This window comes from Ammodytes marinus, assembly GCF_949987685.1.
Source record: "Ammodytes marinus genome assembly, chromosome: 9".
Classification (NCBI taxonomy): domain Eukaryota; kingdom Metazoa; phylum Chordata; class Actinopteri; order Uranoscopiformes; family Ammodytidae; genus Ammodytes; species Ammodytes marinus.
In genome coordinates, this window is record NC_137213.1 from 10515314 (window position 1) to 10659492 (window position 144179).

Consider the following 144179-nt stretch of genomic DNA (forward strand, 5'->3'; position numbering starts at 1 on the left):
TTGTGATTTTTCTCACTGGACTTTCTCTCTAAATATCAAACATGGAAAAGAGAGAGCTTGTGTCTGCAGTTTTAGGTGTCACTGGGTAGATTAATACAAGGGACTTTGAAAACATCCAAGCTGTAGAATGGAAGAAAATTGCTGATTCCGTCTGATTGTGTTCTAGATGAAGAGGGTGAGTGTGCACGACAGACAAAAGAGCAGACAAAGAGGTAAAGGACGAGGACCCAACTGTTATCGGAGGCCAGGTGGTTGTTCGGTAATAGGTCTCGCCGGAGGAAATGTACTTGATTTATTTTTTTATAGTAAAAATAAATGCATCCTGTAGAATGTGCACCTTAAAAAACAATCGGTTGATCAAAGTAGTGATATGGAAATCAATAATAAATTGTGTTTGTTCTGCCACAGATGGAAGGAAACATGAATAGCAAAGGTAAAGAAAACATATTTAGTGGCTCAAGTCTGTAATACCAAGTGTGTAGGGAGTGGATGAATGGGTGTGTGAGCCCAGGTGTGATGGCGCTGCCTTCAGGTACAACACCTGCAAACAGAAAACACAGCGTCACCGTTATACTACTTGTGATTTTGGAACCGAATCTATTTCTCTCTCACTGGTTACAGATCCCATGAACAACAATCTCTACAGTGTTGGACAGACTGGAAAGTAAATATGCTTCATATTGTTATAATAACAATATAATAATAATATAACAATACAACAATAGCATATATTGAGATGTGTTATATTATCTTAGAATGCTGTCATGAATTATTGTGTAAGTTTAATTAATCAACCATGTGAACAGAAACATGTTTTGGAGATCCTGTCGTTGCTCTATTTCAAGATGTTTATTTCCTGCTCTCCTCGGTCTCAGTGACTTTTCTCTTTTTTTTCTCACAGTGATCAAAAGAAAACGGATCAAGCAAGAGGCTTACACTGAAGACACTCATTACATTGTTTGTGTTATAATATTTTATCATAAATATTAGCCTACTTACAGCCATGAAATAAAACACATTTTATTTTTCACATATAGAAAGTTAAAAAGTGTCTTTTGCTTCTTTATTCCCAGTGTGTGGTGAATGAAGTTATTTTTATGAATGAATTCCCTACAGCAAGTTTAAGTTATCTATTGTTTTTTTATGTGGTATTGTTTTACAATAATGCTTTAACATTTACCAAAGTAAAGAGAGTTTAAATGACTTAAATCCAAATTCAATGCACATCTTAAGCATGTAAAAGTAAAGGCAAAATATTGTTTTCTTTACAGATGATAAAGTGTCTACAATTCACTTATCTTATGTTGAGGTTATCCTTCACTCCAGGTTTCTTTAGAATAATTGTTTGTACTTGGTTGGAACAGGCAAAATAAAGTGTTTTTAAAAAGAAAGCACAAGATTTGCATCCTTTATTGATGGCACACTAGATGATGTTAGTAATACCTTTTCTTGACAAAGCATCTTTTTTCCTTTTATCAATCAATAAAATGCAGGAACACATTTTTAAACTATGAGCTTACTGGTAGACTCCATTAGTCTCCATGTCATTGGTGTGCAGGTGTCAGCTGTTTTTTTGAATTTTCCTTTTTCTTTGAGTTTTTTTTGTTATTGTATTTTGTGTCTCTTTGTGATGGTTTTGTGTCTTCTTGGATTGTTTTTTTTTATTTTATTTCTCTGTTGTCTTTTTCAGTTTGTTTGTGTTGTTTTCTGTTTTGTTTTTATCTTTGAAGTACTTTGTCTTGTTACGAATAAGACATCTCTTTGTAATCATTTTAGAGTTTCTTTTGAATTCATCATCATTGATGTCCTTTCAGTTTGTTAGGTGTTGTTTTTCATCTCTTCGTAGTTGCCGTTTATTGAATATTTTAAACTTTGTGTCAGTTAAGGACAGAGTTGTCAAACCACATGGAAAATCACAGATATTTCTGTTGCATCACATCGAATTTCATAACTGATGTCAAAACATAGTCAGGGTGCGTGTGTATGTGTATACATTTCAGCTGTAGGCTACTTCCTCAACATTTTACCATATCTATTGGCACAATATCCTCAATTTCATGCCACTAAAATCAGTACACTGAATATTTATATGAAAACCTAAAGCTCGTTTTACCTTCAATACCAGTCACATTCATAATCTTAAACCAGATTACTATAGTCTATACGATAAATTCTCTCCTTACCTCTTGTTTTATGTACCTATGGTTATTATGTCTGATAATATCCTGGAAGTTTGACTCTTGATGCAATTTCTCCGTGACGTCTTTTAGGTGATGTAAAGTGGCATTGCCCCATTGTTTATTCTTCTTTTTTCACACGCATGCACTGGCAGTGAGTATATAAACACCTCAGTGTGTCTCAAGCTCCTCAGTTCTTCAGCCATGGACAGATCTATGCTGCTGGTCCTGTTGAGTGTACAGGCTCTTCTGCTCATCACAACCTCCACTGCTACTGATGCAGCCGCTCTGGTCAGAGATGATCTTCAGAAACTGCCTCCTGATGTGGTAAGAAGGTCTTGTTGTAAGGATGACCTTGATTTTCTCATTGGACAGTAAATGTCAAACATGTCATGTGACTGAGAGAGAGAGAGAGAGAGAGAGAGAGAGAGAGAGAGAGAGAGAGAGAGAGAGAGAGAGAGAGACAGACAGACAAAGCTGAAAAACAAGGGTTTGGTTACTTATTTATTTTTTTGCACTTGTTCATTATACAAAGGTGGAGTCAGCGATTCTGGAGAATGCTTGTTTTCAAAATCACTTTTTGTCAAAATCAGTGATTATTTACGTGCTGTGTGTGCGCTTGAGAATAATCTGGTGTTAATACACAGCCTAGACTTTGGAAACTGGTACATGCAAACAAGGGGTATCTTAACAAAACGTGGCAATGGTAGCTACTAGCGACATGACAGTTTTTAGAGCCTAGTCCTCGATTTTTTTTCAGTGGGCACACAGTACAGACAGGTAGCGATCATGTGGACTAAAAAGTGATTTTGACAACAAGCACAGCATTGCTGACTCCACCTTTATTTAAGGGATTACAAAATCAAAAAGTTAAGGTTGTTGTGTGTGTATATATATATAATGTAGTGGTGGGCCGTTATCGGCGTTAACGTGCTGCGTTAACGCAAAACTCTTATCGGCGATAAAAAAAATATCGCCGTTAATCTCTTATTCCACCTCCTGTTCGGCTCAGGGGAGATGGTTCCCTCCAGGGCCGATGGCTGTTCGCCGTCAGGGTGAACCCCCTTCCGTGTGTTCTCTGGTCGGGTAATAATAGCCGGGGGCCGTTGTTGACACTTGAGGAGCCTTTATTGCAGGAGCGAAGCTTCTCTCACACACCCGCCGCTCTCTCTCTCCATCACTTGCCCACGACACACACCACCTGGCTGCAGGATCGCTAATGTAACACTCAGCGCCAAACCCCCTTCACAAATCTGTCTATTCAATGTTTACTTATGAATGTATCCATGTACGTAACTCTGACATGTACATAACTTAATTTATTGTTAATAATATGGTCTGTTTATAAATTCGGCATATGATTAAAGCATCTAAACTCCCGTAATCATGTTAAACGTTTACTGTTTTTAAGTTATTAATGCCACTCGCTCCCGCAGATACACAGCAGAGGGAAGTCTTATATTCAGCCATTGCTAAAGGGAGTGCTGTATTATGGAACGGCCTCTGTGGTACGAAATTCCAGTCTCAACAATGTTTCCTACACGAAATTATAACTCTAGCGTCTACAGCCCGTTGTTTTCATGTAGTGTAACTTGTGTAATGTGTTACATTATTCAGCTGTTGCCGTGATGTCGGCTAACGCTGATGCTAATGATAACTAGCTCTCCGTCGCACAATAGACTGTAGGTTGGTGTTGCAGCCAGCTGTTAGGTGAAGCGCTGTCCCACAGGTAAAAGCCATGGACCTATAAAGCCTGTCCAATATTCACTCTAGTCCAGCTTCTTGAAAAGTTTATAAGGACTTTATTATTTATGTAAAAATTATATTTAATGTTTCACTTGAAGCACAAAAGTAATGGCTTTATTTTCTGTTATAGCCTACAGCCTACCCAACAAATTAGTTTTTTCGTTTTTTTTAAGCACAAAAAACAGTGCAATGTTGTGATTTTTAGCCTTATATCTGATTAAATTGTTAGAATATTATTTGTTCGCAATAATTAGACACTCGTTCTGATGACGAAATGAAAGCCACCTGGCTTGAGAAACACGTTCTCAAAGACTTACTTTGAGTCATTATTTAGGGAGCACACACATATTATGAATGAATTCAAATGAGCCATTTTAATCTAGATTAATCTAGATTAATTCCAAAATTAATCTAGATTAATCTAGATTAAAACAATTAATCTATGCCCACCTCTAATATAATGCTATGTGTTTGTTTTCATTTTATTGTAGATGCAACCTGCAGCCAAAAGAGGTTGGTACGGCTGTTGGGGACGACCGGGAGCGTGCAGCGGTTTAAAACCGGTAAGCTTCTTTACATTGAGTCTGTCTTTCATGCACTATGTTAGGAAACTACACTTTGAAAAAAAAAGTCACTATGCTCATCAGGTTAGATGAGAATTGATGGTTTAGTTTTCACGTTATTTAAATGACAGTACTTCTCTCACTGTCTCAATTCAAAGGGGCTTTAATGGCATGGAAGTTTAAATAACAATGTTGCCAATGCATCAAAATACAATTTGTCCAAATATCCGACAGTACACAATAAACAGTAATATGAACATTAACTCTCTCTCTCTCTCTCTCCTGCTGTTTAGCCGCCTCCCAAAGATCAACCCAACCTCAGCTTACTTCTGAAGAAAATAAAGAAACCGTCAGCAGTTTGAACCTTTTCCAGGCCTTTTTTGAGGCGCAGAAATGAATATGTCGTATCGTGCAGTGCTTTTGAAATTTGGATCACAATGCAAATCGCTTGATTACAAAATAAAACATTTAAATCAGATATTGTGTGGTGTTCTGCTTGGCACACAGTTCCTGATGGATCTTGAACAGCAAAGCTCTCAACCCTCAGTTTGTTTCCTCTGAGACTAATGTCATCACAGTTTTTGCACCGGATCACACAAAGTTGTCTATATTTCACGACTCTAAAAGTTGAGATCAATGAATCATTGAATTATTAAAGGGCTTCCACATAAACTGGTCTTTCAACATTTACTAGTATATTCTACAGTGTTCCCTATAAATTGTAATTGTACCCCCATATTTTAAAAGACGTTGTTTGGTTTCACACATTTCTTTAAAGTTATGCTACAGTTTAGAAGCTACATCAACTTCCTATGTACTAATTGACAACACTTCATATGTTTTCGACATGCTGCAGTCTCAAGGTGGATAAATCTAATCGTTATTTTGTCCCACGTGCATTATGTGACCACAAGATGGAGTCAGTCAGCCTTCATTACTTATGTACAAAACCATGTGTTTGTTTCTTAAGCCTCCATCTTTGATAGCATTCTTCATGTTTAGAGATATTATAACATTAAAAAGGTTTTGTTGGTTTGACATCAACTCAGGATGTAATATGGAACAGATTCTCCATGAGGATTATTACATTTTTAACTGATTGCAAAATAGTCAAAACTCCCTCTTTATTTCCCTCCTCTTTCTTCACATGGCAGAGTTTTTTTGGGCAGTTAGTTTATAAATATGAGTGTGTTTCTCAGCTGTATCAGCCTTTTTACTTCATCAGCCATGGACAGACCTCTGCTGCTGCTGCTGCTGCTGCTGTTGAGTCTACAGGTTTCATTGCTCCTCACAGCCGTCTCTTCTACCGACGCAGACGCTCTGATGACATGATCAACAACAACAGTCTCTGGATCTGGTAAGAGGAACCATAGGTCCAATGGAGGTGTCAGCAATTCTGGAGAACGCTTGTTGTCAAAATCACTTGGTCAATCCATTGGTAATCCACAGCCATAGGTTCTGTAAACTGGTATGTAAACAAAGGGTAAGTAAACAAAGGGGACCCACTGTAGCTATAGCAATTTACAGAGCCTAGGCTGTGCATTAACATTGGATTTTTTTTCTTCCAGCGAACACACAGTATGGACAGCAGATCGTTAGGAAAAATTCAAGGATTTTGACAAAAAGTGATTTTGACAACATGCATTCTCCAGAATTGCTGACTCCCCCTTTAATGCAAGTGACTTTAAACACATAACATATGTGCACAATAATGGCGGATTCCTCCTGATTGTGTTGCAGCTCAAGAGGGTGAGTGTCCAGATCAGAGAAAAGAGCCGACAAAGAGGTGAACGACGAGCACCCAACTGTTATCGAAGGCCAGGTGGTTGTTCGATAATGGGCAAAATGTACTTGATTTTTCAGTTTTTCCAAATTTTAAGTAAAATGGAACTTATCTGGAGGAATGTGATTATTGAAAACCAGTCAATAAGTTTGTTATGTGCTGATCAAAGTTGTGATATAAAATCAATAATAAATTGTGTTCCACATCAGATCGAAGGAAACAGGAATAGCAAAGGTAAAGAAAACTTATTTACAACAAATGAGTGGCTCAAGTCTGTGATACCAAGTGTGTGGATGGATGAATGAATGTGTGAGCCCTGGGGCCTGTTGCATAAAACCAATATAAGGGATTAACCTAGGATATTTCGGTTATCCTGGCTTGCGTTTGCCATGATCCGGTTGCATAAAAGCGAAGGGACATAAGTTACCATGGAGATTTAACCTTTAAACGTAAAGGATAAACTTATTCTGTTGCCTGATTGGCTCAGTCAGCTGTCACTCCGATCTGAAATCAAGGTGTTTAACAGTTATTCCATGATCTTCTGTGTACTGCTTTATTTTCATTAGCCTGTTTTAAGGTACCACATAAAAGACTGCTTTGTCATTTAGTTAAATAGTTCTTCTTTTTTATTTATTTAACCTAAACCATTTATAAATTAACTTAATTATAATTAGATTAAGATGCAATGATATAAATTATAATAATTTATGTGATAGTCTGTTCATATTGCAGGCTATATTTATACAATTGATTATAGATGGCAGATGACGTTGCATATGTGGGTCAAATAAATTAACGCTTAAAGGCCTACTTCACCGGTTTGAATATGAAGGTGTATTGAATTCTGAGATCCTATGTAGTATAAATGTGCAAAAAAAAATGAAATTGGTTCATCCTAGCCTGAGAAAAGGCAGAAAGAGTGTTTTTTTAACCCTATATTAATCTTACTGTGACATCACAGTAAGATAAATATAGGGTTAAAAAAAAAACCTTACTTTGTAAATATTACTGTGATTTCTCCTGCTGTGACATCACAGTAATATTTACAAAGTAATTTTTTTTTTAACCCTATATTTATCTTACTGTGATGTCACAGTAAGATTAATATAGGGTTAAAAAAAACACTCTTTCTGCCTTTTCTCAGGCTAGGATGAACCGATTTTTTTTTTTTTTTGCACATTTATACTACATAGGATCTCAGAATTCAATACACCTTCATATTCCCACCGGTGAAGTAGGCCTTTAATAACTATATTGCGGTGCATCTATAACAAAATTCAATATCAATGGAAAATTCCTTTTTTCTGTAATTGAATTCAAAAAGTGACACTTCAATATATTCTATAAATTCATTACACATGAAGTGAAATTAATCTAGAATAAACATACTTTTCAGAAGGTCGACATTTCTGTATTATACATCCTTTTTCTGATTGGTTGTATGTAATATTCTAATATTTTTAAATACTGGATTTTTTATTCCATGATCAATCAATCATCCAAAAAAAAGGCCTTACATATTTCACTTTGTGTAATGAATCTATGAAAGTTTCACTTTTTGAATGGACTTTCCATGATATTAAATTTTTTAGATGCACCTGCAGACTGCTCACTGTCAACTATGTTATCATAAAACAATGCAGGGACATCAAGATCATTCAGCAGACAATACATCTTCTGTATGAAATGAACTGCCCCCTGACTTACGGTTTAAACTACGAGGCATTGTGGGAAAATGGGCCGTCTTTTCCATTTTTACATCAGTAAATCTGTTTTCGATCTCTGAGAGAGAGGGGGGGGGGGATGACATGCAGTAAAGGTCCACGGGTCGGACTTGTACCCGCGACCACTGCAACGAAGGCCAGAGCCAATATGGTACGTGCTCTATCCACTATGCCACCGGAGCACCCCGCATATTTAGCAATTATAAGCAGAATATGAAAATATATATTATATTTTATAACACATTGCGATGCAGTTTTGCAGAGATACACGTGTTTATCATTATTCACAATTTATCACCTCTGAAGACATATTTAACAATATAACTGCTTTACATTATAACATTGGTGAAATTGACATTTTGTTTCCTTTTTAATCTATATTAAATATTATAGGTTTTATGTAAACAGATGATGACTATTGTAATGTTTTAACCTGGTTCAGAACTCGCCTTCTTTTATTCTTTGATTTAAAGCACTTCATGAACTTGTTTTGAAAGGTGCTACTACTGCTATATAAGTAAAGTTATAATTTCTTATATCAGTCATGATCTGATTATACAGCCAGCTCCAGCAATGGGTGTCCACAGGAGGAGTGTGTTATAAACCATGTTTATGTGCTGCTTATGAATACTAAAGGGTGCACTTAAAGTAAAGTGCATCATGTTTCCTTTATCTTCTTAAAGGCAGAAGAAGAGGCTGTGCAACTCAGAACAATGATCAAACAAAAAGACAAACAAGGATCCAACTGTATTTGGAGACCTGGACGATGTGGATTGACCCACTCGGTGAGTTTAGTTCATTGGATGACTATTATAAAAAACATAGTTTACATCTAAATAAATGATTAGTCTGTGGAAAACAGTGGTACATATATTTTCTTCTTCTCCTGGGATTACATTTGAATAGCATGACGTTTTTGTTCCTAACAGACTTCGCCCAGGAGTTCACTCGGCCATTATGTCAAGATGAGGCCAAGTTAAAGAGAGATCATGCCAACTACTGTATATGTGGACATAAAGGAAGAACCTTTCGTACAGCTATTTTTTTCATTTTCAGTAATTAAAACATAAAAGTTTGTAGTTAGCAAGTGTAACATGTTCTTAGTAAGGGCAGAATTTCATAAATAAAGGTCTATTTTTTTAGCAAGATATTTGGTCAAAAAACTGTCCCTGGCCTCCCTACAAGCCAATTAATGTAATTTAGTGTTTTTTTGTTTGTAGGTATTTTGAGTTTTTTTTTGTTATAGTCCTGCACACATCATATTAAAGTTTGTGTTCTACAGCACAAAAATACACATCAAATAAAAAAGTCTTAGTAACCAATTTCACAGAGTCATTGTTTCTTAGAAACATAAGCATGTTCCCGGCTGCCTTCTTAGAATAAACATTTAAGAGCTTTCTGTGAAGGTTTAGTCAATATAAAACCCACAACATATTTAAGTCCTTTTCACTGATGGTAAACAACTTTAAACCTGATATTTTGCCAACATTCAATAGGAGGAGAATAATACACATAATTATATACACTTCCATGTAAAAATTTCAAGTCACGATCATCCTGGCCAAAATAATTGTTTATTATTGTTAATAATTATTTTATTATCCTAATAATCATCGAACTATTCTTAAAATGGCATTTAAAGACATAGTTCAACATTTTAATTGTTATCTTTTTGCCTCACTCTCCGGCTCAACAAAAGGTGACAGAAACAATTCCTGTTATGTGGATGCATTTTTGATTTAGAAAATGACATATCTTCTAAAAATATAGAGCGCTACATAACGTGGTAAATAAAAAAGTCCCAATTAGCACACACACAGGAGCGTTTAGTGATGTTGTAAAGTTTATCTTTTGACTTGCTACCCTTGACTACCCTTTGTTACTACTTTTTTAGTAAAAAACAATCAAACAATCTATTAGAATTAACTTTTCTTATGGGGATAAAATGGGCAAGCTGAGACTTCAGGCATGGTGACAGGTTTAGAATTAAGATACGACTGTAAAGATGCCGCATCCGCTCCTTGAGGCGTTTCAAGATAAATCAGGAAATCACTAAAAGACTAGTTAGTCGGCAAGATGGACAGCGTTTAAGTAAACCTACTTGAAAGTTATATATGTGTATATTTTCAATATTTTCTTCAACAACAGAAAAAAGAAAGAAAAGATAAATGTTTTTCATCATCATCATCATCAACTTCAACCGCTTATCCGAAATCGGGCTGCCCCCGCGATGTTTTTATGTTACCAAAATAATTTCACAGTGAAAAACTAGAATCCTGTGTGTGTGTGTGTGTGTGTGTGTGTGTGTGTGTGTGTGTGTGTGTGTTTTTCTGTGCTCAGAAACCATTGGCCAAGGTCATACAGAGCATAGGAAAAAAGTGTTTAAAAAAAAACAGAATCAATGTGCCAAATCTTGAAGGATTAAAACTGAAAGGTAACATTCCACATTCCTCAGGGTTTTATCTGCAGTTTGGTTATAAATACTGTGGGTTCTGGATGACACCACAGGTCCATGCTCCATGACTATAATATAATAAATACATATAATTTTTTTGTGCAGGTTAAACTTTGGGTAACTTACTACACTCAACTTTCTGTTTACTGTATTGGTAATTGTTTGTGATGTTCCTCTGCTGCTATTCATTTCTGCCTTTGTCTCAGTTTGAACATGTCCATGCAGGTTTAAAATACAGAAATGGTTTCTTCAATAAACGCCTCAAACCAACGGTTTGGTTGTGAATTTCCTTTTTTTTCTCTCTCTCTTCTTCTCTATGACTCATCCTGTGTTTATAGAGAGTGTGTGTGTGTGTCTGTGTGTGTTAATGCGAGCTGGATTTCAAACTGGACTGATTCCCAGCTCTCCAGCCAGAGACGCAGAGCAGAGACTGGAGACTGGAGACGGTAAGACCTGTTTCTGAACTGATTATTGAATGTCATTTTTGAGACACTTGACAATCTAGTTTAAATGAAAACAAATAAACATCTAGTGAGTATTTTTCCAGCATGTTCTCTGTGTCATAATAGGTTTGGAGTATGGTGCATGTTTTGTATTTTTTATGTATCTAATCAGTAGGGACGAAAGAAGTATTCACACCTTTTTTATGTAGGCCTACTACACTGTAGAACTACTACTTTAGAAGTTCAAGTCCCGAATTCAACATATTACTTAAACTATTAGCAAAAAGTACTTAAGAGTACAAAGAACATTGGAGTACGCTCAATGCTAAAAAAAATACACATGAGTGTTTTACATTTATATTGGATTATTGTTCCTGATGCATTCATGTGTCCTTAATATCTTACTGTTGCAATTGGTCGTGGACTCGTGGCGCAGCTGATTTGAATTATAAAATGTACTTTTGACCTGTTTAATAATATTTTAAATACAAAACGGGATGAACTTATAAAAGATTATGCAATCTTAGATTGTTGTATACGTTTATTATATTTGTGTACATATATTTAGTCTGTAAAGTCAATGAATGTGGTTGAGTAGAAAAGTAGTAAATGCATTAATTTGAAATTCTCAAGTGCAATAATTTAGAAAATGTACATCTCATTAAGGGGAGCTCCAGGAGAATTCAATAGTTTACACAATCTGCACTCTCTCACAAACTGTATCCTCCTCTGCCCTTTGCACCCATCAGACAGCTGCAGAGAGGCTGAGTGAACTTGCGGTATTTCTCAGCAGTGAAGGTTAAAAACAGGGAGGAACGGTTCAGGTCAGGACACATTATCCACTGTCAACACGGGATGTTGACATTGATGTTATCGCGGTGGGCAATTATTCGCCTGCAATCTCGAAACCATCCACGGACTTTGATGTATTTGAATGTTTTTTTCTTTCCTACACTAGAGGTTTGTTTCGTTTCCACATGCAGTATTTTCCTGGTTTTGGGGTCAGTTCTAAAATAGATATATTTCTTTGGTTTTTGTGAACTCATTACACTAAACTACAACATTTGATAATTTGTATTTGATTTAAGATATTTCCTTTGCCAATTAACTATTAGTACTATGTACACAACTATGGCCAAGGATGATTTTGTTTAAAGACAAGATGTGTTAGTGGTAAGCATCGGATGATATAAAATATTTCATGTCACGATTATAGCCAAAATAATTGCGATTCACAATCTTATCCTGTTAATGATACATAAATAAATAACATAACTTTTGTTCGGTATTTGGTCTCTGAAAAGTTTGGTAACTAAATCCTTTCGATATATCAGATGCCAAAGCTAAAGAAGCCATTTCACTGTGACTTGGCTTTAAATGTTACTTTCCACTCTAGGTTTTTAAATTGCTGCACAAGCAGTCTTGACAAACGATTTAAAATGTCCTCCCTCACAGCTTTAACCTGACCAGCATGGAAGTCTCGGAGGAGTACGACTACTACTACCATGAAAACATCAGCTACAACTTCAGCTACCATGACTACCCCTCCCTCTGCGAGAAGGCCGACATCCGTTCCTTTGCCGCCATCTTCCTTCCCATCATGTACGCCGTGTGTCTGGTGGTGGGACTGGCAGGGAACGGTCTGGTCGTAGCTGTCTACGCTTACCACAAACGCCTTAAGTCCATGACGGACGCCTTCCTGACGCACCTGGCCGTTGCAGATCTACTGCTGCTCTTCACGCTGCCTTTCTGGGCCATCGACGCCGCGCGGGGCTGGGAACTCGGGGACGCGCTGTGTAAGATGGTGTCGGCCTGTTATGCGGTGAACTTCACATGCTGCATGCTGCTGCTGGCCTGCATCAGCCTGGATCGCTACTTAGCAACGGAGAGGGCGCAAGGCAGAGGCCAAAGAGGATGGCTACAGAGGATATTCGCCAGGAGACACTGTTGGAAGGTGTGTTTAGTCGTTTGGGCGACAGCTTTCATCCTCGGTCTTCCTGATTTGATTCTCTCAGAAGTGCGATGGGCGTCCAATAGGAGCGTCTGTCTGGCTATCTACCCTGCATCAATGGCTGGAGCTGGGAAAGCCTTCCTGGAGATGGCAGAGGTGTTGCTAGGATTCCTGCTTCCTCTCGTAGTCATGGTGATCTGTTACTGGAGTGTTGGCCGGACAGTAAGCGGCCTCCCCATTGAGAGCAGAGGCAAGAAGTGGAAAGCTCTGCGTGTTCTGCTTACAGTAGTAGTGGTGTTTGTGGTAACCCAGTTGCCCTATAACGTGCTGAAGGTCTATCGAGCGATGGACACGGTCTACGCCTTGGTAACCCACTGTGGGACCAGTAAAGTGCTGGATCAAGCTGCACAGGTGACAGAGAGCTTGGCCCTCACTCACTGCTGCCTTAACCCGATCCTCTACGCCTTCATGGGCTCGTCCTTCAGGCAGCACATGATGGAAGTGGCCAAGGCGTTTGGCCAGAAGAGGAGGAGGAAAAAGAGGGAGAATTCTACAGAGGACCAAGGGATGGACATGTCATTTAACTCCCACAGCGCGTCCCAAGAGACAAACACATTTTCCGTATGAGTCACACCACTTGTGTGTCATGCCGAAAATCTTATGACTGAACATCACTTTTTCGGTTTAGTGGGGAGACACATATACATTTCTGGTTTTGAGAAAACAGAAGCAGCATGTGTGGAAAACATTAAGTGTTTCAGCATTTTCAACTGAAATTGAGTTGTTATTGGGTTTTCCTCCCTTGGTTTATAAGTGTAATATTGTTTATATCTGTTTTTACTTTCAAAAAAGAAAAAGTATATTTCTTTCTGTCGAGTGAGTGATTAATGTGTTGTTGCTTTGTTTGATGTTTAGTCATAAGTTTTATACTCTGGTCCAAAAGCAATATTTCTTTTTAACAGATTTTTTTATTGTTGACATTTCAATAAACTCTTTAAACTTTCCATTTAAACTAGAAAAAAAACAAGACCAAGAGTTTTCAGCTGTGCTAGTCTGATAGAGTACAGCTGCGGTACTTTGAGCTTATTTCTAACAGAATTATGTTTAGTAAGTAAGCTACACAGTATGTTTACCATCTTAGTTATGCAAGTTAGCATGCTAACATTTGCTAATTAGCACTAAAAACAAATCACGTCGTTTGCAGGTGTTTGTCCGTGCTACACTGGGTAGCACGGACACCGAACGTTCTCATGAACCGTTGGTAGTAGTTTCGCCCGTGTCGCAGATTGCACACTGCACTTTTGATGTAAATCGGCGAAATCCGTTGCTAAACAAACGAAAACTGGAAGATTTTGAGTTTGATGATAATGAGGAAGAGCTTGTGTGCTGTTAAAATCCCTCCTTGTTGCTTTGATGCCCAATCAAACCTCTGCGGCATCTGGCGCATAGTCACAATTTTCAGTTGGTACGCGGCGGGGGTCTGAGGCCACCGCACAGGCTCTCTGCGGTTCCGCGGAGCCTCTGCGCACGCGGTACCGCACAAGTATAATACAGCCTTTACGCGGGTAACGCGTGTAGTGCTAGGCCTTGTTTAAGAAAATTGTCCTTCAATCTTTGTAAAATATTTACTTCATTTACTTTAAAGGTGCAGTGTGTAATATGACATCATCAAGAAAGTTCTAGAATGCAACGCTCCCTGGGTAACCCCACCCCTTTTGAATAATAACAGAAGCTACAGTGGCCTTCAAGGACAAGAACAATTCTAAATTCTAAACAATGCACCTGATGACATTCCAAAAACATGGATGCCTCCATAAGACTTGCCCGCTCAATGGACAAAATGTAACATTAATATTTGTAATTCTCCGCTTAGGAGGATCATTCAGATTATTGGCAGAGGTGATTTTACACCAATGAGGACATATTTATGAATGAGGATATTGATTTTAGCTAATAAATGACTTAAAATGTTACACAGTGCCCCTTTAAATAAACCTTAAATAAGTGCTTGTCTAATGGATTTGTCTTGTATGGAAGTAAATGTGTGTCATAGGACTTTGAAAATAAAGCCACTGAATTTTAAGCTCCGAATATTTATGCATTGAAATAACGTATCTGTATTTTTTGCAGCATTGAAATAACGTATCGGAATTTTTTGCCTCTGAATTTAACTCATTACATTTTAAACAACTAATTTTCATCTTTATTTTACAATGTTCTCAAATTCAAAATCAAATATTCAACGTTCAAAAAATTCAACGTGCCTAATTCAACTGCAAAATCCCATGTATGAAATTCAAAGTAAAACTTTGGGGACCCAAGGAAGAGCAATCGATCATAGATGCTAGATCGCGTTCAACAAAGAAAGCGAGAGGGAATATTAGCTTGTTGCCTTGGATACCCCTGACTGATGCAGGAACCCAAATCAGGTTTTAGCCATGTCAAACGGCAACACAAGTCCAGACCTCAATACAATTGAGAATATCTGGAAAGACTTGAAAATTGCTGTTGACAGATGCTCTCCATCCAATCTGATGCTAAATCTGAATCTCAAGCTATTTTTTAAAGAAGAATGGGCAAAAATGTCAGTTTGTAGATGGGCAAAGCTGGTGGAGACATACCCCAAATAGATTTGCAGCTGTAATTGCAGCGATAGGTGGTTCTACAAAGCATTGACTCAGGGGGCTGAATACTTTTGCACACCACACTTTTCAGTTTTTTATTTATAAAAATAATTTAAAACCATGTTTCATTTTCATTCCACTTCACAATTATGCGCCACTTTGTGTTGGTCTATCACATAAAATCCCAATAAAATAAATGTACGCGTGTGGTTATAACGTGACTAAATGTCGAAAATATCAAGGGGTATGAATACTTTTACAAGGCACTGTATGCGATTCCCCCTCCATTTCTGCCTTTAAAATCAAGGCTCAAAACCCATCTGTACACCCTGGTTTTTCCTCCCCATTAACTATATTACCTCTGCACTACTATCTTTGTTTATATGTGAATGTCTGGGCTTTATGTCTTTTATTTTGGTTATTGTTATTTTACCTTAATTTTTTACCTACTGAATGCACTATGTTCAGCACGTTGGACAGCGCAAACTGTTATAAATGTGCTTTTATAAATACATTTCACTAAATTACTTACTTATAACTCACCCCAGGCCCTCTGGCACAAATCACCCCAACCCCAGAATTTGGATAATAAGCATGATGCAGCAGTTTAGGGCTGACATTGTGCTAACTATATAGACACAAAGTGAAGCATACTAAAGCACTAAAACATGTGTCAAATGTTTTCAAACGTGTCTATAATTGTTCAGACACAATAATCAAAACACCTTGATCATGGAAATTGTACTTTAAAAGGCAAAAAACTGTTTTTTGAGCTTAAATGTGCTTATATCTTATTCCATGTTTCTCCCTTCTTTACAAGATGAGTTAAATGGATGGCTCTTCTTAAAGATGAAGTAAGCGATTTATTTATGTTAATACAAATGTTAAATCACTCTTTATTCGTACAGTGATCACTTATATAGTGTGCTCGTTTCATAAAGCCAATCTCTCAGTCACTCAGTCACGCTGCATGTAATCGGCAAATAACATCTGTACAAAACCTGCTTTTTCCATATCAAGAACATTTCTAAACTCCGCCCATTCCTCACTTTCTCTGATGCAGAAAAACTCGTCCACGCCCTAATCTCCTCCAGGCTTGATTACTGTAACAGCCTGCTCATCGGCATACCCAACAAACACCTTCAGAAACTTCAATTCATTCAGAACTGTGCTGCCCGAACTCTGACGAAAACCCGCAAATACGACCACATCACCCCCATTCTTCAAGACCTCCATTGGCTCCCCATAACCTCAAGAATCCAATACAAAATCGCCCTCATCACCCACCTTTGCATCTACAGCAACGCCCCGCAATACCTCAAAGACCTCCTTACCCCTCACTCATCCACCCGTAACCTTCGGTCTCAAAGTACCAACCTCCTCCATCAGCCCCGCACACGACTCCGCACCATGGGAGACCGAGCTTTCTGCTTCGCTGCCCCCCACATCTGGAACTCCCTCCCTGAACACCTACGACAACCCCAGTCTGTGGTCACCTTTAAAAAAGGGCTTAGAACTTTTTTGTTTAGACAGGCTTTCCTAGGTCGTCCCTAGTTGTTTTTATTCTCTCTCTGCAATTTAATCTCTTAGCTGTTTTTCTACTACTGATTTTAACGTGTCTGATTTTATTTTCTCTTAGTCTTTTGTTTATTTTGTTTCTGGTTTCTGTAGCACTTTGAGATTACTTTATGAAAAGTGCTTTACAAATAAAATTTATTATTATTATTATTAAATAAACTTTTCAGGGATCCCGAAACTGGTATAACCGGCACCCGTCTGACAGATGGGAGAATATTTATGCGCCTACAATGGCGGAGCAGGTAAAAATCCTTCACAATGTCTGTTCTGATGGTTTTTATCATGTTTTATCACACTTATGGAGCTGAGATGATGCTAGATAACTCGCTGCTTGAAGACCGCAGTGCATTAATGTGGTGACGTAGGGACGAGGGAGGGCACCGCTAACTGCAGTAACTGACAGGAAGTTAGCTAAACTGACCATTCCGCTTACTGAACCTTTAAATATGTGGTCACATTTCCAATTTCTTCTATGGTTCTAGAAACAAAGGGTGGCACAACTTCCCCACCGGCACAACTCAGGCCACTCTCTCCCCTATATGTTTTTTTTTTTTAACAATACGTGTGTTAAACTTTATCTTGTTCCACAGACAAAAATCCACAGAAAAATTCAATCAAACCCTTTGCTGGATTGCTCAAACTTAAAAATGTGTTTTTTTGGGGTTGATCCAGATTGATGAGGTAACCGAAACTCCTCTAGTTTTTTTTTTTAAACACATGAGAAGAACAAATTAGATTAATATTTGAACCCAACATTCCTCATTACACAATATACAGGGTAATGAGAGAAGAAAAGAAGAAAAAAAATTGTGAAACTACGAATGAGCTGGAACTTTGATCTTTGTTACAACAGCTTGTTTGAAAGAATGTTTGTCTAAATACTCTCATTGACTTGATGTAACACACATGCAAAAACTATAAATTATGTTTGAAGTTGAACACAGTGTACTTTGTGATTGTTTATTTCTTAGCTCAAGATGATTTTGATTTCCTAACCCTAACCCAAACATATCAGAGACTTTTTTTTAAACTGGTGGTGTTGTGAGAGGGAGCATCCAGTCGTTATTTAACTCCCTTTCATAAGTGAAAGCCAAAGAGTTGTTGTTTCCTGAATTCCTCAGAACATCTGAGACACAGTTACTGCAGTGCACACATATTTTAAGTGTAGCAGATGGACACGTCTGCACAACAGACTGGAAGACAACCCATTCACAGAGTGATGATGAAACGTCATCAGTCATCAGTCTCTTTATAGTTACACATTGTTGTTTTTTTCCAATCACAAATGTTTTCCACTAAGACTAATTTAAAACATTTACTGCTCAGAGAGAGAGAGAGAGGGTTTGCATTCAAACACTTCAGTCCAGTATTAGCACACCCTAGTATCTGTTTAGATAAACTCAAGTACTATTTTGGCTTGAACTTTACAAAGTGGCTAGATTTTGAAATGCTTGATATAAAAGCTCAAAAAAGAACATTCAGTGCTTTATAAAGCATCAGTAGAATTTTAAAATGTGTTATTTGACTAAAAGGAAGGTACTGTCAAGATCTTTGAGAACTTTACTGATGTGGGCTATCCTGTTTTCAGTCAGGACTCATTCTGAAATGGCTTCAGCCCTCTGAACAACTGTAAAGACAGTGACAGAAGTCGAATAGAAGATAAACACATGGACAAATTTTTCTAAAAAATAAAAAAAAATCAGTCCATTATGTCTTAACACATTCTACAATCTCACAGTAGGCTGATTTTGTAATTGTCTTAATGTGGATGTTAACATTTAGGTCAATATCAATGACTGTACAAATATTTCAGCTTTGGTTTGTGACCTTAAGCTTATCAAAAGGTCTTGTGATCCAAGACAATTATGTGTTTTAAAATGCTACGATTTTTTGTTATTTCCATGGTTTCAGCTCGTGGGAGCATGTATAATGTTAAACCAAATAGGCCTGAGAATGAAGCCTTGGGGAACTCCTCATACCATCTGTAATCATTGATAGATAAAGTAATCTCTGTCCTTCAAATACAATAAATCAGTTTAGCAATGTGCCAGAAAGTCTCACCCAGTGTTAAAATCTGACTAGTAATGTGTTTTAGTCAACTATACTGAATGCATCGTTGTAGATATGATTAACACAAGCACTAAATCTCCTCCATAAATCTCAGTGCTGTGGTAAATATCTTGAGCGGAACCTGAACATGTTTTTCTTAAATGGGCCTTTTATGGGCTCAGTCTGCCAACAATAGCACAAAAAAGGCTCCCAATTGTAAATTATACATAGCACTATAGGTTAAATATTTAACACTTTTGTTATTTTTTTCAAATCATTCAGACAAAACATACAGTGTTCTGCCTTTAAGAATTGCAGAGGTTCCTCATAGATAATATCAGAGAAACATTTTAATTTGATTGTTTCCAGTCGCCTTCCTGTATTTCAGCTGGTACAAATCTAGTTGTTTGTCCAGAAATGCAGCAGGTCTCTTGCTCCGTCACATGTGGAAACCATTTGAGGTTTTCCATCTGTTAACTGAGCAAAACACTTTGCTGAGCCAAACGAAAGGAAAACGTTGGGTATTTAACAAATCCTTCCGTCTGGTTTAAGATGCCCTTGACAACTCACAAAAGCATCCTACAAATTGTAAGTCGAGATAATATTCATTTATTGAAAAAAATAAATTGTAAAAGAATGTGCAAAGTTTAACAAAAAACATAATCAAAGAAAACTATAAATATACAAAAATGCTAATCCAGACTTTTAACATCTGATATTTCAGATCAGTAATATGGAAAATTCACTTTTTAAATTACCAGCTTCAGTTTCAACAAACTTGAACCAAGAATTATTTTTCTTAACATAAGTAAAAAATATTAGTTATACAAATATATAACTGTAATAAGACTTATTTTTATAACAAAAACTCAAAAAAGCCTAAAATGGCAGTGTTTCAATAATTTAGAAAACAAAACTTTCTGGCATTTTAAGGTTACAAAACATAACCAAAACATTCACTCATCAAATTCAATATGCCATTTTATGAAATATAACTTTGTAGATGTATTATAACTATGTGACTTTCCATGTAAAGAAAGTTACTTACATACCCTGAAGTAGATCGTCAATCCTGCATCATGTTAGAGAAGAGCCAATACTGACATGTTAAGCTACTGTGAATATCGACTAAAACAGACAAAGTAAAGCCGTTGTCTTAAAGTCTCAGACTTTCCACTGAATGTGGAAAAATAAAAAGATGCATCAATTGAAAGGTGAAGTAAGAGGCATAATGCTTTACCCTGGATTACTTCTAATAAGGCACCTCATTTTTTACTGGAAAGCTTAGATATTTACCCGGTAAACAATTAAAAACCAAGTAGACACAACGAATCATTGCTGCATAAATATCTCTATATTAATTAAGGCACTTTGTTTTGTGTTGGCCGATATAGTAAACTTTTGTAAACTAACTGTAAAGTTTTCTTCTTAAATATGTAATGTGTGTATATGATTCAGCTGTGCACTTATACCTAAAATGGAGAACGGTATCTGTAAAGCGTCTTTAGAAATAGGCAAGAAGTGCTTCCCGAGATTGTATGAACGAACAGCAGAGGCACCATCAGCCATCAGTAATTGAGGATCTGCACATCAAACAAGTCACACACTCCCTCGTTGTCATCCAAGTTGAAACTGTAGTCTATACCTGCATTAAGAGAACGAAGCGTTAACCACAAAAAATACTGCGAAACATGAAGACAAAGTCAGAGGACAGGTTGGCATCATAGCTCTAGGATTTATAGTTAAATTAAACATTTTGGTCCTAATCTCAAGATGTATTGAAATGGATTACCTAAACACTATCTAACAGAAACTAGCTTTGCTGTCGACTCTTGGTTGTCGTTTATTTTATTTGACACATTTTTAATTTATAAAAGATAGTTTAACCAGGTTTTGAGATTCTTACCCTCAGTAGACATCAGCTCATCAATCAGGTCAACACTTTCTACAAAAGAATTAAAAAAACATTAATTAATTAGGGATGACCATGGTTAACTGGTTAACCGTTAACCGTTAAGAAGATCTTTAACCGGTTAATACTAAAGGTTAAACGGTTAAAAAAAAATAATTAAATAATATTAATTTCTCTGAAATCCGGACTCTTATTTTGATATCGCTAAACCGGATGTAAGAATGCCAACTGTCAGTAAAGAATGAAACGAGTAGTGTAGGCTACGCTCAACTTTATAATAAGTCCATGGTACGATCCCAGTCACAACTTATGGTCACAACACTCCCGTGTCATATGTTTGTATAATTGAATTAACAGCGTGGGCTCCAGCTAGCTTAACATAGCGCTAGCATTAGCCTTCTTGAGGTGGATGCTGTCCTGCATCTATCACCGTCTCAGTGAGTGTGTGAGGGAGTGACAGACAGGCAGTGAGTGCCCGCCCCCTGCACAGACAGAGAGGTCTGCCATGATTGTGTGCCAGGATCAATAGCGAAAATCCATCATAAACAAAAGCGTTAACTAAGTATCGTTATGCACTACTGATAACATCGGAGCTTATCAATATTACGGTCTGTCAAAATGTTGCCCCGTGCTCAGCACTACTTAGCATCGGGTTTCGGTAGGCTACCCATCCCCTAAGCCTGTGTGTGTGTGTGTGTAAATGTCCCTCTTCAGTCACTTATTTCACTTTCTGCTCCTACATTCGCATACTAGACCTCTTCTCACAACAGACAAAGGTGCCGTGTGAATGTCAAAATGTAGGCATTTAAATTGGCTACTGGTCCCTGAATTGTTTTTAAATTAATATGCCGGTCCTTGGAACAAAAAAAGGTCGGGAGCCCGGCTATAATGCTTCATGTATTTCACTATAAATAGGCTACATTAAATCTTAACGGTTAACCGGTTAATAACCGTTAATTCTGGTGGTTAACCGGTTAAAGAAAAAATTCTAAATGGCCATCCCTATAATTAATAGAACATTAATTCATAACCAAGTATCATATTAAAAATATTGATACATTTCCTTTCAGTCCCAGTACTGAGTTTGGGATCAACATACTGACTAAAAATTTAGCTCAGAGTTTAAAGCCATTACAGAACCATAACTGAAACCAATGTGAAGCTAATTTAAAACTGAACCAAGTTTTACTGTTGTATTTAATGCTCTCACCCTCTCTGTCGTCCTTCATATGGTCTCCAGCAGCGTTGAGCTTCAGCAAGCTACTCACGTCCAGGACAGCCTGGAACTCTGGGCCGGCCAGGTCTATATGCTGCTGATCCAACACCACTACTGACGGACCGTGACAATCTGCACGGAGCAACAAGCGCACTTAGCTACACAGTATAGCCCCTTATGAAACCACCAACATTACAGGGTGTAGTGATCTGGACCTGGGATTACTAGAAGAGGATCTGAAGCACTGGGAGCTGTGTAGAAATTAACACAATAAAGCTCCTAAAAAGAGGGGCTGAATCCAAATGTGCACCCGCAGGGCCTAAATTCCTGAACAGCCCTCAGCAGGATTGTCTGCAAGTTGCCTGAAGTCCAGACATCTGAATCCAGCCTAGAGTTTAAAATTGCTTATTTATTATGTTGTCAATCGTTTGATTGCTTTCACCACTCATAGTTTAACTTAGCTTAGCTTAGAATAAAGACTCTGGAAAGTACTCCACGTGGCCAAGAAATGTTTCACCAATAAAACTTCTAAATCAAAAATTGTTATTTTCACCTGGTTCTTTCTCAAAAAAGGTAACAATTCACATACAAGCATATCAAAATATAAAAAAATAAGGAAGTTCTGACCGGTTTTCACTCACGCGATGTGAGGGACCATGATTAATCTATGCTTACACACTAGTAAAACAGTGAATCAGCCTTTTCTTAAAAAGCTAGATCCCGATAAGGAAGTGGTTTGTCTTTCATTCAAACTGGAAGTCTCCCTCATGTTACCATGACATGATGAGGGAACAGATACAAACAGTGTCAATGTCTGGTTTCCAAATTGCCACTTATTTCTGCACCTTTTTCAAGCATAGTTCGGCAATGTATTACTATGGCAACTTGCACCGGTGCAGTCCGCAAATCAGCAATGAAAAAATCCTACATTTGGTATACAATTGAACGGATATTTATCTTTTAGGCAAGCATTAATATATGGGTAAGCATTAATATATGGAGAAAAACATTCATCATCTGGCCCCCTCTGCAACAGTATAAGGATTAAGTTCAAGTAACATTATGATCACATGGCATTATAGAGCCGTGACATTTGGAAAACGTTTCCTGTTCCTGCATGCCGAGACACGATATTTCTGAGTCAGGTGGTGGACAACCAAGTTCACATGATTTGTTTCATGGCTAAGGTGTTTTTGTTATTCTTTGTCTTCAGGATTGGACTTCTGGCAACAGTTTACTTTCAGTTCTTGGTCATGGGAACGTCTTTGAATGCAACAGTGTTTTTGAAAAAGTGTCCCGGCTTCCACTTGTATAAGCACAAAAATGAATATATATATTTTCAAACCCTGTATACAAATCAGTACAAATGTATTGCAGTGCTGTTGAATAAAACTACTGCATTAAGGTTAGTTAGGTGGAATCAATTAAGAGACTACTATAAATCTGTGCATGTCCAGTAGGCTTGTTTCAGTTGGTGATTTCACCACTGGCTACACCCGTTTAAATATCATCACTTAGCTGAAACAACAAGTGCATCCAGGCAGAAACCCTGTGGACATCCAACAACAGTTAGATAAGACGCAAAACAAAAGTGATTATTTACCGCTAGTGAGAGAAACATCTCTGACTCATGGGGTGGAGGATGTCATTTCAGCCAGATCATAAAAGAGGATTTGAGTAAGAAACTGCTCCAGTGTGACAGGACTTTAGGGTTAGTACATCTATTTTCTCTGTGCAGGGTGAACTTTGTTTTCTTTTAATTTACCAATATTTGATTATGTTTTATAAGCTATTGAAGCGATGGCTGGATTCATTGATATATTCTATCCTATCTGTTATGTATTAAACTTTTCCTGTTCGTACACAGCGATTCTCTGCAGAAAATATTTAAATCTGAGCGTAAAGCCCAGCTTTTGTCTTTTAAATTGTGTTCACTTCATCCTATGAGAAGCCATTTATAGTCAGTCACAATGGCACGTAGCAGTTTTCTAGAGGATCTGTCCTTACCCATGTGCACATCAGGAGGGGTGGACGATGGCGTCAGCACGTCATCATGGTCTGGCAGCACCATCTGGTGGTCTGAGCACAGAGAGTCCTGGCTGCAGTATGAAGACGTGCTGGTGGAGGTGGAGAGAGGGAAGCGCTGCAGGCTAGCGGGCGTGCTGGGTGGAGTGGGCATTGTACAGATGTCCTCAGTGGGTGGCACAGAGAAGACCACAGGTATTGTAGAGTCTATGTCTCTGTTGATGAGCATGACCTGAATGGGAGCCGAGTAGCTGCGTAGGTTTACCTGGTACTTCTTCTGACCGCTGTGGCCCTGAGGAGCAGCAGAGTGGAGGTAAGTTAATCAGCAGTTAAAAGACGTATTTTTAAATACACGGTGGATCACATGACTACTTACTGTATATGTAAAAAGGGGTAACTTGTAGAGACGAAAGCACAGAAAAATTATCACACAATGTGTCAGTTTCCCTAAACTCAACAGAGCATTTTTCAGCTCATGTTTTGGCTTTACGTCCAGTTTACACATAGTTTTGTTTTACTTTCACTGCTCTCATAGCACCATTACTAACTCCAACAGGGAGCTGTGTTCGCACTAGGAGAGCTCTAAAAACACACGTTACACTCCCTGTTTAGCAGCACAGACAGTTAGAAAATAGCTGGTGAACAGAGTCAGAGTTTTTCCTCAGGTGTTAGTGAAGTAAATATTGGATTTACAGTAATATTGTGGCCAGTACCGCAACTCTGAATGATGGGTTTGTTACTGCCTATCTGTTTAATTTCTTCACATATAATTAGAGCTGCAACGATTAATCGACGAATCGATTATTAAAATAATCGCCAACTATCTTGATAATCGATTAATCGTTTTGAGTATTTTTTTAATAAAAATTTTCCAAATTCTCTGATTTCAGCTTCTCAAATGTGAATATTTTCTGTTTTCTTTAATCCTATTATGACAGTAAACTGAAATATCTGTGTGTTTTGGACATAACAATACATTTGAGGACGTCAACATGGGCTTTGTAAAATTCAACATTTTTCACCATTTTCTGACATTTTACGGACCAAAACACTAATCGATTAATCAAGAAAATAATCAACAGATTAATCGATTATCAAAATAATCGTTAGTTGCAGCCCTACAGATAATAGGAGTACTCGTTTAGCAGTGTTTATGAATCTAAGCTTTTTATCAGTAAGTGACACTACATTGATTTGAATAAGCAACCCAAATGAACCATGTGCCTCAGTTACTAGCAAATTGTGTTCCATTTCCAATTAGACTGTGCATGCCACAATGAACTTATCATCAAATGAATCTGCTTTCATAACAGGGGAGTTATTGTCTTTCTCCTGACCGTTAACAGGAACATATAGCAGATGAAAAGTCTGTGCATAAATAACCATCAATAGAGAAAGCTTGTAGGAGGGAGGGGACCAACCATTTCAGGTAGTGGGACCTCCAGCTGAGTCCCAGCAGGAGCCATTACAGCAAGAAGAGTGTCTCCGCTGAACGCATTGCAAATGTCTTCATGTGTCACAAATCTATAAGTGGTGAGGTGTTAAGGAAAAGGGAGCAGGATTACAAATGGGAGGAAAATGGACAAAATAAACCTGAAATACAAGACGTCAGGATCCGACTGGCTGTAATTTCACAATACCAATTATATTTTTAATCCTCCTTTTACAGCATTTCCTCTGTTAAATACACAAAGAAAAAAAGGATGAAGTAGAGATTTCTTCCCCTCTTAAATGAATAAATGGGGCCATAAGAGAACTAGAATTACAAACTGTAGGGAGACGGAAAGAATCAAGAACACACATAGTGAAAATTCATTTGAATTACATTAAACAGTAGTATATAATTTAAACACACACTATATTTCCCCTTTTTACGTGCCTCAATGACAGGCAAATGGGTAAGTTAGGAAAAACACAAAAACATGGACTTAATAAAAACTTATATAGCAAAACATATTAGTTTAATGCCAAATGGTATGAAAGGATATTTGCTGGTAATAGGATCTTGCTTGGTGTGTTTAATGTTCTCCTCTAGCCATGCCTTCTGGTTGTCCAGCTCTTTCTCATGGGCCTCTAGCTCAGAGATTTGGGCCTTCAAAACCTTCACCTGCTCCAGCACCTCCTGTGTTTGGCTGCCTGAGTTTTCTCCCCTGCATACGAGAAGGGATAACATATAAGAGAGAGAAAGTCATATACTTGTACAGTATGCTATAATATTTCAACCATTTTGGCTGAAAGCGAATATTTCTACAAGCTAAATATTTCTAAAATGTGAAAATAGTTTTTTCAGACCTCCACTGTATTATGTTCTTGTTTTTCTTCTCGATTAAACCAACTCCTTCTAGTACGTTGGTGATGTCGTATATCCTCCTCTTCTGCCGAACTGCCAAGCTGTCTGCGGCCTGTTAAATGAGAAATATTTCAATAAAAAGTCTTACTCAGTGGCAGCTTAATATGTAGCCTTGTTGACTGGATACATCACTTTTAACAAAGCATCAACAAGATACCCAGAGTGTTTGTGGTAAACAATTGTCGAGGTGTGAAACAATGGAGACTACAGCAAAGCCAACAATGAAGGATTTGGCAAATTAAGCTGCACAAACAAAATAAAACCTCTTGGCAGAAGAAGCCAGTTATACAATAGCAGAGGAGGAAGGAGGAGGGAGAGGGTCTAAGGAGCCCGCTGCTGTGTAAACATTAAACAGCTTTGGCGCGCAAGGAGAGAGGGAAACCCGATGATCACTGTGACGAAAAGCAGATAGACTTGGGATGGCTCTTCAGGTGGGTTTGGCAGATGCATTTGAACATTAAAAGCAGCCAAGTAGATAATACAACAGAGTCTATTCCTACCTTAAAGTTGGAGTCAGTGATTGATTCTGCAAAATCCCTTTTTGTTAAACTCAGTGAATATCTCTCCTCATGATCCATAATGTGTGTGCTGAAAAAAACCTGGTGTTAATTCACAGCCTAGGCTCTGTAAAGGGCCATGTAAAAAAAAAAGGGGGGGGGGGGTGGAGGTGCATAGCTAGCAATATGCCGGTTTATAGGGCCTAGGCTGTTTTAACTCTGGATTTTTTTTTCAGTGAACACACAGAATGGACAGGTATGCCAGCGTAACGTAAGGAGACATTCACTGATTTTGATAAAAAGCAATTTTGACAACAAGAATGTTTGCAAATTATTGTTTGAAGGTTTTAAAATGTCACAATCTACAATTCTCACAGCTACAGGAAAATAGAATCATTTGAGTGATGGTAGGAGGCAAACTTACAAATGAATATGTACTCTGCAACTACTGACAATTTTCATGATCAAATATTCTGTACATAATCTTTAAATTACTTTTTTGACCATGAAACATTTTCTTAAGAAAACTGTGAAAGGAGTCTAAGGAAACATCTTCAAATGTTGTTTTTTGTCAGAACAGTCACCAACACGATTCACAAAATGTCAATCAGCCAACTCATTTTTAGGTTTCTAAGAATGCTGATTTTAAAAAGATGTTGATGCCAGACCTGTTGGTTCTAAACGTGGGGATCAGCCAGGACGTCCCAGAGGGTCAACAGATAAATATGATGGGCCGAAAAACATTATTATTAAAGGAAAGCAGAAATCAAATAAATCAATGTTGAGCCCCCTAAGGCATTAGGATCAAAAATCCGCAGGAACCACTGAACTAGATGGACAGCCGGTCTGTCTTACTTTATACCAATAGAGGGTGGCGAGATCAATAGCTCCTCTTTTCTTTTACATTATAAAGTATAATTATAAACAGGATTATTGCCATCAACTTGGTAGCCACACACCCTCTTCAGTTCAAACCAGCACAGTTCAAACCAGTTACTGCTTGTGAGTGTGTGATATCATGAGGAGGCCCTGGTAATGGCGGCTAGCTGGACCACCTGTTAAACTAATCAATGCACCTGACTGGCCCCCGTTTCGGCTGTCTGACAGCCCTTTGTTCACTGCTGTGGATTGGCAGGCAATGAATAATACAGATTAAGTTATAATAAAAGTAAAATAACAACTTCGCCCGTCATTTTCCGTTTCACTGACCACTTTGAGATCAAGGACGCCATCCTTCGCTTCTTCGAGCAGACTGACAAACTTCATGGTGAGCAGCCCCAAACTCTTCTCGTGGCGACTCGGCGTCGAGCGAACAGTCTCCGTCGTCTCTAACTCCATCTTCTTTACATAAAAGAGAGTCCTTCTTATTTGTTATCAGCCTCCCCGTGTTTAAAAAGTTAACGACGAATTACGAACATGTTCTTGTCATATAAAGTCTGTGTTACCTCAAAAGGGACGACAGCAGTACCTGTATGGGGGGGTTTTAAATCAACGGACGTTACGTTAGGTTACAGTTGCCATGGCAACCTCTTACCCTGCTCGTGCACTCCTGGTGCCCCCCTGGTGCCCCCCTCATACTCCAAGCCCAACCCGAAACAGACCCCGCCCTCCGCGTTTGTACCGGGCAGACAGGTGTTGAAAAATAAATCAACCCTAAATGTATTGAAGACACTCGAGGCCGAAAACAAACTAGCCTACCGGTATATGAAAGTGTAGGCTACAATGCAATACTAATGGTAAGTCGTACTTATATAAGTTAGTATCTCACAATTTTGACTTATTAGAACAAAAGTTTGACCTAATATAATAAGTTCGACTATATTACCCCCTCAATGTATAGATTTTTCATCTTTGAATTTAATTTCTCATCCTATTTCTTCAATCTGTGTTGTGATGTGCATTTTTATTTTCATATTTGTCTGAAAGGGGCTATACTCAAATATTACTTTAGCCTACTTATTTACAGAAGAACATTTTCATCTACAATTAAAAAAAAATAGAAAGGATATGCTCAAGAGAGAATTTATTAGATACATCATGATAAACTAAACAACAATATTAACATTAAAAATAGAAAACAATACAATAAAACTATAATCTAGTGTTTACATTCACATATTGCCATAGCTGCAAAGAGGTCATATTGTGTGAGTTAAAAGTCTTTCAGTACACTTGTGAGACGTTTCATTTTATCTTCCATCATTCTCTTGTTAGTTTCTGTCTCCTCCAGGAGCTGACGCATCTCCTCCTCTACTTCAAATACCTGAAGACAGAAACACACATTCAAGTACTTTAGACTGGTGGGTGAAAAAAAAATGAATATTGATATTTCAGATGTATGACAAGAAACTGAAACCACAGGAGACAGTTTTACTAGGTATACTGTCCAACTGCATGTCTATATCACTTGGTCCGTCCAATATCCTTTTCACAAGTGTCTTTGCTCAGGACAATGATCTGCTGTGTCAATAACCTTTCTATTACCATATCATTAATTGTATCCAATTGAATCCACCAGTGTAGTAAGCCACATAGGCCTGTAAGCATTGGTAACCAATTTAACATTGCTTTTCCTTTGAGCATGGTGAAGCAGATTAAATAAATAAGGCTCCTGTTTGATATCAAGTCTATTTTAAATAAATCCTTCTACTGTTTTTGCCACACATGGAATAATCCATGTTAGTGTTGGAGTGAGGCTGGACTCACAGGCACAGCTCATCTATTCCGTGTGTCTATATTTTACCTTCTGATTGGCCTGTTCAATCTGTTTCTGCTTTTCATTTGCCAATCGAAACAGCTCTGCCTGATGGGAAGCCTGGCCAGACTCCAGCTGTCGCCGAAATGCATCATCCACAGAGTGCAACTTCTCTACAGCAGCTCTGCCAGACAGACAACAAATAAAACATAACGTTACATAAGGTATGGCACTTAGAAGATGTTATCCCTGTGTGCAATAAGCATAGCAATGTGCTATGGTGTAACAGCCCCAGAGATGAAGCAACGATGTAAACTTTAGCAAATATTTTATGTAAAGTGAAATCACTAAACTGCTCCTATCTCAAGGGCTACACCACTTATACAGTCATAATTCGACCAGACTTCATAATTACTACTTTTATATTTTATGAGCCTTCAGAGTTTGGGAAAGAGATTACTCCTTGCTGACCAAACCATTTCAGGGTGATTCATACTGTACTTCATTTAAGGTTTTTTTGGATGGAAACATTTTTTTTAACAGCTTTCTTGGCCAAGGAGATAAGTTCCCTCTCCTCTAGGATTTAGGAAAGCAGCAGAGCTAACCTAGCCTGTTCCCAGCAGTGGACAATGATGGGACCAACATGTCCCATACACTCTGGTAGATATGAAATACATTTACATTTATTGGATTAACTAAATTTTGAGTTGAGTTAATCCAGGATTAAACTCTGCTAACTGTGTCAAAACAAGTTATTTTAAACATGCACTCAATCAAAACAAGTAAATACAGCTACAATATTCATCATGTGGGATATAAGTGGGCCTTAATGGTTAACTTCCCTAATACTATATAATCACATGTTTGTATATTGGTTGTAGTAATGACAGCATGATGAATGTCCCCCCTTTTCCCTTGATATCATACGTGTGTGCTTCCGTTGCTTTATCTCTTTCTTCCAGCAGCAAGCGCTCCTTGGAGTCAAAATTCTCCTTCATACGCTTCACCTGGCTTTCCAGCCGAGTGAGCAGCTCGGCCTTCTCCTGCCACTTCTTACTGGAATCACTAAAAGAAAGTACAATATACATATATGATGAAGAAACTGTTTTGATTAAGTAAATGTTTAAAGGAAGCCCCTTTATGACAACTTTAATTTTTTCAAATTAAGAAAAACTCACAAATGACATTGATTTACAATACAGATTGTGTCTAATATGTGTTTGTGATGTTGCTCTTGCCTGTAAACTCTTTGGACCTCGTGGAGCTCTGCCTCCTTGTCTCCTAGCTGTTGTTTCAGCTCCTCCTTGCGTAGACTCAGATGCTCCAGGCGCTCGTTGATCTCAGCCTGACGAGCCGTTTCCTCTTCCTGCTGATGCTGAAACCTTTTCTTGGCCTGGACCGCCTCCTCACGCAGCCTGCGCACCTGATCATCACGCTCCTGCATGGCCTGAACGGACAGAGATGCATATACACTAATGCAGAGTTCATATACATTGCTTGGTGTAAAATGCAATGAGAATGTCTTAATTCTGGTGTAGTCAGCTATTCTGTAGAATACTGTATAGTATGTTTCTAGCTACGGTGGGCCCCTTTGTTCAGATAGCCTAGGCTGTGTATTAACACGCCACTTGTTTTTTCAGCGCACACACAGTACAAATAGGTGGCGGAGATATTCACAGATTTTGACAAAGTGATTTTGACAACAAGGGTTCTCCAGAATGTTGAATCCACCTTTAAGTACAACACATTGTATACATGAGTTCTACAGTATCCTCCTACCTCTTTGAGTTTGCGTATGGTTTCTGTCTGGTCATCGATAACTTTGGCTTTGATTCTCAGGGCATCGTTGTCTTTCTCGTTGTGTTTCCTCTGAGTCTCCAGCTCAGCACCCAGCACTTCTACCCTGGCCTCCAGGCGACCACGATCCTGGGCCAAGGACGCTCCTAGTGAGGGGAAAAAAACATTACATCTAATGTGTACAATTAAGTTGCCTATTCTTCCCATTAGTGTGTAAGAATGTGTTTCTCCCAAATAACCACTAGATAGCAGGCTTTAACTGATACAGTTGAATCATAACTTGAATGTACAGTGTTAAGCCAAACAGCTTATGCCAGCTTCATACGGACTAAAGTAAAATCTCTATATGAGAATTCGCCATGACTATGCATTATAGGGGACGACGTGGACTCATGTTTGCTGATTAACAGCTCAAACTGGTTGTGGGTCGTGCACTATAAAGCTCATTCAGAGTGGACAATAAGCACCCTCCTGGATGTCACCCACCTTGCTGAGCGAGCTCCTGGCCCCAGATCCTCCTCTCTGCCCTCAGACCGTCTATCACTGACTCCTGAGCTGTGAGCTGAGACAGCAGACGACCTTTGTCTTTCTTGAGCAGCTCCAGCTGCAGGTCGAGGCGCCGGTCCTGCTCCACCTCTGCATCCAAGGAACGCAGACGGCTCTAACGGAGGGGGGAGGGCAATCGTAAGGGGCACTCGCTTTGAGCACTCGTAAGAAATGTCCATGTAATGTCAAATGTTTTACATTGTTTGAATTAATAAATTAATTAATATAATAAGCTGGCATGCGTATTAGTTTTTCCGTCTGTTCTAAAAACTTAATAAAATATTATTTAAAAAAATAATAATAATAAAATAAAAAAGGGATTAACTCTAAAACTCAGAAATTGTTTTACTCCAGAGCTGTACCTTTAGATCAGTGACAGCGTCCCTCTTGGCTTTGACGAGTTCAGATATGCGGTTTTTCTGTTCTTTGACCATGACTGTGAGCTCCTGCACCAGAGAGCCCGATTTCTTCTCCCTCTGCTGGGACTGTGCCAGTGTCGCCTTGACCCCAAACAGCTCGGCACTCATCTGATCGCAAGCCTCCTTTACCTAGAGCAGCAGGCAGAGGATGTGGAATTTAGTGTGACTGAGTGGAATTTTGGTCCATGCGTTACCTGACTTGACAATGTAATCAATCAATGTCACATTCAAGGTCTGACGGAGACCCTGAATCAGTCAAAGTTGAGGATTCAAAAGGAGTTGGGATCTTTTACAGGTTTCCATGTGACAAGAAGTTGGAGACTTTGTACTTGGAAAATTGTGCGAGACAAAGCAATCAAGACTACATTTCATTGTGCTAAGGCTGATAAAAAATCTGTAACCAGAATGAGAAAGTACAGATTGATTTCAATCCAATCCTTTTCTATAGGATTTTTCTAGTGGCAATCTCAGACTATTGCTCCAGAGTGATGATCATACCCTATCTAGATCGGGTTCAATTCTGGTTCAATCATCAAGCACTTTTTTTACTAGATGCAGTAGTCCTTTATCAGTAGCACTGTACAGAGAAAGTAGAATAAGCCATTTCAGGCCATCTGTATGACAGGTGTCCTTGTGTTAGCAGACCTCAGAGAAGCGGGCAGCCTCGATGGTTAGCGCCATGCGGAACTCATCCTCCAGGGCAGCGTACTGCTTCCTGCCCTCTGTTAGTTTCTCCTGCAGCTCCACCTCTCTGTGGGCGTGTCTCTTTTCCACTGATGCAACTTCTTTTGCCACTGCCTCATGGAAATCTGCCCCGCCAGGCTGCAGCCGCAACTCCAGCTGTTTTCTGTAAAAGACCGCAAACGAGGATGATACAATGACCTGTTTAAAGGGCTACTGGAGCCATAACATAAACGGATTCGATCATCCTGCGCTATGTGATTTGTGGGTGATAACATGAAAACCAACGGTATATAAGAAATAGAGGGAATTTTGTACTAAAAGGGCTGTGACTTGACTGAAATCTTAACTAATATTAACGTCAGATAAACTTGGGAATACATTTAGCATTTATCCATTACTCTCATTTAAAGCACATTAGGTAAGTATCTTTAAAATAAAAAAATATGTTTTCACTGTTCCCCATCAGCTTCAAAACTATATTTCATCTACAGTATGTAGGAGCCCAATCACTCACAGAATAGGTTCTGGTGTACCTGTGTTCTTGTTCCCTGCATGCCAGCAGTTCATGCAGCTGCTGCAGTTTGTCTTTGTGCTGTCGTACCGAGGCTCTCTGGATGTCCAACTCTCTCCGTAGTGCGGCTGTCTTGTTCTCCAACTCCTGGTGCTGCTTCCTCTGAGGACAGAATGTCAGCACATGTGTTATGTGTAGCCTGCCACTCACTGTCCTAGCTGAATGACTGGCAACGTGGAATGCATTTATTCACTGTGTAGGAGCTTATGTGGAATATACTAATATGATAGGGACACAGGGAGTTACCATGTCGTAGGCAACAGAAACCGTATGTATGTCTCTATTAGGGCCCGACCGATATGGATTTTTTTGGGTCAGTTTCCAATTTTAGGGAGTTTGTTTTCTTTTCTTTTTTTTTTTGTGAAAACATAATTTTTGTTTATTGTATTTCCATGCTTTTCATTTTGTTTTGTTTGTTTGATATGTCTGAAATAAATTGAATCAAATCAAATCAAATCAAAAATTTTAGGGAGTAGAAATTCTGATAACCGATTAATTAATTCATATATTTAAAAAAGATTTACTTTTTTGATCCCTTAAATATAGTTCAAATTCTTTGAAAAAAAAAATACATATATATATATATATATATATATATATATATATATATATATATATATATATATATATATATATATATATATATATATATACATATACATATATATATATATATATATATATATATATATATATTCTCAGGTATATCACGCCGACTGCTGTACCTCCTCGGCCTGCTGGCGGGCCCTCAGTGCCTCTCCATGGGAGATGCTTTCCTCCAGTGTGCTCAGTGCTGTCTTGAGTTGTTCCTCACTGCTGCGGGCCAGATCCAGCTGATGTGTGAGGGACTGACATCTCCCCTCAAGCTCCTCCACACGAGTCTGCAGCTTGGAGCGCCCTGACCGCTCCTTCAGCAACAACTCTTTCAGTCTGGATGAGGGAGAAAAAGCATGATTACTGTGTTCAAGCAGATGCCTTTTTTCACTGTGTCCGTGGAAACTGGTGTAGGCGAGCGACCACTCAGCAATTATGTGATGAGTGATAACCTTGATTGTCCTCCGCGTTTTATCTTCCACTTTGAGAAATGTCTAGCTAATTGAAGAAATCAGACATTATAGAACAGTCAAAATCTTATCTCGAGGGCAGAAGAGAAAATTGAAAACTAAAATAATATCCGGAGAACCGTATGACCACCTGCGTTATGATGAGTCATTTCTCTGTAATCTGTCTCCTGATGAGCGAAGGAGTCAACAGTAGCAACTGTGTTCAGGGTCGTTAGGAAGTGACAGCTGAGATTGATTCATGTAATACTGCGGACATATGCTAGTCAATAGGCTTGTTATTAAAATCATAATGCAGACTTATCTAAGCAGGGTGTGATGCAAGCATGAACGGTAAACAAAATAGTTACACCTGGCTCTATGATGCTCACAGCCAAGTGGACTTACGTGTGTGTATAGGGACAGAGATAAGCCTCTGGTATTTAAATATAAGGTTTAAAAGCTGAATGAGTGTGCAGGGTAGTGGTCTTTACATGAATAGCTTCATTATCACAACCGCAGGCATACTTTAGAGTTTTGGGCTGGTGGAGCCAAAGTGTGCGCTTGATTTCAAGAAAGGCAATGGGATTTGTAACGGTGGGATGGGTATTCATTGTTGAAGGATTTGACAGGAAGCAGTGCCTGGTCTTTCACAAAAGATGAAGAGCATAGAAATGGATGAGACTCCGTTATTGAGTTGACAACTGAAATCCACAGAGACCAGTTAAATGATCCCTTTTCAACACAACATCTGCTTTAGAGCTGTGAGTGTGTGTGTGTGTGTGAGTGTGAGTGTGAGTGTGAGTGTGAGTGTGAGTGTGAGTGTGAGTGTGAGTGTGAGTGTGAGTGTGAGTGTGAGTGTGTGTGTGTGTGTGTGTGTGTGTGTGTGTGTGTGTGTGTGTGTGTGTGTGTGTGTGTGTGTCTTCCTCCTCTTACCTGTCAGTGGTGTGCAGGGCCATGCTCTGCAGGTCTTTTTCCTCTCCAACCTTTGTCGTCAGGCACTTTAGATCCTCTGTTAGTTTCCTCACGGCCTGCTCAGCCTTCCAACGCCTCTCCCTCTCCTGGTCACGCTCTTCCACTATAGTCTGAGTGAACATAGAGAAATAAAAAGGGGAACAACACTGAATGTTTTCCAAATGGCTTTTGACGTATTAGTAAGTTTCTATAAAGAATACTGAGAACAATAATAATAACAACAATCAGTGAGTACCAAAGAGTAATTTTTTTTGGGAAAACGGGCTGGTACATCTCTGTGCATGTACTGAAAACTGTTAACAATATTCATGTTTTTATACAGTATGTACATTGATCCTCTTAGTTTAACGCAATAATTGACTTACAATACACTATTATTTTAGGTGTGTGTCTGTGTATATTTTTGTATTTATTAATGTATGTATGTATGTACGTATACTTTTGGGCGTTCCTAAACCATTTTTCAATTTAAATTTATATTAATTATTTCTATAATTCTATTCCTCTATGTGTATATTTTTTATGTTTAATAAAAAATAAATACTTTCACAGAGATGTGGGTACGAACACCCCCCCCGCCCCCTGTTCAGGGACATAACCTTTTTCATATTACATTCAGTCAATAAAAATAGAAGCTGCCATTCAGTGTGCAAGTGCCCTATTCATGCTGTACCCTGTAGGTTTCCTCCTCCTCTGTGGATTTGGCTTTCATGTCGCCTGAGGCTTTAGCAGCCCTTAAAGGGGCCCTCTTTGTCGGCCCCGCTGCAGCCATGCCCCCTGCACCGCCAGCCATCCTCCTGGGCCCCACAGCAGACTTAGAACTCCTCTGTTTGTGGTTCTCTTGATCGCTGCACATAAAACATATCACAGGTATTGAACCAACTGTAAAATTGATTGTAAAAGAGTCCTCAAGCTAATGTCTGGCTCAATAAAAGGTCGGAGAAGATTACTTGCACACTTTTTTAGGTAGTCAAAGTTATACAAGTTAGTTTTATAGGTAGCAACTTTACATTTTATTCAGGGGCTAAAATACTGAAATCACCTTGCTTTTGATGAGGACAGTTAGGAGCTTCCGGGAAATTACTGAATCCCGAGCACATTTTCATCAGTGGCTGATGAAGTAAGATGAGGGGGTAGGACCATAGAAGCACGCTCGTTAATCATAAGAGCGAGATCACAGTTGTAAATTCAAACAGAGAGGAGGAAGGTGTACCACATCGCTCAGAGTAGAGAATGTACCGACCCCCTTTCAACTGATTTTTTCTATCATCAAGAGAGCTGATGCTATAAGAGTGACGCACGTTGTACAAAATGAAAAAATCCATATTGTATTATATTAATAACATAATAATAATATTGAATGCAGTCTTTGCCTAATTACTCAACCCTTTTGAGTCAGCAAACATTGACACGTGCTTAAATGAGATTACTCAAAAAGGTACACTTGCAGTATATCCATCATTTCTCTGATTTTGTCATAGTGTCCAATAGTGCCTAAAATATATATTCACTAAAGTTGAGGAATTTTGGACTTTGTGACAGCTATATCAAAAGCATGGAGTTCACGTGTAAACACGACTAGAAAACAAGTTATTTTCACTATAAAGAGTTGGTTAAACTGACAACTGAAAAACGTTTTGATGTAAATTCAAAATAACCTGTCTGACCTTGTCTCCTTGGGGATGGACTTGGTTGCTGTGCTGTTGCGATGTTTTGGTATCCTGGTGCGCCTCCTGTTTTCCTTCCCGCTGTCACACTCGCTCTCTGACGTGCGGTCTGTGTCCCTCTTGGCTTTCCGTACCGTCACCACAGGATGAGTGGAGATGGTGGACTTGTCGCCTGCAGGGACCTGAGTAAATATTGAAGAACAGACTTTAATACAAACCAAATAATAGCTGAAACAAACAAAGGTAACATTTGAAAGAAAAGGCAGCTATATCACTTGAAAATTAAACCTCCTGTATACTACACACTTCTTAGCGTTATGAGTTTATGGCTGTGAGCAGTGTTAAATAGGCACCTGCTGGATGAGCTGGGACATCTGGTGCTCCAGTTTCCTGATGCGTTGTTCATTAACGGGGTTTCCTGGATCAGCCGCAGAGGAACAAACTGTCTGGAAGCTGTGGCGATCGGGTTTTCTAATCGGATCTGTGATCGCTTCAGAGGAACTGCGCTGACGAAACTGGGTCAGCACCTCATCAATGCGGGGTGTGGTGAGATGGGCATCCCCTCTAACCTGCTGCAATAGAAACTAAAATAAGCTTTTTTTTATAAATCAATATCAGGTTGCCACTCCACTGTGTCTGGTTTTACTGAAACAAGAAACTGATGGATTTTTCATCTGGTGCAAGTTACGTTTTTGGTAAATAAGTCAGAACCCCTAACTTAACAAGGAGAATCTGTTACTTAAACAACTACTATAACAACTATACAGATGTGTATATAAGAAAATTGACCCTTCACTTGGAATATTTTACAAGATACATTTTTTAAAATGTTGTCTTAATATTATTTAAGCTATTTTATTATTATTATTATTAAAAATTCAGCTGTTTTAAGTAAATGTCTTTTATCTTTTTGTTGTTTGATCTACGTATAATTCTTGTTGTCATTATAATAAAATACAATGGTATAAATGAAATTACTGCTTCGTTGTGACTAGTATCTGATGACAGCAGGAGGTCCACATAGTCTTCCAGACCAGGGATGTCACAGGGACTCCCTAGACCTAGATCTGATGGGTTTCCCAGCCGGTCCAGGCCGTCTAGAGCAGAGATCTGTGGCAACGACTGCATAACAATCTCCCTGTATCCTGCAGCAAGACAGACACACATATACACGTATAGTTTAGAATAAACTGACTAGACTGTGACTGTCCACAAACACCATTATTTAGTATTGTCACATCGGTGGTTTATGGCCTGGATAGAACATCAGGTTATACAGGGGTTATGTAGCATTAAATCAAATAGTCAATATCGAAATAAATCACCTCTCATCTGTCTGTGCTATATCCTCATTCAAACACATGCTTTCAACAACTACGACTATGAATTAATCATGAACAGGAAGATATGTATAATGGGTGCACAGAATAACTTCTTTTAGACTCATAAGTGCCGTCAGTCCAATCATAAATAGTCCACATTTATTACTCCTACTATTATTAAGTGGCTGTCTATTTTAATTACTTTAACCAGCTCTCACTGGACCCTGTTGATATTGTTTCTATTGCATATCAGCGAACATGGACAATATTTACAGGTAAAACATCAGGCAGACAAATGGTTAAAAGTCAAAAGGAAATTACATTTAAAAGACAATAAATATTAAAGTAAGAACAAAACAGTAAGAACAAAACAAGTTACACATGGAAATTTTGTATGTAATTTATTGGAAAGCATTAGCTAACTCAAATGTTTGAAGCCCTGATTTAAATTAGCTAACCTCTAGTTTTCAGGAGGCTTGAAAGGGGAAAAAATAAAGCCTTTTCATGACCTACCTGGAGACGCACACACAGGGTTGTCTCTGCCATCCCGGCTCAAAGTGACTTCCCTTAACTCTCTCAAACCCAGCAGGCACTGCCGGATGTGGTCCATGCTGTCCAGGTGGTTGCCATGGAGACTGAGTTGTTTCAGCTTGTACTCCAGGCCATGAAGATACAACAAACCTATAATCAAAAATAATTGACATGTTGTGAATTCACTTGTTAAGTTATTGTTTTTCTTTTGAGTGTAGAAAAAGAAAACTGAACCACATTCAGTATGCAACTCACCAGTGAGGCTGTTTATCTGATTGTAGGACAAGTTTAATCTTGTTAGGTTCACAAGGCCATTCAGTCCTGAGGTAAAGATTAAAGAAAGAGTTATTACTTGGAGAACTCCCACTATGCTGAGATATTTATTGTCCGAATAAAATGGAGACTAAAAGACTCACCTTCAACCTGGGTGATTAAGTTACAGGATAAATTCAAAGTCCTCAGGGAAGTAAGGGAACTCAGACCCTCAATCTTAGCAACGCTATTGGAGGAAAGGTCTAAGTGCCGCAGGTGCCAAGCTGAGGTCAGGCCCTCGATCCTTGGGATGTGATTGCAGTGCAGATTTAGTGATGTTACGGTTGGTCTCAGTGAGACGTCTAGCAAACTAGACAGAGAGAAAGAGCAAGTGAATAGTTTACTAAGCACAACAACAATGACTGATTTCATGAATAACTTCTCATGATGAATTGTCTAGTCTTTAAAAAGTCACATGTTTTTAGGTGACATTGATCAACAGTCCAAAAACAAATCAGCCGGTGAGCAAGTGAACAAGAAAAAAGTAAATACGTGGCATTATTGTTAGATTTAATTATTCACAATATATTGCTGTACTTATCTGCTTCATCATGTTTCATTTTAATACCACCATTTTATGTGGGGCAAAAACAGAAAATGTGTCTAATTTGAAATACCAATTGACTAAGAATTTTTTAGACTTTTGAAGATTTCAATTAAGATATCTCAATTAAGATACACATTCAACTTTTTAGATGAATTCAATATCTTTAATTACGTTTTAGAGATCTGTAGGAGCTTTGAAATAAGCCAACCATAATATAATAATTGATTAGCAACAGCACAAAAGTTACATTTACCTTGTTATATTCTTGTCAATGAGGCTCAGCTCCTTGTCTCCCATAACGACCACATTCAGCTGCCGTTAACGGTTATTTAACATCAAATACGTGAGCTTTTAAAGCAAATAAATCCACCGCTGCAGTCACATTAACACCAAAACAAGTGTGCACTAAGAACTAGCTACCTAGCACCCTAGAAAAAAAGTTCACTAGCGGTTGCAAACGTGCTCCTCGCCTTTTACAAAGCTATAGTTACAAACGCTGGAACAACCAACAACTGTACAGTTATATTTTCTGACAGTCAAAGCAGCATTTAGGAGTTGGTTAGAGCAATTGTTGATGTTTTTCCGCTTCTCCTCTGTCGAGTTGAACTAGCCGCCTCTAGCATAGGACTTCCTGTTTACATGACGCTGTTAACGGTAACATCCGGGAAACGTCAATGACTAGTCAACCTCTGAGGCTCTGAGTTGTAACCATTTATATACTATCTATAACATTTTATGTACTATCTATGGTTATAATAACAATACTTATAGAAGTTTATTAAACAACATATTATAAAGTATAAATGCTATATATATATGTTTTTTTAAAACAGGGCGGGGGATGTTTTAGAAGCTTCCTAGGTGATATAAAAGTCTAATAACGGCCAAGCTTGATTAGCCATTATTTTTTATTATTAACTTGGGATATTGTGATCTTGAGAAAACTAAGCTTGTTTTCTTTATATATTAATTAGGCGTAGGCCTATCTATCTGTTATCTTGGTAAAATGTACATCATTATCCTGAGAAAACAAAGCTTGTTTTCTCCAGATCACAAGATAATGAAAATGAGGAAAGAATAGGTTGATTATCACATGATCTCGAGATAATGTTTGTTTTATGGAAATCTTATAATTCCTCCAGCAGCTACAAGCCAGTGATTGATTGATTCTATCACACTGAACATTGTGTCTTACAGGAGCGGCATGACTAATCATTGTACTCACTGGCTGCCATCCAGCGATGATAGAACCAATTATACCTGCGTCCCAGCCTTAACCTGTGGAAATGATGATCTGGTGCTAATGAAGTGAGGGAATTAGAAATCTGCTTCTCCACCACTTATCTCTTTTAGGCTGTAGTTTTCAAGGGCACTTTGTTAAAATAATTAAATAATGGATAATTATTCTCATAACCAATAATGGGAGCAGGACTAATGTATACGAATGCTATAATTAACCTAGAGTGGAGGATTTGTACATTTAGCATCATTCCGTGCCTTTATTTCACCTGGCTGCTCCCATTGGTTTTTTTAAATATTTTGAAGGTGAAGGGAAAGTTACACTGAAGTATACCTTTAGTTTGAGACAGGTAGTCAGTGATGGAATAAGTCTGAGATTACAAATTCAAGGACGTTGAGGTACAATTGTATGCCAATTTAAACATATGCTCCACCACATTACAAAGGCAAATACTGCACTTTTTACTGCACTACATTCATCTAGCAGCCGTATTTACTAATAATTACAATTGTTCACAATCTTCCCTTAAGTGAAAATCCTCTACCTCCAAATTTGATGATTTTGAATTTGAACATTTGAATGATGAGGGATACCTAAGGTCGATTGTTCTATTTATTAAATTACATAAACTATTCATTCGATGATCCGTAAAATGCATTGTCACAGAGCTGAAAACACAGTGGACAGCGGCACTACATTATATATACCTATGATCTTAAAGAAAATAATGCTGTAGATTAAAGCAACCAACAGTATATAAAAGAGTTCAAATGAGCTCAACATTAAATATTAATTGATTAACTTATTAATTGATTTCCACAGAAAATAGTGAAAAAAATCAACACAGTTAGCTAGAGCGACATCTTCACAGTTGTTCTTTTTTTATTGATTCAAATTACAATGGAAAAGCATAACATCACATAAACACAAAATAAATAAAATAAATAGTTTTTCTGAAGAATAAAGTACACTATGTCTCTCAGAAACTCTTGAATGAGGGTTCAGAATGTGTATGTAAAAGGTGGCATTAAAAGAAAATTCTCAAGTACAAGTGACTCATATTTGTAATTAGTTAAAGTACTTAAGTTTAGTCAGGTAGAACATTTTTCAATGCTGTTTCTCATGTCATAAAAGGTAAAGTTGTTTTCCAAGGCTTCATTGGAGATACATTTTGTACCGAGCAGAAGTTCCCCACAGGAACACAATGTGCATATTTCCCCTAGCCCGCCCCATTTGCTTTTTTAAATGTAAACTTCAACAATCAAGACTCTCTCTCTCTCTTTTGGGGGGAGGAGGAACGGGTTTATTTCCAAAACTGATATCATCCATAGCTGCACAACAGATGCAATGAATACAAATGATCCATAATAGCCACATTTTTAAACATGCCGATAGTAGAAAATAGTTATTTTGTTTAACAGAATGTAAACAGAATTCAAAATGCATCTCATTGTGTGCAACAAATGACAAACATGATATGCATACAATACTGTGTTGAAAGCAATGTGACCACAACAAACATGTGCACAATGTAAGCTAAACACATAATAAGCAAGTGAGAAAGAACCACGTTTGTCTTACATTCATATTTAGCTCTCTGCCAATGTCACGGCTCGTCACAGTTTTCAACGCACAGAAACAGAACTGACTTTTGAAACAAGGAGAGCATTTCATGGTTCATCTGACGGATCACTTCTCTGTATTTTATGCACAATACAGACCATAATATATTAAGCTCACAATATATTGTCCTTTTTTTCAGGGAGGCAATCGGTTGAAGGGAATTGATCGATTTATTTGCAGTTGATCTTGCAAGTCGTCTGGAGATTATTGACAACCAGCTTTTTGACGACGTATACATCCGGAGTGTCGTGTTCTAATGAAGCAAACAAGCAACAAATACGTTTGAATACCTCTTTTCCTCTGCTCAGTCAGTCACTGCTCATCATTTTTCTCTTTTCCTTCTGAAATACACCTTCCTCATTGAGAAGGTTTTGCTGGTATCTGTTCATGCTGGTATCTGTTCACCCAACTTCTTGTACTGCAGGCTTCTTTTTCCCCCCAAACTTGAGGAAAAGATGGAAAAACAAACACTGCAGTGAACAATCATTATTAATGCCAGACGGTCGTTCACAGTAAACTTATGTAGAAAAATAGGTGGATACATTTTTATATGCTTTATCGCCTACCATAATCATCCCTTTATGTGTGTGACAAAACAGAGGCAGTAGCAGGAGGTGTATGACATTAAACTAAACTATACTCCTGATATAACACCGTAGCCTTGGAGGAGATATCCCACTGGGAACAATATGCCATAATCTTAACTATCGAACCCGTTCAGAGCGACTGAAAAAGATTTTCCGTTATTGGGCACTTGTGGACAGCAGGGAGGAAATGTCAGCCAAGAGGGAAATTCAATCTTTATAGCTATTTGTTCATACAAAAGAAAATCAGGGGATTTCAAATGACGTTTGAATAAGAGTGCGGATGAGAATCATTGCAGCAGCTAAGACGGTCATCATGTTCTCATGGAGAGAATTGACAGGCCATTTTAGAAGAGCAGTGTGTCTCACCCGCTCACTCTGCTGCGAGGCGAAAAGCTCCACTGTGTATATATGTTTTCTATACACTGTTCAATTTCTATTCACTAAATGAAATGCCTTTTTCAAGTTCATAATAAATACTTACTTACCTTACTCAGTTGTCAATGTCCGATATGTGGTTCTCTATCTGCAATTAAAAAGAAAAAAATGCATTATTCATGTTGGTGACATCGAAGGACATCAGTGAGATACACAGTCATCCGTTCTCGTAAAAAAAAACACAATGTTGTTGTATTTTAGTTTTTGTATTGATTAACTTGTGATGGGTGGCATGTACCAATGTGAAAAAAAGAAAAGAAAAAAAGGCTACTAAAAATGAAAGAGTTTCAGTTTATTCTGATGAAATATATTTATTTATCTATAGATTAAAACAGAGAAAAACATTAAGGAAAAGAAGAAAAATTAAAAGCTAGCACTGTAAACAGTTTTAGTTTTTCATTTACACATAAGCTAAATTTCTTCTTCAGAAAGTATAGATTAGTTGGGTACATTGGTTTGCAACTATAGTGCATAAAGCGTCCCGTCCCCATATTACAATTACCATTAATACATGTGATTTAATGAAGAGCATCACAGTTTTGCCTTTAGGAAAAAAGATCTAAAAAGTATTTTGTTCTAAAATACAAGAAATAAATAAATAAAAAAGTTTGATCTAATGAACCTGGGGGTCTCAGACATGGCAGTACTGTGAAGGACTTTATATCTGCACCAAAAGGGATGGTGCTTGATTTTACAGGTCATTTCCGACAAAAAAAAACTATGCAGTATCCTAGTAATTAAAGAGATAATTAGAATCTCTTTGGGTAAAAATTTTTTTCCATGAAGGCTACTTTACTTCACAACGTTTAATGTTCAGCTGACCTCGTCTGACTCTGTCTAAAAGAATTACTCTTGGAATTAATTAATTGTAAATGTACCAATTGAGCACTGTCCCCATTTTCACTTAATAAAGCACCACAAGTGTTACCCCTGAAGGCACTGAAGTGACAAACCTTAGTAATAGCAGAGACATGACTGTCTAGTCGATTGAAATAAGTAGAGAAATATAGTTTAGTCTGAGGCACAACTTATTCTCTGTCTTGTGTAGAGTTAAAAGGAGAAGATTGAAAAACGCACATCTTTACAGACTATAGTCCTGCATTCTGTTAAAATGTGCACATTGCCCACAGCTTTGTAACAGCTTTGTAACAGACTATTTTTTGGCTGGACCTCTTGTAACTCCCTGGTTGCCTGGCAACTGCTCAAAGGCAAGAATCAACCCCAGCACATAATCCTGCCCCAAAAAAAGGAAAAACTTTTTAACACTCTGGAAGGATTTAACAGACAAAAAGTGTTAATTGAAGAGCTTTAGAGCTTGGTAGAGATATTTTGATAGGTTTGGATGAAAGCCATGCTAACTGCATTCTCCCACCCTGTTTCCAATGTTTGTGCAAAGCTAACTAACTCAAATCTGACTATAGCTCCATATTAACCATACAGAGATGGGTGGCTTCAATATTTTCATCTACCTCTCTGCCAAAAAACAAATAGCGCATTCCCCAATGTGTAGTACAGAACTATGTATTCCTTTTTATTCTTAGAAAATTAAGACATGTAGGCCTAGCACATGTACAGCTCATGTAAGCAAACATAGGCCTACATCAAAGAGACGGATCACATAGTCCTACCCTTCACACTTCCTTCCTCAATCAACTGTTCTTAATGTAGTGTGTGTGTGTGTGTGTGTGTGTGTGTGTGTGTGTGTGTGTGTGTGTGTGTGTGTGTGTGTATGTGTGTGTGTGTCTGAAAGTGACTTCTATCAGAATTACACATACATGCACAGATCCTGGTGAACACATTTTCCCAGTGTTAACTTTAGAGACCGTAGAACTCAGTCCGTCCCCTCACTCCTTGTTGAAACTTTTAAAATGGCGTCTCGGGCTGCTCACCAGATCACTGGTGCCTTCGTCTTCAAAGTCGTCTTCACCGCCGTCTGTCATCTCCCCCGCCTCCACCTCCACTGTCCCCTCCGCTTCCTCTCCACCAGAGCAGTCTGCTGTGTCACCATGGAGACACTCGCACTCCTCTTGTTTCCTCTGCATCTCTGGCAAAGAGACAAGGAAAAAAGAGTGAAAGACTGGAGTGACCCATCAGAGCACAACAGATTTATTTATTAATTTCTAGCTCGTTTTTTTAAGCCACACTATAAGAGCTTTTATATATTTTACTTCACCATGCCCTGTGTGTGTGTGTGTCTTTGCTTTCTATACCATGTGAGCACTGTGTGTGTGTGTGTGTGTGTGTGTGTGTGTGTGTGTGTGTGTGTGTGTGTGTGTGTGTGTGTGTGTGTGTGTGTGTGTGTGTGTGTGTGTGTGTGTGTGTTTGCAAGCAGACATGTGTCAAACCTCACCGGCATTGGAGTGATGTTGCCTCTCGATCTTCTCCAGCCTTCCCAGCAGGGAGTCGATCTTGGTCTTGATCTGTGACAGCTCCTTTTTGATTGTTAGGAGATGGTCTGTCTTCACTGTGAGCACACATTAATATACAGTTAAAAAGCATTTGTAATGTGATGTCTTTGACAGGAGACAAGACAGTTACAAAAGCAACCGCTCCCGCACTGCTCCGACATGTCTCTACAGCTAGGTTCATTGCCAGAAACGTGGCTCAGGCACATATTGTTAAAAGGGCAATGGAAGCCAAAGTTTATGGTGTTTCACTTTATTGCATTATGAGGAGAATACAAAGCCTAGGCAGTTTTTTAACACCTGATTTTTTTTCCCTCACGCACACAGTACAGATAGGTAGCTGATCGTGAGGAGATATTCACTGCTTTTGACAAAAAGTGATTCTCCAGAATCGCTGATGCTCCACCTTTAAGAACTAGATTAATTAATTGAAAAATAATTGTTAGTTACATCCCTCAACCTGTCTTAACATGTTTTTGCTCTGCAATTGTTGCAATGTTTCCAGATCTCAGTAACTTTTATGAGTATACTTGTAAAAACAAAGAAATGGCCAAAACTACAAAACCCAAGTTGTAATAAACAACATGACAGGTAGGAGGAAAAAGGGACAAGATCGAACATACATTTAGGGGCTGTGATGGAAGAGCCCACGTTGGGCGCTCTGGATGAGGAAGAGGAGGAGGAAGAGGAAGAACAGGTCCTGAGTGGAAAGGAGGACTTGGCTCTGCGTGTGGAGGGGACAACCAGCCGCGACCGTTTCATGGGGATTACAGCCCGGGTCGGGGGAACCACTCGACCGTGGTATTCAAAGAGTCTGAAGATAAATGAAAAACAAAGTTGCAGCATTCGTAAAGAAAGAAAAAAATAATTTGAAAGAAAAAAATAATAATTTAGCAAGGAGAAGCAGTTCTAGATTTATTAGGGGCAACAGCTAAGTGTGTCCTCCCCTGGTGTTTAGTCCCTCCTGCAGTCCGTAGATTTCATCCGAGCAGCAAGAGGAGCTTACAAACCACTTACTGGATACGCTGCAGTAGAGCTTTGAAAGATAGTGGTACACGTTGAAGATTGAACGCCACAGCCCCTCAATCAAAGCTGCTCCCCGTTGCCTAAGACTTTAAAAAAATGCCAAAATGGCAATAATGACTCAAAGCTGAAGGACTCAGCTCTCAGGGATATTGCAAATTCGAGGAAGCAAACAAACCAATGAATGTGTCAAAAAGGAAGACACATGTTCTGCCTTGCCAGCACAAATGACCAGCTGGGGACTATCTGACATTCAGTATTCGCCTGTGCGGATAAAAGCATCATTAGTAAGCCCAACGGAGAGGAATAAAAACCTCCTCAATATGACATTCATTATGCCTATGATAATGTAGTTACTTTGCCTCAAATTGAAATGGGGTTATTCTGCTCCAGACTCGTCTTTACCTAAGTGCCTGAATATGAAATGGGGAGGAAGGAGAGTGGTGCACTAAAAGGGCTCAATATCAGGATAAATGAAAAGGTATATGGAAAGTTAAAAAAGGACAAAGTAGCCCAGAGCCAGAATGTACCACAGGATTAGCCTTTTCATTTTAACATACCTGCTGTAGAAATCATCTCTGTAGTAGTCATAGTCAAACTCGTAGCCACTGTGAAGAAAAAACAGAGTAGTAACGAAAGGCCAAAAGAGTAGGTCAGCAAAGTAATATAAGACTGCTATAGTGAAATAAATAGTAGGCGTTTCACACAGACCTGTAGAGAGACGAGAGAGGCCGCTTGGAGACAATTTTAGGCCTGTATGGTTTTGGTTCTCCTGCCATGTTGATGTCTGGAAACAAAATGAAGAAAGATGTCATGATACAATGTAGTAGATTATAATACAGAAAGAATTCCCTTAAACACCTCCGTTGTTTTGTCTTTAGTGAGAATCTTTGGACATCTTCCTGTTCTTGCAATGATATCAATGTCAAACTATATTGGCTTGGAAACTTTTACAACAGTTCTTTACACAAGGCAGAACCTTTGCAGTGAAACCCCTGGATACAGAGTCAATGTTTTCAGAAAATGCCTTATAGACAATGTCATGCTTTTATGTTACCTCATTCATGGCAACTACAGAAAAAAACAGCAGATGATACATCACACTCACAGTAGTTTCTCCCACCACATCAACAACCCTTTATTCAAACATTACACAGAATAAAGAAAATGTAAAAACACAATATGGTCATTATCAAAGCATGGCATCAAAAAGGGTTTGCAGTTGAGATTTCTTTTATCCAAACAGCGAAAAGCAAAACCTCAAGCGTTGAACCTCAAGCTTTTTGATGCATTAGAAATTATCCTTATTAAGGTGCGCCCACACCAAACGCTTTGCACGTCCTAGAGGCGTGGAAAATCTGCATTTTTGCATAGGAAACCATTGGTTTAGGCGCGTAGATGAGTTACACGCGCTAAAGCAGTCTAACACGCCTATGCGCCTTAGCCATTCACTGTGATATCAAAGCCCTTTTTACCCGTATGAAATAAATGAACACAAGGATGTTCATCATGAAGAAAAAAGACAAAGTCCGTCTATGAAACGCAAAAACCTTAAAGGTCACATATTATGCTAAATGCACTTTTTAAATGTGTTCTAACATATCCATGGGTCCACGGTGTGCCTAGAGACTGCCAAAATATAAAAAAAATATCAATCTCTCCTTTTCTCACTCTCCCCCTTTCTGAAACCCCCACCCCTCCCCCCCAATATACTCCAGTCAGAATTCTCGCCTACTATTACGTCACAGTCGGCACAGCCACATCCCCATATTTTCTTTATATGTCCATGCTTCCCCCCCACATTAGTAACCAGAAACTTCCACCGTGCAGTAGTCTATGATAACTCCTCCCCCCCCCCCCATTTCTTATTGGTCCACGGCCCCGAGATCCTCTGGAAAATTTTCCGAGCGACAGCCATGTTGTTTTCCCCGCTAAGCGACAAGATGCAGCAAACCATGCAGAGTGTTGCATAAACCAACACAGAAGCATTCTGCTCATAATCCACTAATTTATATTAATCACAGCAGTCTTAATAATGCCGCGTTTATAACGAGACATATTCAGGGATCAGATAATGGATAATGCAATAATAAATGCATATTTAGAAGAAACATTTATTCAATTAAATTAATTAAATTAAAAAAAAAATATTCACAATTCTGCTGCAGCTTCTTGAATGTAAGAAGTTAGAATAAGCATGAATTTATGAATCAACTAATCAGGTAAGTCTACAGAAAAAAATTTAATTAAAGAGTTTGTTGGTGCTTTATGGGAGCTTTGTGTGAGAGAAGAGATTAACATTAACATGTTGAATTATCACTGCTGCCTTAAAGATACAAGTAGATAAAGACAAGCAAAGAGGCTGAAAATGTTTTGCTGGTTATCTTGGGGCCTTGAGACAACTGAGACATTGATTGTTGAAGAAAGGGATAACAAGTCAATGTGAGGGCACAGCGTTCATAACATTTTGTTCTCTCCGTAAAGTGAAGGACAAATTAAAACCCCATTCAAATGCATTTAACGACTACGTTGACTCATCCGGCGTACATACAACACGTCTCTCGTCTTGAGTGTGTGTGTGTGTGTATGTGTGTCACAGCCCCTCTCACATATTCAAACACACACACACTCAATCAGCTGCCTATTTGCCTACACGTTACAACACATTGTGTGCAGATTTACCATGTTGGTAGGATGGCCTAGACGAGGAAAGGTAGCCGACCAGTAACCATGAGGTCGCTGGTTCGATCCCCGGCACTGGACAGGAGGGTGTAAGTTGTAGTGCCCACTATCTCTACCATTGTGTCCTTGAGCAAGGCACCTAACCCCAAATCTGCTCCAGGGGCGCTGTTCTACGGCTGACCCTGCGCTCTGACCCCCTCTGAAGTGTGGTAACTTGAGAATGGATATGCGGAATGACAAATTTCAACGTAACATTGACTAATAAGGTAACTTAACCAAGGTGCTATGTTTGGATCGTTCCATCTGGAGGATGTATCGATAGCTCCCAGGTGAACAGGGACGACTGTATCATTATCATAATAGGCTCCGATGAGGATGTGACTGAGTGTGTTAAGTGTGCTCCCCTCTGGTCTCCTGCTTAGGCTGGCTTGAAGAGGGAGCGGAGCACTAAAAAACACTCTAAAAAACACCAACAATCCTTCCAAACCCACGACACACACACACACTGAGCCCATGATTAATTACAGTCATTATCCTAATCATATACAACTATATATAATGTGTGTGTGTGTTTCCATAAAAAGGTTAAGCCCAGGAGATCGAGGGACTGTGTTGCTAAGCAATGGCCGGTTAGAACTTGTTTGATACTGTTAGGCCTAAGTGTATGCAGCAGCATCACATTGAGGGGGAGTGTAAAAAGTCACTTTATGCTGAAACCATTATAGTCAGCAGAAGAAAGTAACAAGGACAATTCACAGACTGCGAATAAAGAAACAGACACAGGAAAAGCACTTGCCATCCTCTCCAGTGATGAAAGGACATTGTCGTTCAACGCTGGTCGATTAAAAAAAAATGGAAGAAGTGCTGTCAGACAACGATGTAAAACGTGGCCCTCAGCGAAACACAGTGTCGGACAAAAGAGCATTTTTGTATTAATAATACTAATATGGGAACTCATACGGTATAATACAAATCTTAAAGCTGTATTACTATAGACTTTTTTTTTGGCAACTTGGCACTAGCACAACAAACTTTCTAAACTAGGGGATGCCAGCTATCCATCGATTGTATTAGTACTCAGAGTATTCTATCGATTATATGCTGTGTTGCCGAGATTGTTGAGATTAGATTGAAGCAAACCATTTTAAGACGATCACAAAGGCTGTTACAATCAATGCCTCTTTCAGAACACATACACAAAACTTAACCCCTTGCAAAGTTGAAGCAACACTTCCATGAAGCCTCAAAGTAATCGTCGCTCTGATGATAGTCAGCTATTGTCGTTAACTTTGGCACAGAGCAGGTAGTGAACAATGGGATTTTCCGAACGCTGCCTGGGACAGTGGTGACGTGTTGTTGGTGAGAGCACGTTTGTGGAACAGAGGGGGAACTGCCGAGTCCAATGATAATTAGCAGTGGGTTTGTCACTACAAGTAACCTCTTCTACATTATACCTAGACATGAACTATTAATGTTAAACAAAAACAAATGCTTAGGGCATCTTTCAGGATATTACTATTCTAATTGTATGCATTACAGATTGTACTTGCTATATGTTACAAATCGATATCGGAAAAATTATATCGATATTAATGTTGTGATGTTAAGTTAAACCACTGCACTTAATGACCATATCATGCACTGTGAAATAATTCAGAGGCAGATAGTTTTTGATTCCTCCTCTGTGGTCAAAAGGGGATGTTATCCCGCCGTCTCCCCTCATCCGTGCACAAGATGAATGCAGCAATCACTGGCTTTACTAGACCTCCTATTAATTAAGGGTCTCCTACAGCAAGGAAGTGGATGAGTCCAGTAACAGTTTTATCCACCCCCACGGCCGGGAACCTTAAAGAATGCAATCACCACCTCAGTAGCCTCTGACACAGTTTGGGTTCATTCATATTAATAAAGCTGTGCTAAATCACCTGAGAGTGTGTTGCTGTGTTACTGCAGTAGAGTGCATTTACGTGTGTGTGTGTGTGTGTGTGTGTGTGTGTCTATCCGAGTTTGAAATAGACCCCTCAACTCGGCGTGCCCTTCAGCTCTTTGTATCTGGAAATGTGGATGAGTCATTGTAGCAGGGGCACACACACACACTGACTGACACACATAAACCAACAAATAAATGGGAACTAGTCCACAGGGATGAGCTTGTTTTTTTTTAAAGAGGAAAATGACTGTAAAGTAGGGATGGGGCCGATCCGATCCAGTATCGGTATCGGGTCCGATATGGCCGAAATCTGCGTATCGGATATCGGACTGACAGCTCCGATATTAAAATCCGATTTTTTTTTTTTTTTTTTTTTTTTTATGATTTTTTTTTTTTTTTTTTTTTTTTTTTGCTATGTAAGAGCGAACATGCGCCGACGTTCGGTGGAGGGAGAGAGGACATCACTTTATAATTTGACATACAGTACATATCCGTTTGTTAGCCAGTGAGCTAACCAAAGCTAATCCAAGTCAAGGAAGTGGAGAGGCTTGTGACAAATTCTACTATGTAAAATACAGCCAGAGAGAGAAAGACTGTTTAGACAAACAGACCACCACATATTCTAGTGGGGCAGAAGTGATCATTGAGAAGGATTTCTGCCTTTAAGATAAACCTATATGCATTTGTGTATATTTATTGCTCTTTTAAATTAGAATTGCTTAAGCCTTCCTAGCCTAATACATAACATCACCACCAACGAAAAAATGTATAACAATTATGATATCGTATCGGTCAGTATCGGTATCGGCCGATATCCAAACCCCAGGTATCGGAATCGGATCGGAACTAAAAAAAGTGGATCGTCCCATCCCTACTGTAAAGGCCTTGTGCTGCTTCCTTTAAGCCCTACACAAGCTGATTTATAGTGTACAAGCAATTTGCCTCTTGACTGGGGCTGTTCTTATCGGTAACAATACATTTGGAGAGACTTTACATAACTTGGACAGTTAACACTTCTTTTCTTGATTCATGACTCTTCGGGAATGTGTAATAGGAAGAGTTGTAAGTGGTTATGAATATCAAACTAGAAGTAAGTGACGTGGTAATACAGCCGGAGAAGTTATATGAATATATTTCCTCAACAGGGTTCCAATACCCATACTTCGCTGCCATTTAGGCTGTAAATAAAATATTCAGGATTTCACAATTCTTGGGATCAAATGCAGAATGCTTAAAAAGTCCCAGCTACCCTACTTAATTTTTTAAGTATGGAAATCATCATGTTTTTTTTGGCGATTTTGAACCACAAACCACTGCACACCGGAAGTTACCTCACATCGGCCTCTGAGTGAAAACAACCAGTGATGCAACGGATATATACAGTAAGCAAGAGGCAAGTTCAAGGTGCAATGTTATCATATGATAAGTAAAAGTATGTCCACTCTTTTAGCCAAATGCATGCTAACTACATACTTTTTATGATCAGCTGTAGTATCTAGAATATAACAAATAAATGGCAACTTGGAATGCTGCCATAGTCTTTGGTAGGCAAAGGATCACTCCTGGCACTGAACAAACTCTGTCATGGCTGTAACACGCATCCCGAGAGCAGGTGAGCAGTATTTGATTAAGAGATCACGCAGGTACCTGTGTGTGAATACAAATGTGCCACTAAGAGCTTTCCTGCATGACAGCGCTCGCAGATTCAAATCTGTAAATCTGACAGGAAGGACTTGCATTATCTCGGCTCAAGGGCACAGGCAGCATCTGCTTATGTATTGAACCTGAGAGTGTGTGCTTCATCCAGAATGGCAGGGGGAATGACAGGTTGGGAGCGCAGAGTGTAAATGTGTGTCTGGTGCATATGTGTGTATGCATTGTGTGTGTGTGTCTGCGATGCCCTTTGGTTCCCCCACCATCTTTTTTTACTAGTCAATAGTCAATTTGACAGCTAGTCCATACTTTTGTTAATCCATTTAGCTAAATACTAACTTCTACAATCATTATTTCTAGGCATGGGATCATATGGAAATGTCATGTCAGATTATCCTGGCCAAAATAATTGCAATACACGATTTCATCCTGATTTCATCATACACACACGTTTTTTTGTGAAAAACAAACAATCTCAAAAAAGTACAAGGGACAAGCAGAATCCACAGCCATGGTGGTAAGTTTAGGATTTAGGAATGACTGGAAGTATTCAGCGCTTCCCTTGAGGCAATTTAAAATAAATCAGGAAATCCATTTAGGACTGTGTAAGAAAGGTAATCAGCTTTTTCAATGATTCAGATAACCTCTCTAGAGGTCTTTAGAGTCAATAGAATGTTGACTACTAACAAAATGTAACCGGAGATATTTTAAGTTTTGAATATCTGAAATAAACTGCAGATGTCTTTGATGTGATTCATGTCGATTTTAAATACAAACTGAATGTTAACGGCTTGCAATATAGACCCTGTGAGCTTCAAGACATTATTGTTAAGGGTTATTTAAAGGGTTACTAGTTTGGTCTGGCTTTGCGAGACTACAGCCTTACTGATTCCAAATCAGGATGAGATCCTAAAGGCTTTAAGAGTTTTTGATACGGTTGGAAAGGGAGCACGTCCTTTCTTGATGAATTCCTTACACTTTGCTTTTTCACCCTCCTGAGGAAAATGGTTATTTAGCAAGCGCCTAGATTTTGGCAACTGGTCTCAGAGCATCTAATACAATGTAGAGAAAATTAACTTTTAGAGATGCCCACTCATAATACATATATTACACATGATAGCTTTAAATCAGCAGGCCCTAGATTGAGTAGGAAATCACCCAGACAGTCTTATTGCGGCTGTCTGTTTACAAAAGAAGAAGTGACACTTACAGGGAACTCAGACTGACCTTACAAACACAGAACAGAAAGTGGCAGATGAAGAAGTACATCAATACATAACAAGACACATTTGACAGTTGGTTGTTAAGAACATACAAACCCAGATTTAGTGAAAGGTCACTAAGAGAGTTTGAATCACCAGACAGTCTTATTTCGGCTGTTTGTACATAGATTAGAGAAGTGACACTGGAAGGGGACTTGTACTGACCCATAGCACTGTGGGATTGCAGAAGTGAAACGTGGAAAGAACTTTGGTTGACCTTAAACACACACACACTTAGAATAAGACAGAGTTGTATAGATTAGATTGACAAGGGGCCCCCACTTTTTGCACATCTACAACATGCATACATCGTCACTGATAAGAAGAGGAGGATGACCCTGGAGAAGAGAGAGCCGGTTTGAGTGGCCATACTCAGTGCTCTGGGACCAGGCCACGTATAAGTAAAATACGCCCCGCCTGCATCATGTTTTGACTTTGACCTATGAGACCTCACAAGAGGAATCCCTATATAATCTCAAGCGCATCATTGTTAAGCGCCTTCTTCTGGGAACTTAACTCTAGGTTGACTTCTCATATTTAGGACCGTGCACGCTTGACTGTACGGAGCCATCTATTCTGCTTTTTGATGAAATAAAGATCACTTTATTAACTTTAACCTCCTGACTGGAAACTCTGTCCTTCATACCTTCCTGGTTGAATTAATTTCACAACAACAATTATTTCCATTAATCCTGCTGAGCTATGGTCCATTAAGGAAAACATGATGTGGGACCGCTACATTTTCAGGGCTGACCGTGCTCAATAAATCGCATGGGGAATACAATTCAAAGTTGGCGAATGTTCTTACACCCGAAGACTATAAATAAATCATAATGGGAATATTGTAGTAACCCGAGGTAAAGAAAATGTAGTCTTTCATCTCTCCTAAACCGTTAATTCACTTCTCCTCCTTTTCCATTTGCGGAGCCTTTTGTTCTTGTGATGCAACAATGTGGCTCTTAAGTGCAACGCTTTGAAATGTTTGAACCCCTAGCCCGTCCATAACTTCAACCTATCCACGCGCTTTTGAGTCTGTGTAAGCAGCTGGAAAGCAATATGGCAGCTGCCCCCTATTTGAATCCACTTGTTCATCTACACTGAGACCTGGCCTCCTCAATCAGAAGTTGACTATAGACACAGGGGGCAGCATACAGTATATTGGTGCAGAGCTAATGCATCATACATCTGCCCTGCATTATGCATCAGTGACAGGCTATACTATGTAGAGCTGAAATAAATAGCGGATTTATATTTCCAACTAGTGGATCAAGCTCAAACACAAAGAGAGATCTCGCGAGAGGATTAAGTGGATAGAAAAGGTAGTAAAATGCTTATTAAAATACCTGCTGACTTAAATAACATTGTTTTTTATAAGATGCTCCATTAATCTTGTCATTACTGTGTATGTTTCAGTGATCCAGGAGATAAGTAAAATTAAACCGTCAATAAATAATAATTTTTGGTTAAACTGGCCCAAAATTGTATGGAGAAAAACACAAGTAATGAAATTATATTGGATATATTGAATTTTTCTCACATTTTGTCGATCGAATGTTAGAGAAAATAGGGTAGCAGATATGGAATGCAGGTGTAAATAATAAAATGAATGATGGCTGAATTCGATTTAGTGTGCTTCAGTTTCAGGGTCCTGTTGTTTTGATGTGCGTGCTTTGCTCAAGGTCAAGCCTGACTGGGCCACTTGAACAAAACGAAGCCATCGTTCACGTTAGTAACAGCCAAACTGTGACAAAGTCGAAATGGCTGCTGTGAAAAAACCTTATGATAGAAAATAAAATGAGTTGCAGCCACGCCTTACTTCATGCAGTTCAAAAAATATTCATGAAAGTAATTGAGATGCAGAATCCACAGGCTGTACAAATTATTGATACTGAAATATTAGATTAACCAATTATCAATAATTAATTTCCTACAGATCTGCTAACAATGCTCCACCAGCTCGTAGCTGGTTATGTACACAGGTGCACAGCACACCTGGAGCTGCCATGTGCAACCAAACACTGAACAGCTGAGAAGTACTAAAAGCTATAAGCAGAGAAGATCTCATTAAAAAAAAATCATAAAACCACCACTCTTATTTCTAAGGATGCAGTCACAAAGTAGCCTAGATTCTTCAGGCAACAATGTCCTGCATGAGAATAGAAAATATTCTCTCACAGTTTCCCTCAAAACAGGATCAAAATGGATGTTCAGATTTGCTAAATTATAAATCACATTATCCTGGAAATGCCAATGATTCTCTTGTATGGCACCAGCACCAATAACTTAATTTTCCTGCAGGATAAAAGCTCAATACAGGTAAATGTTTTAACAGTGCATTTTAAGGTGAAACAAATATTTTTTTTTAAAGAAAATGTCAAATGCACATTGCAACAGAACTAAGGAGCACAAAGCAGTGGACACAATATTTCAAATCAACTGACAGAGAACATAAAAAAACACTGCGCAAGTAGCATGCACACAGTAACATTTTTATAACAATAACTATCACCCAGATGTATCACAAAGTTTCTCAAGAAATTATCTCTCACAGAATGAGACATTTGAAGCAGACAAATGCCAATGTCATGTAAGTGACACTGGCCGCTAGAAAACACCTGCACTTCATGTCCAAAACTTGAAGCGACATAAACAACTTTTATCATCAGTGATTGACATCTCGTAGGCTACTCACATCTCTGGTTGCGACGCCTGCCTTTGTACATGGTTAAGTCGAGCGAAAAAACACAGGCGTTAGCTCTGTTGTGGCTTTGACGACTTTTGCTTCTCTCTTTCTTTCCTCTATTCCTCTCTTATCTCTCTCCCAAAGAAGCGACAGATTGCCGTTGCACTCCCAGTTACCCACTCAGCCGAGCCAATTCAGACCATACCATTTGTCAACTATTTCAGGGGGAACTCTCGCCTCAAATAGTCCAGTCTTAACCAAAATGCAGGAGCAAAATCACCTTTTTAGGCCTCTGTGTCACACAGACTTAATTATGGGAAAAACTACCAGTTTTATTATGTACCCATATGGATGACAGTTTATTTTTTTTACTAAGTCTCTCTCGCTTCCCCCCTTAAATACGACATTGGTGTTACCCGATAATATAGGAGCAATATAGGAGTATTTTGGCATCATCTAGTGGTGAAAGTTCTAGATTGCAACGCTCCCTTGCTTACCCCACCCATTTGGAGAATTGACAGAAGCTACGGTGGCCTTCAAGGACAAGTAGCTCATTACTAAAGATGCCATCAACAACCCATGCCTCAAGTCTTTCCTCAATACCAAGTGATGAGATGAACATGTGTTTTTTATTCTATAGTACTTTTTCTTTGACTTCTAACCGATGAAAATTAACCAAAACATAATGTTGTGAACCAGAAGACCAAACAATGAGCTGAAAGACATTTAAAACTCAGCAGAGCCAAGGGGAACCGCAGATTTGAGTTAAAATTATCTTTGGGTTAGTCATGAAGCCGACCCCTTTTACACTATACAACCTGTTTTTTATTTGACCATTTGTTAAAGCTACAGTACATTACATCTGTTGCCCCCATGAGGAATTCTGGGTAATTACAACAACACTGTCAGGACAGCTGCATGCATTAGTATCCAGCTGCATCCCCGGAGAGTACTGAGGCGGGGAGGGAGTACTGAGGCGGGGCGGAAGAAAATAAAAATAAATGTTGAACGTTTATTTAGACAAATTCTATTGTTTTGGCGATTAAGTTCAGGCATCACAGCTGGGTGGTTAGGGTTAGGGCAAGGGGATAGGGAGAGGTTAGAATATATATAGATAGAACATTAGATTATGTTCAGGCATCACAGCTGGGTGGTTAGGGTTAGGGCAAGGGGACAGGGAGAGGTTAGAATATAGATAGAACATTAGATTAGCCACGGCGCTAGCTCCACTCGGCTAACGGAACACTGCGGCGGCCATCTTGAGAAGGTCACGTCAAACAATAAAAAAGACCGCAGACCAATAGGCTACTAGCCCAGCTACAGTACTCCCGCCCCGCCTCAGTACTCCAGCCCCGCCTCAGTATTGTTCTCCGGGGCTGCAGCTAGACTCTACTCGCTGCATGAGTCTTAGTGATCGCAAATGGATTTTTATACATTCTGTTGTACTTCCAGGATTTTTCTTAGCAGTAGAATTTCTTGGGCACTTCTTGGGATTTTCCTGAGCTCCTGCGCCAGTATCAGGGGTTGACACCAGTTTTAAATGCTGCTTTTGTGGAGATTAAATATATAATCAACTTTGTGTCAACTCAATTGGGCGATCGCTTGAATGTAACAGAAATTAATTTACATGAAAAAGTTACGCACTATATCTTTAATATGAAAACACTGATAGGTCCACTTCAAACAAAAGCAAATATGTGAATATTGGATATGTCTTAATTGATTTATCACATATCCTTTATGTACAGTATGTGTGTATATACAGTTTTATTCATACATGTTTCTGCCTACGTGTATTTCAATGCATAGCTAGTAATGTGTTATACATTCACTCTAAGACCCATACACAATTACATGCTTTTCTGAATTCCACAAAGATTTGATGGCGTGGCTTTTTGTTCAAAAAACACATGAACAGAGTAAAGTGAATGAGCCAATATAGAAATATGAAATAAAGTAACATTGCATGGGATCAAACACGTACTTGCTGATGACACAATGAAAGTGAGAAATGTTCAGAATAAAAAAAAGATGAAAGGAAAGTTCTTTGTGTTGAATTAATAGAATAAATGTCATACTGCCGGGGCAACCGTGGCTCAGGTGGTTAAGCGGGTTGGCCAATGATCCAAGGGTTGGCGGTTCAATCCCCGCTCTGCCACCAGTGTCATGGTTGTTGTGTCCTTGGGCAAGCCACTTCACCCACCTTGCCTCGTGTGAATGTGTATGACTGCTGTATGTTTGAGGTGGTGGTCGGAGGGGCCGTAGGCGCTGAATGGCAGCCACGCTTCCGTCAGTCTGCCCCAGGGCAGCTGTGGCTACTATGGTAGTTTACCACCACCAGTATGACTGTGTGTGAATAAATGGAACCTGGAACCCTGTAAAGCGTCTTTGAGTGCCTTGAAAAGCGCTATATAAATCCAATCCATTATTATTATACAAAGCATGTCTTGCTCCATGATTCTCTCTGTTCAATTCAACTGAAATTCAACCCACCTCATAGCAAATTAACATAAAGAGCCTTAATTAAAGAAAGTAAATTATTTTTGTTTGATATTCAAGGTATGTATTGTAAAACATGGTGGTCTCTCATCCATAGGTTCATTATGGCAATTCAGCTTCCTCCTGCCACTGTCTCCTCTTCATCTCTCTGTTTTCTTAACCTGAACTGAAGTGGATGGGCTGTGGACTTAACAGACAAAATTGAAAAAGCAAAGCACCCAGGGCAGAAGAGGGGGCTGCCTACTGGAAGTCCCCAGCTGTTGCAGCATTTGTTTGGAGATAAAGGCTTGTAATTGTAATATCTAGTTACACTGACATGGGGTTCGCAGCTGTCTTGTGCACAGCCTGACGTCTTAATAGTCACTCAGCTTCTTTGTGCTTCTGTAAAAAGAAAAACAAGAAATTAGAACGCTTGTAAAAGACAAAGGCTGAGTGTGACAGATAAATTGTTTCCATCAGACGCCAATGTCTTCAGCTACACCCTCTCTCTAACATCTTGGGAGAATTGTTTAAAAGCCATCTCTAATTATTTGATGAAAATCAACTAAAGCATGCTCTGTGTTCTGTGTTTAGCTCAAGAAGGTTATTTCAGGCTCTAAATAAAATAAAATAAAAACAGTCCACGCGTCAACTCTTTCCAATCAACTTCATGCCTCATAAACAGGAGAATATGGTTGCATTTTCTGGATGCTGGCTATCCCTTCATGAGCTTCACTACTGAGGAAACAAATGAATCCGTTTTGGTGGCGTCGCCCTGTCTGCTATTCTCTCAGCACCATCTAGTGTTCATGCGTATGGTTAATGTTATGAAAATAGAAAGATACAAAACAAATCCACAATCAGAGCATATAATACTTTTACAAAACAAATAAATACAGCTCTAAAATTCAGATTTTTAACATACCTGCAAACAGATGCTTCCCCATTATGTCGAATACAGACATCCCTCCGTACAACTATCCCAATCTTAGATTTCTATACATTGTTTAAGCTTTGCCAACAATTTCCTAAATAATTCCTCACAAGAAATGTTTTATTTAACCTATAGACGGTGCAGAATATCCTGAACACAGACCATGGAACAGCTCAGATTGATCATGGTGCTTCTGCAGTGTCGTCTTTTGACCACAGAGGGACGCTCAAAGACTGCCATACAGCACTCACCCCCTTTGAGCTGAAGATGATGGTGGAGGTTGGAGGCAGATGGGATCAAACCACGCTCTGATTGTAATAAATGAACCTCGGAATACCAATACATCTATGTCCAGATTTTTATCCACAAACGCACAATGTAGAAAAAAATGCTGAGTCGGTGGGGAACAATAATGAAAGCCTTTTCCCCCTGTGTGCTCTTCATCACAGACAGACAATCTTCATCAAGATCTAAGTGGCTGTCGTCTGAGGCCAACCAGCGGTGTGATTGAATGTCACTTTTATTTGCATGAACTGCTTAGAGTCATTTTGACGGCGATACGGTTGCGGCCTAAAGAATTACAATGACTGAGTAAAGCAATCGCTGGAGCATCAGTATATCATGGCTATTAAATCTGCTGGAGCATGGGACAATGTGGTCACTCCAAGCTGCCTTGCTGTGTATCCAGGACTCTCATACCTTTGTACGCGTATTGTCCTTGGAGTCAACTCCTCGCCATGTGTAATTTAATAAAGTAGGAATGTGTTCAAGAAAAGATCAAGAATTCATATCTTGTGCACACTGCGCAGAACTTCTGGCAAAATAGTCCCAGGGCCTAATCAAATATAAAGTTCATGTTTAAAAGATAAGGCATATGATGACCGTGAGGGGGTTACATTTCGCAGAGGTGGAAAAATAAAAGGCAGGAAAGATGAATTTCCGATGCTGAGGGAGACATGTAGGCACCTTTAGATACTGAATGTATTTTTTTTGTGTGTGCGTGTGTGTGTGTGTGTGTGTGTGTGTGTGTGTGTGTGTGTGTGTGTGTGTGTGTGTGTGTGTGTGTGTGTGTGTGTGTGTGTGTGTGTGTGTGTGTGTGTGTGTATTGTGTATGAAGTGCAGCCAGTGTATAGCTACAATTTAATGGCTGCTGTATAGAGCCATTTTCGATATGATTTTCTGCTCTCATCGCCATTGTTCAGGAGACACATATTTTCCTCTCTCTTGCAAAGTTGCGTTTCTCAGATAATTTAACTGTTGCTGATTCATCAGTGTGCATAACAAAGCAGACGCAATGATGCAGACAGGACAACACAGACGTGCCGACAAGTGAATCTTTTTTGACAGCAGTGTGAATATTTTTTAGCCATTATTACTGTCAGCTTTGGTAACATAAAATACATTCTGATAACTGGGCAGCACAACTATTATTCTAAATCTAAAAGGGCAAAAAAATAAAAAAGAGGTTCTCATGAAATTTCAAAGAGAATCCCTCAATAAACAGGAAAATGAATGTGTGAGCCAGTAGCTCAAATTGTAAACTGTGATGGATGTTTACAGCGACCAGTTTGGCTCATATTAGTCATTTGAGTGAGTCCAGTTTGTCCAAAGGCCCATAGGAACATCAGTCATGGACTTTCTACAGTAATAGTTTTTGTGTCACATAATTATACAGCCAATCACTGTGAGTGGGAACACAATTGAACCTCTCAGCTTTACCACCCCCATGTGTAATTTCACACAACAAAAATGTATGAAACTGGGCAAACGCAGCACGTGGAATTACAGATGTGACCCTGCAGCGCTCTTATTCATATTTAATGAGAGAGCAGGGCTTTGGCAGAACTTGTATTTTCCATAGAAGGAGGTTGTGTGCAATAATCAATAAGTAATATAAGGAAGATTTACAGGAATCCACTGAATGTACCTGAGGACCGCGGTATAAATACTTCATCACTGTTCTTGTCCATCTAACTGTCCGCCTATGTCTCTGTTGTCTGTCTGTGTGTTATGCAGTAGCCCCCCCAAAAACAGTTTCTTGTATCTCAGCGTCTTCACGTAGTTACTCTTCACCATTTCAGAAGGATTTTGAAGGTTTTTCTGATGAAACTTCAGTTCACCATGAAGATGCATCACAGGTCATGAACCAGATGGCAGCTTATATATAGTTACATATTGAGTTGATCACATTTACTTTGAAATAAGACACCTGAAGATCTCAGACTGACTAGATTTCTTTCACATCCCCAACCCCGTTTTTGTATGAACTTGCTTTCAAGAAATTACATTTCATTTTTTATTGGTATTGACCCTTCTTTTATGACTTATACCTGGCTTTTATATTTACTCCTTGTTCTGTTTTATTGCTTTTGCACAGTGCTTCATTTCATAATAAAGTTTTGAGAAATGATAAATCTTTTAAGGTTTTGACTTTTCTACCTTTGAAAACATGTGGGTGTCTCTATCCCTTTCACACATATGCATCAGGCACATTAATACATGGGTAACAATGTAGAGCACAGCGAAAAAACTACAGTGAAATGATCTAGTATTACTGGTAACCTATACAGGGATAAATATTTAGTACAAAAGGAAGAAGGGTTTGGAACTTTGTATTAAAAGGGCACTTATAAATAAATTGCACTGTGAGAGCTGGAGCTGAGCACCTGTTTAAGAATTAAGTTACAGTAATGTTGTTGAAAATGGAGACAGCACAGTAACAGAGTTGACTATGCGATGAAGTTAGTTTTCATTTATTTAAAAATGATGAGATACTTATAAAATATTCTCTTTGGGTAATTACAATGTTGAAAGGCTTTTAAATATGGGGTACTTTTTATGAATAGTTTATATAGTGCACATTATCATTTCATTGTTGCTGGGGTAAAAAAAAGAGGCGCACGTAGTTGGAAGTAAACAAGATACCATTACTTCAGCTGCACCTCACTTGAAAATCTGCACAAAACACTGCAATGTAAGTGAAGGAATTGTACTTCCTCACGTTGTCTAAGAAATATGTCAGGGCAAAACTATAGAAAATATAGATACTAAATTCCATTAAAAATTTAAACTTTTGTGTTGTTTGAGTTGGGTGTGTTTTCAGATGTATGCAGCTCCAACAAATTATAAACTTTGGCATAAATTAAGGAACCACAATCCACACACCACTGCAACTGTAAATCCATTTGACTCTTATCCAACCCCACAATAGCCCCCTGTTCTGTTTTTGCCAGTTGAAAGGTGTGCCAACGAAGGACCAACCAGGCACAGCAACTCTTCAATGTCATTATTTATAAATGTTTTCAGTTTGAATAAGCCACTGCAGAGTCACTTGAGGACGCGACACATGAGTCAGCCAGCAAGATAAGAGTGTGCATGTTTTAAAAACCGATGGTAATGACAGACTTTTGGTTTCAATGTAAGAGTCAAAACTGATATTGGAGAACAACCAAGAACAGCTTGTTTAGCCTATGTCTTGTCATGTCATTCACCAGCAGAGTTATTGACCATTACATTTAACAGACATCCAAGTGAAAATGGCAAAAGAGGTCAAATAAAGCAGTTCAGTGGTCAGTGAGCATACTATAGTTTCCACTTTCCACAATATTCACACTGTCATTTGCCAGCCGCAATCAGAATTGAACAACATTACCTAGTGATTGTCCAGCGATGACTCTGGTGTTCTCCCCGGCCACAGCTAACCTGGCGTTCCTCTCGCTGACGTACTGAACGAAGGCGTAGCCCTTGTGCACCGAGCAGCCCACGATCTTGCCATATTTGGCAAAGATGGCCTCGATGTCGCCCTTGGTTACCACGGCCGTGTTGAGGTTGCCGATGAAGACGCGGGAGTTGAGGGAGCGCGGGTCATTCTTGTTGGTCACGTTGCTGGTCTGGGTCTTCCCAGTCATCCTAGTCCTGCAGCAATGCCTGCTGGGAGACACAGTTGTACAGGAAAGACAGAAGCCCAGAAGGTGTGGAAGAGGTTACACTCTGAAAGCCAAACAGCGAGCACCAGTGGGCCGTAAAACAATGGTCAGAGATGAAAAAGTATGTTGTAGGTAATTGCAGGATTGAGAAAAATCCATTTTTTTTTTAAATCCATTTTTTTGATTAATTGATCAATCTGAAAATAGTGAAAACGGTCCATCTAAAATTCCCAATTTTCAAGTTTACATCTTCAAATGTCTTGTTCAAAACCCAATAATATTCAGTTACTATAGGATATAAAGTAGAGAAAAGCATAGAAATCCACATTGGAGAAGCTGACAGAATTAAAACACTTAATCAGTTATCTTAATAGTCACAAATTATTCTGCAGCTCTACATAAATTGTCTAAAACCCAAATTGGTTCAATTTGTTATCCCTTTGTGTCCACCTGCACTCTTTATTCTGAGCACATGTCCACCTAAACTAAAGGAACATGGAGGTTGAGACATATTGCTCTCTGCAGGAGGTGAGAAGTGATTCAGATGTGTGAATCTGACAAATCTCACATGATATCTATTTACTATTGTATATAAATGTATACATAAATGTATGTAGTAACATATTGCCTGTACTTGTTTGCTCTCCCTCTAATCATATCATGACCCTTTAGGTTAATCCTGTGACCCTTTGGAAGGGGCCCGACCCCTAGGTTGGGAAGCACCATCTATACCTCCAGAGTGACAATTTATAAAGTGGTTTAAACTACAACAAACACCTGTTGATGCACCAGTCTTAACAAAGCAATCACATCATAAATAATAATATTGCAGGTACATGCTCCATTTTACTGCAAAGCAGAGACACATTTGACTTGAAACACATAGTAGATAATAATATTTCTGTACCTTTATCTTAATAGGACTTTTACATGTGTACTTTTGCTTACAGTATATCCGGTATTAACAACATGCACCAGTGACAGCTTCATTACTGCCTGTATCAGACCAGGTCAGCAGAAAGCAAAAAAGGATTTAGCTGGACACTTCAAATACATCATAAACCCCCCTGCAGCCAGCACAGTTTGTTCCCATAATGCAACAGTCCTCAGGGGGGATCCGGAAGTGTCAGCATAGTGTTACATCCACTCAGGATGTTGCCTCTTGGAAAACTTCTCTTTAAGCAGTTTGATGAGACCAATAGTCGTCCCTCAGGGTTAAAGATACAAAGGGAAAAAAGCTTTCTTGTGGTAAACAAAGTCCACCAAAGCGTGAGGGGAACAGTATAGCAACAGTAAACAGTAGAAAAAAGTCTGAAAGATGTCTTTTTGAATTTCAAAGCTGATAAAAACTTGCCTATGTACACAAAACATTACCTCGGGTCAGGGTTTATGGCTTTTCTACAAAGACTGTAAACCTGTCAAACTTTTATTAGCAGCCAACAGCAGCGTTGACTGGTCGCTGAGCAACCTCTGAACTCCTGCTCCAAATAACTGCAGGCTGGTAGCTGTTGGAGCAACACAACTACAGGCAATCAATGGCACTCATAAGCTCCCAGTCTCTAGTTCTCCACATGCATCACCTTAGATAAACACCCCTGATATGATCCAACGTTATTTTTCTTAATTGCCCTTCAATTACAAGTTCTTTGTCAAAATGGTTACAGGAAGAAGCGTTTTACATTATTCCTCTAGCTCATTCAAAATGGTGACAAAAAGAGACTTCAAAGGCGACTCCTTTACAATATTCATGAGCCTCTAAGATCCTCAAAGCCTTTTATGAAGAACATGTGGCATAACTGCTGGCAAACGCTGGTGGAAATGTCCCAGGCCAGAAAAAAAAACACACTCACACTGATTTCAAAGCAGCCCAATAGAGCTGGGTTTGGATTCATCTTGGCACACTCCAAGGTTCAGAAATAAATGCTAAACAACATCGTCATGCATTAACCGACGCCTGGAACTCGTCCCAACTCATCACCTGCATGTTTTTCCCCATTCAAAGACGTTTTGTTTGTCTGTTAAAAAGTCTTTCTTATTACAGAGTGACTGAGTGCTTTACAGAGATTGTTTTTTTTCTCTCTTCTTCGGCAGCATCCTTTGGTGTCGCAGAGGTTCCAAGTGTAAGTATTTCACGGATCCTCTTTGGTCTTTTCACACCAGCTGTCAGGAGTCTGAATTCTCCGGAGATAAGGAAGCGAGGAAGTGGTGGAGGTAATCATTTTAGCGCTTCCTCTCCTCCTGATCTCTCTCCTCACTGAATCTCGTCAGAGGAGAAAAGATGAAAACTCCTCATCCAATGTGACAAATGCATAGACCATGGTATATGAGGGATGCATTCAGGCCACACTGGAACGTATAGCATTGCAGCATTTTAATCTTTTAGAGAGTTGACAGAAAGCATCTAACCTCAACAGTCACCGACAGAGGAGTTTTATTTTCTAGTCGTCTTCATCGCATAGACATGGACACGTCACCTTCTGCCTTTTCATGAACAGGAGAAAAACATCTCTCGAACAAAGTCTCACTGTCAGGGCCTCCCTGTAAAGAAATATGTCTCTAAAGGAGAATGAAATATGAGTCTGTATTAAGCCCATTTTTTTGTTGGGGTTTTTTCTCTTGTGATTATTGTGAATGACAACCAAACACATTACAAAGGAATAAATATATGGATTGAAATATAGGCTATTTACATTTTCATTCATTCTCAATTTTTATGTGCACAGCAGTGCAGGTATGGGATTACTTCCCCTCGTTCTGCTGGTTTTTGAGCACATATGCAGCATAAAACTGTGAGGATTTATCAAAGGGCTGCTGAGAATAATATACAAGCTAGAAATAAAGTGATAAAGATCACTCAGTTGCAGAGCCGCCAGGAGATTTTATAGCAAGAATAACCTGAGTGCTACAATTCCCCAGTTGTCAGCTGTACACAAAGTAAGAAGAACCATCAGTATAATAAATGTAGAATAGTAGGCCTAATCAATAAATATTCAGTTAAAATTGCAGAAGTGGTGGGTCAAATTGAGTTATGGCTAAATGGTATTTAATCAGAGAACATGATTAATTAAACTCAGGATAATGATGATAATAAGCCATAAAAAAAGCCTTAAATCAGAGCGAGGCTCTGATTCTCTGTTCTTATTTGCTGTTGGGACTGTCCATTCACTTTGGCACGACGTTGTTGGTGTAGAGCATGTCAGGGAGGGACCATAGGGGAGGGACCAAAGAGAACAAGTGGAGCGGTGGAGGTATTTGGATTCGAATCTCTAGCCCAACTGCCATTTTCTCCCCAAATCATATACCCCAGCTTTAACAGGAGGTGGTAGAGTAATAATTTGCTTTCTTGTCAAGAGATGAGATAATTGATTCCAGTGTTATGTCTCTGCGTCAAACACTTGTTAACACCATAGTTCATTTAAAAAAATTATGTTTTTTAAGTAGCAAAGAGTAGGCTTAGTTGTTTCCACGTGTTTCTAGTCTTTATGTTTATGCTTACATAAGCTAACCGGCCTCTGGTTTTACCCTCATATTGTTTATTTTTTTCCTTTCTTTTATTTTATCCTTTTGAATAACAGCTAACAGCCTTAAACCTAATTACATTTTTACACAGCCAACATTTTCGAGTTGTGCTGGTGTTTTGTGAGCACTTATGCAGCATAAAATGTGAGGAATTTGTCAAAATGCTGCTGTGAATAATATAAAAGCTGAAAAGAGTGATGATATTCACTCAATGTCAGAGCCGCTGGGAGATTTTACAGAAAGAATAATGACTGTAGCTAACCTGACAGCTGCAGAAAAATAAATATTACTACTCAAGTAAAATAATATGCCTATTCTGTTTTTTTTATGCACTTCACATGGCATGAGCAGTGAAAGTCAAACTGTATTATGGCTTAATGGCAACTAATCACATAACGTAATGAATTTAACTCGTAATTTTTTTTTATTTACCAAAAGATTCTTGTTAACATGAGGTAATTGTGTAATAGCAGGGCTGTGGAGACACCAACGTCCTTTTTTATAACACCTTCACACCCTTGCTCATTTTTTCCCTGCTCCCGTCGCAGCCATAAATTACTGAGCTAATGCCCCGACAGCAGCAGCTATTGCTGAATCATACAAGGGCCTCAATTAGCAATTTAGGGCTTAATGAATTCAGGTCCTCACTTGGCCATTCTGCCCCCCGCCCAGAGGAGCCTGCCGGAACCTAATCTCCCCAGCAGGAGTTGTACAGTAAATACCAACTAACGGTGCAGGGAAGATAGAGCTAAGCATGTTTCTGCCCATGTATTGGCCTAATGAACGACTTGCCTTGCAGTTTTTTTAGGCCTGTTAATCAAACTGTATGTACCTTCTGTGGGGATCTTAACAAGGAAGGATGACTGTTGAGCAATATTCTTATTTATTTCCGACACCCCATTGACTTATGCATAATTCTGCCTTGAGTTTGATTGAAGGAGAGGAGATTGTGACAAAAGAAGTGACAGAAAGCAGAGAAGGAATTAAAAAGGGGAAGAGATGGAAGGAGGGAGTGAGAGAACTTGAAAAAATAAATAAAAATAAAAATAAGGGGGATAAAATAAATTTGCAATGCTAATCATCTTTAAGGATCTTCGAACTGGGCTTCAGACCAGAATATCATAGATGGGAAATGCAGGCATGTATCATGCATTAGATAGGTAGGTAGCACAGGTTTATAAATTATTTCTATGACTCTCTATGCTTTTATATTACCATGCTACCAGTCTATTATCATTTATGTATTTTTCATACCTTTAATGAACTGACCTTTTGAACTGTAAGGCTATGCTGTGAGCTATACGGAGCACCTGTATAGAAAATAAATTCCAATTTCCATCTGCTTTATCTCTCCGCTGCAACCCATGTGAATTTATTGGGGGCTCTCCTGAAGCGTGGTGACCGAGGCAGCACGATCACGCGCCTAAATGAGTTGTAACATAATCTGATTGGAGCAACCTATAACCATGGCCCGGAGATGACAGCGAGGAGATAAAAGCCCAATGTGACCTATACAGAGTAATGGGATGAAGCTGTATCCCTCTGTGAGACGCGCTATCTGGCATCTTACAATAATAGCAGGGCTGATGATCTCTGTAATCAGGGCATTTGATTTCATTACACAACACAAACCTGATCTTGGGAGGTCAGGCGTGTATCATTTGGACCGCTTTAAACTGTTTGCACTGTTTGCTTTAGTAGTCAGTTACAGAAGTGATACAAAAAGCAACTTATGGGTGACTTTGTTGGCATTGATGACTTTTTTCATGTGAAGTTATGTTTGGTTTTGTACCACTAGCAGCTTTTGACAACTATTTTGCCTCATACACTCTCTGTTTCATCGCCGCATATCATGCCGATGTGTTCTTAAAAGTCTATTTCTAGATGTATTTGGAGACTTTCCTATTGTCACACTGTGGAAAACTGCACTCCTGAACTACTCCTGAACCACCAATATGTGTATTCTAAGAGAAAGGAGGTAGAGAAAGACTCCACCTGCTATAAGTGGCAGAAGAGTCCACAGCTCTTGCCGGAGGGGCTCATGAACATATGCCACGCTTTCCCCACATCTCTTGGCACAAACATATTTCTCCATTTCCTTAATTCTCCTCTTGTGTGCCTGCCAAATATAACATCCGCTACGCTAGGCTAAAGTAACTGGGTCACTAGAGCTGTGAGTAATTAGCTGCTTCCCGCCTTGTGGCACTAGAAGCATGTAAAGCATGGTGATGGTTTAAGACAGGACGTACTGTGAGGGTGAAAGGTCAGAGATGAAAGTGGGCAAAGGAGGCAGCACATCGTGGGTTAGGAACATTCACGCAGTATACCACAGTGTTTTCTCACTGCAAATACTAAAAATCAACATGGCTAAGAACTGATTATGATTTCATTCCAGGAACAATTTGCCATTTACATTTTAAAATAGGCTCTGGCTGGCCTGCTTTTTAAACGTTACAGGCTGGGGATGTTTTCAGTTTCTTGTTTAGTGGAACACAGGGACATTAGGCTGAACACATGCTACATCAAAATCACTAAATAACATTCATTAGCATGCAAATACAAAACCTACTGTGAAGGAATCGTAGACGTTGTTGATGGGACCAGGAAAGATCCAGAAAAAAAGGCATTCAGGCAGCCATCACTTTTCTAGCTTGATGATCCTTTGGACGCCTAATTTTATATTTTTTCAAACGTATTTAAATCAAGTAAATCTAACATTATGATGCAATTCTTATCCAATATTTAATTATACAATAAATGGCACAGTTTAAAAGCTTAACGTTTTTAATTGTTGCCGGGTGTGTCAGAGAGGTGTTAATGCAACACTATGGGGAATTTAGGGTAAGACAACTCAAATACATGTTGTAAACTATACACCTGACCTTAATATATAAAGCATATTCTAGTTTTGGTTTTAAAAAGATTCAATTAAAGGATATGGCTGTCGAAAGTTGTGTGCTTGCCTGTTGACTAATTTTTATTATCTTAATCCCAGCCTGTCAAGTCAATTATATGTATAAAGCCCAATATCACAAATAACAACTTGCCTCAGGGGGGTTTAAACTTGTACAGCATACAACATCCTGTGTCCTTACACTCTCGATTTGGTTGAAAGAAAAACTCTGTGTAACCTCAGGAGGACAGACCGATGTGTGATAGATGTTGTGTGTAAAGAACAGACCAATGTGTTGTTTCTCCATGGGATTTGTTATGAGTTGATGAGGATATATATACCACTAAACCAAAACCAAACTTTTAGAGACTTTACAGAAACATTCAGTAACCCTGAGAGTCTTTATTTATCCAAGGTCAAACCTCTTTGTTTAGCCTGTTGAATGGGGGCTTTTTAATAACTGCTGACAGAACATCACAATCCAATCTAATAGCCGTGTCATAATACGTAGCCGGTAATTCAAGTCTACTGCACATAGTTTGTGTCTACATTGCAACATGTAGTTATTTTGTCATTTTGCTGAATCACAACACAAATACCGGGTGCATTCGCTGCCATTATGCCGGTGCCCTTGGTGTACTCCAATTTTTTCTTTGAAAAAGATAATAACTAATCTTTTTTAACAAGTTCAAAACAAACAGGAAACTGTTCTGAGAAAATATTATCGTTTTGTTTCTTATCGGAGCACTCAACCCCACTTTTTTAGGCTCTCCAACGGAGGGTGCAGAGCTTGAAATAGCTCAGGATAAGACGTGTGCGGGGGCAGGGGTTAGTAATAAGACCCACTCCCAACTTCCAGGCAAGAATCAGCTCGTTCCAGCTGCCAGTGCAATAACGTGCTGGCAGCTGTCCATGGTGCTGAAATCAAACGCTATCTCTTTGAATGGCGAATGAGAGGAGCTGGCCGGGGTGCTAAAATACTGATGCTGCTGCTGCTAGGCTAATGGCACGTCTGACCAACAGAACAGACAGAGCATCAGGTGCCTGGCTGCCTGCATGTATACAATGTGGCTGTTGTTTATCCATGGTATTGCTTTCCAATGGCATTAAAGAGGCTATTGAAAAAATGTGTTAAACATGACTAACGAAGGCGACGCACAGATCCAAGAATAGGAGATGCAATAAGGAGCTGTGAGTATTGCCAGTGCCACTAGTATAATGTAACACAGAACACTTTAAGTATATATCATACAAGTGTGGTTTTTTTCATTGAAACAAACTTTCAAACAATATGCCATCATCTTTCTTTTAGTTTTTTCCCAAGTTATCTTTCCCATGAAGTGTTATACAACGCGACAGAGAGAAGCAGCTCCCCTAATCTGTTCTTTGACCTCCAGTCTGAAAACCCGGAGCAGCTCTTAAATGTTCTTTCATCCGTATCTCGAAGAAGATGGACTCTGCGGTGCGAGCGTGGTTTTGAAGCAGCCCACGCCGTGCACCTGCTAAGGGTCAGTGATCATACCGGGCCCACGGGTGAAGAAAACCTAAATGACAGGCCCTCCACCGAACGGGGACAGACTACTGACCGCTCCAGAAATGCCTGCCTAAACTTTATTCCCTCCTTGCTTCTTTGCTTCATTCCTAACTCCATCCTCTCCGTGCTCATACTGATTCAGACAGTGAATGCGTTTGTATGTAGGCTGGCTATTCCGGAGCCAGCCTCCCACTTCATCCCTGGTGAGAGATAAGTATTGTTTGCGTAGCAGCACATTTCATGCTCGGCTTCCCCCACCTGTTACCTGACCTGCAAAGTCTTGACGGCTGGAATAACTGTCAAATGCTTTCACCCGTACCTTTTTTTTCGAGGATGATTGAAAAGGAAGTTTTGTCTTTGGGGAGGTTATTTCGAAAGCATTTTCTATGTAACAGAACACAACAACAAAAAGACTTTGGCAAAGGATGTTTAAGCGGTGTAAAGCCAGCAGTCATTTAGGAGGGTCATTTTGCAGGGGTCTGTTAATTGCAGAAGATTTTGGGTGTTTATTAATTTGTCCCCTGCAGGTTCTATGGTGAGTTCTGGCTTCATGTCAAGGTCACACTATTAATCAAATCTATCGGCCTAATTTGCATAATGAACTGCTGCAAAATGCTGCCCCTCCAGCCCCCCACCCCCCCATCCCCCTCCCTCTTCCCCTACATTCTGACAGTTTGAAGGTGGAGTCTGTAATTGTTGTCAAAATAACTGTGAATATCTCCTCACGATAAGCTAAAAAATTTATCTGGACCTGGACTCTGTAAACTGTCTTGTGATGGCTGCGATTTTTTTTTTCAGCGCACACACAGTACCGACATGAAGCGTATCGTCAGGAGATATTAACTCATTTTGACAAAAAGTGATTTGACAACAAGCATTCTCCAGAATTTCTGAATCCACCTTTAAGTTTCCAAGTGTCTCTGTGTGATGTGCCTGCTGTTAATGCAATGAGGTGTATGAGAGTAGCAGGAGAAACTGGGCGGAGGAGAACAGCTGTGTCTCTGGTTCAATTGGCACTCTGTTGTTGTTGCTCCTGCTTTTGTTTTTGCTCAGCAGTGATTGGCATTCATTAGACTTATCTGAAATGTCCAAGCTCTGACCACTGACACTTTAAAGAAAATAAATCCTGCATATAATGTGGCAATTTGTATCACTTTTCGTAATACAAAGAATGCAGATTGCAAGACAAAAAAAAATTCTGTGTCGTGCTGTTTGGTTTTTGGATCTGCTAAGTTTTGAAGACTTCGAAACCTCTAAAACTATTTGACTATTCATTTCCAGCTCCGATTGAAAAACAAAGAGTTCCCATTTGCTCCTTAATGTTGCACAAAAAAAATGCCAAAACAAACTCCAGCAAAGTTCAATTTCTCACCTATTAGAAAAGCAAAATCCTTAAAGATGAAAATCAAAACTGTTATTTTTGCGCCTTGGAAGACGCATCGCCTCCAAAACCAGATACAGGCTGCAGGTTTAGAGGAAAGCACCAAAACCACACCAAAACAAGCCATGACGAAGGAGGGCAAAAGCCAGAAAATAAGCAAAAGGTTGTGGGGATTAGAACAAGTGAGCTCGTAAAGAAGCTGCTTCGGGGAAGAGAAGAAGGGATGGGAGAATATAGCTATCAAGAGCGTCCGCAAGCACGTAGATATTTCTCAGTGGCTGTCGCCGGAGCAACAAATCCAAGATTTAAATCATTGCATGCAGAAAACGAGAAAACATTTGTTCCCTCGAGTCGCAACAACAAGAAAAGAAAAAGAAGAGGGTAAAAATATGCGTAAGAAAATGGCAGTTTGAAAATGTACTCACCGAGTCGGGAGTAAAAGGTTTCAATTAAAAAGAAATTGGGCGTGTGGCGGTGGTGAATTGGTTGCGTGCAGGCTGGTATGTACCGAGGCTCTGCGTCCCCCCTCGCGCTCTCTACTGCTGCCGGTGGCTGAGTCATGTGACTCGGGATTGGTCGGGAGTTTTTGAATGAGTGCATGATTTTTTTCTCTCATGCTAAAATGGATAAGAGCTTTTTCTTGTAATACCATTGATTTTTTTTTCTCTAGCCCAGCGCTATTTAGTGTCTCTCAAAATAGGGTCACTATAGTGGGGGAAATGTGGGTAATTTTAGCTAAATTAAATTAATGTCAGCAAACATTCCATCAGATGACTCATTTCCTCTTATCAACGATTGTATGAATTGCTCTAGTTGGGTGCATTGAGCCTGAATTCCCCATGGGCATGGCAGCAAATAGACGATGTGTCCTCATAAAAGTCACAAATGTAGAGTAAAAGCTCATCAGAGAGATGATCTAGAATACGTAAAGAACAATTTTCTACTATACAATATTATGTTAAGGTAAACTTACCTTTTTAAAAGGTAAATTTACCTTTTAAAAGGGTAAGTTTACCTTTTTTTGTGTACCTTATTGTAAAGTGTTACCTTAACTTTTCATAAAATTTGTGTTTTTGCTGTTTTTCTCTAAACAATGCTTTGGCTACTTTAATATAGAATCCAACAGGAAATTAACCTTGTTGGTTGCTTTCTGATACTAGCCCATAGATAAACGAGTCCTCCAAAAATTAACCAATATTACTTATGTTAGTTTCTTCCAAAACCGTTTCATATCACAGTTTGAAAATAAGTTTTATTATTTTTACTAAGGAATGGGTTATGAGGTGAGGAGCAGGGTAGTGTGGCGACCATAGGTGGCGACACATGTTAAAAGACCACACATCACACTGGTAGCTACACTCAACAAAAATATAAACGCAACACTTTTGTTTTTGCTTCCATTTTTCATGAGATGGACTTAAAGATCTAAAATTAATTCCAGATACACAATATTACCATTTCTCTCAAACATTGTTCACAAATCTGTCTAAATGTGTGATAGATGCCACAAGCATTGAGGGAGCGTGCAATTGGCATGCTGACAGCAGGAATGTCAACCAGATCTGTTGCTCGTGCATTGAATGTTCATTTCTCCACCATAAGCCGTCTCCAAAGGCGTTTCAGAGGATATGGCAGTACATCCAACCGGCCTCACAACCGCAGACCACGTGTAACCACACCAGCCCAGGACCTCCACATCCAGCAGGTTCACCTCCAAGATCGTCTGAGACCAGCCTCTGAGACAGCTGCTGAAACAATTGGTTTGCATAACCAAACAATTTCTGCACAAACTGTCAGAAACCGTCTCAGGGAAGCTCAACTGCATGCTCGTCGTCCTCATCGGGGTCTTGACCTGACTCCAGCTCGTCGCCGTAACAGACTTGAGTGGGCAAATGCTCACATTCGATGGCGTCTGGCACGTTGGAGAGGTGTTCTCTTCACGGATGAATCTCGGTTTACATTGTTCAGGGCAGATGTCAGACAGCGTGTGTGGCGTCGTGTGGGTGAGCGCTTTGCTGATGTCAATGTTGTGGATCGAGTGGCCCATGGTGGTGGTGGGGTTATGGTATGGGCAGGCATCTGTTATGGACGAAGAACACAGGTGCATTTTATTGATGGCATTTTGAATGCACAGAGATACCGTGATGAGATCCTGAGGCCCATTGTTGTGCCATACTTCCATGAACATCACCTCACGTTTCAGCAAGATAATGCACGGCCCCATGTTGCAAGGATCTGTACACAATTAAAATGTACTTTTTTACAACAGACTGAAGAGGACAAGAAAAATGTAGCCAGGCTGCAGGATCTGGTTGACAAGTTGCAGCTTAAGGTTAAGGCCTACAAGAGGCAGTTTGAGGAGGCGGTAAGGATGCATTTTAAACACTAAAACTTGATGCTGTTGCAGATTCAAAAATATACAAAGAAGAACTTGGATCGTTTAGATATTCAAAAAAGTCCATCTCTATCTTTCTCCAGGAGGAGCAGGCCAATGTTCATTTGTCCAAGTGCAGGAAGGTCCAGAATGAGCTGGAGGAGGCTGAGGAGCGTGCTGCCATTGCAGAGTCCCAGGTCAACAAACTGAGAGCAAAGACCCGTGACGGCGGCAAGGTAAATATATATATATGATTTGTAAAAAAAAAATGAAAATAGCAGTCTTCATTCTTTGAATTATCCGTCAATACTTCAAGCACATTATTCATTGTGTTATTTTAAATACCAATATATTTAAATATTTGGTTAACTTTATCATCAACTAATGCATATTAAAACCAGGCTCACACAAATCATTCATCTGTTTTTTTACAGGGAAAAGAAGCAGCCGAGTAAAGGAAACTTCAAGTACTTTAGCACATGTTTAATTGTATAATATGACGGAATTTATGCTTAAACAATAAAAATTAAGATGTTGCCTTGAAATTAGTGTCTGTATTGATTTCACATCTTTGCTTCATATGAAGGTATAATGCCACACCTACTGGTTTCTATATGGGCTTGTGTTTTGCTTGTGCACTTTATAAATTGGGATGCTCTAACCACTACACCATGAGCGCCTATAACAGCTACTTACAATATAGACATGAATATACAGATTGAGTTCTGTTTGTGTTGACCTTGGTCAAGCTAGCTGTTACTAACTACTCCACTTTCAAAATAAGGTTTTAACATGGTCTATAATTTAAAAAGAAAGTATGAAAATGTAAGTGTTTAAATAATTCCCCCAGGATATCCCAGTAAGTAAAGTAAAAGGGACATAAATAACATGCTTTAAACTCATTGTAAATAGAATTTATATCCCTGCATTCCAAATCACATCGTTCGTCTTTTTACTCTACTACATACTAAAGCGTTCAGGTTTGCAAACTGCAAAATGTAATTTATTGATTAGGACATCCTGGTATTTTTGGCACACTGCATTTGACATGGATGTATTGGGACATCCTATTAAAAAAAGATATATAAGCAAACCATTAAGACAAATTATCTGAATTATTTTGATGTAAAATCAAAATCAAAGGTAGACCTAATAATCCTATTGTTCAGGGAAAAGTACAGGCGGTCAAAGATTTAAAGCAGAAAGTTGGTTTGTAAACTGAGATTAATGTTTATTAGAGAGAGTTTGAGATATACACGAAATGCAAAGTTTGGCAAAAAAGTTGCTTTTATTTAAACATGTCTTTTTAGCCATAACTTCATCACAGGAAACATAAATTATGTAAAAACTAGGCATACAGGAATTTGACCCAAAATGACATCTATAATTAAACCTAACTGATCTCTTAAACCACCACCAGGTTTACAACATAAAAGGGAAAGTCAATTGTTGCAATTCAGTCTATCAGCATGCTTTTTGTAGCTCATTATGTTATTTACGTACATCTAGTCGATTAGCTAATTTACATCATTGCTAAAGGCTGTTATCGTCCTCTGAATGACTAAAAAAGGTTTCCCATACATAATCACAACTCCAACCTCTTGGTGCTCTCTCATTAAAAACTACTTAAAGAATTAATCAACTGAGTTTCTATTTTGCTTGGTAAGAATATTGATCTTCAATGAGGATGTAAGCCCCAAGCTCCGTACGATTGCAAAGCTCAGTTAATGTAGAGCAATGAGTTCTTACAGCCCACAGGTGAATATTGATTGAGCATCTTCTCAAACATTACGGTAACTCTAGGACATGAAAGGTGTGGTGTATTTTTTGAGTCTGAAAAAACTTTTTTCTACACCAGCCTGGCGTGTTATCATGTGTCATTTGATTCCGCTCTGTGGGGTTGACAGCTACAGGGTTTCCTCCCCGGTTCTTGATGGAAACACGAGTGGTCATGCTGTCACCGAGGAACAGAAGTCTTTGCTGAAGCTGCAGCGTCTGCCCGGCATATGAGCAAAAGGCTGTGTATGGATCAATGGCTTCTCAAGGGAATGATAGGCACAGACAGATCTGAGGGCTGCGCGCTATTACGCCTCTGTCTATGCCTCTTTGTCTCTCTTTATACAAGGATGAACTGCTGCATACATTTGGGCATCACGGGAGCCGCATTCATCAGACATCAGGGGCCGTATTCACAAAACATTTTAAGGCTAAGAGCAGGTCCTAACTTGCTGATTTAGGAGTAACTCAAAAATAAGGGGTGTTTCACTCCTAATTTTAGGACTCCAAACTTTTTTTGGGTTTAATTTCCTACCTAAAGGTCCGCAACTGTATAGTTGCGTGATTCAGCGGTTTCCTTATTTATTTATTTGTTTATTTAGCAGGCACAATGCACAGCACATAAGCAGTACTAGAGTTAGCTATAAGTAGTCCTGCTGTCGTCCCTGGGCAGGAAACAGAGTATTACATCTCTGTCAAGATGGGAACCTAACACTGAAGTATAAAAACAATAACACACAATTTCACAACAGTAAAACACAACAACACAATACGAACAATAAAATCACAACATTTAGGACACCACAACAACAGCAACAACAACATCACAACAGTAAGACACCAAGAAAACAGGACATCACAACATTAAGAAAACAATCTATGCATGATGGGTACATGCTCGGGTTAATTTCAGCCATGATTTCATCTTACATTTAAAACCAGCTAAGGTGTTCCACTCTCTTATGTCCCTTGGTACTAAGTTCCAAGACTTGGTGGCTCTAACTGAAAATACAGACATGCCAAACTCAGTGGATCTGTGCTATACTACACAGTCCCCTCTGTTGGACGTTCTAGTTATCCTCAGGCACTTTACCGTTTCGCCGGCTGTTGTTTCTAAATGGTGAATTTCACGGTTCGTCACTGTCTTACTATTGCTCCATTGTCCGCCATTGAAAGAAATACAGTGAGAGTGCCTGGCATGCAGCTCTTCAATGAGGATATGTTATCCAATTCAAATCATTGTAAAATTGAAAATGAATAGGCCTATGTGGCGCTATTGTAGTATATTGTTGGTTTCATGTTAAATCAGTGTCACTTATCATTAATTGTATTTAAAAACTATTTACTTTAATAAAGCGACATGATATGGATATCTCCCACAGTGTCTATCATAAATTAAATTTTAGGGACTCATTCCCACTCAACCAATCACTGTGGGCATAGAAGGTATGAACATGATGTCATCCATAGCAACAGGGTCAACCCCACCCTCTTATCTTAGCTTAGGAGTTCTTCCCACTCCTTAGTAAAAGTTGGTCTTAGCAGATTTGTGAATAGGTTTTTAAGAAATTACTCTTAACTAAGAACCTTTAGTGCACCCTAGGAGTAAAATGTTTTGTGAATACGTTCCCAGTTATCCTGCTCTTGTGAGTTCAAGAAGCATGATTTGGGACCATGTTAAAATCTCACCATGTGGTAAAAAGCTGTGGTTTATTGATGTTACTAATTAACAGTTTATTTGTTACGGACAAATAAACTGTTAATTAGTAGATATTTACACAAACAGCCAACTGTTTCAAGTGCTAGATCCTTCATGGCTAGTTTAAAACTAATGATTGAAGTTTTAAACTTGAGGAATGTCTTAGCATAGTAGAGACCAGCAGAAAAAACGTGGTGTCCTCCGAAAAAGCAATTAGCTATGTAAACAGGAAGTTACTGTATAGTATTAGAAGATGTTACATAACTAATAGAAAGGTTTTATCAATCAATCAATCAATCAATCAATCAATCAATCAATCAATCAATCAATCAATCAATCAATCAATCAATCAATCAATCAATCAATCAGTAAAGTTCATGTATAGCGCATTTCATACAAGAGGCATAGAACCAATGACTTTCAAAGAAAGTACATACAAAATACAATTGTTCTAATTGTAATTGTACAATGAAAGATTAAAGTCTGAGAATTTGCTTCTACCAGAAGAATCACACCTGTCCCCTCTGCTCAGCGTTACACTCGACTCTCACTGAAGATTCTATTCCTGGACACCAAGGAATTCTATACATATCTGTCCACTTTTCCACTGTTTGTGTGTGTGTGTGTGTGTGTGTGTGTGTGTGTGTGTGTGTGTGTGTGTGTGTGTGTGTGTGTTCGCAGGCCGAGTCTCTTCCTCATGTCACCTGATAGGCTGGCTTCACTCTGCATGTCAGATCAAGGCATGAGTTTGCACTCTGGCAGAGCAAGAGCTGTAATTACTCGGGTAACAGGACTTGTAATGCAACCTTAATGGCCAAGCGACTGATGTTTCGCCCACAATGTCCCCTTTTCAAACACGAATAATGCATTAGCATCAGCAATTCACTATGCTTGCACTGATTGGAGCTATTAAATACAATTTAGGATACACAGGGAAGGAAGGGAAAAGCGAATGGCTGAGTGGTGTATATTTGAAACCATATAAGCTTTCTCCTGCTATACTGCTGCCAGCATTACTCGAGGTCCACTAAAATCCAGCATTTTAACGGTTTCTAAATTCCAGCTAAGATGAGGTTTTGGCTGCCTTTTTTTGTTTTTCTTTTTTTTTGTTCTGGTCAGCTCAGCCCCCATTTTTCAGGCATGTCCTTGCAAACTGCCATTTCTCACCAAAATTACACAAAGAAAAGTAACTTGAGAGTCTGCGTGATTCAAGAAAACACTTTTTGTGCTGCTTACTCAAAAATAATGATTAAACAAAAAGGTCATTTTACAGGTGCAGTTGTTCCTGTGCGTGTGTGTGTGTGTGTGTGTGTGTGTGTGTGTGTGTGTGTGTGTGTGTGTGTGTTTAGGCTCACATTTCCCTGGGCTGCTTGCCTTGTCAGGTTTCATAACATACAAAGCCGGCATCAACAACATAATTACATCAGCCTCACTACCTCATCTGCCCCCTGTCAAAGATGTTCAAGTTAATGTTTCTGCTCTGAAACAAAGTGTTCCACTGGCTGTCTGTGTGTGATGTAATTAGGTCCATCCACGTGGGGGGAATATTGGATATCTTGGTCATCTTCCTCATGACTTTGTAAAGCCATGAAGATTTGCGGGAGCTATGTTTGTATCTGAAAGCAAATACGATGATTCACTTTCTTTGTGTGTCCATCAAACTTTATCGTCTGCATCTTGCTGTAATTGAAAAAAACATACAAACTTTTAAATGAGTCCTGGCACCTGATGACGGTGTTTGGTCCATCTGTTCATTCGGCTTCTCGGTATGGCCACCCATATGCTGTATCATCCTGTGAATTAGCCTGGCACACTAAGTGATTCACCTCACGATAATATTTTTTTTACACCAAAAGTGAAAATTCAACTGTTTTATGCAAATTACAAAAAAATAATTACTCAAAGTCTGAAGAAAACAGTAAAGTGCTTCTGCTGACTTTAATATGGGTTCTTTGTAGATAGCAAAACTAATCAATATTTTTACATTTACCATGGATCAAATTACCTCACGTTATTCGAAAGTTATTGCTAGTATTAATGAACACATAAAGAATCACCCACTCTGCAGTTTCTCTTGTTTTGTGTTGTTATCGTACATTCCAATTTTGTACCTAAAGAGTCCAAAGTGACCTAAAACCTATTAGCTTCACTTCACCTTAATGACCTTACAGCCCGGCTCAGTGTTTGTTTTGGGTGTGTTATTTAATTTTAGTTTGAAAAAATAATTGTCCATACCTTGCATTCTAATGCTCATAAAACAAAAAATGAAACCTTTATAAAGTGCTGAAAACTGTCACAAGAGTCTACTCATTATGGCCAGCCTTCTTTGTCTGAATAAAACACGCCTTAAATTATTCTAAAAGGTTGAGACCCTACTTTGTTTAAATGTCCACTGGCTCTTGAGGAATGCCAGAGTGGCAGCCAAGTCAGCCTTCCTTCTTCCACACTTCTAAATTCTAACACCAGTGCTTACATTCCCAGCTGTCTGTTTGTACAGCGCAGTGTCCCTTGTGTTTCCAATTAGGAAAACATGCTTACTTTCATTTTGACCCCAGTGCTCTTGTCAATGTAAATCAGGTAGGACTACAGCGCCGATCAATACAGGCGTGAGAAAGGATTCACTGTGTTCACCCTGGGGACTTGTCAATGACGGGAGTCTATTACTCCAGGTGGGGGGGGGGGGGGGGGGGGGGGGCTATGAATTGCAAATGTGATATTACCAACTTGCCTGCTATATGTGCACAAAGCAAGCTTTCACTTTTCACTACGTTGAGAAAGTGTTCCCTGAAAACTCCCATTCAGTAAGAATTGGCTGAAAACACTGCATCTACTCTAAAACCAGAGACATGATCTGACCCATAAGATTTGTCGTGAATCTTAGGCCATGTCCACATGTACATGTTACGCCCCTGTAAGGGGGGTATACTGTAGAAAGAACAAGGAGGACGCAATGTTGTTAAAGGTGAAGTAAGTGGTTTATTTATGGACTCCTCCTAAAGGGTCTGGGGGCTGTTCTGATTGGTGACTGGGTAGTGCAACCTGGAGCAGCAAGTCTTCTCCCCAGGGTTTGAAGGCGGCTAGGACAGGAACTTCCCTGAGCTCATACAGCTTGATAGAATTGATTAAAATATAGAAAAAGAAAAAAAAAAGAAAAGAAAAGAAGGAAAAAAAAATTAGTGAAAATAATAATGGTAATAATAACAATTTTTAATAAAATAAATAATTGTTGTTTGTGCTCTAGATCTCCTCGCCCTCCTCGTCTTCTGCAGGACTGAATTGAAGGCTAGAGAGTCGACTATTTACTCTATATTTATTTATTTTTGTCTCAAGTAATATATTATATTTCTACTATTATTAATTATTTAATATTTTCTTTTTTATTTATATATATTTATATATATACGTATATATTTAGATATTTTCTCTTCTGTCTTCACTAAACAACACATCGTAACAGTTAGAATCCTGAAAGCTAGCCACACATTCCAGAACTAATGTCGGACTAGTAAAATAATGATTGGGTTTGGTCAATTAAGCAAAGCAAATTTTCTTAACACTTGAAAGTAACTCTGAACAAAATCAAATACAACATATTATAATTCAAAAGGTTTTAATAAGATTCAAATGACAGATAGAACCAGATAGATTAGAACACAGTCTGGGGGTCAGAACACAGGACCCTTAGAGCCAGCTTGTGTCTGGGGGTCAAAGCATTGGAAAATCAGAACCAGCGAGAACAGCCTGGGACTCAGAACACAGGAGAAGACCCAACTGGATTATAACATCAGCCTGTCATACTCTACAACTAGGCCTAAACTACATTCCAGCCCTGAAGGTTACAGGGAAAGATGAGAAGGTGCTCTTTCCGTGTGGTTACCCCAGGTCGTCTTCCTGGTGTATTTCCTTGACATGATGGCTTTTCTACAATGTGTATGACATTAAAATAAAACATATGTTATGTAATATTACATTAAAATATGTTTAAGACTAAACTTAACTTGTGCCTCATGGTGGGGGAAAGTGAGACAGTGTCTCACTTTCCCCCACAGCATTTGGCTCACTTTACCCCACCACCACAATTTGAGAAAAAACTACCTCTCTTAGCATTTCAGGCTAATCTTTAGCTAATATCATCACATGGTTTTTATATGTTGGTAGTTCATCAACACGTATGATAGAAGTTTTTCAACGTGAATAAATTTGCTTTGGCACAACAGTTGATTAAGTTGACAGCAAGAAAATTTACTTTTACATGCAAAATACCTATTTTGGTGAAAAAAACATGCTTACCACAGCACCATGAGGTCCTCTCTTTTAGGGCCATGGGGAAATGAGAGGGGCTTGAAAACACATATCTCACATGACCACAAATGTTTTCCGTTGCCTAGATACAGGGGGTGGCTCACATTACCCGATGCCTCAGATTCCCCCGTTCTCCCCTATGTATATACACCAAGCCCCAACCTCAGCGATTTTTACCAGCATCCAATAAGGAAGTGACCACAACTGTAGTAACCGGAAGTGCCACTGGGGGGTGGTGCCAAGACCGAGCAGTTTTTCTTTGACTCACTTGTTAGACAGGCCGTTTTCAAAGTCTTATTAAACCTATTTACAGCCTGGGCCACAAAACCATTTTAGTATGTATGTTTAGGTCATATCTCCATGACAGCACTGAGGGGGGTGAATTTCTTTGGACCACGCTAGTTTTTATTCTTTTGGAGGTTAAAATGTATTGGCGCAATCTCTTGAGTGACAGCTCTCCGCCCGTTGTCCCTCACTTTGCCTCGGAGGTATACGTCAGCTATCTCCCTCCCCCTCACAAAATGGTGACACGCACACACCAGGATTATTGGATGCCGTGTGAATAACTGAGGTCAGCCCGGATGCTACATCCATATTATTTACTATCTATGATAATATACACACACACACACACACACACACACACACACACACACACACACACACACACACACACACACACACACACACACACACACACACACATACACAGCCTGTCAACAACAATGTAAAAATATGCAATGACCTCCTGCTTGTTTTTGTCTCGTCCGTTCTGTCTTAAATGTGAACACTTAAATTGTCATGTCCCTCACCTAATGTTATGTCTTTCACCTGTCTTGTCCTGCATCACGTTAAAAAAAAAAAGTAAAAAAAAAAAAAAAAAGAAAAAAAAAAAAGAGAATGCAGCCTGAGCCCAGACTCATGCTGTGATAAGAGTGATGGGTACACATGGTTGTTTTTGTCACATAGCTCCTTGTCTTCCTCCAATGTTTAAAGTTCAATTAAGGCAGACTGTGCTCAGACTCAGAGTCATTAGACGTGATTCTGCACTCTGTAGAGAACTCTGAAGCGCCTGATTAATTCAGCTGATGGAGAAGTTTAATGCTCTTGCCTCTTGCTCATTTCCCTCCTCGCGTAGTTCAAGCTCAATGGCTGATTATTAAGCCTCTCCGGTTGAGATTTAAAATGTTCACAAGTTGTCAAAACCAGTCAGCGCATCTTTGTGCTCCCTTGTTGTAACCGTTCACAGTTAAGGCTCTGACTTTGTGTGTTTAGTGGCTTATCTCAGCAGTAATTGAATGGTACTTGGCATGATAGCAAACAGAGGTTGTAGTAGGAAGGAATAGTTTTGACATTTTGGAAACTATAATGTTTTCCTTCAATGAGTTCAAGAGTTCAGTGAGAAGATGTACAGCACTCTGATTTATTATACAGTAGGCCTAGATAGGAACTTACAGTCAGTAGCTGGTTAGTGTAGCTTAGCACAGAAACTGGATACTAGGGTAAATTATGTAGCATGCCTTGGTCAAAATGATAAATTCCTCCTACCAACACTACAGCTCACAAATTAACAAGTTAGGCCTATATGTTGCTTGTTTATCCAAGTACAGCAATTTTCCGTTGTACCAGGGGAGAGGGGACTATTTGTTGGCCGGGTCCAGTGGACTCCAAGGAAGCTCCTGGTCTAAGCCAAAAAAACAGTCCATAATAATATGAAGCCCAGTAGCATACAGGGGAATATTTTGAACACTTTGGTTTTTGAAAGGATCAAACTAACAATATACTGCAAGGTTATTGAGGCACCGTTTTCGGTGCTAGTTTGCAGATTTTGTTACATGATCTTGAACGGAACCATTGCTAGCGGTTTCCCCCTGTTTCCTGATTTGCTACGCTAAGCGAACGTGCTGCTTGTGATATACCACACAGACATGACAGTTGTTTCAGTCTTCTCATTTAATTCTCTGACAAATCTATCAAATATAAAATTTACGTTTTTATATTTTTTCCTTTGAAGGAAAGCGAATGAGCATATTTCCCAAATGTCCAACTCTTATACACACATTGAATAAGGATAACGGTGTCGTCTTAACCCCGCAGTAGATGTCCTCTGTATATGCGCACTGATTCCACAGTAGGCTACTTAATTCACCTCTCTATGCTCTTGTCAGGTCACTTACTGTACAGGTTCATTACCGTCGGTCGGCTGATGATGAGCTGTGAGTGGCCGCCTGGTCATTGTCATCGTGTTTGACATAGGGGTCCCAGGCCGCCTGTCCAGAGCTTGAATTATTGAACAGGTGTGGGACTGTTGGACACACCTGACGTTGACCTGTAGCAGGAGCACAGAGCCAGAGGTGGACACGGCACGACTGAATATCTTCCTCCCTGCAGGCCGCGCCTTATGGGTGCACGATTGGAGGATATTACTGAGAACAAATTAATAAATCATCACTTACAACGGGTCATAGAGCGAGGTTGGCTGAGGATAAGAATTGGGAGTGATATGCAAGCAAATTTATGACATGAATTGGGCACTCAGGGGGGCAAACGTTTTGGCTGATTGTTCCCCATTCTTGTTTTTTAGCCGCAGCTGATTATCAAGCAGAGAAATGTTATTCCCTGTGTGTGTGTGTGTGTGTGTGTGTGTGTGTGTGTGTGTGTGTGTGTGTGTGTGTGTGTGTGTGTGTGTGTGTGTGTGTGTGTGTGTGTGTGTGTGCGTGTGTGTGTGTGTGTGTGCGCTGTGAGCATCAGGTGGGTAATTTCTCAGTGTTGTGCCCACTCCTGCTTCTTCATAACAAAGAAACAGCCTTGCTAATATTCATTCAATAGTTTTTTGTGTTTAATAATACTAATAATTGATAGGTTTTAAATAGCGCTTTTTTGGAGGTCACTCAAAGACGCTTGACGTTCACAGAAGTATCAATATTAAACAGCACGACAACAAGAGAAGCAAATAAATAAATACAAAAGTAAACAAGCATACATACGTATGAAGAACAAAACCTAATAAAACTACAAAATAACTACTGAAATAAATAAGTAAAAGCAAAAATAAATAAAATATTGATTAAATTAAATTTGGAAACTGCTAATGCTATGGTAACATCAGGGTACAGGAATTGTCACATAATCCATATTTATGTCAGCATTTTTAATTCCAGATTCATTTACTTCTTTGATTTACCTTTTTATTTATTCCTGTATTTATCTACATAATTGATTTGGATATATTTATCTATTTTTAATTAATTTTTTTTTTTTCATCCTTACCCATACCTGAAGACATGCTTTAGGAAAGTAAACAAAACTGCACGGCTAGAGTTCCCTCTCCTCTAGAAGAGTTCCACAGGACCCGTTTGTGCATGTAAGGACAGCTGAGAGCTAATGGCAGTCCTCAAGCTTATGGGACAGCTGTGTTGTTGCTTTCAAAGATGAAATAGTAGCTGAAGTCTTCCATCTGTCTCCACAATGCCATGAATCTCCTGACATCCCTCACTGTAACCCCGCCCCCTGAGACAAGGGATTGTAATGGGAAATATTGCATACTGTATATCTCCTGACTGAAATGTTAGTATGCTTATTAGTGCAATAAGAAACATTATATTTATCTTGTATTACTCCTGTATGTCCAAGATTAGATTCCTCAAATGGTTATTCTAAAAGAGCACCCAGACTGTGCCCCCCCCAGCTTCCCAGGATTAAATTGTAACTGTAAGACTACACAGAATACTGCTCTGTCACCCTTTATTGTAGCCCACCTGTTTCTCAAATAACAGCTAAAAGAATCAGTAATATATGCGAGTTTGTAAGTCAAAACCTTTATAATCAGAAGTAAGAGTTTGACTTGGTTTCACTCATATAGTAGAACTGACAGCTTCCGACAGAATCTACCTTTCTTCAGTGCTTCTCCCCCACATGTTGCTGGTCCTTTTTAAAGTTTCTAAAAGCAGCAGGGCTCCATCTTAGCTTAAATGTTGAAAAACAATGGTCTTCATGGCTGGCAGCTGCCCTCAATTTAAGCACGAGAGAGAGCAGCGAGTGTCATCTCCAATTCATGACTTTGTGCACTTCAAGTCCCCGGTTCCCTTGAGACCTGGGTTTTTCTTTTCCTATCCCAACCTATAACCCCAAAGAAAAGTAGAGAGCTTTTGTTGCAAACAGTTTCATAGAAACAGATTAATGATGTCATATGCCTTCTTATGTGTATGCTCATTCTAACCCTTACCACACACACACACACACACACACACACACACACACACACACACACACACACACACACACACACACACACACACACACACACACACACACACACACACACACAAACACACACACACACACACACACACACACACACCAATTTTCCGCTTATACAGGCTACAGCTGAAAGGCACGTCCAAAACAGCCTGTTAAACAGAAAGTGAATTCCCCACACGTGTTTTAACCTTGAAATCTGCCTAGCATCTGTTTGGTTAGACCGGTCAGCCCTGTGCTTCAGAGACAAACCAAATAAAAAGCAGATAAACTCCAAGATTAAAAACCCTGATGAAAATATTTTCTTCTTATTTTTCCACATCACCGTAAAATGTTGCTGCGCATTGATTTTTAAAATGTTAATTGCTAGCCAAGAAAGAGATTCAATAACATGAGTGTGAGAGAGAAAAGAAAGTCTACGGGGTAACATAGTAAAGCTGTGAAGGTGTTTCTCTGTAGGAGAGAGGCAACGTGAAGTCTCCATGTCATTTCCTGGGTTGGTTCAGTTCCCATTGGATTATTAAGGGAGAAGTTTGACAGTTATTGGCTTCATTGATTAAATTAAATGAGAAGTCAATACCACTTATATCTTATTGGCTGCTCTTATGTTAGATGGAAATACTGTAAGGTGCTCTAAGAGCAGTATTAGAATGTGGACAGCAAAGGTGCCCTAAGAGGAGCCAATGAAATGAAATATATTTGACACATCCCACATAAGACCAGCCTAAAGGTGAGTTCTATGCTGGAGATGCCTCAGGGGCATTGAATAAGTCATCCAGCTGTGAGCGAGCAGTAAAAACACTTTCAGTCTTTACTTTTCTTCTTTTTTCCCCCCAGGTATAGTTGCCGGAAAAATGAAGACGGCAAGACAGGATGGCTTTGACGCTTATCCTTGCCACACAAACACAACAACGAATGTGTGGCTTTCACACACAAAGGATATTTCATGTTGCCTCTGATCTCCTTCCTGTTCCACTCCTCTGCAGCAAACTGTTGAGAAATGGATGTGTGAAGACTACAGTATGTGAGTCATGTACTTTCTGTTTATCCTGGCCATAATCCTGACTCTTTTCTCCACTTTTCAAATTTTCTTTTTACACAAAGGCAACACCCACGGCAACTGGTTTCTCAATTTAAATTTTTTTTACATTAGAATCAGCTACGCCTTAGATTATGAGAGGTACGCAGCTTCCATTCGAAGCACTGAAAGCCCCCCAAACCCAGTTTAACTACGCGACAGTCTGTGTTCAGCATAAACGTTTGGCTTGTTTGACAGCAATCTGAGAGCATTTGGGTCAAAGAGATGTAAAAAGTCCGATCTGTGAAAGTCTGCGTGCTCCCAACATCAAGTGCACAAGATTTAAAGATGTAGCAACTGTGAGAAATTCATAGCGAGAGGAACATTCTGGGCAGAGATTATTCAAAGCCAATGCTCAGCAGTGTGTGTTTGTGTGTGTGTGTGTGTGTGTGTGTGTGTGTGTGTGTGTGTGTGTGTGTGTGTGTGTGTGTGTGTGTGTGTGTGTGTGTGTGTGTGTGTGTGTGTGTGTGTGTGTGTGTGTGCGTGTGTCTGCTTTTTTATCCATAATATGGTCAATACCATTGAACTCCGTGGGGCTCGAGGGATCAAAACATGCTTTAAAATAATTCTTCATGTACCAAAAGCAAAAAGGAAAAATGGCCTTAAAAAAGTTTTAAAGGGCTAAAAAAAAACATCAACAAAAAAATCCCAAAAATCTGAGGGGAGATACATCTGAAGGATTGATGTCTGTTTAATGCAATCCACTTCAAATGTTGCCTTTTATATTGAAAGCCACTAACCTCCATGATATTTTAGATATGTGAATTTAAAAGAAAAAAATAGCATTAAAATGTATTTGGTGAAGCCCAGTCTAAATAATTTAATTATATAGTAGGAACTTTTTTAATTTATAAATAGAACCTGAGGCAGATAACTTTGACAGGATCACTGCTTTGAATTAAAAAAAACCTTTGTATGCAAAGAATAAAACAAGGGTCTACGGACTTTAAAGATGTGTGCACATTTCTCATCTAATGTTTTAAAGATACGATCTGTTCTGCTCAGGGAACATTTCCAGCAGGACTAACTAAAAAAAAGATTGACAACATCATCTCTCCATAGGGCACGTCTATCTCCTTTGTATTTTAATTTACGGGAATTAAATAAGCATGCGATGAAGATGCAACTTTGTGAATTTACAAGCTCCCCTACATCTACTTTTCCTTTACAACTCTGCTAGTGAGACGGGCTCCCTGCTGTTGACTGTAGCTCACGCAACAAGCAGCACATCTAATGCAACAGTAACACATTGCAAAGACTGTGTTTGCCGTCTTTGGTGGAAGGTGGTCTTTACTCCATATTTGCAGATCTGTCTAAACACTGTCAAATGTACCCAAGCTTTCTACATAGTGAATATTTGAAAAACTTTACTTTGAAACAAGCTGTGATCCTTTTCATTTTAACCCTGCGCATGTGCTGAATCCCAAATGTTCACTGCTGCGACCCGGGGTGTATTGAATGTAATGAGGAGCTAATTTCACTTAGTTTATTCGCCGAGCCTCAGTTTCTTTCTTCCCTCATTGTCATTCATAGACTGCAGGTTTGATTGGAGGTAATGCTATCCCCCCCACCACCCACCCCACCCATCCCTCTCCCTAGCTCTCTTGAGGTGCAGGGTGCTGATGAGGCCTCGCTGAGCTACCGTCAGCACAAACCTCCACCAGGTGCTGACTGCAGCAGCGCTGAAAAACTCCCAAAGCGCCGTGGTCTCCCTCGCAGCCTCAGAGGCCAAGACTTAGCGAGGAGCTGTGTTTGTAGCAAGTCAGCTGAAAAGACCCAGAGGAACTCCAGCTGAATAGTAATAATGAAGTTCAGTTTTTTTTTTGTCCCATCACTGACCACGTTTACTTGCACAGCATATTCTGATTATGTTCCATATTCCAGTTAAGAAAATATTCCATGCACAGCAGCTACCGGAAAATTACCATTTACATAACAATTAGCATATTTTGATGAAAACCAGTGACGTTCACCAGTAGTGGTAGAAGCGTCATGACTTCTGATGTCAGCACTTTCTTTTCCGACAATAATTCCCGTCCGTCTAAGGAAAATTAACAAACCTTATATTATTATCCTTGTCTTGCATTGTTTTGTCAGCCAAAATGTACACAGCAGCGGCATTTCCGGTAGCAATATTTAGTGCGATTAATGGGCCTACATGCCTCAATGATGCGACTAAAATCGGAATACTCCAGCTGTATATATGCGATTATGGCTTACTCAGACTATGACCTTACTCTGATTCATGCGAGCAGAAACTACTGTTAACATCGCAACATCTTATTCGGAACATGATCTTAACTGGTGTATTATTGGAGTATTGCTGTGCATGTAAAGGTGGTCATTGCCATCCACCAAAAACCCAAGGGCTGTCTCCTCTGACTCCATCACCCTCCCGACTACCACACTTTGTTTGTCTGTTCATCTGTCAATAATATCCATCCCACATATTTCCTCTTTCACTCCCCCTGTCAGTCTCTCTCTAAGTCTCCATCTGTCCGCCCACCGCGCTCTCTGCCCCCTGGATCCCTGTGCAAATATCCAACATAAACCACAGCTTTCCTTTCCTTTGCCTTCGTCCTCCTCCTCCATTCATCTTGATGTGAGTCAACGCACGGCAGGCCGTCTCCAGGTTTCCCCCGTGGGTCTGATCCGTGCTGGCAGAGCCCGCTGAGCTGCGACAGATCAATGACAAAGGCTGTCAGTGCGACTCACTGTTATTCAAGGCTAGATTGCATCTGAAAGACAATGCGCCACGCGGTTAATGAATTAAAGAAGCGGCCAGCCAACATTGATCAGTTCAGCCGACAACCATCAATACCCTCTTTTTTTTTTAAATGGAGCTTTACGGGAATGATTGTTGAGGGATGGAACTACCACTTATGTTGTTATTCTGCTGGTCCTGCTCATTTATGCGTAGTTTATTGGCAGAAGTAAATTAGCTCAAAGAGAGACTGTATATCTAAGAAAAACCTTGAGCTTGAAGGTGTATTCTTGACCTTGGAAAGAGCAGCTTGACAAAAAAAAGTTACGCTTAAGATTAATGTCCTAATTAGGGAAGTGAATACGGGACACATATAAGAAAAAAAATAGTTCTGACTTTATTCTCTGAATTCTGCTGTAACAAAATGCTACTTGAACAATTGTAGAATTCTTTGAAAATGTCACCTGAAGCTGAGATTTTTTTCCAAGTAATATTTTCTCGAACATGACATACTGCATAACTTCTAATAGATTTATTTCTATAAATTGTGTTTTCTATTTGTTGTTTTAAAGGCCAATTTCACAGCATACCGTGGGACAACACATGACATTTATATTCCTGCTAGTTTGACCAGCTAGCCCGAAGCCAGTTTGGTATGGCGGATAGTCTACTCTGTTTTCTACTGTTTTAATGGAACCCTGGTCCAAGAGTGCTTAGCCAAACCTGATGCATGGTTAAAGGGAAACAATATACATTGATCAGTTGAAAATGTGTCTTTAAAAAGTGCAAGAAAAAAACAATAATGGGCGAATATATTATCAAAATAATACCCAGTATCAGCACATTTGCCAAATATGGATGTTGCACTAAACCCTTTGTGTGTTGAACTGAGCAACATTGCGTTTTATTGCTAATGAGATCAACTTGTTATTGGTAAGAGGGAGATTTTCTTCTTTCAAATGTATGTTTTATATTCAAACAATAGCTTGAAACAAATGTTGTACGTCTGATGCTTGCCTCTTAAACCTGCCATCCAAGCAACCACATTAAGAGTAATAGACTTAAATTTGTCTTATGAAACAACAACAAATCCTCTATAGACCTGGCATCGGGGAAGAAGCTCTTTAAATGTTTTGGTGCCATTATGTCGCTGAAAGCTGCAGGCTTTTTAAAAAATATAGAAGGACTTTATTTTTTTTGGGGGGGGGACATTTTATGCAGGAAAATAGATGATAGGGACAGAAAAAGCACTGCTTTACTAAAACCTGCAAAAAAGAAAGTTGAAGAATTACAATTTAAACAACTTCATCACACAAAAAACCAAAGCCATTGCTGAACTGAATAACCACCGCAGTTAAAGCTGAAAGCACATCTATATGCAAAATTCCATTAGGCCTACTTAATTTAAATGTAGAGAATAGATAGTGAGCTGACCTTTCAGATGACTCACTCTATCTCGGCCTGTCACATTTGCTTTCACACACAACTTTTAGTCTCCCACTCTGCTCAACATTTGCGTTTTTCCATCGCCTCTGTGAAACAGCTAAATAATACAGGGTACAGCGATCGGTCCACAAAACATTACCGTCATCTGAGGAGTGTGAGTGCAGGAAGGAGGTCCCTGCAGACTGCTACATACAAGCCCCTGTGATAGCATGGCTTTAGTGTGACTTTATCACTCACTCATATAGAAAAGCAATACCGAGGACTGGGCAAAGAAGATGAAATATTGTTAAATTGCCTGTGTAGTAGACCCGGTCATTCCAATGCTGGAGAGCGTTTTTACTTGACTCCTCAGGCTGCCAACCTCAAACAGCTCCGTCTCAGGAATCTATTTTTGTACCACTTCAATTTCTGGTCAGCTGAAAAGTCAGTTATTAATAAATCTTGGGTCCATTAGTTGTCTGCCTGCTGCGTTATTATGGACGGACGGATTCGGGAGATAAATGGATGCGACTCAGGTCAAACACTGTAAATTGTAATTTTGTTCAATTATTGTTTTAATCAAACCGTTGTCCCTAAAAGCAGAAGCTATATAGCAGAACCATGGACCCCTTTATGCATAATGTAAACATGTTCAGATGTGAATAATTCAGGGAAAACTGTCAGGGTGATAGGTAGATTTCCCTATCTATCTATCTATCTATCTATCTATCTATCTATCTATCTATCTATCTATCTATCTATCTATCTATCTATCTATCTATCTATCTATCTATCTATCTATCTATCTATCTATCTATCTATCTATCTATCTATCTATCTATCTATCTATCTATCTATCTATCTATCTATCTATCTATCTATCTATCTATCTATCTATCTATCTATCTATCTATCTATCTATCTATCTATCCATCCATCCATCCATCAGGAGCAGCATTCAGCGAAAGCTTTTCCTCTGCAGATTAATTCATCAGTATATTTAGTAATTAACACAGAACAGCAGCCATGATAAACCGGCAGACCAGAATGCGTTCTGCTGAATGGCGCTTATCTTAATATCATAATGTTTAAAATCCACAGCAATTATTCTTCACAGAGGCGTGAAATTGATTCCAAACATTTTCTTTTTCTGCTCCTCACACTGTTTGATCTTTTGCTCCCCTGAGACGACCTTTGATGAAATTCAATTTTAACCGACGACACATTATTCAGCTTTTACATATATCTCCCCCTAAAGGTATCACACTCTCATCTGTGTAGTTACATTTGTGTCAGAGGTTTTTTCATGCTAAATTGTTTTGTCTTAAACAAAAGTTTGGCGTCAAACGTCTAGCTTTTAATTAAAACAGCTCTGACAACAAGACTGTGTAGAGAGGCAGAGATGTATTGACTGTTGTGACAGCTGGTAGTGAAGCAATGACATTCCCTCACGGTTTAGAGCTTAGGGAAGACAAGCGCCACCTGCTGGAAAGCTGCATGTAAACATTAAGGCTTACAATTTTTATTTTAAATAATGTTCTTTATCTTATTTCCAATGGATTTACTTATAGATTTTCAATAAAATATAATACATTTGTTGCATCAATCCAGAGTGAAGCCATTTAATAAATATAGGACCTGAAGTAGTTTCTGATCTCTTCCAAATGGCTCTCAGTTATGTGGCTCTGAAAACCTCGTATCAGCCTCCTGGATGTTATTGCATTTATTTTATCAGATTAACCAAGACTATTTGAAAATAAAGATTTGTTTGGTGTGTATTGTTGCAGTGGAGATTTACGATGGATTGTATAGTTTACAACTGTAAAAATGAAGGTTTCGCCTAGATAAGAAATGCAACAAAATGCTATCTATAAGACTTGTGAAAGGTGTGAAATGTGACTGTTCATTACAGAACAGTAACGCAAATCAACAGTGACATCTGGGAGGTTTTTGGTGAAACTGACAGCTTCGATGAGCTCAAAATCACAACCAATAAAAAAAACATCCTTAAACAGCCCACAACGAAAGGTAACTGCCAAGTGTGCTGCACTGCATGATAAATAATCCTGACTGAACTTGGAATTAAACTTCAGAGAGTTTTAATTGCAGTACGACAGGAGAACTCGGGCACAGGTCCAAACTTTACAGGATAACAGCTACAATTATGAACATACCTCCATGGGGCTTTTCTTGACTGCATGTTGTGCTCAGGTAGTCATTACTGGGCCCTGCTGTGTGTTATCTGCTATTAAAACTGTCAGCAGCAACAGAATCAGCAGCAGTGTCCGTCTCCTTGAGGCGACGGCTGTGTGCCTGAGCTGATGGATTATTGAAGAGAAGACTGCAGTCTTCGTAGCCCACGGCCACCGTTCAATTCTAAAATATAATGTTTAAGCTTTTGGGGGGGGGGGGGGGGGGATACCACCGTTTATCTTAGACTATTTCTCTTCTGCCTATTGAACTGAATGTGTCTGCATGGCAAGATAGTAGTAATGTTCTTGTGCTGTGGGTGTACTGTACTGCCTCCATTAAGTTGCCATTAGGTAAAATATTGGAAGATGATTGGTAGAATATATTTGCATTGGTGACCAGCAGAGTGGCTAAGTCAACCATAATGGCTATCTCTCTCTCTCTCTCTTTCTCTCTCTCTCTTTCTTTCTCTGTCCTTCTCTCTCTCCCTACATTTCCTCTCTGAATTTCTACCACTACCGCTGCATTAATGAATCTCTCAGTCACTCGGGGTCATACAGTTTGGTGTACCTTTATGCAAAACACACATTGTTGGTCATTATATGTGAACATAAAATGTGCATAAGTAGCAACAATATCCTTTTTTCATAATGGTGGACCATAAACTGGAGCCAGCTGGCACACTGATGCTTGATTATATACATGCTGCATGTGAGTTGCTGAAATGCTGCCTGTATTTAAAGAGAAGGCTCCCTGGAGAGCATTGTTAAAAACACTGAAAATATTTGTAAAGTATTGAAAATGTGTGGTGTTTACTTTTATCTTTAACTGCTGAGCAGATGAGTCTTTACCCTGTAACCTCTAATTTCCACCACAGAACCTCTGGAAATAAAATTCAGAAGTTTTTCAAAAGTGTTTTTTTTATTTAGAACTTTATAAAAACTAAACAGGTGAAGCATTATGAGGTTTAGAGTAAAAAGTGGAAACAAACATTAAATACAGTTAGGATAACTCAAATAGAAACAAGAGAATGTACAACAGAGAGGAATTCTTGTCCACTGGCACAAATTCAAACTACCGCTACAATCTATCACACATCTATACATACGACTCTTTTTCTACAAACATACACACGTGAAGAGTTTAATCCATAAAAAATCACTAAATGCTCTATGTTGTTGGCCCTTTTGAATTGTTCCCCTTTTACAAAAAAACTTTTCTTAATCATTTAATTGTTATTTGATCATATCGTGGAAGGTTGCTGTCCATGAAGATGCATGGACTACAGAGTGAGTTTCATTTTGGTCAAATTATCTTACAAGGGGTTGATTCTGTTTTCTCATTATTTTCTGAAATCTACTTGTTTTGGCTCATGGCGCTCTTGAGGAAGTCTTCAAAGCTGGGGGCGGCAGCAGCCTCTTTGACGGGCTCATCGGCAGCGGCAACTGGCTCATCAGCGGCAGCCTTCTCCTCCTCTGCAGCAGCAGGGGCGGGCCCAGCGCGACGCAGGCGGCAGTTGTAGTCGAACTCGGGGTCGCAATCTGGGTGTGGCAGGATTATGTCTCCCGCGGCAGCCTTCGGGGCCTCTGCCTCCAAGGCGGCCGGTGCCGGTGCTGCAAACTTGCCGCAGGTGGGGTCGAAAGGATGGCAGGCGGGCTTGGCTGGTGCCTTGATCTTGGCCTTGGCTTCGTAGGTCTTGCCGCCAATCTTGTAACGGACCTGGTTAATTGATTGATTGATTGATTTGTGTTTTTCTTCAAAAACAAATGCAAAAACACATATAACACATAGTAATCGAAAGCATTATGCAACAGCCCATTTCATTTCACTCCATCATTTTAATTAAAACACTACATGAAAAAGAAGAGAATATTACGAGAACCATTTGACGAGTAAGGTCACTGGATTAGTCAAAACCTTGAACTATTCAAATCCTATAGAGGCAGGACTTGGGATTCAGACCTGTTGCTCTGTAGTGCCTCTACGCAGGGCAGCGGCCACCGCCAGCAGACAGAAGGGGTCGGTGCGTGGGTCGCAGGTCAGAGGAGCGGCGGGGGGAGGGGCGGCAGCCTGCTGGGGAGCAGCGTACTCCAGCACGGGCTTGGTGAGGCCGGACAGCTTGTTGGCGGTCAGGGGGTTGCAGCCGGCGTCAAAGAGAGGGTTGCACTGTTGCTCTTTGGGGGCCTCTCCCGCGGTGAGGGGAGCAGCAGGTGCGGCGTTGCTCACGCACAGAGGGTCCACTTCTGGGTCACAGCTGGGGTACATCAGGTGGTAGAAGCCTGTGGGTGCTTTGTGGACCAGGGTGGGGTTGCAGTAGGGGTTCCTGGGGTCGCATTTGAGCGCGGAATAGGACGGGGGTGGGCCGGGGGCTGGGCGGTAACCGTAGGCGGCCCTCAGGTGATACTGCAGACACTCCACATCTTCAGCGCCGCAGATTCTCAGCAGCTCAAGCTTCTGTTCGTGGGTGAGGAAGGACTCCAGGACGGGGGCGTAGTAGTAGAAGCCGGTGTGGCTCTTGAGGGGCATGGGCAGGAAGGGGGTGAGGATGGGGGCCGGCAGCTTGGCGGGCTCAGGCTCAGGCTCTGGGGCAGCAGCGGCTTGAGGGAGGATGGGGAAAAGGCAGTAAGGGTCGAGGTATGGGTTGCACATCCGGGCGGGAGCAGACTTGATGGCGGCGGGCATCACCAACGCAGCTTTTGGCTTGCTGGTGGACTCTGCGATGCACTCGGGATCGTCAGAGTTGGCACAAGTCTTGTAGATTTCGCTAAGGTGCGTGAGGTAGTGGTTGAAGTTTGGGGTTTCTTCGGACCGATGCTTGTTCTGCAGGTGGGCCATGTACAGACGATCCAGATCCTCAAGCTGAAGAATAATGTGACAGGGGTACAACATGATTCAAATGATTCAAACCAGATTTCATAATTCTGACTATATGATCAACTAAAAATGAAAGTGAAACAAACTCCACTCACTCCCTCCTGGTTGTGGCTGTCCATGAAATACTTGTACCATCCCCAGAAGTCTGGCAGGCGTTTGTACTGAGGCACAGCAAAGAGGGGGTGGATGTTCCTCTTGTTGCGAACCATGGCCACGTCTTTCACATCATCAGACAATGCAGTCACTGAGGGGACAGGAGAAGATTTACAATTTGAACTATCATATAACTAACTATTCTTTGTTGTTGTTCTGTAACTTTATTTATGTGTTGACAAAATGATGTTGCAGCTGGTTACTTTAGCATAGCATAAAGACTGGAAACAGCTAGCCTCACTCTATCCAAAGCTAACAAAATAAAACTCAATAATTAACAACTTTAATTTGCAATGAATTTATTTTTCATTTTCAAGAAATTTTCTGATTGCTTTCAATAACATTAATAAATGAATTGTTTGCTCTGTTACATGTCAGTATATAGTAAAAAGTTGATGTTCAACACAGGTTCCCAGGTTGCAAAGATGACTTCTTGAAAATGCTTGTTTCTTAGAACATACATTTTCAGTTTAATTTCACATGAGAAAAGAAAAGAAAATGTATACATGTATATTAAGGCAACATAAAAGAAAGTAAGAGCAGTGTATAAAAGCTTTTAAAGCCCATTGCCCCATGAATCTTTGACATTAGTGGCTAAAAAGCCAAGATGCCACGTCCTGGGTCCTCACCTTCCTCCTGCATGCGCTGCTCCACTGGAACGGCCCCCAGAAACTCTGTAAAACAGGAGCAGGAGGCGCATTAGCAACAGCAGAGCTGACGAGGACCAGATGTTCCCAGATGTGGAGCCTCACATCAGGGAAAAATCGCTGACCTGCTAACAAGCCCCTGGGTGAAACGCGGCAGGTGCTGGGACTCTGGCGCCCCGACACAGGCAATTTAACACCCCCCTCCTCCAGACCCCCACCCAGCCCCATGCACGCACAGTAAGGCTTTGAACCAACTACTGGGGGCCTCCCTCAACTGTAAAACTACAAAGAGTGGGCCCCCACACAAACCAATTAGCAACACACGCTAAAGGTGGAAGTTTGAAAGGGGGGGTTCGTGTCTGTGTGCATCCCTGTTTCCTCATGCCGAGTGTCCTCTGCTCCATCAGGGGTTTTTACATCAGGAGTTTACGACTATGAACAAAAACGCCAAGTCAGCAGAGTATGCCTGAGACGTCCAGTGTTTCTCATTTATTGATGTGGAAAAATCTCCCAGAGGAGCAGGGCTTAATGCGATTTTATGACTCTGGAGGGATTTTGAGGTAGTTACAGGCGGCCTCGCACATCAACATGTCACGCTGTTTTAGTGTCAAACAGATGAGGGTAATGGTGTCTATAATTCGATGCCATCGATTAATGTGATGGGATTTTATAAATATGGAGGTCATCAGCACAAACTGTCAACAACACAAATTAGTACTTTTACATGACTTAGAGTAGCAATACATGCTGTTAAAGTACCACAGTACAGAATGTACTAAAACTTCTTGCATGTTTTATTATAATGTATTTTGTCCTGATGCATTGATGTTAAAGTAGCATTTTACTGTTGTAGTTGCTCAAAGTGGAGCTAATTTGAACAAAATCTTACTTCATACTGTTGTTAAACTGTCAGGGTGTTATATTTTATCCACTTATCATATGTTTTATTTATGAAATCTCAGTCAGCAGATGTAAGCAATTCTAATGTCCAATATCGTAGAACTAGAAAGCAACATAAAGTACTCAATACTTCAATATTGTACTTAAGTAAAAAATGTCAGTAAGTGCACTTACAGCAAGAACATTTTGTAAAGCATTTTCCCAAAGGAGGATGTTTTTACCTGACTAGAACAAAACTAAAACAAAGTTCTGTTACAGAAAATTATGTCTTTTTACTGCTCTATTTCATATCATTTCCTGTTTTTGTATGGCCACATTCCTGCATGTGCAGATATAAATATCACAAGAAACAACTTCCATCACAAAAGAGTAAGTTTCCATCCTTCTTGCAACTAAAAGTTTTTGAGAAAGTTGAGAAAAAGTAATAGATGCATTTTAAACCATACATTTTTACATTTTGTAAATCAAGTCTCACCTGGTAATAAAACAATAGCTAGCAGGAATCCTGTGTGGATCAGGGAAAACGATGGTCGTTCAACTCGTGCCATTTTCACTTTTTGGTGCTTCCTGAGGATAAATACAGAAATAATATTCACTGATAATGGTGCAGCATAACTTTATTTGAAGTATTGATGGTTAACAGGGCTTCTACTTATAACAATGCAACTAGACTTGGATTGATCGCTGTGTGGTTGAAAATTAAGAACAAGAGAATGCATCTGGAGCAAAGAGAGCGCTTTCATTTAACTGGCTGATGCCAAGACAATAGAGAGGATTGGGGGCATGCTGTAATGGAGCTTTTCAGGGATTACTGAGAAAAATAAGACTTTTGTTATGAATATTAGAAGATGAAATGAAGCCCCTGAGCTGAACAATCAAACAGACAAAAGCATGAAATGTTCTTCTCCATTGCTGCAAAGATGGCTGAAGCTCCAAAGGAGACATTTTCTTCCACCAATTTCGAAGACTTACAAACATAAACACAATAAAGTTTACAAGTAGTTTCAATGACTCTATGATTGATGAAAAAAAAAGACATTCACATGAGTCCTTACCTGTAAAGGTGCTGAAGTTCTGGCCTCTTCTTGAGAGGGGGGTGGGGGGGCTTGCTGCACTGTGGTTGTCCGGGCCGTCTGAACCCTCTACCTCTCTACTCCCCTGTATGGGACCCACCGGCTGGGAAACATTTTTAAGGAGCCCTCTTGATCATTAAAAACAAAAAGGCATGTCATACGGCTCTGTTGTGCTGCTAGGAGATCCAGGATTGGCTCCTGCACTGCCATCCATTTGACCAATAGAGGTCCTGTAATTAAGAGAGGTGAGCAGCACGACTGCTCTCAGAGGAGAAACGTTAACAAGGTGCCACTTAGCGCCAGGTTTCTTTCCACACAGGTTTGGAATTTGGGGTCAACGCACGAGGGGACATTGTATCTATTCTAGATTTGAAATGTACCTTGAGGTCTCAATGGGTGTGAACTTAAAAACTGTAAGACTTTAAATCCACACGGCAAGTCAAGAGGCCTGTGTTACAGAGTTATAAAGGAGTGCCTGCGGCTATCTCAGAGGTGGTTCTCATAAAACTGTACAGCAAAAGGTAGTGTTGGTGTTCACGTTGCTTCCCTGATGTTACACAAGAACATAAAGATGCATAAAACAGGATTTAGTGATAAATAACAACAAGCTCGTCTACCACTGGGAGGATACTAGAGTAATCAGTCAGATACACCTACTGATGTATAACAGTGCTGTGCTTCACATCCAGTGTCTCTGTAGAAAGTAAAGGTGGAGTCAGCAATTCTTGAGAACGTTTGTCAAAATCACTTTTTGTCAAAATTTCTGAATATCTCCTCACAATCCGCTACCTGTCCCTACTGTCTGCTCTGAAAAAAAATCCTGGTGATAATACACAGCAAAGGCTATGTAAACAAAGGATATGCAAACAAAGGGGGCCCACAACATGCCTGTTTACAGACCCTAGGCTTTGTATTGACACTGCATACTTTTTTCAGCGTAGAAACAGTACGGACAGACAGTGGATTGTTAGGAGATTTCCACTGATTTTGACAAAAATGTATTCTGACAACAAGTCAGAATCGCTGACCCCACCTTAGTACGAAGAATTAAAAAAAAATCTGGAACGTCAAACTACAAATGCGGCAATATTGACGCATGGGCCTTTTTGATAATGCTCCTGAACTTGGTGTCATTAAATTGTTTGCAGCCATTGCCTTCTTTCTTCGAACAGTTACTCGGCTGTTTTGTAGAGAACAATTGTATACATTACTCTTTTCTTGCACATGTTTTTTCTGTTTTTTTTTAACCCAAAAACATGGAGGAAGAGCTGGGGTCATTAGCAGAGGCAGGCCTCATACAGAGGGCCACTATGAGCTACTAATGTAGAGATGCAAAGCCATTAGGACCAGCATGCCAACACATCTGTTTGTTACCTAGGACCCTGAAGCATGGATTGTGCCACGTAGCCTGTGCAGCCTGTATAATGTATACAGCATGTATGTGGGAGCTATGGCAACTAGAAAAACATCAGTTGAAAGAAGCAAACAACACAACAGGCAACATTTGAGGTGTATCTTACCAGATGAACTCAAGTATCCCTTCTGTAGTGTTCCAGATTTTTATCTTTTGAATTGGTTTTTACACGTGATTTTTATTTAATTTATGTTCGTAATTCACTGGTCACTGTTCAGGTTTGTATAAGGTTTGCATTTGTATTATAGAAGTAGAACTTATGTTTCAGCCATTTATTCTTTACCATGTACAGTATACATAATGTTTGGCTAACGTTAATTGTTTCATCTATTTAAACTTAACTTCTAGCATTTATAGCCTAGAGCCTAGCCTACTCAACGTCTAGCTAACCTTAAATCTTTCAACCATACTGTTTGACTAACGTTAACTATTTTAAATATTTATCCATAACATTTGGCTAACTAATTGATCATGTATATTTAACTTTTAGTTCATGTTAAAAATGTCAACTATTGGAGCAACCTTTCCATTTAAGAGAATTAGTCCAACCTTTTATAACTGTTAGCTAACTAATTCACACCTGTAACATGTAACCTGTGTCCAGGTGTTACAGCTGATATTTGGACATATATTTATAAATCCAATTTTTGTTTTTCAATTGGTAGAACTTCTTCACGTAGTCCTTTACTCCCTGGCTCTGGCAGCAGCTTTTGATAAAATTAGACATATTTTGATTCCTATTCTTCTATTAAATTGAAAACAAAGCTGATTAAAAAAAACACTCTATATTTTTACACATCATGTCATTTTAGAATCAAAAACATATGTGGCTGTCACAGGCACTTCCTGATTTCCATCCAGTATGTATTTCGTGTTTAAATTACATAACATGTAAAAAATCTAAAGCACAACATAACATGGTAAATAAACAAGTCCCAAGAAGCACACAGGAACATTTAGTGATGTTGCTAAGTTTATCTTTTGACTTGCTCCCCTTGACAACCAGTGTTTGAGTTAAACTAACTGGGATGAGGTGCCCATTTCTACATCAAAAATGCATGCAGTTACAGGAACTGTTTCTGTCACCTTTTCTTGAGCCGGAGAGTACAGGCAAAAAGCTAACAATTTAAAATATTGAACTATTCCTTTAAATGCTGTTTTTTTCACTCATACATTTTGTCCCCTAGGTCTGTGTCCCTCTTGCATGCCTGGAGGTTACTCAGTCTCTGCTATGATTCCTGCAATTTACACATTTTTGGCTAACCGGAGCTGTCACAGAAGGAGACAAATGGTTGTTTTCCTCAGCTTAAACTGGAACAACCATTGGGAGAAGTTCCTGTCTCCTTCCGTACATGGAAAAAAAATTCACGGCATCATACAAAAACTTGGGCAGAGACCCATAAAGCCCCTCGTGTTACAAGAGAAGCTCATTAAAAACACAGACCCTTGTAAAAATGACCACGCCTGTCAATTTGTTTTATGTTAGCACTTTAGTTGTGGCTTTAAATGTTGTCAAGTTAAAGGAGGAAGGAATAATTATTTACCAAGATAAATATTTTGCGCATAATTTAAAATTGCATTTTGCAAAAAAACAAACAAAGAAAGCATGTTGTGAATGGTGACAAGAGGACATACAGTATATTTTAATGATCTGGCTAAATGCTATCAGTGTGCATTCACCAAATAGAATCATGTTGGCTACATATTTTTTAATGCCAATGGCGGTTGTTTCAACACTTTCTTCCAGAAATGAGATGTCTCAACAACTATTGGATTTCATTGTTTAAAATACATGGTCCTCAGTGGATGAATCCTGATGACTTTGCTGTTCCTCTGACTTTTTCTTTTGGCATCATCCGGGAAGTTTGATATTAAAAATAAAAAATCATTACTATTGTTTGTATTACCATGACGCGACCTATCCTCTAAAGTGGATGAATTGTAATGATATCAATGATCACCTGACTTTAGCATCAACTTCGGGGCAAATTTTTGGTTGATTTATGACCAAATCCCTGGAAAACTAATGGCATCAGTCGTGCGGGCCGCCCCTCCGGGGGTTTTGGCTGTGGTTGCTCCTCGTGGCAGCAGTGCATTTGGCTATTTCCCTATTCTATACTGTTTATTCTCTATCTATGGCCCCGGTCCTCCGCGGGACTAGTGCCGCACTGGGGCTTGCTCTCTGGGGGCGGGGTGCGGTGGAACGGTAGAGTGTTAATCAATGTAAATTAATGTTAACTGTGTTCATATTGTTTAACACTGTTATAGCGTTATTAATAACAGCCTGAGGAGCTGCCTCGGTCTCAGTTTGTCTGGGCCTGAGTACCGGTTGTCCTCCCACTGAAAAATTGTCCTGCTGACGCAAAACTGATACCATTTCTCTAACATTTGTGCTCTTCTGTCTATCTTCCATGATTGGCTGAGAGATGCCCCAGGGGTTCTCTCCCTCTGTCTACCAAGCACTCTCCATGCTACTCGACTGACTCCGAGTTCTGTCCGGAATCAGCCGTCCTAGGAACGGATGCTCCCCGCTTGCTATTACCTCACATCAGCACTGATTCACCGTTCATCCATGCTTGTTCAATCTTTAAATTAATCTGTGCTTCGCTCATTGGTTGCCTGTCTGACCTCTTCCAGTTTTCCCTGGTGGTGACGAGATGGTGTGGATCTGGTCCCCCCCTCTGGCAACATCTGAGAATGGATCATCAACACGGAAGATGTTGCATTGGTCAAAGACGCCACCTGGAGACGTGGGATGTAATCCCGGCGCTGGAAACATTTGATTTCCCTGGTGAAACGACACGGTGTGGATCCTCTGGCAGCATCTGAAGACCTCCTGCATCCACACTATTCACGCTTTACTTTAGTATTATGTAAATATCTGGTCAATGATCAAAATCCTTTGTGATTTTCTCCACTTATGACATCTATTGCAGCATGTCCGTCCTGGGAGAGGGATCCCTTACTTTGTCAACTCTCCCTGAGATTTCTTTAAAAAAATAATGTAATCCCGGTAAAGGGTTTTTTACTGGGAGTTTTTTCTCAGCCGAGCTAAGGGTGTAAGGTCATATTGTATCATATTGTATCATATTGTATGAAATGTAAAGACCACTGAGGCAAATGTAAATTTGTGATATTGGGCTATACAAATAAAACTGATTTCATTTGATTTGTTAATGCTGATACAAATACCAAATGCTAAGATGCCGAACTATGGTGAACAAACGAAACATTACACCATGGTAGCATTGTCATTGTGAGCATTTAGCATTTATCTCAAAGCAGCATTGTGTCTATAAAGTCCAGAGCCGCTATAATAGCTGCAACATAAATAATGGTCTAATCTCCATGTTATCCTGCAGACACAGACTTTGTGATTAATCTATAATAAACCGTGTGAGGCGTTCCACAATTTGAGTTTCATTCTATAGAGCGTATTATTTCTGCTCCCTTGCAGACGGTTGGCTATTACAGACACTTTTGTTAATTGGCCCCAATCCTTGAGCCTGTGATTCACTTTTGCAAATCCACAGTACTTTGTATGTACTGCCATTTTTTTTCCAAACGTAATTAATACCATTGTCTTAAACACAACTGTTTGAAATCTCTTTGCTGACAGCACACTTCTCTGTTTTGCTGACTCTTATCAGTGAGCTGGAAAAAAAATCCTGCAGTTTGCATTTTGTGCTCTTCAGAAGCTTCTTATCAGTTACCAACTTGTGCTGAATAGTAATAAAAGCCCAATATGCTGTTGTCCAAAACTGGAAATATTATTGACTTCAAATGTTTTATTGGTGCTGATATTAACCAAATCTCTTTGGTTTCTGAAATGATAAAAATCTGCATGATAACCTCTGACAAACTGTTCTTTCTTTGACCGTGGTGATGTGATCTGCAGACACACAGTAGCCTGTTGTTATTTGTACTCACAACATTTTAGTGAAAAAATCTTCTTGCATATTTTATTTTATTTATTGGCTGCAGTTTTGGAGTTGCTCACACTCACTAAGTGGCTGATCCTGTATCTTTTACAATGGGCTCTTCATATTCCTGAAATCAATCTTCTAATAATGTTTATGAATGATCAGTTCTGTAAAAGGGCTGGGCCATATGGCTGTAATAAGTATCACAACATTAAGTATTTCTCAATAACATGGTGTGGGAAGGGCAGGGTAAAATCTGCAGTTTAGGTTGAGCTTGGATAAGAAAACGTCACATTTTTCGGAGCTTTTGCTGACGGCCAGAACTGTTTTCATTATCAATACTGCTGATTAATTCATCAACATATATTTTAATTGTTTGAGAAGTTAGAACAATGTAATGTTTGGTGTTTTTGCTTGAAATAATACAAACAAATCAATGGATTATCAAAATAGCTCTAGTTAGATTTCCGGTCAGTTGACATATTGATCAATCAACAAATGGTTTTGGCTCTAAACGCCATGGTGAAAGATCTTTAGGTGGAGTTGGAACAGTTGGTGTTCTTGTGAAATTTGGAGTTTAAGTAGAACGTTTTTGAATATATAGAAAAGCATTTTTAAAGTTAAGGGAAGAATTCCAGGAAAACATACACTTCGGCTTCATATAAAAAAAATACCATTTATTGATTTTCAACCATTGTCACATATAGAGACTAGAGTCCATCACAAAAATACAACTGTGGATGCATAACTACTGTACACTTATATACAAATACACAATGTAACATATGTACGTATGTGACTATCACTCATTATTTTAACCAGCAAACCATCATTTATCATATGCCATCTGTAGCATGTTTGAGGGAGACAGCATACAAAGCCTCTGCCCATCATGTGTATAATTACGTTCCTAACAGGTGTTCTCCAGCGCACTCAAACCTGCAATCCAGTTAAAAAGCAGTCGAAGACATGAGCGCAATACAAGCTCCTCATTTGAACATACCACATATGAAGGAATCCTAGGGATCTGAAGAATTTCACAACATCTGGAGCAGGGGACAACTTTTTTAGGGATGTTTTAAAAAGCCTGAAACTTGGACAACTATGAAAGGAAATTATATGTCATTACACAGTAAATAGTCGGTTTGCTATTCCCCAAATAAGTGTACAGTAGTTGTTTGAATATAATCCATCAAGCTAGGCTCCAGTCACTGAATGTCGTCATCGTCGAACAGATCCTCAAAATCTGTGTGAGGAAAACATGAAGAACAATAAGATAGATAGATAGATAGATAGATAGATAGATAGATAGATAGATAGATAGATAGATAGATAGATAGATAGATAGATAGATAGATAGATAGATAGATAGATAGATAGATAGATAGATAGATAGATAGATAGATAGATAGATAGATAGATAGATAGATAGATAGATAGATAGATTGATAGATTGATAGATTGATTGATTTAATTTAAATTACATAACAGCTGGACACAACGAAACACTGGCTGTATTTCAAATGCTTCTGCAGGCCAGGCATTTTCTCATAAAGCAGCGTTACAGGCTTTAGGGGCGCAGCGGGGTGATAAAAGTAAAAGTCTGCTGAGTGCCTTTCCTGTTGGTCGGATCCTTTGTGGGGTCAGATGTCAGCATGGAAAACTGTATGAACATGCATGGGAATAATGTGCCACATCCTCATCCCTACTGCAGGAATCTTACATTTAACAGTGAGATAAGCTTTCTTTTTTTGTGTGTATTTCAGTTTGTGTTAACCTGTAGCTTGCTGTGCTGTATGTTTTGCTGCAACTGATACTGTTATCATTGACATAGCTTTTTTTTCATATGTTTCAGTTTTTATAATATTGTTGTGTTTTTTCTAGAACTGCAACTATTAGAATTACACTATACTTAAATAAAAAACTGTTAATAGTGTTCAACTGTGCTGTATAAATACAGTTTGTTGACTTGTTATTTTATAGCCTGCAGACTATACAGGACATTGTGTGCAGACTGAGTGTGCACAGGCTGCTGTTTGAAGAGGTGTCATCACAAACAAACAAAACATAGAAATCAGACAGAAAATGACAGAATGACAACAGTTTGGCTCTAATTAAAGCCTTCACAAAAAAATAGAACACATAACTGACAATGAAAGACTCAGGGGACCGAATTCCTTCTGTCATGGTGTTACTGCTTGGCATATGGCCAAAACTATGTGGCGCTCAAACATCTCATTTTAAAAACTGTCAACATTAATGAGCTGCAATAAAAGTGTTAGCCTGACTGATACCAGTAGCCTAGATTTATATATTTTGGCCAAAAACAAATAACATTAAGACACATTTCCCATAAGGATTCCATAAAATGTTTAGGTTATTTTTTTTTTTAATGAGTCGCAACAAAAAGCTTTGGACTCATTAATTGGACACCCCTGTCCAGAAGTGGACAGAGAGTGTCCACATACTTTTGGCAAAATTATTGATCAGCTTTTAAATCAGTAGCATGTCTGTACACTGTCAACCTAAATTATCTCTTAAATCTAAAGGTGTATAACTTGCCTGGTTAAGAGAGCAGGACTAATAAATAAACCTGCAGTTTCGCATCATCAAACTAAGCAATAGATTAACATTAGTTTGTTTTCCTCAGATCTACTGCAACATGGATCTTTCTGAGCTTAAACACCAGTTAACACTGTCACTGTGAAAGAATCAAGCCGATGTGTTTATATGAATGAAAATTTAAAATCCCTTTAAACAGTGTGGGCCAGGGGAATGGGGAGCAGCTGTCAAGTGGTCCACATCTCCATCAGAAGGGACTAAAGCCTGCCACCCTAAATGAGCCTCATACAAAGCCCGTCCACGCAGCTCCTGCCGAGCAGTCTGCGTGGAATCTGTGTCGCATATGGCTGAGAAGTCATGGCCGTTTGATGTAGCAGCGCCTCGGGACAGACATCACACTACATTATAAACCACAGTTTGTTAAAAAGGAGGGTGGCGGGGGTACCAGGAATGTTTTGAGGCCAGTAAAGAGATTGGAACCAGCAGCTCTCTGACGCCCAGGGGTGAAGTAACATCATGTGCTAATAGATTCAATCTGCCCGGACTGACTCCTCCTCAGTTCCTTTCACATTAACTGAACAGCTTAATTGAATTGTATTGATAGTCCTATTTGTGAGACCCCGTGGGAGGATCATTTGACAGCCTAAAGATGTTGTATGTCTTTATCTCTCGAAGGGGGAAAAGATTGACTCGACACCTTTCAGAAAATCAATAGAAAAGTCCAATTCCATGTGTACATTTCAGCAAAAAATCAATTCAGCTGTCACATCAAACTCTGGGAAAATGTTAACCAACTACCTCGTCTCTGTGGTCTCTTTAGACACCATGTATGTGTGTCCCTCCAAGTAAATACCTGCCAGAAGACATTCTGAAAAACATTTTTTATAACCAGACTCCATTGCATGAATAAATACTCCTTTTCTACGCACTCGAGGGTCCAGAACATTCAGTGGTGCTATAAAACAACAAGTGGCACATCCAACCTCGCGACTTACTTGAATAGAGAAGTTAGTTAGTTAGTTAAATCTTTATTGTCCACGGTGTGGAGATTCGAACTGATGTTAATTTGAACTGCAAGGAGAAGTCAAACCGAGGCAAGTAGCAGCTTCAGGCCCCTAACTTGTGACAGCTGAAGGTCATCACTTCTGTAGTAAAACACCAACTCCGGGCACATGAAGCAGTGGTGAAACGCTGGAAATGTTGCCCTGTGTATCACTATTAGTACCCATTAGTGCGTACTCAACAGAAGGTGTGGTAGTATGTTTTGGGCATTTGGCTCACAATACTTTAAATAGTTGGCTTTAGAGATGCACAAATCCACTTATCAGTTCAGATCAAATTCTGATACCTGGATTTTGATATCTGCCAGTAATGATACTGCTTATTATTATTAGCATATGGTTTTTGTTGTTGTTGGTGGTTGTGGTGGTGGTATTATGTTGTGTGTAAGGTTACTTGTGTCTTTAGTAGACCAACACTTCTTGTTAAAAGAGCAGAAAATATACAGAAATGCATCAAATTAACTGGTTTAGAAGTTTTATAACTGACGTTCAAAGAGTTCAATGGCAAAGTGATAATTGTTCAATTACTAAATAATTAATCGTTGGTTCTAGAATATTTTGGCAATGGCTTTTTACAAAACTCTTTTTTGAACAATACGTATCATAGCCCTGTGTGTGACAATGAAATAGTATACACAGCCCAAGTCCTACTTAAAAAGGGGTTTATATTCTTGAAAGTAGCTTACTGTAGGTACATACAATGTCTACAGATCCAATGGCATGAACCACAACCGTGCACACCAACAATAATGCAATATTCCCTCAATATTTCATTGGGGGTTCATAACCTTCTACTGTTTAGAGTCTCAGTTTGTCAGGTGCAAAGGTAACATCTTTACCATTGAAGAAATCTGAGTGAACAGCCTTTTCATTGGCAGCCAGGTCCATCAGCAGTCCTGTGCTTCCCCCAGCCTGCAGGAATACACACATGCAGCACAGAAGCACACATTAACATTTAGCCCAAGACAAGAGGGGAGGAAGAAAGAATAGGTTACTACAGTGTCAAATTACTGTTAAAGCTATTTGCTTACTTCAGGTGAAGTAGAAGCATCATAATATAGGCTACTACTATAGGCTACCAGACGTAGCCTACTCATTGTACCAAATAAAAAATAAGTAATTGATAGATTGTAATAAATGATGCATTCACGAGTTAATCGGTTTAATGTTGTAGCAGTTAAAGGTGGAGACATTTTCTATTATTTCATACACCGCTTGGTAACTTAACCTATAGTAATACATCATGATTTAGGCTATTAGTTTATTTATATCTTTTATAAATTAATTTTGCAAAGTAGCTAAAAATCAAAGGAGTCAAAAGCACATAATGTAGAAAAGAACAAATTGTTAATGCTCAACTAAAGTACAAGTACCATAAAACTAATATTAAATATTTGTAAATAGAAACTTTAAAAAATATATAATAATAAACATTTCTAGGCTATCTGTATCAACGTAAAGCCCAAACCTCGTCCAGATCTACGTATGGGCCAGCGCCCTCTGGAAACATTTCGTCCACGGCTGGTTTCATCACCGTCGAGTTCGATTGATCCTTAAGTGGCATCGATTGATTTTATTTTATCTGCATATTTTCAACACTTGAAAAAAGAGCGAAGCTAATGCGGCGCCACGTGAAAATAAATCCGATGGGACACTTAGAAGTCAAGACACAAAGGTTCCTGTGTTCTGGAGCAACTCAGCTTAAAATAAACTACAAGACATTCAATGATTTTTAAGGCAAAGTGATGTTTAAAAACAATATAATGTCCTTTTTCAGGCTCAAAAAGGATGATGTATTATTAACTTTTTGAGGAAATCTTCTATTTCCGTGATTAATCTCTAAATATTTCTTTTTGGAAGAAGGCCACAAAAACATTAGCAAATTAAACACATTCAAATATTGTATGTAGCCTAGGTTAAATAGTTTTACATGAGTGTGTTTTCATTGAAATGATGCAGAATCAAAGATCACATGAAGTAAGTTTCACATACTTTTATTGATTTTAATAAGATCCTTTATGTCTCCAGTTTGTGTTGTAAAATCTTTATTTAATTTACTAATTGGCTTCCAATACGATTCCTTTCTTTCACACAGCAAATTAAACAGTGAACGTCATTCATTAGCCTACAACAAAAAGCAACTCCCAGCTTGTTATTTAATACAACCAGACGTGATGTGTTCACTATACTGTTACACAACCTCCAACTCCAAACTATAATGTACAGTAGGCCTATATTAGGCATGCAGTTACTATGTGCTGCAAATGTGTATAATGTCTTTTTATAAAAGCACATATGAACAACAAACTGCAGTTAAGTTAAGTATGCCCTCTGGCCACAATAACAAACACAATTCTTGGACAGATCATGAATCATTTTTCCATGTCATCACTCTTTGCCACAGCCTTGCTGCCGGCTTGGGATCATCCTGCTCACATCGATGTTGTTCTTGGCGAAAGTCTCCCTGGCTTTCTCCAAGGTGGCGGCAGGCAGACTGCGTGTTCGCGCCAGGATCCAGGCAAAGTCCACGTGGAAGAGTCTAAGGACGTCCGTACATGAATACACCAGGGCCGTATTCACGTAGTCAGTAGACAGGATCCAGTAAGGGGAATAGGGCAACACTGTGGGGTTAGGGAGCAAAGCCAAAAAGTAGATTAGGTGGAGTCAGTGATTCTGGAGAATGCTTGTTGTCAAAATCACTATTTGTCAAAAAATCTGTAAATATCTCCTCACGGTCTGCTACCTGTCTGTAGCTTACTGTGTGTGCGCTGAAAAACAAATCCAGGTTTATTACACAGCCTAGGCTGTGTAAACAGGCATGTTGCTAGTGACGGTGGGTCCTTTTGTTAAAATACCCTTTGTTTACATACAAGTTTACAGAGCCTATAGGCTGTATATTAACAATGGATTTTATTTTAGTGCACACACAGTAGCCTGCTGACAGATAGCGGAGCGTGAGGAGATATTATCTGATTTTGACTAGTCATTTTGACAACAAACATTCTCCAGAATCGATGACACACTGACTTTAACTTCAATGTTTTCTCCTGAGCTGACACAAGCAAAAGAAGTAATCTGTCTGATATGAGGGCGATAAAAGGTTAAGAGGCCCCTCTAAACACGACACAAAAGAAATGTTTTCACACGTCTCTCTCACCATAGGAATAACTTATTCCCAGCTTGGCGGGATTCTTCATATCCTCAACGACTCCAGTTCCTTCGATTTTCTTCAGCTCTCCTTTCCTGTTTCATTCCACACGGTCAAATTTTTACATTGGATTAAAATAAAATACAAACGCAAGATAATCATAACCCTCTGACTCCACATTTGCACAAAAAGTAATTGCAGAAAGGGACTCACAGTATTTCGGAGCTGACCACACGAATAGATTTGTCTGTCCTCATAGTGAAATTGGTTTCGATGCACCGGCCCTTCTCAAACTGGGCTGGCAGTTTGGCAATTTCAAACCATCTCCCCATGAACTGTAAGGGCAAAAAAGAAAAAAACATGTTCAAAGATAATTCAGAGCACTGCCAGTGGAGATAATGAATAAATCTACATGCTTAAGTAGATTCAGTCAAATGTGCGGTGGATTTCTCTTCAATTCAATTATAATTCAACTTCATTTACATAGGTACAAAAGTGAGTATGTTCATTTTCTGCTACTTTAAGCTTACAGTGAACTACCCTCCACTATGTTAAGTATTTCAAATTAACTCCATCTTGACCAGATACAACAGTAAAATTATACTTTCCATCTATGTGATACTAGAATTATTAATGGATACTTTCTATGCAATGCCATATTGTGAACATACTCTGAAGGCCACTGAGGTAAATGGCTATTTGTGATATTGGGCTATATAAATAAGAGCTGAAAGTGAATGGAATGGAATGGAATAAAAAAGGAATCAAACATAACACAAAACAAGGATTTTAAATAAATCAAATAATAATAAATAATAACAATTTTTTTATATAACTTGAAAATCAGAGAATAAGCTGATATAAAAAATAGAACAATTATTTCAAAATGGCACAAAAGAATAAAGAGGGGCAGCCTTGTTGGTCCCATCACACCATGCGAGTCTCACACAGTGTTAGGCCTCATGGCTGAAGGTTTATTTTTCATATTCTGAACAAAGCAGCTCGTACCTGTCGAAGGGTGAAGGCCGGTTGAACGGAGGGTTCTGGACATGGCCCCCAGTGGGGAACCTGAGCCCGGATCAGTGGGAGGATGAACGCAAAAACCAGAACAAAGGGAAACTTCATGGTAGAGTCCAGCCTTTTGTTATCTGCAAAAGTTTGATCAAAACAAACAAGTGAATCATTGATTGCTGTTTGAATATGTTAAATCTATAATGTGTTAAATATGTCAACAAATACATTTTATATGTATATGTCAACAAATACATTAAAAAAACAAGATAAAAGCAGAGGTCACTGAATTGAGGCTCTTGAACAACATTTTGACTCAACAAACAATCTGAACCTAATGAATGAGTGACCTAGTGAGTCATTTTATCATTTCTTTGTACCACTTAATATTTGTTCTTACCTCTGTGGCCTGGTGGTTCAGATATGTGTCCTCTCCCTAAGGACAAACGCTGGTATCTGAATTAGAGACGTTGCTCTCTGCGAAGTCATGCCATGCCACGACTCTGTGTCATCAATGGCTGTCTTTGTGTAGGGAGCGGCTTTATTTCTGACATGAAGTCAACTATTAGCAAAGTGGAGTCATGGGGGACATGCCAGTAGAAATGGTATAAAAAAATCTTGACATTCCCCTGATTTGGAAAGGCGGGAATGCAGATTTTTTTCCATAAAATATCAGAGGAATTCTTTAACTCGCTTTTAGGAGGCAAAGATGCTCAACGTCTTTGCACAAACGGCTGCAAACAGTCGCCTTTTTTGATGAAGCTTCTGTGATCCTCTGACCTTTCCAACAAGCCACCCTCTGGTTGATATTACTTACTCACTTTAACTTGCTTTGGCTCCTTACTTACTGCCCTATATGTCTACTGGATAGCATGCAGGGCAGCAACAAAGGATTTCCATTCCTGTTTGTTTTGGGCAAACCTTTGGTTGACATTAGTGTTGTCAACCATTGTAAAGTCTCAGTAAACAACCAGGTTTGAACACAGATGCACCACGACTCACAGACGAACAGGCCACGTGAATAGTTATTTTTTTATATATATTTCTTTGACATTTTTATGCTTTATTGATATAGTGTAGAGACAGAGTTGAAATGGGGCAGAGAGGGGAGTGACATGCAGAGAATGACCGCGGGCTGGAATCAAACCCGGGTCCGCTGCTGGCCGAGGCCCGTGGGGGGGACGCACTGAGCTAAGGGCGCCCCTGCCATGTGAATAGTTAATGTTTACGTGATGTCAAAAAACATCAAGGCAAGAGTCAGAACTGGGCAGGAGGATTAAAACAGACACACGTATCCAAAATGGGGTCAGTCAGGCAGAGAGGCAGAATTTGTCTAAGGTTCAGTCAGGGGCGTGATGGGCAGGCAGGCACGATAAAGGGCTGTGAAGCTGAGGCATAACAATCTGGTAGCGAATGAGAGGAAATGAGACTGTGTATAGGCCACACAGGATGGGGGAACAGGTGAGGAGGAAGGCATGGAAGGTCAGGTGATGGGGATGATGAGAAAGTCAGAGAGTCTCTACTCTGTGTTGGTTTTAAGCCAGTTTGACTGGTGACTCTCATCTTGTCATGCTGCTGGAAAACAAGCGTTTTGAGCCAAGTCCGATTGGACCAAGCTGCAAAAGCTGTTCACATTTAGTCCACACAGAACAATACATTAGTTTACAATGAATAAAACACATAAAATAATAACAAAAGCTGAGGAAATACCTGAAATCAGACAGATAGAGCAATGTTGTTAGCATGGTTAACGTTAAGTTAGGGGTTATTATGGTTAGATTACAGTAAGTGCCTTCCAGGCAGCTCCAGGCAGCGCTACCTCCAAGGCTTTTGATTTCAAATGATGTTTTACAGGCTCATGCTCATGTAGTTAAAGTAAATCATTTGGCACATGAACAGTAAGTGCCGCATGTGCCAAGCTCATTTGTTCATTCAAAAATGAATGGCCATCCATTCAGAAATTGGCCTGTGCTTCTCGTGACAGATTTTTATGGTCCAGACTTTTTTAAAGTGCAACTGAACACAGTGCGGCATAGAAATATATCAAATGAACAGTATTAAATATCTTTGTTGAGTTCACCTGTAACCCAGTATTTCAATCTGAAATGCTGGTGCAGTAAACACATAGCCTTTGAACACTCAAAACTCAAACACTGTGAATAAAATGTAAATACCATGAACTGTATGTTCCCAGACTGAGCCCCACAGCTACAAACAAGGTTGAATTATTGAAGAGAAAGATCAAAAGGCTCAATTTGTAGCTAATGCGCTTCAGAGGGGAATAAATAGTTAGCTTCACAAGGACACATCAAAGCCTTGTGGTTCAAGCCGAGGTGCTGGGTCCTTCCCTGGATGGAGGCAGTGACTTTGACTGATCAGGACGTAAACAACCACGCTGGCTAAACAAAAAAAAATCTTAACGGTAAAGAAGACTTTGGCTCATATGTGTTTTGATCACATGCTTATAATACATGTTTTCTTTTCTTTGGAACCTATTGTTCTTCTATCAATGACAAAATGTCATAGTTCATCCAAAATATTGATTTCTTAAATGTGTTTTTGCTACAGGAACTTACATGACGGACGGCTTACATGACGGGGTCACGTTGGGGCTCCTGTGTACACACACTGAGTGTTAAACATGTTGAAGTGAATATGACATAACACGTATTTAAACACACACGCACGCACACACACACACACACACACACACACACACACACACACACACACACACACACACACACACACACACACACACACACACACACACACACACACACACACACTCACACTCACACACAGAGCTTGAGAATACTTCCTGCTGCTAAGGGGCAAGTTCACAACACCACCTGTTACCTTTCACCTCAAAATACATCTTTTCACAGAATCGGTTTGGCGTTATAGTTTTTTATTTTCATTCACTTAATGTATGTTATTTTATGTATTTATTTACATATTATTGTGTCCACCTCCATAATAATTTAAAACTGTAATTAAATGGCAGTTCCCAGCTAGGATGTCATCCAAACAGATTAAAGGAGTCTCTGTATTATATTATATATATATATATATATATATATATATATATATAGGGGAGAACGGGGGAATCTGAGCCATCGGGTAATGTGAGCCACCCCCTGTATCTAGGCAACGGAAAACATTTGTGGTCATGTGAGATATGTTTTCAAGCCCCTCTCATTTCCCCTTCGCCCTGAAAGAGAGGACCTCATGGTGCTGTGGTAAGCATGTTTTTTTCACCAAAATAGGTATTTTGCATGTAAAAGTAAATTTTCTTGCTGTCAACTTAATCAACTGTTGTGCAAAAGCAAATGTATTCACGTAGAAAAACTTCTATCATACGTGTTGATGAACTACCAACATATGAAACCATGTGATGCTGATAACTGAAGATTAGCCTGAAATGCTAAGAGAGGTAATTTTTTCTCAAATTGTGGTGGTGCGGGAAAGTGAGCCAAAAGCTGTGGGGGAAAGTGAGCCACTGTCTCACTTTCCCCCACCATAAGGCACAAGTTAAGTTTAGTCTTAAACATATTTTAATGTAATATTACATGACATATGTTTTATTTTAATGTCATACACATTGTAGAAAAGCCATCATGCCAAGGAAATACACCAGGAAGACGACTTGGGGCAACCACACAGAAAGAGCACCTTCTCATCTTTCCCTGTAACCTTCAGCGCTGGAATGTAGAGTAGGCCTAGTTGTAGAGTATGACAGGCTGATGTTATAATCCAGTTGGGTCTTCTCCTGTGTTCTGAGTCCCAGGCTGTTCTCGCTGGTTCTGATTTTCCTATGCTTTGACCCCCAGACAATAGCTGGCTCTAAGGGTCCTGTGTTCTGACCCCCAGACTGTGTTCTAATCTAACTGGTTCTATCTTTCATTTGAATCTTATTAAAACCTTTTGAATTATAATATGTTGTATTTGATTTTGTATTTTGTTCAGAGTTACTTTCAAGTGTTTAGAAAATTTGCTTTGCTTAATTGACCAAACCCCATCATTCTTTTACTAGTCCGACATTAGTTCTGGAATGTGTGGCTAGCTTTCAGGATTCTTACTGTTACAATATGTGTTGTTATGGTAGTTTCAGAGTGGAAAAAGTAAGTGGATCAGTTTACCCCACAGCTGGGGTAATGTGAGCCACATCACAACTTTTTTTTAAACAATCATATTTTCACTGCCCTTTGTCTTGAAAAAATTATGCTAATGCCCATTTCTAGGAAACATCCTGAATTAATGGAAAATGTGTAAATTTGAGTGATAAATCATTTTAGCTCGCTTAAAGGCAAATGTAAAAAGTGGCTAAGATTACCCCGTTCTCCCCTACTAAGTGTCTATGTTATAGAAAAAAATAAACATAATAAGCCATTTTAAAGATTTTCGTTCTAAAAAGCATTATGTACTGTATGCAGTATGGATTTTTCTCACACCATAGAACGATATATTATTTACATTTTACAATGATTTGCCCTCTATGAGACAAATAATAGGTGATTCATTGTCCATTGACTGGTTAGTGTTGCTGATACAGTATGAGCTTATCCTTTACCAAAGATAAGAATCCCATTGCCTTTATGTCCATGGTTGTGGCCAAACAAGCCTGAGAATGTGTCACATTGGAGGGTCAGAGGTCATTTCTCAGGTGAAACTTTGTAACGAGTGCAACAGCAAACATTATCCATAGACGATCGATATGAGAGCTGTTTTTTGACTTTCAATTCACCGAAAAAGATACTGGTGTATCTGGTTTTGAACCAGTTTACTAAGTTATGAGCACCTTTTGCCTGTAAGGGTGGGAATATGTGTTTGTGCAAAAATATAGACTAAAAAATCTCATTTATTGGTTTGTTTGGATTTAGATCCAAACACCGCTGTGCATAAATACAGCGTCTCATAACACAGTGTTGCATGATTGCAGACTTTAATCAGACCAAAGTTATTCCAAAGGGAAGTGTACTCAGACAGCATATATACTGCGGTATGCGGTCAATATTTGAGCTTTCAATGCGCTCTATTGTCCGCATACAAAAAGAAGATGGAAGAGCTGCACAGCTGGAAATCAATTGTGTTTGTTGATGAAACAGATTCAGAAAGACCCTTGAAAACAAAGGGTATTCGATTGAAAAAAAAGAAAACAAAAAAAAATCAGTTTGAGAAGTTTACCTGGCAGTGACTCTGCAATGTTATTGTTTGATGGACGTCTGAAGTTGGACATGTATCACTTCCCGTTTGTACAAAGCTTTATACAAAGCTTTTTTATATACTATAACTGTCAGAACAGTGTTGTATGATCATTTCTCTGTAGGATTTGGTGCACAGCTTTGTGGAAAAATAAGAAACCTGTTGCTTGAATTCCAAACTATTAATGCCCTAGAAGTTTATCGTGTTATATCTTACAAACCAAAACACTGGCTTTAAATCAATGGACGTATCTGCCTCTGTTTGGTATCAAGCTTTGAAAAACAACAAAACTAACGGTGTGATTAATGCATTCAATCTAATACCTAACGACAACTGAAGTGGTTGTTCATCACGGTAGACTGCAGTTATTTTTTTTTAAGATTATTTTTTGGCATTTTCAAGCTTTATTGGATAGTACAGAGTTGAAATGGGGAGACGGAGAGAGGGGGAATGACCTGCAGTAAAGGTCCACGGGCCGGATTAGACTGCAGTTCTGACAAAGCTGTCAGTGACTTTATTGGTATAAATTATGAATGTTTTTACTGAGCATTTTGTGTCTTGCAGCTCTTGGTCTGATTCTGATTTCTCCACCTCCTCCGTTGATAAACCACCAAAGACTTCCACCCATTTTTCCAGTCTGATAAGTGGTTTCCTAGGCCCTTCGGTGGCAGGGATTAAATCCAGAGGCAGAGAGAGCAGACACACCTGTGCCCAAAAAATCTTCCTTTAAAACCTGTGTGTGCTTTGGTAAACACTCTGAGGTGAACCTAAAAGCAAGTGGACGCACTGAATGTTCACCTGAGACGGCACTTACATTTAAAGATCAAAATACTTTTTCTGGTATCAGTGGAGTGAGATTAGTCTATTGATGGTTGTTGTTAATAAGCACCACAAACTCCTTCTGCCTACACCCTACTCTGCCTGATCCTGTTACTTTTTCAACATGGCTGTAATGTTCCCACAAAATGACAAAGAAAAAAGATAATGTGGATGTCAGTTTTCCTCTGTGCTTTCCTGCTGTCACACTATCACACTGCTCATTTCTCCCAGCACAACATGGCCGTCCTTCTCAAGCCGTCCACTAGATGCCCTCAGACTTTACCATTGGACTTCCACTATTTCCTGCTCACCTGTTACTCACTTCCCTAATCAGCCATTATGCTCATTCACCTGCTGTTTCCAATCCCTTCTTCATCCACTCCGTGGTTGCGTTCCGAATCGCATACTCTTTCTTTTTTTCTATTCTACATACTACATCCGACGATAAAAAGAATCTAGTTAGGATGCAGTAGGCATACTATTGGGACATACTTTTCTCTCTTATTTCATCATAACATTGCGCCTTGATCTTGCCTCTTGCTTTTATATCCGTCGCATCCCCGTTTGTTTTCATATGGAGGCTTCGTCGATGTTACGTCACTTCACGTGCGCACTGGATTGTGGGTCAGAATCGCCCAAATAGGATGCACTTTTCAACACTAACAATCTTGGCCGCATGAAGTAGGACATCCGGGTACTTCTAACCATCCTCAATCTGGCCATAAGAATCGGGACATCCTAAATCTTTTTTCTACATACTATATAGTAGAAAGTATGCGATTCGGAACGCAACCTGTATGTATCCCAACTCATGTCCTTTATTCTTCATCGGTTTGTTGTGTTCAAAATGTGTTGTTGATTAGTTTGACGAGTTCCTATTAACCTAAACAGGACCGTGAAAGTGAACAGTCATACAGAAATGTTTAATCTGAGCTATAATTCTAAATTGAGCACTAATGCTGGAAGCATAAATGTAGCCTAAGAATAATAATAATATTAATAATAAAATGTAATTTTTTTGTCTTTCAGAACACTCAAGGACACATTACAGTTAAAACAGGCTGGTGTGAGTTTGTAAATGTGGTGGAAATGACTTTTGTTTGCATTAATCAATTGTGTTTGTAATTTTAGCATTTCATTTTTGCAAAGATACCTTAAAGGCCTACTTCACCGGTTTGAATATGAAGTATTGAACTCACTATGGTCTCACTGTCTAACCCTACATTTCTCTTTCTGTGACATCACAGAAAGAGAAATGTAGGGTTAAACAGTGAGACCATAAAACACTCTTTCTGCCTTTTCTCAGGCTAGGATGATCCGATTTAAAAAAAAAAAATTGCACATTTATACTTCATAGGATCTCCGAGTTCAATACACCTTCATATTCCAACCGGTGAAGTAGGCCTTTAATAAAAAGGTGAATAACAAGTCTGTTTCATAGAGAGGAATGAGTGACATTGATGCACTTCTTATAAAACAGCAGAAGGTGTGAGGCCTGTTTGAACAGTCTCCTCATTTAAACAGGTGCCAACTTTCACACTCTTTCCACCTCCTCACCTCACTCGTTTGAATTGTAAACACAGAGGGAGGGGAGGGCCAAGAATGTGAACAATTGTATCTATAAAAGACCCTCAAAGCAGGATGTCACACTGGAAGTACCTCGTTTCAAGGTACGTACAGCTGAGCATATCCTGCTCCTTCCATCCAACCCCTTATACTGTGTATTATGTTTTGATAAACTGAGTTAGGAGCAACTTTGTGGTGTAAAGGTGATGGTTTCAGTATTTGTTCTGTATGTTTCTTTCCTCTGCAGGTTGTGTTGATAAGATGAAGGCCATGCAAGTGATTTCCTTGACTCTGCTGTGTGCGCTCGCAGCCAGCGCTCAGCTCATCAAGTTGGGAAAATGCCCCAAACCCGATGTTCAGGCCGACTTTGATCCTACCAGGGTGAATATTCAACCATTCTTCTTCTTATCTTTTCTTTGTTACTGATTAATGTTGAGTACTACACTATAACATTAAGAGTAGTGCTAAAAATGTGTATGGAAAGTTTAGTTGAGGTAGGTGCTTTTAGAAGTTGTGATTTTTGGTTCAAAGTATTGAGGGTAAAATGAAATTTAGATAATGGCCATTAATTATGGTTGTAAAGGAGGAAGACGTGTAAACAGACAAGGTTTAGTAGAATAAATACTTAAATGTAAATGTTGGACCTTTTTAGTTATACTAGTATGAAAGATGACATTTCACCAAAAATCTCAAATTTAAACAGTCTTTTTCGTTTTAAATGTTCAGTACATTCTAATTATTTCTTATTGTGTGTGTGTGTGTGTGTGTGTGTGTTCCCCCTGCAGTACATTGGTAAGTGGTATGAGATCAAGAAGCTGCCAGCACCCTTCCAGAAGGGCGAGTGCGGTACCGCCACCTACAGCCTGAAGAGCCCCGGAGTCGTTGGGGTCCTCAACAGTGAGCTGCTGTGAGTTCACAACTGTCTAAATTTCACATATGAGGGTTACTTCTATACTCTTGAAGGGGGAAAATGTCTACTATTGAAATATTAATTAATAAAAAACAGCCTTGTGATGCTGCCTTTTTGAAAGCCACATTGTAGAGTAACGTTTATGCTTGAACTGCATTGAATCCCTGCTCCAATAACACAAAGGCTCACGACTGATCTTTTTGTACTGTTTATCATTTAGGGAAAGGGGAGAGATGTACAACAGATTGAAACGTAACAGGAATTACCTGACTAAATTCATGTATTTTTTTCTTGTAGTGATGATGGAACCATTAATTCCATTGTCGGCCAAGCCAAGGTCAAGGATCCCGCTGTGCCCGCCAAGCTGCAGGTCTCCTTCGATGGAAGTAAGGAATTCATTATTAACACTCTGATATTTAAAGGTCCACTATGTAACAATGTACATGTCATATTGCATATGGGTGAACAGGTATCAATGTAACTTGAAACATTTGAATTTAACCAAAATTCCCTTTTGCCAGAAACATTTAATACACTTATTTATATGAAAAGGAATCGGTCGAATTTCTCCGACAACCAAATTGACGTTTCTGAGCATACCTGAGTATATTCCGCATATAGAGGAAGAAGCTCAACTAATGTAACTGTTCTGAATCAAAATATTAGTCACACTAACATAAACTAAAAATGCAAAAATAACGTTCCTCATCCATTAATACAACCAGTCAATCACACCATCACTTGTATCACTGTTTTAGCTGTTTTGACATAGTGGAGGACACATTGCTGCTGACTTAACTGCCACTAATATCGCCATTGAGACACAATGTCTGAATGTTACATATTTTGCCTTTAAGTTCAGTCAGTCATTAATCAGAAGTCAGTTGGGGTGCTCAAAATTCCTGCACCTTTGAATCTCACACACTTTCTCTCCAACCTGCAGCTCCCCCCGGCCCCTACTGGGTGCTGTCCAGCGACTACGAGGGCCACTCTCTGGTCTATGGCTGCACAGACTTCGGCCTCTTCCGCATGGAGTTCTCATGGGTACTGAGCAGAGAGCCCACCCTCTCCCAAGAGGTTATGGACAGGCTGGATGCCATTCTGACCGCTACCGGAGTCAACGTGAACAAGATGGTCCCAACCAACCAGGATGAGACATACTGCATTCCCATGGGCCAGTAACATTTTTCGAAAAATCCTGTTCCAGCCCCTAATGCAGGATGAATTATGACCAGACCTCACCACTGTATTCAATGTGTGACATGTCAGTGCAATAAACCTGTAGAAGGAAATTCATGTTGTGGTGTGTGTTTTGTCTTCAGACCTATTGGGACTACAACCTAGATCATCTGTCATAATGTCGGTATAAAACTTATATTTTTGGTTCAGTTGTCGAGTCCAAAAAACTTCAATTTTGGAAATTAACTCAGCACATTGAGTCAAGTAATGTGTTAAATAAAAGTATAAGCACCTCAAAATTGTACTTGAGTGTTTTCATGTTATGCAACTTCATACTTTTACTTCCCTACTTTACAGAGGGAAATACTGTACTCTTTACTCCACTACATTTATTTGGTAACTTTGAGTTACCTCCTCAAACCTATTTTATTGCCATATTCTGTGTGTGTGTGTGTGTATATATATATATATATATATATATATATATACAATTTATGTCTATGTATCAAGTGATATAACCCCATTTGACCGGTTTTTAAAATAAAATCAAAGTCCTCTTTGTCTGAGTTTGAGAACAGAACCTGTTAAAATACTGTCGCTTCAGAGATGAGGCCATGTAAAAATGTGATCATTTCCAAAACTAAGCCCCTTAAAAGATGGTTTGAGATCGGTTTCTTTGACATAAGCATTTCTGAGCTGTGTGCAAACATTTTATAAATGGGTTGTGACACATTTTAAATGTCCACATGAGTAATGACATTTTAATGGTATTTGTCAATAACCACAACTTCTACTATGGAGAGATACATTTTATGTCATTACAACTGTTTTATGTTGTCATTTATAATCTGTTTACATAGTAGCCTCCACTGATGGGTGCCCACAGTTAAAAGCTTTTGAGTAACGCATAGATAAATACTTTATCAGTTTCATATACATAATCATAGACTAGAGTGTTATCAACCACTAATTAAATGACTGCACGATGCTTTGAAATTTTAAAGCTACCCAGTACTTGTGCTCTGCAGAAGCACATCAGTAAGAATATTTTATAAATAAAATATGAAGCTGCGTATATTTCTATGCTGGTGTGCCACATTTTTTCTACTTAGATTTAAATTTTCAAGGTTGAGACGGCAGTTTTATTTCTGCAAAACACACTTAATGTGTGAAGGTTATTTTTGTCAATTTTCTCAGATTACATTTCTATTCTCTTAACATCCCCCCAAAATGAAAAAATTGTTATCACATTATTTATACGCCTACATAAAATTGTTTAAGTATACACTTAAAGATAGTGGCACAGACTAATAGATAGGTACACAGGACTTAAAATGTAACAATTAATTTTTAATTTAATAATGTAAAAATTAATAAAGGATTTAGTGAATAGCTGTCATTGTACATTTAGCAACACATTTAATTAGCTGTGGAACATGCTCTTTAATGACTAAGTGCTCATTGCTGACAAAAACAGTGTCACAGCCTTCAGACATTTAAAAAAAAACATCAATTTTAATAAGACACAAAATTAACAAGAAGTACTAGAACGAATATTAACGAATATTTAGTATCAAAAATGCATCACGTCCCACAGAGAAGACATGAAAACCTTGCACTGCTGTTTAAATAAGTTTATTACATTGACTTTGTATGACACAAACAGGGAGAGCCAATATTCTACTGTATGTTATGCAGTGTGTGGCCTTGTTGTGTGTTGTGTCCATCATCTCAGGGTGTATTCACACTGGGAAAGTCCGCTAGTTCACTTGCTTTGGTCCAGACCAAATAGAGTTTTGATTTTTTTTGTTTGGTGTGGTCCACTTTCATATTGCCCCTTTTGCGAGTGAACCAGCATTACGAAGCAAAACCACACGTGATCTGAGGTTATTCATTCATTGGACAGACATTCTGGGGTGGAGAGAAACAGGAAGTACGAAGTTAAAACTGCGAAATATCATTGATATAATATGGGGTTAAAAATTAAAAATTGCCTACATCTAACCTATAAATAAAGAGGAAAAACATCAAATTATTGTTGTTTCATATGGTTATAATATGTAGCCCTATGTCAATGCCACGTTATGTGGCTTGTAGCCTACAATGTGAAACATAATTTTTACTGTATTTTTGGTGCTGGACGCGCGGCTCGCGAGAAGAATAGGCTCAAGCTGACACTCAGCTGATTAAGCTGTGTATCAGCTGGGTCGGCGCAGTTCAGCTCCAAACTGACACGGGGATAGACGGTCCCGTACATGGGAAGCAAAATAAAAACACACATTTCTTGCGCAGCGTGAACCTGTTGGCACTGTGCGAGAGATGCTCCCCTCTCCTTCATCTGATCGCTGAACACATTCAGCATGTTAATGCGTCCTCTCGATCAAATGTAATAGCCTATATTGTTCTGGGCTCCCGGTCAAACCACAACTTATCTTCCTAACAATGGCGACAACAACACTTTCCCATAATGTGAAGCTGACGGCTATTTATTTAAAAAGAAAAGAAAGAAAAGGCACAGTGCCTCCTGCATTTGGGTCGGATCGAGTCCGGACAAATTCACACCACAAACGAACTGCAGCAGAGTGCGTTTGGAAACGCACCGAGACTACCTCTTCAGCCGGGTCTCGGAGCGTTTGTTTGGTCCGCCCCCGAGTGCGATTGCTGTATTCACACTTGCCTGAAAGATGCGCACCGAAGGCAGAAGTGCATCTGAGTTCGTTTCAACCGAACTAAACACGGCATGTGTGAATACACCCTCAGTCCATTCACTGGCTCATGGCGCTGCAGTATTCTGCGTCTTGATTGGTTGTGAGCAGCTTGTCCACTTTGACTCCGATGGAGGCCAGGGTGCTGTGCAGCTCCTCCAGGGTGTCCTCTGACAGGGTGTTCCCTCTGCTCATGATCCAGGCATGATCTTCATGCAGCACCCCGACTTCAGTACAGCTGTAGACCAGAGCATAGCTGTCATAGTCAGTGGACAGCACCCAGTATGGAGCAGCGGGAGAGTCTGTAGGGGGCAAAGGGGACAGGGCAGTCAGGTGACAAGGTTATCTCCGTGTGTCACAACAATAGATATATTTCCAGTGTCCCGGCAAAGGGTTTGTTATAAACGATAGGTCCTTACTCTCAGAGAAGGTGACCATCAGCTTGGCGGGCTCAGAGGGATTCTTAGCCGTGGCAGAGCCGCTGGTGGAGGTAACGGTCCCATCAGCACTGCAACAAATACAAGGATGATTTATTCAGTTGTGACAAATGTACTAATTTAGTAATGTATTCAAATGAATATATGTTTGAGCTAAACGTTGTTCTACCAGAATGAACCAATTTAACTTTTAGAAGCTGCATGAAACTTTTATTGCGTAGCCCGCACATGCAGTAGAATACTCCTCCTGTTTGCAGCAAGAAGTAACAGTTCTTGGTAAAACTGCCTGCTGACTAAATGACTGAGATATAGTTAAATCCATTAGGACTCACAGCAGCCCCCTGTTGAGAACACCAATCACCCCGGGGCTCTTCAGGCTGTAGGTAGCAGTGCTGCACTGGCTCCTCTGGAAAGCATGTGGCAGCCTCTGGATACTAAACCACGTACCAAGATACTGCAGAGGAACACGCAAGGAAATTAAGTTATTGTGGAATATCGAGAATTGGCACTCTCTCAATTTAATTTTGTTGTTGCCCTTTAAAAATACTAAAGTAAACAATAGGTTTTGTATCCACCTTGGCAACATCAAAGTTCTCCTGAACAGCGACCTTGGGGCATCTTCCTGGCATGATGATCTGAGCGTTGGCCGCCAGAACGGACAGCAGGGTGAGGGAAATCACCTGGATGGAATTCATTTTGTCTCCACAACCTGTAGAGAACGACAACACAAAAGAATTTGCTTATTCACGGTTTGATTTTTTAAGTAATTAATTTCTTCTCATTAAATACATCAAAGAAGTGTTTCTTCAAAAAAAACGTAATACATGACAAGAACCACTTGCCACTTGCTCACCTGTGTTACCGGGTAGTAGTGAAGCTCAGAGTTTTGCTGGTGTTTTTATTCTGTAGAAAAGAGCTGGAACAGATGAACCTGTCATGGGGAGAGGCCCAACATGCTGCCATGGACCGAATGCAATGGAGAGTGCTCATTGAAGCCTTATGTCCCATAGGGGACGAAGAGGAGTAAGTAAGTAAGTTTTATTCTGTAGATGAGTCAATGTGTTCTGCAGCCAATCCTTCATATATTTTGGGGAAATTACGTGGGAATTGGCATCTGTTCATATTTGTATTTTTGCATTTAAAGAGGCCTCTGACAGGTTAGTGTAAATGTTAAGATTACATAGTACACAGACCTTGGCTGCTGTTGATAAGCGCAAGCTAGAATGTAAACACAGATTTAAAGTTGGGTAACCTTCATACAGTATATATGATATTTTCTCACAGGCCTAGCTACTACTGTATGTAGAGCGATTCAGGAAAACTATTATTATTATTATTATTAAAAAAATATAAAAATCTAAGTAGAAAAAATGTGGCACACCAGCAAAGAAATATACGCAGCTTCATATTTTATTTATAAAATATTCTTACTGATGTGCTTCTGCAGAGCACAAGTACTGGGTAGCTTTAAAATTTCAAAGCATCATGCAGTCATTTAATTAGTGGTTGATGACACTCTAGTCTATGATTATGTATATGAAACTGATAAAGTATTTATCTATGCGTTAATCAAAAGCTTTTAACTGTGGGCACCCATCAGTGGAGGCTACTATGTAAACAGATTATAAATGACAACATACTAAAACAGTTGTAATGACATAAAATGTATCTCTCCATAGTAGAAGTTGTGGTTATTGACAAATACCATTAAAATGTCATTACTCATGTGGACATTTAAAATGTGTCACAACCCATTTATAAAATGTTTGCACACAGCTCAGAAATGCTTATGTCAAAGAAACCAATCTCAAACCATCTTTTAAGGGGCTTAGTTTTGGAAATGATCACATTTTTACATGGCCTCGTCTCTGAAGCGACAGTATTTTAACAGGTTCTGTTCTCAAACTCAGACAAAGAGGACTTTGATTTGATTTTAAAAACCGGTCAAGACCTCAAATGGGGTTATATCACTTGATACATAGACATAAATTTAATATATATATATATATATATAGGGGAGAACGGGGGAATCTGAGGCATCGGGTAATGTGAGCCACCCCCTGTATCTAGGCAACGGAAAACATTTTTGGTCATGTGAGATATATGTTTAAATCTGTGTTTACATTCTAGATTGCGCTTATCAACAGCAGCCAAGGTCTGTGTACTATGTAATCTTAACATTTACACTAGCCTGTCAGAGGCCTCTTTAAATGCCAAAATACAAATATGAACAGGTGCCAATTCCCACGTAATTTTCCCAAAATATATGAAGGAGGGGCTGCAGAACACATATATAAAAACACCAACAAAACTCTGAGCTTCACTACTACCCGGTAACACAGGTGAGCAAGTGGCAAGTGGTTCTTGTCGTGTATTACTTTTTTTTTTATGTATTTAATGAGATAAATGAATAACTTAAAAAATCAAACCGTGAATAAGATAGATAGATAGATAGATAGATAGATAGATAGATAGATAGATAGATAGATAGATAGATAGATAGATAGATAGATAGATAGATAGATTCAGGCAAATAATAAGCAAATTCTTTTGTGTTGTCATTCTCTACAGGTTGTGGAGACAAAATGAATTCCATCCAGGTGATTTCCCTCACCCTGCTGTCCGTTCTGGCGGCCAACGCTCAGGTCATCATGCCAGGAAGATGCCCCAAGGCCGCTGTTCAGGAGAACTTTGATGTTGCCAAGGTGGATACAAAACCTATTGTTTACTTAAGTATTTTTAAAGGGCAACAACAAAATTAAATTGAGAGAGTGCCAATTCTCAATATTCCACAAAGATGTGCAAGGTGTTCATGTCTTCTCTGTGGGACGTGATGCATTTTTTATACTTTTTTATTTTTTTTTTACTTTTATTTTAGTGGTTTTATGTTTTTTTTTTACATATGGACAAAAAAAACAGAATAAGTAAACACATACAATACATACACAACACCCAACCCCCTCTCCCCTCCCTCTTCCCCCTCCCCCCTCCCTCACATAAACAGACAAGGATAACAGAAAAAAAGTGAAATAAATAACTAAGACAAAATGATTAAGACAATAAGCTATAAGTACACAAGAAACAAAACAAAGCAAAAACAAAAACAAAACTGGGGCAAACCTCACACCTTTTGGTTCCCTAAGTGCCGCATCACTGGGCTCCATATAGCGGGGAATTTATGGGGGTGACCTGACAGCTCATCTCGTAGCCTTTCCACCATTTCCCTCAGCCAGGTTTCAAATTGGGGAGCCAAGTCGGACTTCCACAGCCTCAGGATACATCTTTTGGCAATAACCATGCCATAAACCATGATTATGCGTGCATTGTGGTCCAATTTTTTCAGGGCTGTGGAATGTCCGAACAGGGCGGTTTCCGGATCAGGAGTTAAAGACACATTTAAAACATTAGAATACCATTGAAATACAATACACCAAAAGTTGTAAAGATTTGGACATTCCCAAAAGTGGTGAGCAAGTGTACCCTCGGCAATCTTACATCTGTTACATAAAGGCGAAAGATCTGGGAAAATGTTATGCAGTTTAACCTTAGAATAGTGCAATCTAAGTGTGACCTTAAATTGAATTAACTGAAGCCTCGAGTTTGTAGAGCAGGATTTTATGCTTTTTAGCGCTCCCTCCCAGACATCGTCAGCTATTCCGATGTTTAAGTCTATTTCCCAGGCTTGCTTTATTTTTAAAGTAGATTTGTCCTGCCGATCTAAAAATATTCCCACAAAAGATGAAATCAGGTTTTTAGCTTCTGGTGAGCCCAGTAAAATTTTGGACAATGAATCATCTGCGGGCAGGGATTCAAAGGATGGTATATTCTGTCTGACATAATTCCTTAACTGCAGATACCTGAAGAATTGAGCTTTCGACAGTGAAAACTTTGATACTAGCTGATCAAATGAAGCAAAGTGACCATTTATATAAAGGTCCTCAACTGTTACTATTCCCTTCCGACTCCAATCTCTGAACGCTGAATCTGTGAACGATGGGGGGATGGTTATGCCAGATTGGGGCATGTATGGTCGTGCTCGATAGTTTACAGGCCTTCCTAATTTGGTTCCAAATTCTCTGACCGTTGGACAAGGTAAAGTGGTCTCCTCTAAAGGAGGCAGGTGGTCTGGGAGAAGAGAAAAGGAGGGCAGTGAGAGAAGATTTTGGGGCCAAGCTTTTTTCAATTGCCAACCAGGGGGGCAGATCAGGTCTAATGCCTTTTTCATATGTAAATTGCCAATACACCATCACTCTAGTATTGGCAGCCCAGTAATAATGTAAAACACATGGTAACCCCAGTCCGCCATGCTCCCTGGGTTTCTGAAGATGGGCTTTTGAGATCCTATGTGCTTTATATCCCCAAATGAAAGGCATTATAACAGAATCAATTGACTTAAAATAAGATTTAGGAATATAAATTGGCACATTCTGAAATAGATACAGAAATCTCAGCAGGGAGACCATCTTTACTGCGTTCACACGGCCAATAAGGGAGATTGGTAATGTTCCCCATTTCTCTATGTTCTCCTTTAGTTTGTTCAATCTTTCCGTAAAATTTAATTTAAAAAGTGTCTTTGGATTTTTAGATAATTTAATGCCCAGGTACTTTATACTGACCAGATTTGTTTTAAACTGCGTATTGGCTAGGAATGTTGGGTCCAGATCTGCTGTTAAAGACAAGAGTTCACTTTTTTGCCAGTTTATGGTGTAACCCGAGACGTCGCCAAAATAATTAATTAGCTGGAGTAGGTGGGGGATGGAATTCTCGGGGTCGGCTACAAAGAGGGCGATGTCATCTGCGTACAGAGAGATCTTATGGTCCATCCCACCTAGTGATATTGGCTTTATAAGTGCGTGCCCTCTTATGCTAATAGCCAGGGCCTCGATGGCTAACGCAAAGAGGAGCGGCGAGAGGGGGCAACCCTGGCGTGTGACCCTCTGAAGGGCAAAGGGTTTGGATCTTTCCTGGTTTGTTAGAATGGAGGCGGTGGGATGGGCATATATAAAACGCACCCAGGAAATAAAAGGGGCCCCAAGACCGAACTCCTCCAGCACCTTGAGCAAGTACCCCCACTCAACCTGGTCGAAAGCCTTTTCGGCGTCCAGACACAGAACAGCTTGTTTGGAAGAGCTGTCGAATTTGTTATACATAATATTTAGGACTCTCCTAACATTAAAAAATGAAAACTATTGGGGATGAACCCGGTCTGATCTGTGTGAATAATGGATTCTATAAATTTGTTTAGTCTATTTGCCAGAATTTTTGTAAAAATTTTGAAAACCAAGTTAACCTTCCTCTCGTGTTAGGGTCGTCACCGACCCGTTTTGGATTTCAAATGCATAAAAGAACCACTTACATTTTGTTTATTGCATCAAGATTTCTTGACTTTGTCAGGAACCTCTATTTCAACAAAATAAAAAAAATAAAAATAAATTCACTTAAAGCGGCTACGAGTAACATTTAAATATCTTTTAAACAGCCTCATGTTTCCTCTGATAATCATAAATTACCTTTAACAGCAAACGAGACCATCAGTGCAAAGAAAGACGTTTTTATATAGTTTTTATTACTGCTTTTGGTCTGGTCGCACACCCAGTCCGATTTTCGGTTCGCTCGTGCAGGCTCTATGGTCACATATCCGTATTGGTCGCAGATTTCAGTGTGGAGCAGCAACGCGATTTGAGAAGCCTATCCCTCCAGGTGAGGGAAGGGGAACGGGAGCCTTGTTTGAGACAGTTATTTGTCGTCATAATGACTGATAACGGGGCTGAACCATCAAAGGAAAAAAAGAGAATGCAATGAAGAAAAGTTAAAAGGGAGAGTGATAGGCGGGCGGGAGGGCGTTGCCAAGCAACGTGTATACAATTTCACGAGAGCGAAACTAGACTGCAGTGTTTACTCCTAAATGAATGAGCGGTTGGTACTAACACAACGTTTGCTTTGCTTCACCATCATCAGATAACCATTATCTGAAATAGTAATTATTTACAACAACATAAACACATTACCTCATCGTGATCCATACTAACTGCCGTCTCTCGTTCATTCGCTTTCTGTGAGGACACGGACTCTTTCAGCTCCGTGAGAGAGAGTAGTTAGGTGACGCTGCTGCTCAACTCATTGCAATCAGGTGCGTGTGGCAGTGACTGGCAGTAGTTCATGCAGTGTCAAAACCACTCTCACGGAGCCGAAAAGAGTCCTCACACTTTCAACACACGGACATGCACTATATTGCTCCCTTCTCAGTTCACACTCACGCGCCTGACGCGCTAGAAAACAGCTTTGCGACAGCGGGCGTCGTAAAAATACTACCGCTTTTGTCCAAAGGGGACGCCAACGTGCCATGTTACTCGTAGTGGCTTTAATTATAAAATGCTCTGGTGGAAATTATAACACTTGTGGTGTTAGGGTCGTTTTCGACCCGGTTATAGAATAAGATGTAAAAAACAATAACTAGAGCCAAAACTGAAATCTTAAGTGCACTGTCAGCCAACACAATGACAGTTAGCTCCTCTCCCAATCATGTGAGCTCTGGGGGGGTTCTCATTTTGACTTTTTTTGCCCTTATATCTGCATAAAAGCGAAACAAACAGACGGGCATATCCAGACGTGTAAGGTCAATTCAGTATAGAGTTGGTGACTTGAAGAGTGCACATCTCCTATTTGCAGTATTCAAAAATGAGGAGATATACAGTGAGCCAAGTTCTGGATCAAGTTTTTGGTGAAAACGGCCACCTGATTCTAAAAATAAGAGGTGTCAGGTCTGCCGAAGCACTAAGGACAGAAAGTATTGTGCTTTACCTGCAAGAAATATTTCTGCAAAGAACACTGAAAGTGTTGCTCTTTGTCACACATCTGAACATACAACCAAACATATGCACACAGAGACTTTTACTCTGTTATTTTTACTAGTTTTGGAACTAGTAATTGATTTCGATTGGTTTGATTTGTTGATTGGTTGTTGTTTATTTGACCTTACAAATCTATATTTTGTGTTGTGACTTGTTCTGGTTTTCATTGTGTGTTTGTGTAATGCTGAAATAAAAGTTTTTTTGCTGTTTTCTGAAATAAATATATATGGTTCGTAATTGACCAGTAACACCTTAGATGTTAAAAAAGTCAATAATATTAATATGAAAAAATAAATAAAACTAATTTTTAAATGTGTTCTATTACCCCTCAGTAATAATCAGGTAACACAACAACCAAATATTTATTTATATGATTCTCTTGAGGTTAATTTGACAATTTTTTTTATTGAAATTGAGGCGCATACTGACTAAAAAAAGGCCCAGCCTCCTCCACCAAAAATATTAAAAACAATATTTTCAAGGATAAGGTGACCAAGAGATGAGAAACAAAAAGGATGATAGATAATTGTTTTTATTGTTTTTTACAGCTGATTTCAGACACGGGTCGAAACCGACCCGCTAACACCATGGATGGTAGCAGGAAGTTAACACAGGAGGAAGGTAAAGCATGGAAATTGGTCGATATGAGGACGGGTTAGTTTCATCTCTGTCTTGTTTTAACAAGAGAGAAATGTTTGCGTTATACAGTGTTGGTGGGAGCCTATTCGCTTCGGCTGAGTGGGAGAACATTTTATGCAGGATCGGGGTTACTTGGTCAGCAAACTTCTTATAAATTTCAACTACGAAGCCATCTGGCCCAGGGCTCTTGCCATTATGCAGCGATTTGATAGCGTTCGTGATTTCTGCAGGGGACAGTTCAGAGTTTAAGGCCTCGCGGTAGGTGCTGTCTAGTTTTGGTATGTCTAGCTTTTTTAACCATGCGTCGATATCACCATTAGCTTTGGATTTATACAGCTCCTGATAATACTCCTTAAAGCGTTTATTTATCTGTTTCAGGTCAGTTAAAGCCACACCTCTGCTAGATTTTATTGTATGTATGGCTTGTTGCCCTCTGAGCTGGCGTCTTTGGATATATATATATATATATATATATATATATATATATACTATATATATATATATATATATATATATACCAGTAAGAATATTTTATAAATTAAATATATTTATATATATGCAATTTATGTCTATGTATCAAGTGATATAACCCCATTTGAGGTCTTGACCGGTTTTTAAAATCAAATCAAAGTCCTCTTTGTCTGAGTTTGAGAACAGAACCTGTTAAAATACTGTCGCTTCAAAGACGAGGCCATGTAAAAATGTGATCATTTCCAAAACTAAGCCCCTTAAAAGATGGTTTGAGATCGGTTTCTTTGACATAAGCATTTCTGAGCTGTGTGCAAACATTTTATAAATGGGTTGCGACACATTTTAAATGTCCACATGAGTAATGACATTTTAATGGTATTTGTCAATAACCACAACTTCTACTATGGAGAGATACATTTTATGTCATTACAACTGTTTTATGTTGTCATTTATAATCTGTTTACATAGTAGCCTCCACTGATGGGTGCCCACAGTTAAAAGCTTTTGAGTAACGCATAGATAAATACTTTATCAGTTTCATATACATAATCATAGACTAGAGTGTTATCAACCACTAATTAAATGACTGCACGATGCTTTGAAATTTTAAAGCTACCCAGTACTTGTGCTCTGCAGAAGCACATCAGTAAGAATATTTTATAAATAAAATATGAAGCTGCGTATATTTCTTTGCTGGTGTACCACATTTTTTCTACTTAGATTTTTATTTTCAAGTTTGAGACGGCAGTTTTATTTCTGCAAAACACACTTAATGTGTGAAGGTTATTTTTGTCAATGTTCTCGGATTACATTTCTATTCCCTTAACATCCCCCCAAAATGATACATTTTTATCACATTATTTATACGCCTACATACAAAAATTTAAGTATACACTTAAATATAGTGGCACAGACTAATAGATAGGTACACAGGATTTATAATTTAACAATACATTTTTAATTTAATAATGTAAAAATTAATAAAGGATTTAGTGAATAGCTGTCATTGTACATTTAGCAACACATTTAATTAGCTGTGGAACATGCTCTTTAATGACTAAGTGCTCATTACTGACAAAAACAGTCACACACTTCAGACATTTAAAAAAAACATCCATTTTAATAAGAAAAAAAATAACAAGAAGTGCTAGAACGAATATTTAATCAAGAATCAAAAACACATCACGTCCCACAGAGAAGACATGAAAACCTTGCACTGCTGTTTAAATAAGTTTATTACATTGACTTTGCATGACACAAACAGGGAGAGCCAACAAGCTGCTGTATATGTCGTGCAGTGTGTTGTGTCCATCATCTCAGTCCATTCACTGGCTCATGGCACTGCAGTATTCTGCGTCCTGATTGGTTGTGAGCAGCTTGTCCACTTTGACTCCGATGGAGGCCAGGGTGCTGTGCAGCTCCTCCAGGGTGTCCTCTGACAGGGTGGGCCCTCTGCTCATGATCCAGACAAAGTCCGCATGCAGCACCCCGAGGTCAGTACAGCTGTAGACCAGAGCATAGCTGTCATAGTCGGTGGACAGCACCCAGTATGGAGCAGCGGGAGAGTCTGTAGGGGGCAAAGGGTACAGGACATTCAGGTGGCAAGGTTATCTCCGTGTGTAACAATAGATATATTTCCAGTGTCCCGGCAAAGGGTTTGTTATAAACTATGGGTCCTTACTCTCAAAGAAGGTGACCATCAGCTTGGCGGGCTCAGAGGGATTCTTAGCCGTGGCAGAGCCACTGATGGAGTTAACGGTCCCATCAGCACTGCAACAAATACAAGGATGATTAATTAATTTGTGAAGTAACTTTTAACAAATGTACTAATTTAGTAATGTGTTCAAATGAATATATGTTTGAGCTAAACATTGTTCTACCATAATGAACCAATTTAACTTTTAGAAGCTGCATGAAACTCTTATTGTGTAGCCCGGACATGCAGTAGGGGAGACTGGGGTAAGTAGGCACACTTTTTACTCTAGTGAGAATTGCTCATTACCTAAACATCTTTCAGTAGTCATTCCTACATTACATTGAAGCTTAAGGTGTTGGCTTGAAATGTGAACCACTCACTTTTTCTAACTTATTGTAATAAAGAAGACATTTACCATCAAAGACACTCTAACACATTGTGACAACCAACCCCATCAAGGGGTCGGTTGTCACACACTATGGGGTTGTTTGTCACAATGCTATCTTTATGGAAAAAATCTTAAAAAGAAGGCAAGAAAGCAGAACTACATTTGAAAGTTTAATTTCATTGTCAAGTTGAAAAATAGGCCTACATAACTTTATGCATCTTAACACAAAATGAGCAAGGAATTAACAAAAAGGAAATCCATATTAAGACCAACCTACTGTATGTAACAACATAAAGAACAAAACAAATAGGTCTAACAATAATAGCCTACTGAACTAGGATACACACATTCACTATCTGAGTTACACTGATGGCAAATGTAGGGTCTGCTCACTCTAACTAAGCAGAGATTGTGTGCCCACTGGTTGCACATACAACACTTCTCCCTTACCTCCCCTGAACGGGTGCTGGAGAATGTTTCCATACAAACCAAACACAAACTATCCTCTTCACCTGATGAAGATTCCTCCTGCTGTCTCTTTCTCTTCTGTTTCTTCTTCCCCAGCTGGGGTGGAGTGCACTGGGGTGCAGTAGCCTTGGCAACTGGTCTAGTTTGGGATGCACTAGGTCGTTTTGATTTTGTTGCCCTTTTTCTCTTTTGCATGCTAGCTGCCTTTCCTGCTCAATTATCTCCTTCTCTGGGGTGTCAGTGAGGATACAGCTTAACATTTTCTTTTTTTATTGGGTTCCTTTCCTGGCTGCACCCTTTGGATAACATGTGACAACCAACCCCCCAAAAAATGTGACGACCAACCCCAACTGGAATTTATTGCTAGCATCAAGGCCAACAACCATCTGACAGCTAATTAGCTTGCTAAAAACAATCTAAACTATAGCTTACCCTTCACACTTTTTTAGGGTAACAAGTGTTTTGTTATAAACCCATTGTGTAAAAACCTAGAAGAAAAATACTGAGGAGCTAAATATTTTCAATTTGACATGAAAAACACTAACAGTCCTCTCACCTCAAAGGCAGCAGTCTAACTCCAAGGAAGACTATGTAGGTGACCTCTGATCCCAGTTGTGGATATTTACATACCAAAATTTAACAGACAGCACCTTCTGGTTCCGAGATATAACGATTGTGATAACCTACCCGTGTGACAAATTACCCCGTTCTCCCCTGATGTAGAATAATCCTCCTGTTTTCTGTAGGAAGTAATAGTTCTTGGTAAAACTGCCTGCTGACTGAATGACTGAGATATAATTAAATCCATTAGGACTCACAGCAGCTCCCTGTTGAGAACACCAATCACCCCGGGGCTCTTCAGGCTGTAGGTAGCAGTGCTGCACTGGCCCCTCTGGAAAGCATGTGGCAGCCTCTGGATATCAAACCACGTACCAAGATACTGCAGAGGAACATGCATGCAGGAAATTAAGTTATTGTGGAATATTGAGAATTGGCACTCTCTCAATTTAATTTTGTTGTTGCCCTTTAAAAATACTTAAGTAAACAATAGGTTTTGTATCCACCTTGGCAGCATCAAAGTTCTCCTGCACAGCGACCTTGGGGCATCTTCCTGGCATGATGACCTGAGCGTTGGCCGCCAGAACGGACAGCAGCGTGAGGGAAATCACCTGGATGGAATTCATTTTGTCTCCACAACCTGTAGAGAACGACAACACAAAAGAATTTGCTTATTCACGGTTTGCTAATTTATTCTCATTAAATACATCAAAGAAATGTTTCTTCAAAAAAAAAGTAATTCATGACAAGAACCACTTGCCACTTGCTCACCTGTGTTACCGGGTAGTAGTGAAGCTCAGAGTTTTGCTGGTGTTTTTATACTGTAGATGAGTCAATGTGTTCTGCAGCTCCTCCTTTTGGGGAAATTACGTGGGAATTGGCACCTGTTCATATTTGTATTTTTGCATTTAAAGAGGCCTCTGACAGGTTAGTGTAAATGTTAAGATTACATAGTACACAGACCTTGGCTGCTGTTGATAAGCGCAAGCTAGAATGTAAACACAGATTGAAAGTTGGGTAACCTTCATACAGTATATATGATATTTTCTCACAGGCCTAGCTACTACTGTATGTAGAGCGATTCAGGAAAAACTATTATATTAATAACTGGACAACAGTAGATTGTGTACAGTATGTCTTCAATGGTATAGGCTAATGTTGGTCTGGTCAAAGTTTAAAATCAGTTAAATACTTAAGTTTATCGCCAAATACCTGCAAAACTGTTAACGTTTTTATTGTGAGCATGGTAGCAGTATGTATGATAGCGCATGTTGGCATTTAGCTCAACCTCACAGAGCCAATAGCGAGGCCTAGACATTATGTTCCTGAATGCAAAGTATGAGTCGAAACCTTAATGAATTCAGTGACACCAACTCCATTGATTTATATTTAAGAGCCTCAGATGTGCTAATCATTTCCCTTTTCATTCCAACTTTCTTTTTTGTTATTTTCTTTAAAGCACGTTGTAAAACATTTCACAGCAGGGGTCTCCCCTCGCCATCAGCCCATTTGAGACGATCACAGGGAAAGGTATTCTTCTTTTATTGATGAAGACGTGAAGACCCAAAAGAGTATTAACTGCCAAAAAAATTATATTTAAATTAAATTCTGCACGATGAAAAAATATTGAACTGCTTTCATGATCCCCTCTAACCAGCGGCAGAACAATAAACTAGTCTTGATAATAAAATGTGTTAAAAGCGGCACATTCTTGCAGTATTTGTTGAGAACAGACACCTGCACTGTGTCAGCTGGTGCTCCTTGGATGTAAAACAACTAGGATCTAAGGCTCTTCCAAGTATTTCAGGGATTCTTTATCCTGTAGAATCCTACTGCGCAGGAATCAACAAGATGTATATAAAAAATAAATAAATAAAAGTTAAATGCATCAACTATGGATGGACAACATATTTGGCTCAGTTGTCATTTAATGGTAAGAAAACTGGGAAATGCATGTTGTCTGGACTCCAGACTGTGTTAAGAGGATGGATGGCGTCTGTGCAGGGCCGCCGCTCCCTATACGCAGAGTACGCAGACTGCGTAGGGCACCAAGTTCCTGGGGGGGGCACCACAAAAAAAAAAAAATTATAATTAGGGGAAGGTGGGGTGATTTGTGCATTTTGGAAGTTGCAAAACCCATTGTTTCTAGAAAACCGTGGAAGAAATTGGAAATGTGACCACATATTTAAGAAGAGCCATCCATTTGACTCATCCTGTAAAGAAGGGAGACACAAGGAATAAGATATAAGCACATTTAAGCTCAAAAAACTGTGTTTTGCCTTTCAAAGTAAAATTTCCATGATCAAGGTTTTTTGATTATTGTGTCTGAACAATTATAGACACGTTTGAAAACATTTGACACATGTTTTAGTGCTTTGGTATGCTACACTTTGAGTCTATATAATTAGCACAATGTCAACCCTAAATTGCTGCATCATGCCTATTATCCAAAATTCTGGGGATGGGGTGATTTGTGCGCAAGGGCCTGGGTGAGTTATAAGTAAGTAAGTAAGTAAAATGTATTTATAAAAGCACATTTATGACAGTTTGCACTGTCCAAAGTGCTGTACATAGTGCATTCAGTAGGTAAACAATGAAGGTAAAATAACAATAACCAAAATAAAAGACGTAAAGCCCATACATCCACATAAACACAGATAGTAGTGCAGAGGTAAGTAAGTAGTGCAGAGGTTAATGGGGAGGAAACACCAGGGTGTACATATGGGTTTTGAGCCTTGATTTAAAGGCAGAAATGTAGGGGGAATCACATTTGTCAGGTGGCAGTTGGTTCCACAAGCACGGAGCAACTAGTGCAAAGTACATTTCTGAGAGTTGTGCCAGTGGCATGGCTGTATACGCTGGTCACCAAAAGAAAGTGATTGTCTACAGTAGCTCAGAAGAGAGTGACATCTCAATTCCACTTAACGACACCACTGATGAGAGTTCAGATGGCCAGAAAGATGATGATGGTGACTTTGTCATTGTGACACAATGACGCACAAATCACCCCACTACGTGGGGTGATTTGTGCGACAAGACAACTTTTTTTCCGAAAGCTATATTTCTTAAACAGTTTATTCCAGATCCAAAGTTTTTATTGCCAGGGATGCACAACATCCTGAAATATATGTACATATTTGAGTTGGAGACATAACTGTCAAGGCCTCACTTTAAAATCACTTTGAGTAAAAAGTTGCACAAATCACCCCACCTTCCCCTATAATTTTTTTTTTTTTTTTTTCTTTTTTAATTAAAAAGGAAAAAGAGATGGTCCGGGGCCCCCCCAAAATATATATATATTTTTTTTTAAGTTCATGATAATCATTACATTACAAAAAATATATAAATTAGTTATGAACAGGCCCATCGTTGTTTTTTCTTAATTGTGTAACCTATCCAGGGGTGGATTACTGCACAGGCACACCGGGCACAGGCCCAGGGGCCCAAGGGCTCAGGGGGGCCCTTAGCCAGAGATACTGATAGTAACTTTTCATGTTGCATAGTCAAAGAGCTCAGTCACTGATGTCAATAACAGGGTCCAAAAAGGAATAGCCTAAATATAAGTACTCATTAAAATGTAACAAGATAGAAATCATCATGGGCCCCTCAACTAGTAGGGGAGAAATACAAAAGCAAGTTAAAAACAACAGCATTAGTAGCTCTGTCTAAGGGGGTTGAAGGCCCCCTCACACATACACAAATAAGCTTTATATGTGTGAATTCTAAATTGTTCATATCCACCCTTTATCTGTTGAAATGGGCCTCTCCATCATAGGACATGGGTCTGCAGACCAATCTACTGTTTTTACAGTTGCAGAGTAAAGAGTGCTACCTGTTTAAGAAAAATCTGAAAAATAATGTTCCTTTTGCATCTCAGGATTTGATATCTCTCTAGTCTCTAAAATTTCCTCACAAAGTGCACCAGATTGATGCATTTTACTTTAAAAAGGTAAAAAAAATTCCACCCACCCCCCAACAGGGTCCCTCCAACAATACCCCAAGATCCTGTGGGAAACACTGACTTCCTTAATATGTTTTTGCCATTAATTGTATGTATCCGTGTAGAAAATTCAGTGTACCTGACTGGATAGGGACAAGTGGGGGGCCCTTTAAGAGTGTAAGCCCAGGGGCCCATTATCTCATAATCAGTCTATGATCCTATCACTCAATTCCTTTGCAAAGGCAGTTTTTTCACAAGTTAAGCTGTTCTTTCTGTTAGTAAATGCTGGCAAATGTGCCAAAAAGCAGTCGCAGAGATCTTGCAATGGCAAAAAAATTTCGCTCGCGCCCTGCGGACGCGAGCTTCTGGGTGTTTTTTTTTTGGGGGGGGGGGGGGTGGGGGGGGCATCACTGACAATTTCTGCTTAGGGCACCCAAAAGCGTAGCAGCGGCCCTGCGTCTGTGTCTGCACTTACTCTGTGAATTTATAGCCGGGCCTGTTCCTCGAAGGTTTAACCTGCTCTGATCCCTTCGCCTCACTGTGACTAATGCTGGGTGGGTGCAAACGCGCTGGACAGAAATCCCTTATAAAAAGCTTACATCTAGCAGATTCCTAAATGAGTGGTTTAGATGTCTTAATGCTCTGTCCTCTTAATTCCCAAATCACTTTATTAGTCTCTTTGTGGTGAAAAAAAGATCAATCTACAGAAAAAAACATACTACACAGCTATATCAAGAAACATGTTCCTCAATGTTTATGAACAGTGATTCTAAGTGAGCTCATCCATAAGTAAATATTCTGTTTATATTTCTCCTTTTCATACAAAGTGATGTTATTTCCCCCATTTTTCTTAGTATCACTGCTAACATTGACTCTAAAGCTAACCCCTCAATCAAAATAAATCTACATCCTCTACTATTAACAACATAAATCATTTTTGATTTCATGACAGATATATCTAAATCAGCATACATAGGCTGTAGGAAACTACAGATGAATGATTCTCAATTCTTTCCCAACCAACCTGGTTCAACTGAGTTTGTAGACTCAATCAGGTATTCGCATCAGCCTCATACCCTTCCTCTCAGCAGGCCAGGAGTGGCATCCTGCAGCTGGATTCTAATTCATAGTCCAGATCCAGCACAGGTGTGTGTGTGTGTGTGTGTGCGCGCGTGCGTGCGTGCGTGTGTGTGTGTGTGCGTGTGAGTGTGTGTGTGTGTGAACCAACACACTGCCACAGACCATCGGTCCTATAATTTAATGACAGGTCATTCTCCAGTGACCTGCTGCTGCTGGGTGGGCATTTGTGTTTGATCAACAATCGCAACAAGTTCATAGTTTCTAAAAATGTAACTGTGAACTTAATCAAATTGTCTTTTTACATTTACA

The 144179-nt window shown here is 39.3% G+C and overlaps 11 protein-coding genes and 1 long non-coding RNA gene across 12 annotated transcripts in view; 4 read left to right on the forward strand and 8 right to left on the reverse strand.

The window, feature by feature from the left end:
• Positions 1 to 6236: 6236 nt before the first annotated feature.
• Positions 6237 to 8763, forward strand: LOC307255896. Its single transcript, XR_013845045.1, has 3 exons — positions 6237 to 6333; positions 6479 to 6503; positions 8677 to 8763. It is a non-coding gene; the product is annotated as an uncharacterized lncRNA (long non-coding RNA).
• A 2067-nt stretch (positions 8764 to 10830) lies between these two features.
• On the forward strand, positions 10831 to 13469 carry ackr4a (atypical chemokine receptor 4a; the record flags this gene model as incomplete). The annotated part of the gene is made up of 2 exons (XM_080033831.1): positions 10831 to 10894; positions 12347 to 13469. Exon 2 carries the CDS (start codon positions 12363 to 12365, stop codon positions 13467 to 13469), a length of 1107 nt encoding a protein of 368 aa, XP_079889957.1. The 5' UTR covers positions 10831 to 10894; positions 12347 to 12362.
• A 7192-nt stretch (positions 13470 to 20661) lies between these two features.
• On the reverse strand, positions 20662 to 28431 carry e2f5 (E2F transcription factor 5; the record flags this gene model as incomplete). The annotated part of the gene is made up of 8 exons (XM_080034341.1): positions 20662 to 20738; positions 21000 to 21038; positions 22216 to 22353; positions 24229 to 24538; positions 25668 to 25770; positions 26229 to 26396; positions 26539 to 26648; positions 28303 to 28431. The coding sequence occupies 8 exons, from the start codon at positions 28429 to 28431 to the stop codon at positions 20662 to 20664; spliced, it is 1074 nt and encodes a 357-aa protein (XP_079890467.1).
• A 703-nt stretch (positions 28432 to 29134) lies between these two features.
• Positions 29135 to 40687, reverse strand: lrrcc1 (leucine rich repeat and coiled-coil centrosomal protein 1). The gene is made up of 19 exons (XM_080033543.1): positions 40453 to 40687; positions 39757 to 39962; positions 39596 to 39661; positions 39323 to 39490; positions 38466 to 38632; positions 37841 to 38059; positions 37488 to 37669; positions 36494 to 36668; positions 35782 to 35930; positions 34531 to 34735; positions 33768 to 33907; positions 33196 to 33397; positions 32494 to 32679; positions 32072 to 32246; positions 31568 to 31731; positions 31027 to 31235; positions 30716 to 30853; positions 29837 to 29972; positions 29135 to 29356 (listed from the first exon to the last, which is right to left on the reverse strand). The coding sequence occupies exons 1-19, from the start codon at positions 40494 to 40496 to the stop codon at positions 29246 to 29248; spliced, it is 3042 nt and encodes a 1013-aa protein (XP_079889669.1). The 5' UTR covers positions 40497 to 40687; the 3' UTR covers positions 29135 to 29245.
• Positions 40688 to 44139: 3452 nt separating this feature from the next.
• On the reverse strand, positions 44140 to 74895 carry LOC307255254 (RNA-binding Raly-like protein; the record flags this gene model as incomplete). Its single annotated transcript, XM_080033913.1, has 8 exons — positions 74813 to 74895; positions 64787 to 65061; positions 48224 to 48299; positions 48073 to 48120; positions 47113 to 47303; positions 46435 to 46548; positions 45974 to 46128; positions 44140 to 44172 (listed from the first exon to the last, which is right to left on the reverse strand). Exons 2-8 carry the CDS (start codon positions 65040 to 65042, stop codon positions 44140 to 44142), a joined length of 873 nt encoding a protein of 290 aa, XP_079890039.1. The 5' UTR covers positions 65043 to 65061; positions 74813 to 74895.
• Positions 74896 to 92355: 17460 nt separating this feature from the next.
• On the reverse strand, positions 92356 to 100094 carry and2 (actinodin2; the record flags this gene model as incomplete). The annotated part of the gene is made up of 6 exons (XM_080034017.1): positions 92356 to 92548; positions 97553 to 97911; positions 98155 to 99051; positions 99162 to 99310; positions 99849 to 99893; positions 99992 to 100094. The coding sequence occupies 6 exons, from the start codon at positions 100092 to 100094 to the stop codon at positions 92356 to 92358; spliced, it is 1746 nt and encodes a 581-aa protein (XP_079890143.1).
• Positions 100095 to 108169: 8075 nt separating this feature from the next.
• On the reverse strand, positions 108170 to 112387 carry LOC307256080 (COP9 signalosome complex subunit 9). The gene is made up of 3 exons (XM_080034946.1): positions 112268 to 112387; positions 111639 to 111711; positions 108170 to 108422 (listed from the first exon to the last, which is right to left on the reverse strand). Exons 1-3 carry the CDS (start codon positions 112361 to 112363, stop codon positions 108385 to 108387), a joined length of 207 nt encoding a protein of 68 aa, XP_079891072.1. The 5' UTR covers positions 112364 to 112387; the 3' UTR covers positions 108170 to 108384.
• A 464-nt stretch (positions 112388 to 112851) lies between these two features.
• apoda.1 (apolipoprotein Da, duplicate 1) lies at positions 112852 to 115393 on the reverse strand. The gene is made up of 5 exons (XM_080033683.1): positions 115359 to 115393; positions 114956 to 115095; positions 114161 to 114282; positions 113957 to 114042; positions 112852 to 113420 (listed from the first exon to the last, which is right to left on the reverse strand). Exons 2-5 carry the CDS (start codon positions 115070 to 115072, stop codon positions 113188 to 113190), a joined length of 558 nt encoding a protein of 185 aa, XP_079889809.1. The 5' UTR covers positions 115073 to 115095; positions 115359 to 115393; the 3' UTR covers positions 112852 to 113187.
• A 7416-nt stretch (positions 115394 to 122809) lies between these two features.
• On the forward strand, positions 122810 to 124640 carry apoda.2 (apolipoprotein Da, duplicate 2; the record flags this gene model as incomplete). The annotated part of the gene is made up of 4 exons (XM_080033512.1): positions 122810 to 122929; positions 123334 to 123455; positions 123756 to 123844; positions 124402 to 124640. 4 exons carry the CDS (start codon positions 122810 to 122812, stop codon positions 124638 to 124640), a joined length of 570 nt encoding a protein of 189 aa, XP_079889638.1.
• Positions 124641 to 127402: 2762 nt separating this feature from the next.
• Positions 127403 to 128474, reverse strand: LOC307255941 (apolipoprotein D-like; the record flags this gene model as incomplete). The annotated part of the gene is made up of 4 exons (XM_080034772.1): positions 127403 to 127644; positions 127762 to 127850; positions 128112 to 128233; positions 128355 to 128474. The coding sequence occupies 4 exons, from the start codon at positions 128472 to 128474 to the stop codon at positions 127403 to 127405; spliced, it is 573 nt and encodes a 190-aa protein (XP_079890898.1).
• Positions 128475 to 137065: 8591 nt separating this feature from the next.
• LOC307255937 (apolipoprotein D-like) lies at positions 137066 to 139476 on the reverse strand (the record flags this gene model as incomplete). Its single annotated transcript, XM_080034769.1, has 4 exons — positions 137066 to 137307; positions 137422 to 137510; positions 139111 to 139232; positions 139357 to 139476. The coding sequence occupies 4 exons, from the start codon at positions 139474 to 139476 to the stop codon at positions 137066 to 137068; spliced, it is 573 nt and encodes a 190-aa protein (XP_079890895.1).
• Positions 139477 to 143981: 4505 nt separating this feature from the next.
• samd7 (sterile alpha motif domain containing 7) overlaps positions 143982 to 144179 on the forward strand; it is a gene marked incomplete at its 3' end in the record, with an annotated part of 8208 nt that continues 8010 nt past the window's right edge. The window contains exon 1 of the mRNA XM_080034758.1: positions 143982 to 144008. The remainder of the gene's footprint in view (positions 144009 to 144179) is intronic.

Excerpts from the sequence above, each read along its gene's own strand:
- lrrcc1 (XM_080033543.1), bottom strand. The coding sequence starts at position 40,496 with ATGGGAGACAAGGAGCTGAGCCTCATTGACAAGAATATAACAAG. Across the intron at positions 39,662-39,756 it reads CTTAATCACCCAGGTTGAAG|GACTGAATGGCCTTGTGAAC; the intron begins GTGAGTCTTTTA and ends TCTTTACCTCAG. Across the intron at positions 32,680-33,195 it reads AGGCTGCCCGCTTCTCTGAG|GTAAAGGAGGCTTGCGATCA; the intron begins GTCTGCTAACAC and ends CTGCTGCTCTAG.
- LOC307256080 (XM_080034946.1), bottom strand. The coding sequence starts at position 112,363 with ATGCCACTTAAGGATCAATCGAACTCGACGGTGATGAAACCAGCCGTG. Across the intron at positions 111,712-112,267 it reads CATACGTAGATCTGGACGAG|GCTGGGGGAAGCACAGGACT; the intron begins GTTTGGGCTTTA and ends GTATTCCTGCAG. Across the intron at positions 108,423-111,638 it reads TCACTCAGATTTCTTCAATG|ATTTTGAGGATCTGTTCGAC; the intron begins GTAAAGATGTTA and ends TTCCTCACACAG.
- apoda.1 (XM_080033683.1), bottom strand. The coding sequence starts at position 115,072 with ATGAAGTTTCCCTTTGTTCTGGTTTTTGCGTTCATCCTCCCACTGATC. Across the intron at positions 114,283-114,955 it reads CGGCCTTCACCCTTCGACAG|TTCATGGGGAGATGGTTTGA; the intron begins GTACGAGCTGCT and ends TTGCCCTTACAG. Across the intron at positions 113,421-113,956 it reads GGGAATAAGTTATTCCTATG|TGTTGCCCTATTCCCCTTAC; the intron begins GTGAGAGAGACG and ends CTAACCCCACAG.